General features: G+C 30.1%; 6 protein-coding genes and 5 long non-coding RNA genes across 24 annotated transcripts; 3 read left to right on the top strand and 8 right to left on the bottom strand.

The window, feature by feature from the left end:
- Window positions 1–10,065: 10,065 nt before the first annotated feature.
- LOC121117522 (uncharacterized) lies at window positions 10,066–11,087 on the bottom strand. The gene has a single exon (XM_040711984.2). The coding sequence runs from the start codon at window positions 11,041–11,043 to the stop codon at window positions 10,066–10,068; it is 978 nt and encodes a 325-aa protein (XP_040567918.1). The 5' UTR covers window positions 11,044–11,087.
- Window positions 11,088–16,195: 5,108 nt separating this feature from the next.
- LOC121117928 (uncharacterized) lies at window positions 16,196–17,642 on the bottom strand. Of its 2 annotated transcripts, XR_005864279.2 has the most exons (3): window positions 16,671–16,944; window positions 16,538–16,615; window positions 16,196–16,460 (listed from the first exon to the last, which is right to left on the bottom strand). It is a non-coding gene; the product is annotated as an uncharacterized lncRNA (long non-coding RNA). The 2 variants fall into 2 exon arrangements; XR_005864278.2 differs by having other exon boundaries at window positions 16,196–16,615; window positions 16,671–17,642.
- A 2,005-nt stretch (window positions 17,643–19,647) lies between these two features.
- LOC121118987 (uncharacterized) lies at window positions 19,648–57,961 on the bottom strand. The gene is made up of 2 exons (XM_040713596.2): window positions 57,731–57,961; window positions 19,648–20,944 (listed from the first exon to the last, which is right to left on the bottom strand). The coding sequence occupies exon 2, from the start codon at window positions 20,856–20,858 to the stop codon at window positions 20,160–20,162; it is 699 nt and encodes a 232-aa protein (XP_040569530.1). The 5' UTR covers window positions 20,859–20,944; window positions 57,731–57,961; the 3' UTR covers window positions 19,648–20,159.
- A 14,737-nt stretch (window positions 57,962–72,698) lies between these two features.
- LOC121118542 (uncharacterized) lies at window positions 72,699–78,713 on the bottom strand. 5 transcript variants are annotated; one of them, XR_011780234.1, is made up of 4 exons: window positions 78,569–78,713; window positions 77,730–77,930; window positions 77,489–77,665; window positions 72,699–73,297 (listed from the first exon to the last, which is right to left on the bottom strand). It is a non-coding gene; the product is annotated as an uncharacterized lncRNA (long non-coding RNA). The 5 variants fall into 5 exon arrangements; XR_011780232.1 differs by lacking the exon at window positions 78,569–78,713 and adding an exon at window positions 78,374–78,526 and having other exon boundaries at window positions 77,730–77,953; XR_011780233.1 differs by lacking the exon at window positions 78,569–78,713 and adding an exon at window positions 78,374–78,526.
- LOC139905467 (uncharacterized) lies at window positions 74,585–76,248 on the bottom strand. Of its 2 annotated transcripts, XR_011780236.1 has the most exons (3): window positions 75,554–76,248; window positions 75,361–75,500; window positions 74,585–75,298 (listed from the first exon to the last, which is right to left on the bottom strand). It is a non-coding gene; the product is annotated as an uncharacterized lncRNA (long non-coding RNA). The 2 variants fall into 2 exon arrangements; XR_011780235.1 differs by having other exon boundaries at window positions 75,361–76,248.
- A 488-nt stretch (window positions 78,714–79,201) lies between the features above and the next one.
- LOC121118390 (motile sperm domain-containing protein 2) lies at window positions 79,202–83,756 on the bottom strand. 7 transcript variants are annotated; one of them, XR_011780229.1, is made up of 11 exons: window positions 82,898–83,157; window positions 82,123–82,237; window positions 81,904–82,062; window positions 81,486–81,663; window positions 81,261–81,424; window positions 80,950–81,195; window positions 80,750–80,886; window positions 80,495–80,686; window positions 80,265–80,426; window positions 79,651–80,191; window positions 79,202–79,424 (listed from the first exon to the last, which is right to left on the bottom strand). XR_011780229.1 is itself a non-coding variant. In XM_040712967.2 (11 exons), the coding sequence occupies exons 1-10, from the start codon at window positions 83,034–83,036 to the stop codon at window positions 79,674–79,676; spliced, it is 1,491 nt and encodes a 496-aa protein (XP_040568901.1). In that variant the 5' UTR covers window positions 83,037–83,088; the 3' UTR covers window positions 79,202–79,424; window positions 79,651–79,673. The 7 variants fall into 7 exon arrangements, 5 of the variants coding, with proteins under 5 accessions (XP_040568901.1, XP_040568903.1, XP_071744771.1 ...); XR_005864427.2 differs by having other exon boundaries at window positions 82,123–82,227; window positions 82,898–83,088; XM_040712967.2 differs by having other exon boundaries at window positions 79,651–79,682; window positions 82,123–82,227; window positions 82,898–83,088.
- LOC121118394 (uncharacterized) lies at window positions 83,666–84,168 on the top strand. Its single transcript, XR_011780230.1, has 3 exons — window positions 83,666–83,799; window positions 83,870–83,981; window positions 84,034–84,168. It is a non-coding gene; the product is annotated as an uncharacterized lncRNA (long non-coding RNA).
- A 571-nt stretch (window positions 84,169–84,739) lies between these two features.
- Window positions 84,740–85,852, top strand: RpL13 (ribosomal protein L13). Of its 2 annotated transcripts, none has more exons than XM_040712972.2 (3): window positions 84,740–84,881; window positions 84,981–85,268; window positions 85,438–85,852. In XM_040712972.2, exons 2-3 carry the CDS (start codon window positions 85,002–85,004, stop codon window positions 85,804–85,806), a joined length of 636 nt encoding a protein of 211 aa, XP_040568906.1. In that variant the 5' UTR covers window positions 84,740–84,881; window positions 84,981–85,001; the 3' UTR covers window positions 85,807–85,852. The 2 variants fall into 2 exon arrangements, with proteins under 2 accessions (XP_040568906.1, XP_071744772.1); XM_071888671.1 differs by having other exon boundaries at window positions 84,877–84,915.
- Window positions 85,853–87,277: 1,425 nt separating this feature from the next.
- LOC121118392 (transmembrane protein 164) lies at window positions 87,278–89,929 on the bottom strand. The gene is made up of 2 exons (XM_040712971.2): window positions 89,550–89,929; window positions 87,278–88,528 (listed from the first exon to the last, which is right to left on the bottom strand). Exons 1-2 carry the CDS (start codon window positions 89,927–89,929, stop codon window positions 88,114–88,116), a joined length of 795 nt encoding a protein of 264 aa, XP_040568905.1. The 3' UTR covers window positions 87,278–88,113.
- Window positions 89,930–90,139: 210 nt separating this feature from the next.
- LOC121118391 (uncharacterized) lies at window positions 90,140–91,664 on the top strand. The gene is made up of 2 exons (XM_040712970.2): window positions 90,140–90,558; window positions 90,640–91,664. Exons 1-2 carry the CDS (start codon window positions 90,262–90,264, stop codon window positions 91,606–91,608), a joined length of 1,266 nt encoding a protein of 421 aa, XP_040568904.1. The 5' UTR covers window positions 90,140–90,261; the 3' UTR covers window positions 91,609–91,664.
- Window positions 91,665–107,821: 16,157 nt separating this feature from the next.
- Window positions 107,822–110,836, bottom strand: LOC121118589 (uncharacterized). Its single transcript, XR_011780456.1, has 3 exons — window positions 110,526–110,836; window positions 110,319–110,463; window positions 107,822–110,257 (listed from the first exon to the last, which is right to left on the bottom strand). It is a non-coding gene; the product is annotated as an uncharacterized lncRNA (long non-coding RNA).
- Between the last annotated feature and the right edge of the window lie 16,806 nt (window positions 110,837–127,642).

The following is a 127,642-nucleotide window of genomic DNA, read 5'->3' as shown; positions in this document are numbered from 1 at the left end:
TGTTAATTTTTGCCTTTGATCAGTATTGGTAGCTGTAAATATACTAAATGATCTTTGAACGCCCACATTAGTAGTTGGAGTAAATTTGGAATTGTGTGATCATCAGGACTCTTGTTAAATGAAGGCAGCTCATTATCACTACAACTGATTATATGTCCAAACTTTTGCCTCAATTGAAGATCAGGATTTCTTAATTTGGTGCAAGCATATTTATTCTTTAATGTAAGATTCAAAGGGGATTATTCAACTGTAAGTATTGCACTAACTTTCCCATTCCTCTGATTTACTATTGTCGGAAATTCCCTCACTCACATATCCGATCATCTCATAGCATCATATACATATTTTTACCCCAAAAAAGAGTGCCTAATATAAGAGGGTTTATGACGTTGAATTTTTCCTCGAAAAATATCATCAACAAATTATCAAAAGCTGTTGCGTAATCTAACTAGAACCCAAATTTTCTCTATTTATTTCATACTTGCGTAGAAAAATCTCAAAAAAGGTCAAAGTGAGCTTTAGTCTAATAATAAGAAAATAAGAAGGAGCCAGTACCAGCCAATCTAGTCATTAGGATAAATAAATATCAATTTTCTACTCCTCCCCTGTTATCAACGTTCTAAACATTGCTTATTTGCATTCGAATTAGCTCTTGTTCTGTTAAAAATCCCCAATAACTATTGAACAATTATTCTATAGTTGAGAAGAATTGGGTAACTCCTACCAAGTGATTTTGTGCCGTTTTTTTGTTTCTTTTTAGAGGAAGAAAGGTGACAAGATAAAATAAAGACTAGTGTTGATACTCCATCCAGCAACAATTTTTTTTTTTCGGTTCGGTCTTAAGTGATTTTTTCTATACCAATATTTCGGTCCAGACAGTGGACCGATTTTTTCAGTCTCACTTTATGGACCGAAAAAAAAATCGGTATATATTTAAAGACCAATTTTTTTTTTTTCTAGATCAACCGTAATTGATTTGTTCAAAAAAATCTCAAAAGCACAAGATATTTTCTTGAACAAATAATATAAATTTATTCATTTCGATTATACAAGCAGTTATGTAATAATAAATAATAAGAATTAAGAATCCATCCATCCCTCCCCCCCCCTGGGTTGTTTTATTATTTTATTAAGTGGACTTCTATGTTTTCCAAGAGTTAGGACCAAATACAGAAAAAGGAATCGACGAAAGATATTTCTAATTTGATCCTCCATCGCAAGAGATGCTCGAATTTAGAATTCTGTATTCCACGAGAAACGACGTGATTAAAATTCTTCCGAGCTATATCTGTTTAAACTTTGTATCACGTCATTGTACTTGGAAATACATATCATATCATGTTATAAACATCTATGAATCTATATTTATAAAAATCTATAAAATCGGTCTAGACCGATTTTTTTGGGGTCCAGACTAGACCAAATTTTACCTTTGGACCGATCTAGACCGAACTCTTCCTTTAGACCGATCTAGACCGAATTTTTCTCTGAGACCGGTTTAGACAGAGCTTTTTTTGTTAGATCGAATTAGTTTAGTCAAAAAAAAAAAAAATGTAACGGTCTCAAACTGGTATAGGATTTCCAATATATTGAATTAAGGACTACCAATAATTGGTTGTACTTAATCTGAGAAATATTATTATATGTCCCATACTAATGAATAAAACCTTGTTCACACTTTAACGTTTTTAAAAGGATTTTATATTTATTTTATTTGGATAACCTTATTATTTATTAGACAAGGGAAAATGAACGCATTCGGCGTGTAAAAGTGAACTCCTTTTCTTCACTTGAACAATTTGTTTATACAAGTTGGAACTTGTTTAAGTAGATTTGACAAGTTATTTTAGGTATAAACGGAGTTGTCAAATTCTATTACTTTTTAAGTGTATTTCCAAAAATATTGTTATGGGTAAAACAGAACACTGGCCTCATGTGGATATAAATATAAAACTGATAAATATTTTACAATTTCGTGGGGATGGATAAGTGTACCAAGTTTTTGCTTCTATCCAAATTTGACTGGGACAACAGAAGATACCTTACTTTGAAGCTTATTTTAGTCTGGGAATTTTGTTTCTAATCGTTGTCATTACTTGATACAATTTTTTTTACGACATACAAATAAGGGTAATAAAAGTGTTGTAATGTTAATGTTCTATTGATTATCAACAAATAGTACAAACCTCTAAGATATATACATAAATACACATGTATATCGCATATTCAAATTCTGCAGTAATAATTCGAATTTTTTAAATGAACACTTTTTTTTCTCCTCTTACTTAGACTAAAATAATTAGTGTGTTTATTTGTAGCTATTGTTCACTGTATTACTGGATTTGTTGGTAGGGCAAATTTGTAATTGTTTCATATAATCTTTCATACAAAAATAAACAAAGAATAAAATCACTTGATAGTTAGCTAATTCTGCGGCAATTCTTCCTAACTACGGAATTATTATTCAATAATTATTTAAAAGTGTTCAGAGCTTTATAAGGTATATATATCAAATTTATCCTAGACCTGATACATATTTTAAAATAAGTCATTAAATAAAGAACCAGTTATTTTTTTAAAGGCAGAGCTCTTCTTTAGAATATAGGACTAAAATTAGTATCTACATTGCGTTCCTAGATGGGCCTAGTAAAAGAATTGCACCCTTTTAGGGTTATTTCTTTTGTCTATGAATTATATATTAGGCTACAGAATGAATATAGTTTTAAAATGGGAGAAATTTGTTACTTATTCATTATTAGGGATGAATAATTTAAATACTTTACAACACCTATTAACCTTGATATTATTGTAAACAAACAGCCTGACTTGTCCATCAAATAAATTAGTTTATATATAGACAAAAACAAGGAATTGAAGTACATGATCCACTTTTACCCCCTTACTCATTAACCAGGGAGTGCTTTAGAGAAGGATTATGCACTCTTTTTGATATTTTATAAGTTGTCATACAAAAAACATTATTCCATTTAGTTCAATGTATTTCAATTATATGGGACTGAATAAAAGTAGATAATATTATGAATATATATTCATATAATTATACTTCGATAAATTATCAATTAAGGCACCTTAAATTTTAAAATGATAGGGGGGGGAATATTCAGGTTTCCCACAGTCCATATTTTCAAAAATTTCTAGAATAATTTGACCAAGCTTGTGAACGGAACCCAAAATTGAACGGCATTCCATGGAACGTGCGTTCAATGAACTGAAAAGATTTTTTTTTAACGCTGAACGCTAAAAAGGAGATTTTAGCGTTCCGTTCCTATAGGTGATAGTAATTTTGGAAGGAGTGTAGTTGTCCACGGGATAAGTATCCTAGAAATACGACAATACAAATTCAGAGGGAATTTTTGAAATTGGAGGCACCTAAAGCATCTATCCCTGCAGACAAAATATCTTGTTAGCGCAACAGTTCATCCAATGAAACATTTCAAACTGCAATTTACACAGTCAAAGGGTCGCCCTAGAAGTTATCTCCTACATATTAAACATGTTAAGTTTATTTTACTCAGAAAATTATGACCCCATTGAAAGGAGATTCGGGTGCTATCGTCAAATTGGTGGTGTTAATTAATTTTTGAGTTGCAGACATTTTTTAGAGAGTGAAAAAATAAATAGGATTAGGTATTTATTGAAAATGAACATATGGTCCTTAAGTTAATTAAAATAAATTTTCCCTTTCAACTCTTCTTTAGAAAACGTTGAAGATGATTCAAAAACATTTTTGTGAATGATTTCTCATATAGATATCACAGACTTAGATGAAATTATCAGAATATAAAATGTAATTTATTACGTCAGTGGATTTATAGCATTTAGTATAATGAAATGTTTACAATGAAAATGTTGTGTTGAATTGGTCTGTTCATCAGAAAAGGATCTTATTTATGTCTATGAAACTGGGACACATAATATCCTTAATTTATTTTTGGATGACATGGATAGAAGTGGGCTCAAAAGACCAGCAGATGTCATGTACTTGACTGCAATTCATCTTTATCAAATACTACAGATAATTTTTCAAGTAGATACTATAAGAAACACATTTTTTAGATTTCAGAATCCAAAACATGTATTTGCTGTTTCTGTAAATACTTTAATTAAAAAAGAAGAACATATGTCTTGGATAATGACAGCAAAATGTAAAATAATTTCACAAATTTAATAACTTTTTAGATGAAATATCTTGTATAATTTGTAAGATTTTTTTTTCCTTATGAAATGAACAGCCAAAATCATTCTGCTAGAAAAAGAAAAAAAAAATTCTCAGATTAACATAAGTCTGCTAAATAAATTAATAAGATTTGATCTTTAAATTCATAAATTTTGATTGAGTTCCTATTTATAAATAAATAAATATGCCAAATAAAGTTGTAAACAATCATAATTTTAATTTTTTTAAAGTTTTATATAAATCATACAATTTAATTAATTAAAGAACTATTATAAATATTCACATAAGATAACATATTATCGATTAATAGTTATGTTCTCCGATTCATTCAAGAAATGTTAAGCTGCTTTGTTGATTATATAAATATTCAGAAGTTGATGATTGAATCACAACCATATTTAATTAATCACTTGGGTTCTAAAATTGAAACAATTTTTATAAGATTAGTATATAATAATATAATGTAATACTAAAAGTAATACAATACCGCATTCATTGACATCGTCGTGGATAGATAATCATAATCTGGACGCAGCTCAAACATGATCCAATGACCGTTGAAAGTTAAATACTATGGCATTGACGTTATCCGTCTCTGTTAAATATTATATTTAATAAACAATTATGCATTATGATAATTATTGAAAAACGACCTTACGGAGGAGAAACTAAGTATTTGATGGCTTGCCGATTTTGTAAGTGTACCCACTGACAAAAAAAATTGATGGTAGGTTTATTTTAACAGTGAGGAACATTTGAATATATGAACAAAACAAAAGTGTTTGGAGGAAGAAAAATCCCCAACGTTAAGTATGGCGGTGGAAACATTTTGTTTTGGAAGTGTTTCTCTGCAAAAGGGAGATGACAACTTCACCACATCCAAGGGAGGATGGACCATCCTCGGGGAAATCTTGGGTAATTTTGCAAAAAATTAGAAAAACCCATTTATTTGGATTTAAAAGAGAAACACAACCTTAACAAGATCCTTTCGCAATTCCAAAAACAAAAAAGGTATGGAGAATAATGCCGTCAAAAAAATAACCCTTGGTAACTGATTCATTTTTGCAAATATTCCAAAAATTATATTATAAAATGTACTTGAATTTGGAAGTACTATTTTTAATGTTTCAATTTAAATTATATGTTCAAAATGTATCGTTTTGTGGCATTTCTTCTTTTAAATTGAAAACTGACGTTTGATAAAAAAAATTTAAAAAAATGTTAAGAAAATGACAGATATTTCTGTTAAACACCAATTTTTATATATGCAAACGAATCCCTAGACAAACTTCTACTTACTTTATTTTATCTACACATCTAATATCCGATTGTAAATCCATTTTTTGTACATGGAAAAAACGAAAGTGCAATTTTTACCGATTTTTCTTCTTTTTTTTTGCCCATAACTTTGTTTATTTTGAATTAATTTAGAAAACGTCCTTATAAGTATTGTTGTTTTTTGAGACGACAATCATTTTTTATTTAAAATCGAACTACTTATCTAGTTTCCTTGAGCTCCAAAAAGCAGTATTTGTATTTTGGGTATAGAATAACCCCCTTGGATTACCCTTCCCCAAATTGGCACCACGTCTTAGCCTGACGAGGATCAAAAGAGGTAGCCATCCAAATTTTCAGGTTCCTAGTTCCAACGATGTTGGTACTCATAAAGGACACACACACATAAACTTTATTATATATATTTACAGATTTACAAAAGTAAAACTCCTGAAATGAAATTTGTGCTTTGTAAGCTTACTAAGAGAAATTCTCTCACTCTACATACATATAGAGGATGAACAAAAAATTACATTTTGGGACAATATTTTTTTTTCCTACCTCCCCATCTCAAATTCATGAATATTTCATAATCACTTCATGAATAATCTCATTTTTTCTTTTTTAAAGACGCTTTACGTCTGCTGAAGTCATTCCAAATTTATCACTTAAGTATCTCAACAAATTAATGGGAGCATTCCATGTGATGTGTAAACACTTTTTTGAAATTTAAGACATCATCATCTGGGATGATTGTTGATGATCCAGAATATTTATTAAAAATAAAAAACTATGCCTAAAATTTGGGACCTCGAAGGTCCGTTTAAGAGTTCCTCAATATTTGACTTCAATCGAAAGATATACAAACTTCAGTAGGTCATAACCCAAGAATAAAAATTGGTATAACTATTCTGACACTTTTCAATACTTTTTCGACAAAAAAGTCGTTAAGGACAATTTGCATAAATTTTGTATTTGAATGACTCTTTTTTTTTTATAAGAGACTATTTTGATCTTGCTTTGTTGCAAAAGATTATTTTCTATCTTGGAAATTTGAGAGATTACGCCATCGATAGGCAAATTAATTTATGATATAATTGTATTACTGAATTAAAACCCCTGTAAATATCATATGTTTATTGTATACATTGTTTTACTGCTGTAAGGAGGAGAATCTTCTACATTTAAAATAGCATCAGTGTTGGGACAACATTCTAATTATTTTTAAAGACATACTCCTATATACTTATTTTATTATGCATTTTTAAAACAATTTACACCAAATATATGCAGAAATTCTTCTTTCATAGTGAGATGTTAAGAACAGACAAATTATTAAATAATGCCCAATAATGGAAAAAGGGCAGACACACTAAACGTTTTTCCTTTTGTAATCTGTAAACTGTGCTTTTTTTACTACAAAAATTAAATTTTTATGCTTAAAGATCCTGGTATTGAAATAGTAGCGGTATACCGAACCACAATACTATACTACGAACTAAAAAAAATCTTCTTTCTATTTAATATATCAACAACTTGGCAAACTATTAAATAATGACCAATAATAAAAAAAGAGCACACGCAACAAACTTTTTTCCATTTATAATCTATAAATTGTGTTTTTTACTACAAGAATCCAATTCTTATGCATTAGTATCCCGGTACTACAATAGTAGCGGTATACCGAACCACAATTCTATATTACGAACTGATTTTAAGGCTTTTTTTCATTCTTTTTTGAGAAGAAGAAATTCTAAGAGATAGAATGAAGAGTACTGAATGAATAAAAATAGTTTTCCATTTCAAATTTATCTTATCTGTTCAATCATATCACCCTCCATAATAAGATTTTGATGAATAATTAGGCATGGGTAAAAGCTTTCATCCAAAGATTTTTGTTGTTATTATGTATAAAAATACATTAATATGGTAGAAATGTCTAAAAAATCATCTATTCAAATGGAAATTAGTGGAAAATCTAATTTATAGTTTGATTGATTTCCATGCTTGTAAATAACAAAATATTGTACATATAAGATATTATTCATGATTTTTTAATAAGAAGGAATATTCTGACAAACAAACAGGGTCGGTTTTAGTGTGGACATTGTTAATATAGTAAAAATGGGATTTTAGATGAGAGCGATACTTTTTGTAGTTGCAAACTGAAAGGTTTTTTAAAACTTTCTTAAGCAGTTATCAATATTCTTTAATTCTGATGGAGGGATAATCTAAGTACAAAGTGCAACAGTTCCTGGATAATGGAGAGTAACACTCACGATTTGGGTTTTTCCCCTTCCTCTCATGGTTAATTGCAGATAATACAATAAAACGTCGTGATATCTAAGCTGCTTTCCTCCTAAATATTCTTGAAATTGCCAGAGTGGATCCCCCATACCCCCAAACGGACACTTTATTTTTCATTTTTTTTACATAGCGACAGGTCATATTTTTTACAACATCTATTAAGGCCTATCTAAATCTGGTCCTACATATATTCCTATAATACTATATTAATTTGAAATGATTTCATTTTTCGAATGTTTATGAAAATGTTTTATTGCACCATTTTCCACAAATGTTCTAATAAATATTTATAATACAATCACTATCATTGCGAGCATTTGTACTGGCCAAGAGCTTGAAAGTAAAAGATAGAGGCTCATATGTTACTATGTAATAAATGTAATTATCCAGTTTTAAATAGAATAAAAAGGTCATTTAAAAAATAACAACATAAATATCAATTTGACAATAAAAAAGGGGCATCGTATTTTATTTATAAAAAAAAACAAAAAAAAACGAGGATTTGAAAGTGTTTTCTTAGTAAAAAAGGTTCAAAATTTATTTTCTAAAAAAAATAATCAAAATTAAATTTACACTTCAAATATAGGATCCTCGGCCTTATTTTTGAAAGTAGAGGGCCATATTGTGTTTCCATTTTTATTGTATTTTTAATACTCATCAATTCAATTACATCTACATATAATATGATATATATAATTATATCTTAATCTGCTATAAAATATAAATTGAAACCTAATTAATAATTAGTAAAAAGGGATGAAACAACAGGGGTGCAACGTCACTATTTTTGTATTCTTCAATTGTGTTCATCGTTGGACGTCTTTAGTCATAAAAAGTGTTGTGCGGTCCTTATTTAGCACGGAAGACTGCAGTCCCGTCTTGTTCAGTCTCCGTACGGTTCAGTTTAGTCTTGCATATCGGTCCTAAAACTTATAAAATTCGGTCCTTGATGACATCCCTCAACTTTATTTCTTCTTTTTTAATCAGTTTTAATATTGACAGTCAGAAGGACCTGTTCCAAGTAATGATAGGACCGGTCCCAAGACTGAGATGGACTGAACCGAATAAAGAAGGACTGTCACAACACTAGCCATAAATCTTGATATAGTAAAAACTATTTTTATGGTTTTATCATCTTAAAGAGTTAAATTTGATTTGATTTGAATATCTATTTTCGAAAGTGCTTGTGATGCTCTGATAGGATTATTTAGTGTTTATTAGGATAATCCTTGTAAACACATTTGTGAAATTGATATTTACAACCATGAAAGACCTCCAAGACTGTTCTGAAGCCCCTTATAAAAATCAAAGCATTGAACTTCTAAATAATCCCTTATGTAAATATAATTTACCAAATATTACTTAGAACCAGAGATCCTGGGGTATCTGATATGCAGGCTTAAATCTTCAACACTTTATGTAAAAAATTTAGTGTAAACTCAGATAATATAGTAAGATACCACTTTTGATCTTAAAATAATAAATTTAAATGAGTACGCATTTAAATTAGGTTTGATCAAAATTATGTGTACGAAAAACATGTGTCTCAGTAATGTTCGGTACTTAAAAAAAAAAATCTTCGAGTCATATCGCCTTTATATAATTCAAGTTGATATTCCTCTTAAATTGTTTAATCAAGATATATGAGTAAAGTTAATTACTAAAAAAACTAATCTGTTTATTCCTTTTGTAAAAGTAAAAGAAAAAAGGCAAAATAAATTTTTTATTTGTTTTTAAATTTCTAATGCCCGCCCCCCCCCCCACTTCTGACAGCCCTGAAACTAGAGTACCTTGGAGAATTATCTATGGAAAGTGTATTGTACAAATCTCTATAAATTGACATTTGCTTATGGTCACGAGCACACCAACTTGCACCTTGGACAGATAGACCCTTTTTACCCCTCCCAACAAAATATTATAGAATTTTAATAAGATTTTTGTAAATATTTATTCATGATGATGATTATTTTTTTTTACATAAATTGTGTATCAATTTGGAATGGGGTTTTCAGATGAAGAGCGTCCCAATAAAACAAAAGAATCAGATTACAAATGAAACTATCAAATATATCGCTGAATTAAAATAAATGAAAAATGGTTTTTTATTAGAATAAATAAACATGTATGTTTAACTAATTTGTCGAAATACATGGACATATTTTGTTTCTGAAAATAAAAATGTTTGATGGTGTATTAAGCGTAAATTGGAGGTGATGTTCTAAGGACTTGAGCAGGGGCTGGAACTAGTGGACCATAACCGCCTGGAGAAGGGGTTGGGGGAGGAGCTAAAGCGGGTGCTGGAGCAGAGGCATAACCAGGGAGGGGAGCAGGGGAGGAGCTGGTGCAGGAGACGGAGCTGGAGCAGGTGCGCCATAAATCCCCGGAGCAGGAGTACCATAACCACCTGGAGTAGATGCAGAAGCTGGAGCATTGGCATAACCAGGGAGAAGGACAGGAGCTGGTGCACCATAGCCACCTGGAGCTGGCACAGGCCCTTGTGCAGGAGATGGAGTAGGTGAAGGGGCACCATTACCCCCCGGAGCAGGTGTGGGAGCAGTAGCTGGTATACTGTATTCACTTTGAGCAGGTGCAGGAGCTGTATCAGTAGCATAACCAGGGAGGGGATCAGAAACAGGAGCTGGTGCAGGAAGTGGAGCAGGTGCAGGTGTGCCATAATCCCCCGGAGCAGGAACTGGTGTACCGTATTCACTTTGAGCAGGAGCAGGCTTTGGTGCAGGAGCTGGTGCACCATAACTACCTGGAGCTGGTGCAGGAGACGGAGCAGGTGCGCCATACCCCTCTAGAGCAGGTGCGGGAGCACGAGCTGGTGTACCATATTCACTTTGAGCAGGTGCAGGAGCTGAATTAGTAGAATAACCAGGGAGGGGATCAGGAAAAGGAGCTGATGCACCACAACTACCTAGAGCTGGATCAGGAGCAAGCCCTGGTGCGGGAAATGGAGCAGGGGCTGGTGAAGGAAATGGAGTGGGTGCAGGGGCTGGAGCAGTAGCATAACCAGGGAGGGGATCAGGGGCTGGTGAACCATAACCACTTGGGGCAGTAGCAGGGCCTGGTGCTAGAACTGGAGAGGGTGCAGGAGAAGGAACGGGGCGTGGTGGTGAAGTTCTTTGAGTAAGAGCTTCTCTAATATATTCTTGAAGAGCCTCTCTTGTAATTGGAGCGGGAGTTCCCGCTAGATATAATGAATTGCAAAGGCATCTTCCAACCAATGTGAGTACTAATATTCCCGTTATGGACTTCATTTTTTGACTACTCTGATTCAAATGATGACCTCCCTTGTTTTTCTCACTCTTTTTATAGTTATAGTTATCCCTTGAACTTTTTTTAATTTACCACTCAATTTCATTTGTACCCCCTAGTAACCAACGTTAATGAATAAGGGGGTGAAAAGTGGATCATGTACTTTTACTCCTTGTTATATATAAAGAAACTAGTTTATTTGATGGAGTAGTCAGGGTTATTTCTTAACTTGTATTTTCGTCTTTAAATAATGACATTGTTCATTTTGATTCAAGTGTTGTATGCTATTTAAATTATTCAACCCTAATAATGAGTAAGTAACAAATTTATCCCCTTCTAAAACTATCCTCAGTCAGCCCTTATAACTCCTAAACAGAAGAAATAAAATTTAGGATGCAATTCTTCTACCAGGTTTATCTATGAACGTATTGTATGGACTTAAGTCCTATACTCCAATGAAGAGCTCTGGCTTCAAGAAAAAATTAACTGAGCATGTATATGTAGACATATGTTGTACCTATATTTAGTGACTTGCTTTAGAAATAATATCAAGTTTACGATCGCTTAACATTCCTTTCTTAATTAATAGTTTGTGTACATTATGATAGCTAGCACAAAACCGGCATTATTTTTACTGACAGTTTGAAAAAATTTCTTTGTCACTCTAGTTAAAGTAAAATGAGATAAGAAAGTATAAATCTTTTTTTTTTCTATAAAAACTTTGCATCTACATATTTATAGCTGAATTTATAGAACTTATTCAATAAACGATTCTAAAGCCACTATTGCATCTTGCTTTTGTAAAACAAAAAACAAAAAAAATTACAAAGAATAAGGGTCAAATCCCTGATTTTCTTAAAACAGTACATTGAAGAAGTTGCCCATCACGGAATGTAAAATCTAGAACAGTGTTTCTCAAAGTGTGCTGAAGTACACTAGGCTGCACCCTGGCAGTCTCGTGAGTAATGCAAAAAAAAAAGAAAGAAGTATTTTGTCATCTAATTTGAAAAATTAATAAATCTGACATTGTATAATTATGTAAAGATAAAGAGAAATAAAGGAAATTGGAGATAACATGGTTGAAATAAAAGTTCATTTTCATGATTGACGTAACCTCGATCAAAAAATATAGAATATAAATATCCTTTGTAGATAATTAGGATTGTGTACTTTTGTTTTAAAATAACTTTTATAATTTTGTAGAGCATAATTATGATTCAGATACTATGAGCTCTGGTTTTAATTAATAGTTTATGTTTCTGGATTATTCTAGAGAAAAATACATCAACCTGTCCAAAAAGTTGACTTGTATGAAATTAACATTAGATGAATATTTGTCAAAAGACATGATATAACAATGAACTCTGCAAGAGATGAAAAAGCGCATTTACAGAGTTTTAGAAGAATCAGAATTAGAGATAAAAAATAAACATTCGTTATAAATATTCATTACGCCTCTTTCCCTTATAGTTTCTTTCTGTAAATATATTTCAATACATAAATACATTATTTTTACATATGAAAGGATACAATTTTAAATTCATTTTAGATAAATAAATATATATGATTAAACCTAAAAAAACTGTCTCATCTACATATTATAAACAATGTGCCATGTCAATAGCCTACCAGATTCAGTGGGACTGCAGTGCGTAGCAAATTGTTTTATTATTGTTCATATGTGTAACATACCAAAAAAATGTTAATTAAATATAATATTCGGCAAAAATATGTTAATCTAAAACTATTTACAGATGTACAACGAACATGTTCGTAAGCGTGAGTAGGTATTATTATTATATTTCATTAACAGGCCTGCTTAAAAGGTAATCAATATAATTGATACCACGAGCGAATGAGTGAGTGTTATTTGATTAGTTCAGGAATCACATACATTTTATGGTAAATGAATTGATAAAAATAAGGCGCTATTTTCAGTTCACTAGAAACCAAAATGACATTTAACCCTTTGATGAAAATCATGACAGATTATATAAAATCTACCCAGTTGCTAAAACATTGTATTGCACCAAAACAAAGAAGACCTTTTGGTGATACTGAACTCATGTTAGATGTAAAGAAGCAAAGATATTCAAATTCTCATTTTCCTATGAAAGAAGTGAGGCTAGACGGGCTTGAGTACTTCATGAATTGAATGAAGAAGATAAAAAGATTCAAGATATGGGGATAACATGTACAATGCAGAAAATATGGCAGGGCTCTTTGTTTTAATAAAAATCATAATTGTTTTCTTACATTCCATACGAAATAATTAAAAATATATTCTGATATTACATGAACAATAAGATATTTTCTTTTCATGTATGCATTGTAAAATATATATATAATTTTTTGGCTTATGTTTTGATATTACGGTCTAAGACAATAAATATCTTTTTGTTTTATATTTTATATAAATATATATTTTGTAACAAATATGTAATTTCTTGAACATTTGCAACATTATTTATTTTTGTTCTATTATTATAATTTTTTTTTTTCCAAAAATCATTTTTTCTACTTTTATAATCCTATTATTTGTTTTTATACGATAATTTTTTTTTTTCAGAACAAAAAGAAAAAAAATAAAGCATATAAGAGATAAGCATGAACATATCAAACGGATTTGACATGGCCAACCCTTGGGCCAGGGTATATCATACCATGTTAGAAGGGTTTATTGGTACTAAGAAACGCGGCGGGAGTGAGTTTAAACTGTCTTGGGTCCAGCACTTCACCTGTACAACCTTCGGTACGGGGTGTATTTTGGGATATTAGAAGGTTATCTTAATGCTCAGGGAAGTGGCGGTGGATAAATTCAACTTGCCTTGGGGTCCAGCAGTTAACCTACACAACTTGTTGGCCAGGGTATATTATAGCATGTTAGAAGTGTTCCTTGGTGCTTAGAAACGCGGCGGAGGTGGAGAAAATTGCCTCTGGGCCCAGGAGTTCACCTACACAACCTGTGGGCCGGGGTGCGCTATAAATTTGAAGGGCTCCATCCTGGCATGTTTTTTCATCATTCAATACTTTTATCGTCCGAATATAATATAAATTGCAACGAAATTGTACACGATGATATTGTCTTGCAATGAAATTCTCACAATCATATTGCTTCACGGTGATATTACCCACAACGCTTTTGTATCAAAATGATTATGTACACAGCAATATTACTGCACAAGGATACCCCAACCTCGACCGTAACCTTTTTATCACAATCCTTTTACAGTGAACCATAAACAAGACACATGGAACATTGATTGCCAATAACATCACGGGACACAATTTATCTTACTGAAAGGATGAAGTTTTTCTAAAGTTGTGTTTTTATGGTGATTAATGGTAGAATAGTGCAGGTTGTACTGCAAGAACAATTTTCAAAAGTCTTGATCCCAATCGATAACCAGACTTCGATTAGGTCAACAAAAAAAAAAAAATCTTGTGTCAACATGCCTGACTTCCTCGAAGTCTTCGGTGTAGATACGGTACCCCTGAACTATTTCTAATGAAATATTAATGACAGTAAATTGGACTATAAGATGTATAGTTCGTCAACACACAAAAAAGCTATCAATTAAGACTGAAATAAATTTGTATTTTTTGACGAATAATGATTGTCAATTTATATCACGAATTCTTCTGCTTTAGCTCTTTGAGACACTGCAAATTAAACTAACATTAGCAAAGATTCATTGTCACAAAAAAAAAAAGGGCATATATATATATACACAAATTGATAGATTAAATTTGAAAGGGGACATATCAGAACCATATTATAAATATCTATTACATATAATGTTATAGTACGTGTTTGTCCGTCGATCAAAAGGTATTTTGCAAGGATATCCGGAGGGAAAAATATAAACTCCGAGGAAAAATAGATGGATGGAGATCCAATTAAATGTAATCCAGGCGGAAAGGGGAGCTTTTTTTAAGGCATTTGACTAAAAAAATTAATTATATTCAATATTGCACTTAGATAAGTGGCATATAGTCTTTCTTAGAGGGAAATGTTGTAGGTAGTAGAATTATTAATAAATAATGAAGATACAAACAAGGGAAAAGAAAAAGAAACACAATAACCGTTTTCCTTTTAAAATCTTAAATAAAGTAATCTATTTTATCAAACGCGCCCATGTAATATTATATATTTTATTTCGAATTATTTCATTAATACATAACAAGATAAACTCGCTAACCCTCTTCCTGTTTCCGTTTTTTTAATTCATATTCAATCGATAAGTTCTCCCTTTTTTCCGTTACTACAGTAATTCGGTTTTTGGATTTTTTATTTTTTTTGATGCACTTTTGAATCTACTAACCATACTAAAAAAACTTGGAGACACGTGGAATCGATCTTGTTTTATGAAAAAAAAAAATAAAAAAAAAATAGACTTATTGGCGAAAAAACAAAACTTAACCTCCAGAGCCCCATGAATTTCGTCTGTCCAGAATAAAACATAGTCTTAGGTACGTAACTCAGAATTTAAAAAAACTTTTATTTTATGTCTTTGGGCTATATTGGTCTCCGTTCGTGAAATAAATGGCCTGGTTATGCGTTTTTATTAGCGGACGGACGGACAGACATGTATTATATTATAGTGGATATATGATAAAAATAATATATATATTATTATATCATAAATCATTTGAAGGCTATAAACCATAGTTAAAATTGGGATTTTCTCCTTTTCATGATTTTTGTTTGATATTGTTTTCTTTTTCGTATGTTCACATTTATATTTATAAAAAAAATATCAAATGTAAAACAAAGAAAATTACAACTTTTTATATGAAAGCTTTTTAAACTCTGATTGGACCTAAACATAACAACATATAACAATGATTTTTTAATTAAAATTATACCTGCTTTATTTTGATCAAGTAGTTTTTTTCCTCTAGTTTGTGTCCTTTTTTTTTCTATTCTCACATTAATTATATAAACAAGTTTGGTGTTACAATGGCTTCTTTTTATTTTTATTGATATATTTTTAAATATAGCTATATTGAATTGATATTTTACTGTTGAGATAATGAAGGAATTATTTTATAGAAGAAAATAAAGAGGTGAATTGTAATACAACAATGCATTATGGCAGTTGTGGAAGATTGTTCAATAAAACATTTTTTATAAGCATTCAAATAATGATGTAATTTCATATTTTTGTATTATTTAAAATTAATATAGTATTGTAGGAATATGGGCAGGATCGGTTTTAGGTAGGTATATACATAGTATAATTGAGAAGAATATGACTTGGTGGTATGTTAGAAAAATAAACTGAAAATTAACGTGGTTGCACTCCCAAGTTGAATAATATTTTGGAAGAAGAACAGCTTAGAGACTCTGACCCTTATATTAGATTAGCTGCAATCAAACGCGAGAGAAATCAAAAACTCATATCCCACTTCGTATCTATCAAAGATAAAGGGAGGAATTACTCCAATGTCGATCATCCATTCTTCCCATTAGGTGGTCCAACAAGAACTTACCTATATAACTTCGCAACCAATCCAGCATTACTCTCCATTATCCATGAACTCATATACTTAATATTTAGATTATCCCTCCTAAAGAATTAAATAAGAATGGTTACAGCTTTTTTGAATAAAATACCCTGCTCACGTTACAAACACAAAATGTATCATGTCTAACATCATATTTTTTTTACAACTATAGGCATTTGCCCCAGATCCTGTTCTTGTATGGGACTTCGTGCTGAATTTATTTTTGTAAAATTTAAATAGATATAATAAGAAGAATACATTTTAAAAGAAGACCACACAAAATGAAAAATGATCGGTTATTTTAAAAATAGATCGAAATATCTCTTACTAATTTAAGAAAAAAGATGTAACAAGCAGTTAATTAGACATACAGTACTGAAACATATGATCAAGTCTAAGAAGAAAAATAAAATTATATATTCGACAATAGAAAACTACTTGATTTACGCGTAACTCATCCCAAAAAGCCTTGGACGCCCACAAAAAATCTTCACAGCTTCTGCTCTAGGTACTAAGACAAGGGTATCCAATATTTTTTCTGCCACAAACCGGTTTGATAATATAATTTTTTTATTGTGTTCTAATAATTAATGGTGCAATGAGGCATGAATGTTTTTACTTATATTATTCCAAAACAGAGCGACATGGAGTTGCGCTATAGAAAAATATTCAATATATAATGTATAAATAGATATATTTAAAAAATATGCATCTCCAAGGATTTCTGTTCCATTTTGTATTTTTTAAGAGATCCCATTTTGAAATATTAAAATTCTCTACTCATCGTGAATGGATCGCTTTATTGTTATCCTGGTATCTCAGTCCCAAGTAAGGAGTCCACTCTACTCCCTTATGAGATCTGGTAGTTTTCCTTGGATGAATTATCCTCCCGTCGTCCATCTGATTTCGAACAACTCTTGAGATGGATGATCAAATTAGAAGTATCTTCCTTTCAAATGCTTCAATCTTCATTTTACAAAGCATGACGTCATGGAATTGGAAATAAAGTGGAAAAATATGATGATAACGTTGACTATTTGCTAGTAAACCCCCCTAAAAATAGGATCACTACAAAATGGAACTAAAATCCTCGGAAATGCATATTTTTAAATTATATATTGAATGCTTTTCTGTAATATAATATATATATTACTCATCACTATTTATTATGAAAAAGTTATAAGGATATAAAGAAGAGTGTTGCTTTTCATCATTTCTCAGCCTAAAAATGTTCAAAACAAGATACTAAATCAAAAACGCTTTTTAATCATAAAAACACTTTTACATGAGTTTAATATTATATATATAATAATATAATACGATAATATTCCCAAGTTACTATACTCCTATATATTTTAAAATTCAGATGCCTGAGAGAAAAACTGGGATTAGTTTTGGATTCTGCTTTCATTTAATTATTGTCGTCAATTCGTTTGTACAAAATTCCCCCCTTATGTTATTCGCAAACAGGTTCCTAGAGTTTGAGGACCATTGTCATAGGGGACACCAGTATGAAGTTTGAAAAACGCTGTTTTAGAAGGAAATGTTTTCATCTCAACGATCTACAAGACATTAATATTAATTGAAAAACAACAATATTACCAACCGTTTTTCCTTTTCTAGTCGTAAAATTGTATTTAAAAAAAAATCCTTTAATTTGTCAGAAGGCGCTGGACTAATTAAGTATAAGCAAGCATTATAGTATTAAAATTATTCTATCTGACCTAGGAATGGTATTTGAAGTCAATATAGGTTGCATGGTAATTTTATTCCCAATTTTTTAATAATAAGAATTTTGTAGGGATTATGGATAACCTTAGGCGGAGTTTGATTAGGAGTGGGTCTAGCAGTTTTTAGTTTCTCTTTTCACATACTTAAGGAGTAGGTATTGAGTCGGTATAATTACTAGCGAGCGCGTTGTTCACTGAACTACGTCGATTCATGGTTGCATATATACATATTTTGATAAATTGTTTAGTTCTAGGACTGATCCATAGATAACTATAGATTGCTTAAGGGTGCTGTCCTCGCAGAGTTTCATATCAGCTATTGTCGGGGGCAGTAAATCAATCAAATTTATTATTATAAGGAAATAAAACATGAAGTGATCATACAATACTTTATACTTTCATAATAGTACTATGATTTTATGAATGACGTAGATATGAGTTATTACATATTATAATTTTGAATGAGAAGGTGGTGGCGGCAGTTATTATTTATGTTAACTATTATTATCTATTCACTTACTATTTAATTTTGTATTACCCAGATAATATAAAAGAAGTCCTTTATCCATCCGTGATTTAATTAAATAATTCAAATAAGTGTCCAAAATGGCTCATAGTTGTGCTGCTTTTGGTTTTTTTTTCCAAAACAAGAGTGATATTTTTCAATGTTAAAATAACTAATAAGTATACAATTCACTGTTTTAAAAAAAAAATATTTAAGCATACAATACTAAACCAAAAGATTTCATATTTCATTTGACGAAATTGTATAAAGCTAGCATTAACCATCTATGCGAAATTTAATCCTTTATTTCTATAGGTATAATAATAGCATCTTTTTTAATTCAAACAAATCATAAATTTATGCCTAGGACTGGGTAAAAATATTTTTATTTATTTTAAATTGTAATTTTATGAATGTGTTACAACTTCTATTAATTAATGTTGTAGTTTTTTTCTATTTATTTTCTGAAATACAAAAATAAATAATATTGAGTATACATTATTCAATTCTCGAATAACCGTATTCATTCTTGGAACTGTACTTTTAGCGCTTGTTTGAAACGTAAATTATTCAGCCAAAATGTTTCATACATCATTTGACGAAATTGCATAAGTATGGCATTAACCATCTATGCGATATTTGAACATTGATTTGTTACTGATAACTAATAAGCGGTAAGTATTAATAGCTAACAAGATTCAATTCATAACATAACTATGCCCCTGACAACACCTGCCTCATATTCCATTACTGTAGCTAAAACTTCATCTCTCTATATATTCTCTATGGACTGATCCAACTTTACTCTTGCTCTTACAAATGTTCATCTGCAAAACTTAAATATTTTGTTGTTGATAAGTAGTTGACATATCTCTAAATTATACTTACTGACTTCATCATTATTTAATTTAGTTTCTCATGTCCTAAAATTAACCCCAAAGTCTTTTAATTAATTTATATAAAAAATAATTTTTCTGAGGGATTTATAAATATTAAACATATACATATATATTTCAAAAATTAGATAAAAATAAATAGTAATAAATAGAACGAATGAAATTTTTTTTTTTAAATAAGACTTCTCTAATTTTTGAAAAAAGACCTATTTTAACTACAAACTAGAAAATAATTTTCAATTACACCCTCAGATATGATGTACCTCATAATGAACTTCAGTTGAAGGAGCTGGAACTTATGCTGGAACTGGAGATAAAATTATTCTGATGCTGAGACTGTCGGTAGCTGGAGGATCAATGTTCAAATAAGAATATACTACTAATTAATTAATAATTAATCAATTATTAATGTGAGCATATTAATATATTATAAGTATGTATGTACATTGTACTGTATACATTTATAAGTACATAAATCACAAGTCTGGAGCATTATCCAACGATATTGTACTTGGCTTGGCTGTGGAGTTTACAAAGGATGAGATCCTACTATAATTAGTAACATTGTTGTTGAAACTATAATTTGAAGGTAAATTAGGTTCAGAACTGTCTGTAATAGTGTAAGTCTGCTCTCTTCGTGTCTCAGCTCCGATCCAAGCTATGAGAACATCACCCATGATGAAAACAACAATACACAACATAATGGATCCCGTGACAATGAGGAACCATTTGAAAAGAACAATACAAATAGGTTCCTTACGTCCATCCGGGGATGTGAGTCTAAAGCAGCTCTCCTCAGCGAGAGATACACTGTCATCCATATCAGCAATGGTTGTGCTGTGCTGATGATTATGATGGTGGGAGTGAGGCTCCGAGGGGACTTTAGGGAAACAATCTTTTGAGGAAGAATTTACTTCATCGATGACTGCAGGATATTTTTGTCGAGATGATACTTTTATGCTATTTATATGTGGCGATTCTGAAGGAGGACGAATGCGATAGGCAGTGCCTCCACAGGTCATGGGAGATACGAGATCCGTATGAACTGTTGTAATGGTTTGATTACTCTCACTAGTATCCATCACGATAGATTTATTTACATATTTACAAGGATATATTTCTGATGATAATGTTCTATTGTTTGAGTGTTGATGGTCATTCAATGACATAGCCATAGGATGTTATAAGGATCGTTAATTCTCCTTCTTGATCTGGGACACTTTTTCTTCCTCTCTTCAATCATTTTATCTAACAAGTGTATCTGAAAAGGTAAAAAAATATATTAAAAACCTTATAAAAGACAGTTTTGAAAATAAATTTTCAACTAATTCTACTACTAACAAATACCTAAAGCTAGTTATGGGGTTCTGTCTAGTACCCTAGACCGTCTGAGACAATTATAAGTTTAAGTTTTGTCTGTACCAGTCCCATGGAAAAATTTGAACCAGATTGTCCTCACAAAAAATTATGTCTAATTTAAAATTCGATCTACATCAATTTCAAAGATGAGTTATTGATGACGTAATATATATTTTCAAAATTGTGAAAATCGATAAAATAACGTTATATAAAAGCTTAAAGCGTTTCATACGTGCTCAATTAGTATATCAAGAATTGGGAGAGAATTTGTCCAAAGAGTAGGACCAGAAAAAAATCAGTCTACAGATTGTGACGGAAAAATTGACCCACGATTTGAAAATTATTAAATTTCCGTCCATGGTCCGAGACTGCGGTATGGACCCAAATATGTGTCGAGAAAAATATTTCTTTACAGCGAACCAATAAAAAAAAATTGTAAACATCATTACAATGTTTTTAATGTATACAATTCGTATATTAGAGATGTGGAGAAAATCGGTTCATGGAGTGAAATCCTAAAAAAAATCATCGGTTCATGAAGTGAAATCCTAAAAAAAATCAGTTAATAGATTACGACCAAAAAAAAAAGAAAAATGTCTAGATAAATCGATTTCAGAGCAAGTCTCAACACTACTAGAAACCCATGCCATTAAATTGTCGTTATTAGATTAATATTATTATTATTTGTACATATTTTTGAATAATGGACTTTTAGAATTAATCCTATAACGCACATTATGACGAACAAACCCCTTAAATATTTCTCATAAAAAATGATTAAATGAATATAGGATATTACATACATATGACGTAGGACATGGTTCCATGTGCTAATGTTCTAAGTATATACAGTGTAATCAGACACATTATATAGATTAAAAAGAATTATCCCAAAATAATAATGATATTCTTTTTTATTTAAAGAGAGGACATTGAATCATATTTTTATTAAAGACACAATATGTTTTTGTTATTATAAATTAAAGAATATAGAATTAATATGTGTTGCTTTATCCGGTGAATTTGTTGCATACGACTTTTTATTGTAGAATGTTTTTATCTTTCATTCACGTGTATTATACATATATAGTCCATAGTTTTAATCATATTCTATAGTATAGAGGCTTTTATAAATTACTGTCTTGTTGATTTATAGTACAATTAATTTTTTAAATGGAAATTTTTGTGCTACGTTATGATTTAATCCATATTAATTATTCAACACTTTTTTTTAAATTGTAAGGATACTTTGCTATAATCTGTGGACTACAATGCTAAGATAGCAGAGGTTTTTTCTAAATATTTTATAATTAAAATGTTCTTTATGAGATTCCAAATTTAATTCAATAAAAAAGGAAGAATATATGTTTTTTTTTCTTAATTCAATTTAGTTTTCAAATATATATGAAAATGAAGTAGTAAAAAACAAATTGGATTTGAGGAATAAAGTGATACTGTTTAGTATCAGTTATACATATATCTTTAATAACATTAATAATTATTTTGATTGTATCATCTGAATGAAATTCCATAATTTATCTAGTACACTAAATAATATTCATGTACAACTTATAGTATCCAAAGCCCCTTCTAGTATTATAACTTATAAAAATCACTCTAGGTTAAGTTATGATATTATATTAAAATAAAAGTAAAAACTAATTCAAATATTTAAAGGTAAATGATAGAATTGATAGAATGTTTATCATCCTCGAGTTATTTTTGCCTTTAAAAAAGAATTAAAGATTGTTGCTAAAACAGAGACAACTTTTATCACAGTTTCGCTCTATGCTGTAAACTAACAAATAGGTGAACTGATCCCTTGAAATTTGACAAATAAATACTTAACTGCGTCCTTTTTAACCTAGTAAAATATAATTTGCCTAAATTTTTTTGCAATAAACCCTTAAAATATCAATATAGATATGTATATATTTTTAAGTGAAACATTTTATATATTTAATAAAGGATAAAGGAGTGGATAATTAAGAATCTAATAAACCCTCTTTGTAAATCAAAATAACTACATTAAGACTGTTAGACTTAAAAATATCTTATCATTAAGAAGCCATCATATTATTTTTCATAAAAAATAAAACAGTGAAGATTTCAATCCACTTTTGTTTCTGTCAATATTTGATTAAGGTCTTTAAATGTCTTCAAATCGTGTCATAAAGTGGAATTTATTAATCAAACTTATAAAAAATCGAACAAGTTTGGGTACTTTTACTTGTTAAATATAACATAAATATATATATTACGCTTTAATTGTATGCTCTTGTTATTAAAAAAATCAAAAATCAATGTGTTATTCTTCTCAGAATAATAAAAACTTAAACAATAGTTTTTACTTCACATTAATAAATGATATTGCTTTTTCTCTGTATTAAATCGTTTTATGTAAAATAAAAACATTATTTGAAAAGAACAATAAGTTTTGCTAGGAATATATTCATATTTATATCGATTTTCAATTTTTTATATTGTTCAAAAATTGGCTCTAACATATACATAAAAGGTGTAAATACACTCCAAAATAAATCAAATCTAAAACTCTTAAAAAAACTAATATGATACAAAGATAATAATTACAGATTCATGATAATCCAATCATAAAGTAAAAGGAGTAGTTGACACGCAAATAACTTGACACACTTCAATTTTCTAGCAAATTTCAACGACCTAATAGTTAGAGCTCTTTGAATGTAGTGATCACATCCAATTCTTAGCTTTCACTTTTTTTTTTAATTTACACCGATGGAGTATTTTTCCCTTTTCATTAACATTTTTTTGAAATTCAATAATGAACTTACATTCTAAAAATCTTTTGTGAGATGTACTGTAGGCCTGGTGTACCGTGGTCACGCAAATATAGAAAGACATACAAACATTATATTCTCTAACCGCAACTATATTTTTTTAAAGCACTAAAAACTTTGGCTATTTCATTGATTTGGTGACAAAAGTCACAAATATCAATTCACATTTACAGACACTCTCTCTGCTGTGGTCAGTGTACAACCATTGGATCTGTAGCTCGAACTCTGCTATCTCCAGACAGAAACGTTTTTTCAAGCAAAGCACAACAAGAGGGAAATTTCATTTTGGAGACTTCTTCCTGAGGCATGTTTTCCACGTCTCAGATATTTTCCCTTTTCAATGGCCAGCATATTTAGGAGCACTTACATTTGTGAGAGCAGTTTTTCCACCATGAATAGCCTAACACCCAAAGAGAGAAACATACCCACAAATGATACTCTGTTTCACTTGATGCGCAATGGGACCACAAAAGTTCAAATTGATATCCAATACATTGTGAGCCAGCAGGCCAAACCACAGGTTTTTCTTTAGGTTCAGTTAATATTGCCATTATTGAATGTGAGCCATTAGTTTTTTTAAGCAAACTTTTTTATATGAACGAGTTACAATTAATTTTTGCGCTTTTTTAAGCAAATGGTTTGTCTTTGTTGCTTATTAAAGACATGTAAAAATGCATTTATATGCAGAAAATAGTTGTATGTCGGTGCAATAAACATACATATAATATGGGTTCTTATTGAGACTCACTAGTAGCGTCTGTCATATACAGTTATTTGAAGTGCGTGGTCATGTGGCTCTCCAATACTAGTACTGAACAAAATTTGGCTCTCTTCATCTTGGAATTTACCCATCCCTGATCTAGAACATGTTTTACTATAGTTATATCTATTTGGTGCATTTCCACCTGACCAACAAGGGATGAAAAAGAGCACACCTGTTTGATCCCATATTCAACAATTAATTTTTTTTTCAATGACCATATTTTAAAGTAAAAAGGTCATACATAGAACAAAAGTAAATATGGTCTTACTTTCTGCTTACTTCGACATATTTACAAATACATATGAAATATATATATGTGGGGGAATTATGTATGTTTCAATGTCATTTTTATTTCACTATTCCTCATAAGCTTATCTATTATCCAAGTTTTTTTTTCCGGGGGATATAAAAATAAAACTTTTTTATTCTATCACAAATAAATGAGCATTCAAACTTTGTACATTTATAAAATAAAACCTAAAACTTATACAAAGGATAGACAATAAAAATATATTTTATATATCACGTCATTACCTTTATTGAATCACAAAAATTTTGTATACGAAAACACACAGGAAAATAAATGCTCAAAATCAGTTGGTAGTCAGCCAATTTTCCCCAACAGTGGAGTTATTAAGATGAAAGAAACCTCGATAGCTGACAAGAAAATAAAGTGAAATTTTTTGTCGTAATGAGTTAATATTGTGACAATTAGTTCCCAGATAGTAGTTTTATATCATCATGTTGTTAGATATCTAACATATATACAGGGTGTCCACGATAAATTGGAACTACTTTAAACTTCATCCAGATCCAAAAAGTGGATATTCGGGTTTAAATCATACTAATATAAAAGGCTGCATGAACAATACACTATAACTTCCACCACAATTGTTTTGACAACAAACAATAGCCATCATGGAACAGGCAAGGAGAGACACTATCCTCGAATTGGCTCACTTGGGACACAAGCCCTATGCTTTCTACAAGCTTCTTAACTACCCCAAGACCACGGTGTACCGGGTCTTCAATGCCTGGGAGGTTGAGGGAAGGTCTGCTGCAGGGCCAACAAAATAAGAAGTGACCGAATCCGTACTCCCCGCTTCCTTGAAGGCCTCCGGAAGTCCATCAAGGCTTCGCCGGGGGCTTCCTTGTCCAGGTTGGCCAACAACCGTGGAGTGAGCAAGCAGCTGGTCTCCAAGGCTGTGAATGAGGACTTCGGGTACAGGTCATACCGAATGGCCAAACAACACATCCTCACGGTATCCATGAAGGCCACCAGGCTCACCAACGGTAAGCGTCTCCTCAATGACCTGAAGAGCTATAGAGGAAGAATCATCTTCTACTCCGACGAGAAGAACTGGACTGTCGACAGAAGCTACAACGTCCAGAATGACAGGTGGCTTGCCAAGGAGAGAGAAGAGGTCCCTGCAGTCTTCACCACAAAGTTCCCGGCCTCTGTGATGACCCTGGGTGTCATCTGCAGCACTGGTGAAGTTATGCCTCCTTTCTTCTTCAATCCCAAGGAAAGGGTTAACGCGATAAGGTACTGCGAAGTCATGGAGGAGTTCGTCATCCCCTGGATGAAGGATACGGCCGCTGGGAGGGAGTTCATATTCCAACAAGACTCAGCTCCCGCAGACATCGCCATGAGGACAACTAACCTTTTCAACTCCCACGACATCACTTTCTGGGATCGCAACACCTGACCCTCCAACTCACCCAACATCAATCCGTATGATTACTACTGGTAGGGGAAGTTGGAGAGGGAGGTGTGCAAGTTCAGCCACAAGAGCATCGTGGCTCTGAAGGGTTCCATAACGAGGGATTGGAATGCTGTCGATTCCGCGGAAGTTATCAGGGCATGCAAATCCTTTAGGGGCAGGATGGAGAAGATGGTGGCTGCTGAGGGAGGACATGTTGAATAAATTTATTGTTTAATATCATGTCTAACTTTTTCATATTATCAAATACACTCCAAATTCCATTTTTATCAAGCAGGTTGAATTTTAAGATAGTTCCAATTAATCGTGGACACCCTGTATAGGTACCTAGGTACATTAGGGGGAATCTGCTTTTTCGAAATAATTATTTCTTTGTGAGTCAAATGTTTATTTTGATAGACATTCAAAAACAGATTGATAAAATAATGTTTGTTTCGAAAAATCTTTTGCAGAGACTTTTAAATATCGAATTATAATTTCTATGAATTTATGGCATCGGTTGCGTGATTTTAATATTACAATACTTAACTCAGACTAATGTCAAAATCAAAAATCTTTGGAATCTCATAGACATCCTTGTTTGTTTGTTGTTTTAAATTATTATTTGATTTGTTGGGTTTGAGAAATTTACATAAAAAGTCTTTTTTTAATGAAAATTTCTTTCTGGCAACAATATATTGGCACGTATCACTTGACAAACTTGAAAGTAACTTTATTTTTAATAATTATATAAAAATCTTTTTATTTCACTACATTTTAGAAACAATTAAGTAAATAAGCTTCAAAAAGTATAACTACAAGTTATTCTATTAAATGAAATTTGACATTATAACGGAAAAATAATTCTAATAAGATAAATTATGATTTATATATCTTCTCGTACATATAAAAAACAAATTATAGGTAATAGGCCTGAATATCTAATTCGGTAAGGAATTTAGAGATTTTGTTTACATATTTCCAATGATATTTGAACTAATTAAAAATATTTTTTTTAAAAGAAAAATATACTTAATGACACTCACAAATATTTAAAAGTTTTAACTTTCATAATAATCGTTGGAGTAATGTTCTGTTATGTTTTAATAACAAGTCGTCATTCAACAACTATTTAAAGCTTGATTTTTGATTGACATAAAACTACCTACAACATAAAACGGACCTATAGGAATAGATAGATAAAAAATATTTGCTTTTATAAAGTAATCATAGAACACTTACCTAAAATATTGAAAGTTATGGTCAAAAATTTCATTTACGTTGGTAAAACTATTTCATAACGATTGATTTCGCTTGTTATTGAAGTTGCTTCTGTGGCCTTGAACAATTATAATTGTTCGTGATAATGAATTATATTGTATAAAAAAGGAAATGCATAAATTCAAATATAAATGGAGTTTCTATCATTCATTATTTTATCAACCTCTTGTTGAATCTTTTCTCAATATAAACACATATTTAAAATTAACATATAATTCTACAAAAAGTATGCTAATTTTCACTTGGGTTATTGATTTTTTTTTATTAAAAAGTTGTTTCAAATCTATAAAAGGGTAAAAATACTCCAAAAAAAAATATCGAAAAATATCGAAAATCAGTTTCGATACAGAAAAAATAATTACAAATTCGTGACCAGCGTCTCAAGTACTCTTATAATTGAATATAGAGTTCAGGAGAGTTTTAAAGAAGTAAAATTTTGCTGACTTGTGCTCTCGACTCGACTCAAATGATGAATATATTTTCAAATTAGAAAAACCTCGAGTCGGCTTGATTTTTAAATTAATTTTATCAAATTATGTTTTGGGTTTCATGGTACTCTCCCTAAGGAATTTTTAGTTAATCAATTTAATCTTTAAGAAAACAGTCTTGTCATATACTACAGTTTTGTAAAAAATTGGAAGATCTCATATTTGCTATAAATATTAGGTCATTTGAGCTCAAAAAGCTAATAAAAATTCTGCGAAATAATACATGAGATGTAGGCAAATAATCTCTACTAGTTAAACATACGAGCTGTGTTCAAAAATTAATCCCCCTTAGACACAATACAGTTGTGAACACACTTTTTCCGATCCTTGAAACATTTTTTGGTATAGCCTCGAGCTCTTCCATCGATGCAGTCTTTATATCTTCAATCGCTCCGTACTTTCATAAATCTCTTCAGTTTTGGGAACAAGGAGAAGTCACATGGAGCCATATACGTTGAATAAAGTGGCCGAGGCATGATCTTTTAATAGTGATTAAAGTGTCATTTAATAGCTTTCATGAGTTACATAGATAGTAACTTACAGTCAAATGCTTGCATTTCCCAGCCTATCCTCCAAAAATATATAGAAAAGGGTCAAAACTTATATGGATTCTTCACAACTATTATACTATGACTATTCATTTTATGTAGGAGTTTGGGTTTTCATTTTCCGGGAAACTATCCTTCAGCAAGATCCCGGGATGAGATAGTGAATCATTAATACTGTAAATTTAAGTAATATATTTTATATTTGCAGAAGAAAATATAAATATTTTAGATATACTTTTCTATACATTCGTGAAAGATCAAAAATTAATTCATCTTTCATACATTAGTTGTTGATGTTTTAATTAGAGATGGGATTTTTGAAGGGGGGAAGGAGAAGGTGAGAGCGATACTTATGGTACTACTCAATTCTTTCACTTGTTAATACCAGCTGTATGCTATATGATTTTGGGATGAGAAAAATAAATTAATATTATATAGAGGATAACCTTCTTCATTTAAAATAGCATTAGTGCAGAGAGATTAGGTATTATATATATTAACTTTATTACGCATTTGCAAAATAACACCAATAGTTTTCCCTTTTTTTAATAACGAAATTGTAATTTTTCTTTACAAAAATCCAAATTATAAATACGTATTCATTGGTTGCTTTATTGAAGGTCTTCTTTTCACTATTCAAATAAAAATGAATATTTATCATAAAAATTCATCATTCTATATTTGTATTGAATTAGTATATATATTAATATTCGCAAAAAACTAAAGCTGTCCCTTCAAAAAATTATCCTTTCATTCGCCTATGATTTTCAATATCTATTAAACTTTTCAGTGACTGCATTATATGTATAAAAGGAATTTATATTATGACATAAGTCATTATATGAGATATTTCCTAGGAAATATTTTTTTCAAATATTATTACTGTTATTTGATTTTCCGTAGGGATCAAATCCTCAAAAATCCTGGGGAAATGAGATCTTAGGAGAAAAACCCTAGAAACAATAGTCACATTCAACAACAAATAACTCAAGCTCAACATATTCATATTTAAAACAGTAATACGTGGTAAGAGTAGTGGGCCAATCTACAGCTAATAACAAAATACATGGAAATTGTGTGTAGTTTCATACCTGAGTTTATGGATTTATATAGATTTTATGATATTATTAGATATTATGTAGATTAGAGTGAGGCTGGTGCATAGCAAATTCTTAAATTTTGAAAAATAAGATTTAACGTTTTTTTTGGTACAAAAATTTCATAATTAAAGGAAATGTCAAAATGGTATCTCCTTTATTATGACGTCAGTGAAAAGGCTCTATAGAAGTTGATATCGATCTTTATAAGTAAGAGCCGTTATCGGAAAATTTTCTCATCGCATATCAAGGGTATTTTAACTTTTCAAACTTCTAGCGAGGCGCAAGATTTCTCTCTTTTTTCCCCTCTTATTCTTTCTCTCTCTCACTTTCTTTTTTTCTCTTCTGGCTAGGGCATACGAATATATATGGACTTTTCTTATGAATTCAATTCAAAAATGAGTTTTATCTTTGAACTATAATATTGGATATATCTCAAATTGACAACGATATAAAGTGTTTTGGGGAGGCTCTTTTTTTATACATTAAGGTAGGTTCATACTTTCGTGGATCAATTTCTATTAAATTGAGACATGCTGTTCGTGTGTTTTAAAAAAAGTGTTGTTTTTTTTTTTAAATGGGTAATTATAGTTTTTGTTGATTTTATTAAAAATTATTTTTTTAGATTAAGAAACAAAAAACAAAAATCGCTTGATTGATAAATGTAATTGCTGTGTTGAATATTACATACGTATTCAACACTTGAAACAAAACATTATTATGAATGAAAAGAATTATAAAAATTGTGTACATATATTATTATCTTACATTACAAATGAACAACGTCAAGAAAATTACAAAAATAAAAATAGTTTTGAATCAAGAATTTTAAATTGCTATTTCCTAAATATTTTCACATGACATTTTAATGACTGATTTAAAAACAGATTATTATTTGGAGAGTTGTAAATCCTTAGCGATTTTTTGCATTCGAGTTTTGTTGTTTTTTGCAAGCTGATTAAATTTTCTAAAGCTGTGATGATCATTCTTTAATTCTTAAGGAGAGAAAAATGAAGTATATAGTAACCAACTGTGTGTGTGTGTGCTCATGAATGACGGAGAGTAACACTGGGGAATTGCTGGGAAGTTATAAGTGTAAGTTCCTTTTGAATTCAAAGTGGAATTAAGAATCTACAACGGAGTAATGACTGACAATGTCCTTGCTAGATACAGAGGGGAAGTATTGCTTATTTTTTTCCTCTCATAGCTGTTTATACATAATCCAATGAAATGTTATAACAGCTAAGCTACTCTGCTTTAGAACATTTATCAAATTATCAGGACTACCATTTTAATTTTTGGTATTTTGTATTATTTTTACATATCAAAAATGGTTATGATTTACATCTCTATATATGAATATTTTAATTCCTCCAAGAATACTCTATACATAAAATAGGCACTCTTTCTTCTCTTCCTTTTTTTTTTTTTTTGGCCAACAGATAGGCTATTTTTCATATTTTTTATTATTAAAATATTTTTGAAATGAAAGAGTAAATGTTTGACGGAATTAAAAAAAAAATCTATTTATTTCTTACTATTCTGCTAACATAAAATAAATAGATCATCCAAAAAATATTTTTTAATTTCATTAGTCTATCTTTCTACCATTGTTAATAATTCAATTCTTTTTCCATTTCATAACCCTTCTACTCTAGAAGGGTTAGTATTACATGTATTAATAACTCATACTTTTATGTAAATGGCTTCATCTTTGTTATTATGATTGAAATTGATTAGTAACTATAATTAATTATACAGGGTTCGGAAACAATACGTGGACTAAATGACTGATTTTACAAAAATGTCAATAATTTTATTTTTTTATAAATAATTTTGAAATTTTATTTAACAAAACTTTGAGAAACGACTTTTGTGAGTATGTTCACTCAATATGGCCGCCCTCAGCAGAAATCACAGTCTCCACACTTCTCTTCATAGCCCTCCTGATTATCCCCTCGTCCACGTCAAACTCGTTAGAGAGGCGATTCATGGATTCTGTGGGGTCCTCCTTGATCTTCTTCTTCAGATCCCCCAGAAACTCAGAATCCCCTTTCAAGTTGTGTCCCCCACTTCCTTCTTTCCTTAAGAGATATTTTCCATCCTTTTTCATCTTGGCCACTTTGAAAATGCAGCTAATGGAACACTTCACAAGGTCCATAATCTCTACTACCTCAATTTTGCCATCCCGAAGGTCTAAAATCCTCTACCTTTTTGCGTCTTGCTCACTCATGATAAAAGATTTGAGAAATGTTTATTATTGTTTACTTATGCAGAAAGAACAGGAGATTCGGAATATGCAGAGAAAATTACAAAACCTCTCTATTTTAATTACATAATTAGCATTTATTAACAGTCCACGTTTTGCTTCCGAACCCTGTATATGAATGTATTTACTTAAAAAAGTTTGTCGGTGAGGTTTACTGAATATTTTATGCACAATTATTTCCATGCTTAAAAATGCAGTAATTGGTTTTTCTCACGTCGTTACCTTTATTGCATGATGCAACCTTTCTATCAAAAAGAAATAGAAAAAATTCCCAAAATCTTCTTAAGTCTTATTTAACTACAATTAGTAAAATGAATTACATATATTTTTATATTTCACAATAATAAAATCCTAAATAGTATTTTATTCGATACTGTATTATAATATTCCTTAATAAAATAATAAGAAAAGCGTAGTTATACATTTGTAATTGTAAATGATAGTCAAAATTTCTTCATAGAAATAATAAAATGGTCAATATATATATATATATATATATATATTAGAGTGTACAGTAATGACAAAAATTAGGAATTTGATATCGCAGGATAATTTTTAACTTGCATTTTATTCCTCTACATAAGAAAATAATAGTCATTTTTCCTACTCAAATATTGTTTTTTGATACTTATTGTTCAATATACTTTTATCTAATATACTTTTATTTTTTATTTATGCCATATAAGACACCTAATTATGCCTATTTATAATTTTGGACTACGAAAACTGTCTTATGTAATTTTTAATACGACATTTAATGATCTACATAATTATTAATTATGTCATTTTTAAAATCCCTATTATTGATTTTTTTCATCACGTAAATAATAACCTTTGAATGATATTGCAATTAACTTTAAGACTTTTGTAATAGAAATAAAGATAAAGATCACTGGTAAAGATTTTAAAAAGTTATCATGCAAAATGTAATAAAAAATATAAAACATCAAAGAACATGTAACTTTTGAATCCAAACCACGAGATCATCTTGTTCCCGAAGGAAAAGATGGCAAATCCATGTCTAGTTCTATATATTCATTTTTATACGAACATGAAATTGATCAAACATTGCGCTAGAAAAGGGCTTTTAGGCACCAAACAATGTAAATACAAGAGGGAAGGGGGAGTACAACTTATCTTTAGTAGAATATTTATGCAATGAAAGAGAGAATTAAATTGAAACAATGTCTTAAGAAATTACTATTTTTTTTTTTTTTTGGTTCATCTATAAATTTTATCTTATCGGAATAATATTATATTAATTCTTTAAGACAATCAATACACGATTGTTGTAATACAATGATATCTTTCTTATTATAACTATTATACTGATTAAAAAACGTTATTTAGTCGTCGAAAACGAAGGGGAAAAAAGAATGCACGTTTCATGTATAGAAGTATTCCTTGGTTAAGATCAAAATACTTAGAGACAAGGTATATCAGTCTCATGTTTTTACCATGCCAGGCAGACTTGACATAAGCGAGATAAATTTAATGTATCTTCATCTCTGCCTTTTTTGTGTAGAATTGCAGATTTACTTTGATGGACCTCTTGAGCTCAGCCAGGAAGTGGTCAGTCCACTTTTGGCCTTATGTGAACCATATGATAAATGGAAAAGCTCATTATCCATCTTTAGTTGCTTGCAGACGTCATAGACAGTGATCATGGCATATTGTGTCACTTTTATGATTTCCTTAGCATCGTTGCCGGCCTTAAACAATTCTGCAATGGCTTTACTTTTGTCTTCTTTCTGCTTTATGATGAAACGGAACAGATTAAGTATTTAAAAAAGTAGTTGTGTTTGTACAGTACTTTCAAGTGAAGCTATAGCATAGCAAGATAAATGCACCAGATTAAAAAAAAACAATTATGAATATGTACAGATACTTCTACCCACCCCTGTACATTAATAAAGCAAAGTTTTTCTATTGACGTCTCATTGATGAGGGTGCACTGAATATCTTAGAACAGCATGACTATTTGAACTAAGAAATAACAATGTAGCCACGAGGGTGCGTCTACTATAGCTCAGTACGTCGTATCTAAAAGACAAGAAAAGGGGAGTATATTTTATATATTATTAAAGCAAAGTTTGTCTGTCTGTTTGTCTACTCCTCATAACTCCAAGTAATGTCGTGCGCTACAGCTAGTAACTTATAAGGTAAATCATTTAGAATGGAGATATTCCCAAAGTATATCTTACTTTCATACTTGTATATAGTCACACTCAACTTTTGACATGGAAGCTATGTATTGATCCCAACTTTTTCCATGAAATCATGTCAGTAACAACAAAGCACACAATTCCTAAGATAATGTAAATCTAACCAAAAACTAGTAAAGGGTTATCCGATGTTGCTCGGGCTAAGGAAGACGAGGGAAATCACATTGAAAATGGTCAAATTAATTGAGAAAATTAAAAAATTATTCAGAAAATTCTTCTATATACTAAAAATTATAATATTAATGTTTTGTAGTTGTAAAAAGACCCTGATAATTCTAATTATAATTCTCTTGGATTCTTTACACTAGATCAATCCATTTAAGTAAGGTAATCCATAAAGTCTCATCATAGCAACTCGCTCTCCCTCCCCCCACCTAAAAAAATCCCTCTTATTATTGCCTCTTGTAACCTTAGTAATATTATTATGAATATAAAAAAATATATTGTCTTATAAACTTCAAATAACATATCAACATACACGCATCTAAGGAATTGTATAGATAAGAAGACAATTTTTTATTTTTTTCAAAAAGTTCCAAAATCGAAATTAATTTGCGAAGATAATTGCAAAAACTTTTTATACTAATTTTGCATAAAAAGTTGAAAATAGTATATATGTATTGGAATTATAAAGAGAAACGCTAACCTATCAATATTTTTTTTGTACTTAAAAATAAAAGTTATGAAGAATAATGTTGTCGCAAAAATAACTGGTTCATTTTTGCAAATATTGCAAAAGTTATGAAATAAAATGTTCTAGAAATTGAAAATAATTCAACTAAAGATCTAAAAATTTTATTTTCATGATGTATCATTACGTGGCATTAAAAAAAATGAAAAAATACTTCTCATGTTCACAAAGCCGTGGAGTTTGCTTTATTAATTATTAAATCATTGATTGTTAAAAAGTTAACTATTGACTCTCCACTATATGTGGAAAAATTAAGAGCTATAATGATAAGCGCAGCTGCTCGATATTCAGCACTTTCTATCAAAATCCCTCTGTCATCATCTTTGTCATGGACTGGAAAAATCATCAAATTTGTTCCTTCGAGGTCCGTGCAATATTTTAATCTCATCAAGTCAATAATAAGAAGACATCGTCTTTTTTTATTAACCTTAGCTGATGTTCAGAATTTTTTATTATATCAGGTTATTTTTCTTCAGGACATTAAATATGAACTATAATGTTCAATTATGTTTTTTTAAAACGTAATTGTCCTGTTGCTTTTTATTTATATGATCTACTTTTATCTTTATGTGTATTCATTATTTACACTGTTTGTATTGTATAATATAAATAAATTATTTTAACAAAAAAAAAAAAAAAAGTTGACGTTTGATGAAAAATGGAAAAAAAGAAGAAAAAATTGAATAATTATTCAGAAAATGAGAGATATTCCAGTCAAACATCAATTTTTATTTTGGGATTTAATATTCAAACCAATCTCCAGACAAATTTCTACAAACTTTATTCAATTTACTAAACCAATATTCCATTGGAACTTCACTTTTTTGAACCTGAAATAAAGGAAATTGCAATTTTCACCGATTTCTTTTTTTGCCAATAACTTTTTTGATTTTGAATAAATTTAGAAAACGTAGTTATTCGTATAGTTTTTTTTTAAAGGGCCAATCTCTTTTTGATAAATAACTCAAACCCCTATCTAGTATCCTTGAGCTTCGAAAAACGGTTTTTGTGTTTTTCGTATAGCATAAGCCTCCCTTATATGACTTTTTGAAAAAAAAAAAAAAATTGTCATCCCTGTCACGACTGTCCAAGATCAACAGAGGGATCCATTCAAAATTTCATCCTCCTAGTTCAACAGTGTGGGAACGTATAAAGGACATCTACACATACACGCACACACTTTCTCTTTTATACCTATATAAACAAATTAAACTCTCCCGCATTTTAGTTAATATTTTTCTCCCCTTGCACAAATACTTTTACTTCAGAGAACCACTGTTAACTTCGTCAGCTATTTTCCGTTTTGTCTTGTCTTCGTCTTGTCTCGTCTCTTCTTCGTCATTCTTTACTCCTCGTCATAATTTCGTCTGCGTCATAATATAGTCTTCGTCAGATATCGTCATAGTTATATTTTATTTCATCTTCGTCAGAATTTTGTCTTCGTCTCGTCTTCGTTATGATTTTCGTCAGCCCTCCCCAAATTAAGGATTTTTTGTTTTTTATTGGAATGTTTTTTTTCTTTAATCTGGAAAATTATACAGCGGAGCAAAAAATATAATATTTTACATTTTTAGCCATTAAATTAATTCTCTATACCTAGCTATGGATTTTTAATTTTTTTTCAAAAAATGTAATATTTGAAATTTAATTTTTAAAATTTTCTTCCTAAAAATTAAATTTTATGTAAGTAGCTATGGGTTTTTGAATTTATTTTCAGAAAAAATAATAGTTGATTTTTTTTTCCAAAATAAATAATTTCTTTGTAAATATTTTTTTAAATTAAAAAATTTTTTTTTTTTTTGGATTCTTTTCAAAAAATTCCAACAACCAAGCCCTTCAAATATAATCTTGTGGGCTCTGGATTAGAAACGTTTAAGAGCCATATAGCATTTGTTGAAGTTAAAAAGTAAAATATTCAAAATCCGTTAAATTTTAGTCCAGGATGTAAATCATTCATGAATATCTGAGGCTTTTTTTTTACAGATATTCTCATTATTTGTTGCCAGGGTTTCTTTTTCTTTGTATTCGTAGTCGTAATAGGCGAATATTTACATATTTAACTTATTTGGTGTTCTATAATTTATGAATGATTTAAATTTAGTAGACTATCTTTTAAGAGGTAATGATTTTACAGAAAAGCGTACAGACAATAAAAATATCGGTGCCAGTGATTGGAAAAACTTTGTAAGAAATATTCATTTCCTTTTTTCACCTACTAATTATGAATTCACGTGCAGTTTATATAAAAACCATTACATACAAATTAATTAACTTTCCTAGTTCACGTTCTTCAAGTTCGAATCCATGAAGTGGCTAATTTGAAAAAAAATCACTATTGTTATATTCATGACTTTTTTTCAGAACCCTACCCCATTCCAAAAAAAAGGAAATAGTTGAAGAAGTTTTTAGTGCCTATTTATTTAAATAAAAGATACCTGATGCAGACTCATTACCAAATATTCTTTAGTGAATAGATCAAAATTTTATGTGGTCATAATAACAATATTGCAAAATACCTGGGCCTTCAATGAATGAATACAAATACGTTAATATTTGCCTATTACGACTAATAATACAAAGAAAAGGGAACACTGGCCATAAACAATGAGAATATATGTACAAAAAAAATATTTTTTCTCACAGATTCATGAATGATTCAAAAGGGAATTAAATTAAACGGATTTTTAATTTTTTAAATTCAACAAATGGTATTTTGCAATTAATAGTTATGGCTCTTGAACGTTTCTAAGCCTGACCCTCCATTCTTGATGCTGACCGCCTTTGCAAACATAGTAGGAAGTCAAATGGATCATATAAGTAAAAATTTTAGTTTAACTCTAGAGGTTATATAGGAAAACAGTGAATTAGGGTTGGTTTATAAGCCAACTATGTGCTCCATTGGAAAAGTAAATAGAGTCTCTTATAAGGGATTTATTCACCAATTACAATGGTTTGGGGGTGGGTAATGATCCACTTTTTGGACAAGTGGTTTCGTCTTCGTCAGTTTCGCCTTCGTCATGATTTTTGTTAGATTTTCGTCTTGTTCAAGAATTTTTTTTTGTTAACGAAATGATTTCGTCTCGTCAGCCCTGACAAAGTTAAAACTGCTGAGGACAAACAAAAAAACTGATTTTGGAAGCCTGTCAGGGTTTTTTTTATATTTCTTTAATATTCCTTTTACCAGTTAAAATTATTGCAGACCTTGTTTTTACTCATTTTTGGGTCTAAGATGTGCTCAATGATTTTTAGTTTCCCTGTTTTATCATAGATAATTATGTTCCTCATTATCTTGAACAAATATCACTCCAACTGGGGGTTAAATTTTGGTATGCTATGTTTGGTAAAACATGGAAACTGTAAATCATTGAGCACTTGAATCATTTAAATTATTAAACCAAAAATAATTTTAACATATAAACCAAATACTAAAAAAATACATAAAGTTGACTCTTACCATCATATTTGGTATGGTGGTATAAGAGGTCTAAAAATGGCGAATTTGGACCCAAATAAAACCGGATTTTACCCCACCAAAAATGCCCTAAGAGGCCTCAAATTTTACCAAGTCATTTTTTTATTACCCCCAGATAAGCTTTCTATGTAGGAGAATAAAAATATTAACCCAAAACAGAAGAGTCTAATATACATATTGTATATTTCTTCCATGCTCCGATAATTAAAGATTTTTTGTGTGTGTGTTTAAACAAAAACAAAAAAAAGAACATTTCAAAATAATATTATTTAATGTAGATTGTGAATGCCTAAAAATAAAATACTAAACAACAAATATGCATTTTTATTTATTAATGATACTAGGATGAAGAAGTTAATTCTGGTGCAATGAATAGTGCATGGTTTGTCTGTTTCTTCCCTTCACATTACACGAAAAATAATAGTGCAAGATTGAAAACATATGTCAGACTTCATATCAAAGTCTCAAAATCAGTTTAATTAAGTTATGATATCAAAACACTTTATTGATACATTAACATTCAGTATGGAGTTATTTTAAATTGAAAATTATCTATTTTAAGGTAAATATGTCATTAACTAGTGTTGAGTAAGTCCTTATTTAGGACTGAACATTGCATTTCCACCAGTTCAGTCTCGATCCGATTCAGTTCAGTCCTAAAACTTATAAAGTTTGGTCCTTTATAAAGTTTCTCATCTATATTTCTTCGTTTTAAGTCAGCTCTAGTACTGACAGTCCTAAAGACGATGGTCTTTAGGATCGGTTCAAAGACTGGACTGTACCAAATACATGAGGACTAACATATCACTAGTGTTGAAACTCAGCTTGAGATGGAATTTTTTTCCCGGTCTCGTTTTAAGGAATTTTTTCTAGAACTTTTTTATTGTGGGACTGATCACGACCGAATTTCACAACGAGGTCTCTCCAAATCGAACTTGCTACAAATTAGTTACATATTTCGATCAACTATAAAATTGAAGTATAATTTTAGATTAATTATACAGTATGTTGGTATAAAGCATGTAATGAGTCATACAAATACAGAAACATCATAAATGAAGCATTTCAATGAACCGATGTACTCTTTCAAATAAAATTATAGCCCATTCCACTTATAGTGGTTAAGGGGGAGAGGGGCGCCAATCATTCGTGCTAAGTCCTCGTCTGCATCAAAATCGAATAGCGAGGACTTGAGGTCCATGAGGGCCCATGCAAGAGATCTGTCCAGAGAGCTTCTAAAAAAGTGAGTGGAAAGACCTTTGTGAGGGTAGAAAGGCCACTTTTGACACCAGCAATGAAAAAAACTCATCCCTTCCGTTGCAAAACTCTTTCAAATGAGTCTTTTGAGTTATTTTGAACTCTTTTTTGATACTTTTTGCCCACCTTCACGACTGATGAACCCCCTGTTGACTACATCTTTAGGTTGCATATCGAGGAGAAGGCCTGCAGTGTCCGTCATCAAAACACTGAGACCATCAAACCCACTGTCAGCCAGCACTATGACACTTTGATAGAGGATTACATCTCCAGAAGGTACCAGTCCTTCCACCGCCTGACGACATCATTGTCCATAAGGACATCTCCATTAATTCTTAAGGGTGCTCAGGCACACATCTATTTATAGCTTTAATTATATTGAAATTCTAATATTAATTAATAAATTATATCTTGCTGAAATTTAAAATTCAGATTGTTCAGATTTTAATGCACCACTTAGTACGTAGGTAGGTACTTAATTTACATTTTAGCTTTTGGGAATCGGGGTACTTCTCACTGTCTATGTATTAGGATTCAATATTGTATATCATAATAAAATTAGATACGGAGACCTCTGAGATAATAATCCCTATATTTATTTATTCTTTATTGGATTTAATAATGCATTTTTTACATTTTGTAGGTTTAGACATTCAAACACATGAGTTCATGACAAATGTCGTACGATGCAGTCTTTTCAATTATACTTATTTTTTTTTTACTTGTTTATAATATTATATATGTATACAATATTCCTATGTACATTGCCAATAATACTTTTCAATTAAAGTGAACATTTTTATATCACCCTTAAGGCAATTGAATTTATTTTCTCTTCTAAAATGATTTTGTCACCTTTTCAAAGACATATGCATTAGCTACATTGAATTTGGAAATGTATTGATACTTTAAGCAAAATTAATCAATTTTCACACAACAATATAGAAATTTCTAGACTTCTAACTGTCCTTATATACTATTAAAAGTTATGATCAAAATTTATTCCTCCCGGGCTCCCAGTAAAAATCCCTACATTTCCTTACACTCAAAATCAGCTTACAATACGTCATGAAAATATTTATTTAACGATGGTGTATATATAAAATTAGCTAGCATATTTATATAAAACAATATTAATTTTTTCGAACAATGGCTGGAAATACATATATCCGAATGTTCTGTGAAAAAGATCAATCTAAATTAAACACCCAAACGACCAAGGCACTCAAATAAATGTCTACCCGGGCATTATTGTATTTTTAACCTGAGAAGTTTTGTGAAAATTCTCATTCCTAGTTGCTAAGATATTATTGGTTAAAACAATTTTCCTTTTAGAAAAAGAGTAGAAATAAAAAATCCCTATGCAGGGATAAGTTTAAGGAGTTATTTTTCTTCAATAATTATTATAATTTATTCTTACAATATATTAAATTATCTACGAGGGGCAGTATTGTACCTTTCCCAGTTTTTAAGAGGATATTTTCACCCTCTTCCTTGGCTATGAGACAAAGGGAATCTTACAAGATCAGAACCATTATGAATTAGTCATACGGAAACTCTGAAACAATGATCCCAGGCAAGATTGTCTTACCGATGGTTAAGAAAGGAAACAACAGATTGGAGAGGTGGATCCACGAAAAATGGAAATCCTTATCTTATCGAACCTGTTGTGACTATAAGGAATAAATATCATTGTAAAACATATTATATAACCTTGATTCATCTTTAAAAAAAAGAAACAATTTTATTTTGCCTTTATGAAGATCTTAGTCTTTCAAACTATGTACTGGATGGGTAACAATAATTATTTCTTCTCAAAACAAAATTGAGAGAATAATATTTGCAAATAAAGACATTCAAATGATAGAAATATCTAATTTTTTGAAGATTTATTTACTTATCAGTCTTGCTGATACACACTGAAGGTTTTGAGGGGCTATTGTCGCATATTTGCTAATATCACTTGCCTGTAGTTTAATGCTTTAATGCGGGGCACATATTTTGTATAGTTTAAACGTGGCTCCAGCTGACTTTTGTTTTTTTCAATGAAGTAAAATAGATATTGACTGGCCACTGTTTTATGTCTATGTAGGAGGCCAATAATGTCTGGGAGGAGACTTAAAGTATTAAAGCAAACGGTATATAATTAAAACTTTAGAATATGTGAAACTTGCATTAACAAGGTTCTTGAAAGAATTATATCAAAGGATATTTTTTGTTCTTCATGTCTGTATCAAAAATTAATATATACATAAGTGACCAATGTGACTGATTAATACGATTACTGATTAAACTTTGATATCCTTGCATGTTAATATTATGTATGTTGAATTGGATTTGACTTTACTAATATCTACAATTTTCTGAAAATTACTCAAACTCACAAGAAATATTATTGGAAAAATTCGAATGTAAATGATCAAACCACTCAAGTTGTTTTGCCATTTTTAGTCATAATTCTATATAAATTTTGTATTCATATTTTTGAGGGAATTTTTTCTTTAGTCTTATAGCCGGCTTATTTTCCTTTAGTCTTATAACCGGCTTATTTTCCTGATTTTTAAATTTCATAAAAAGATATCGGCCACATTTTTGGTTTTTATAATATTTTGTTACACATTAGGGATTTATAAACTACGCCCGTTGGCAAAAAATATAGCACAATGTTTTCAATCCACCTAAGAACCACCAACATTATTTTATTATTAATTAATTAACTACTTTATTGAATAAGTCAAACTGACATAATAGTTGAAGTTAGATTTCAATGAAAAAATACTTTTCTTTGCCTGATGTCTTTACTCGAACTTGACTGGACTCAATGTTCGATAGTTATAACGATAATTCAACACTAATAATATGAATGTATACTTTTACACTTCTTCACTAGATAAAATAATAATTTATAAGTAAACCATCGTACATATAATTGATGGTCTAATATTTATTTTCATTGTTGTATGTACTAGTATTAGAAAAGATTAGATCAAAGGAGAGCTGAGATAACACGAATGGGAGGGAAATAGGATTATGACGTAATGAATACCAAATCTATAAATTACAATGTATATAGACTTACTATCCTCATTGACTAAACGACAAAGGGAGGAGAAAAAGAAAAAGAAGTGCCGGGGAAATTCCCGACTAGTACTAATATAATATATTTTATTTTTACTACCATAATTGTGCTCCTAACTTTGACAAAAGAAAGCTCATAATTGGAAAGAAAGGTTCACGACAAACAAGACACCAAACCATTCGCCAAAAAAGTATTAAATACCCTTAAAATGATGCCAAAAATAGACAAATGACGTCAGTGTACATAACAATGAGATTTTTTTTGTATTATCTCACAATTCGATAAAGATATCACCTTAACTGGTCAAGAAAAGAAAAGAAAAAAGACTGGAAATTAACTGATTGTTGCTAGGCAATTACGTCACTCACCTCCAACTGCTAAACTATAGATATCCTTTAATGTTAGGTATAGTCTAGAGTCTTCATATGACTTATGTGAATTTATTTGGCTCCAATATGACCTTTCAAATAGGTAGAATATATTAGATTTTTTGACCTATTTAGACTTTCTCCGAGGGATTAATCCACATAATTTATTAATAGAAATATGCCATAATTAATGAGTTGAATAATTTAAATATAATTTATACTACTCTTTTTTCTTTTTTTTTATATTAGAATAAAATAATCCTCATTTCTTTTTTATTTAGAGGTACATTTATAATTCAATGAATAATATGATCTTAACAACACTTAGTTGAATAGGATCAAATCAACGTTTCTAACAATACTATTTATTTAGTTTTTCTCATTTTTTCAATCTCTTGTAAGACTTATTGAAAGTGCAGGGCCCACTTTGATCGCAGTAATTGCAGTGTCTTAAAGTTGGGCCTACTTTCAAAAACACTATTAAGGGATACATTGAAAGCTGAAAAAATACAATGTAAATTATGTATTGAGTACATCATTAGTTGTTCAACACTTTGTACTTCGTTGAGAAATTGAACCATTTGCAAGAAATACTCCTTGTTACAGCATTATTAATGGGAATATATTTTACTTTTTATTTTTGAAGGTTCCTCCCTTAGCGTCGATTCAAGCCTCCCCTTGATGACAGGATTGCAAGATTTATAAATCTTGGACTCCTTCATCATGGCCCATATCTTCTCATTTCAGACGAGCAGATTTAGGCTAGGATATAAGGGTGACCACATCTTCTTCTGCTAAAATCTGTTACAACCTAACATTTTGTTGATGCACGCTTAGGTGGCAGACGACGTGTGGTAGGGGGCGCCATTTTGAGTAGTATCTTCCCTCGCATATATTGTTTTGATGGGCTGGGAACATCTTTTGACCAAGGATTCATCGGTATTTGGCATCATCAAGATTTTGAGATATCTTAGACTTGACAAAACGTAACAAGGCCCTCGGATCAAACATATCTAAGTTTCCTAGATATTGTCTTTATTTTCACGTTACCAAACGCATTATACATCTCTTTCATGTTATAAAATATATCTCTAGATATGCAGAAGCGGCTGGTAATTTCAACAGGTAGGTTTTATGCTAAACCCTGCAATAGCTCTCTTTCCCACCACTTTAAAATTGTGGGTTTACTGTTTATTTTTTGGAATCATTTTATTTATAAATAAAATATGTCGAAATAGTTTATTAATGACACATAACCTCTCAATCTCCTATCAATCTATAACTTAAGATTAAGAAGTGTAATAATCCTATATCATGATATAATATGTACTTACATTAGTATGCCTCCAATCTTTGTAAAATTCAATATTCATGATTGCCAAACAGAAATGAAAACATATGAACTCTCCTCAAATGACATGGGATTTCTCCATTACAACAAAGATAAACAACTCTATTTGCGAATTGATGTACACATACAGCACAGATATAACAAATAATATATCCATAGTAATGAATTCTAATTTGCATATTTTTCATATTAAGCTTTTTCTGTAAATAATTATTATTATGATCGAAACAACATTAAATTAGCATCTATTAATACTATGATACCAATTCGAGTGACAAAGTCGCAATTCATTTATTACCAAGTGTGTTGTCAGATTGGACATATTTAAATAACAATTTTCCTTGAGAGCCTCTTCCCCCAAATGTTTTCTTTTTCTTTTCAATTCACGCAATAATCACTAGTTTCCCCTTGGATTGAGATGATGTTCTTTTGATTGCTTTTACCTTGATAAAGATGAAAAAGACATTTATAATCCAGATTTTTTGCATTTGTGGCCTCCACAGTGTAACTTATTATACACTATGAATAAATCAAGATAACTCAATAAATTTACAAAGATATTTCTTCAAGAAACAAATCTTAACTGGCTTTTAAAACATCAAGTTTTTTAGAATGCTCTTTTTTAAACATTATATCTACGTCTTCATTTTAACGAGATACTATCATTTTTTATCATTGTAATGAAAAATGATACATTTATTAGACTTTCAAAGAAAATGTCCGTTTGAGGTCATTTTTTGTATACTTACACAACAATTACTCCGATCCAGAAATAATTACAGTAATTTTTTAATCTAAAAACATGTATCTTCATATAAACTATACTTTTTGCTTTTTTTCTTTTATATCGATCATTCAACGCAAAAAATAACAACAAATAATGTAGAATTTGAAAAAATTATTTTTTTAAAAGCTCTCTATAACCCACAAAAGCAGAAATTTAGAGCTATCATTGTTTTTTTATAATAAATTTAGGGGGCAGAAAAATAATTGTCAAATCTCCCATTTTTGTAAATATATAAAGATTAAGGCAATAACATTTAAAATTTCGTTCCCTTGCAAAAAACCAAGATCAGTTTTTCTTTCCAAAAACAAAACATGATTTATATAAAATATTAATATTCGAACTAAATATTTAATATATTTCATATTTAACTAAAGTTGACTTTTACAATTATTAGCTAATTCATCCTTTTTAATTGTTACACCAATCACTACTACATCAACTCTTGTTTACATATTTGTATCAATCATGTATATCATTTGCATTGGCTATGAAAATCTATGTTAAAAAAACTTGGTTCTTTTTTGGAAAAAAGTAATAGGTATTATATAACAATGTTAAACTAGTAATTTTCTTTCATTTCTTAAATATTATCAATTTCAAAAAATCTACTCCTCGGAGCAGTTTTATGCTGTACAACATTTAGGGCTACACATAATTACTTTAACAAAAAGTACTATATTTTTTCAGATTAATATATGTATAAATAGAATATGAGCCAAATATCATTTGGGCATTTGCAAAGATAATTTCTTGATTAGATAAACTCTATGTCAATATTAAGAACGCCATAAATATTGAATTACTTTCCAATAAAACATCAAATAATGTTTCTTTCATATTCTCATAGAGAGACAAATAAATAATCAAAGTGCTAGTAAAATAGTGTGAGTTGTACAAAGTATGCCCTAAAACGTGTACGAGGTTTTGTAGTTGGAAATCAGAGCAGTGTTTTTATTTTCCAAAGCTGTTACTATTTTTTTTAATTTTTGAGAGAAATATAAAGCAATTACTTGAGCATGTGATTAGTAAAACGGAGATAAATTATTTGTTGGCGTGATATAAATATAAATCCTTGTTTGAATTTATTTTTTTGTTGGCAACCTGAACTGTGTTTTATTTTATTTCCTAAAGTTGTTATAATTATTATTTAATTCTTGAGGAGAGAACATTTAGGCATAAAGTAACCACGTGTATTCGCCCAAAAATGATGGAGAGTAAAATTTATAAATTGTTAGGCAGTTATGAGTATAAGTCCTTGTAGAACTTAGAGTAAAATTGAGTATTGACAAAAGAGTAATTACTGACTATATCCTAGTTATATTTTTGAGCAGGGTTTGTACAAATTTCCTTCCTCTCACAGCTCACTGGTCCTAATCTAATAAAACGTCATGACATCTAATCTGCTCTCCTACTAAAAATTCATCAAATTGCTTGAGTAACCAGGTTATTTCTCGTTGTTTTTTTTTTAGCATGCCGAGAGATTATATGATTTACAACTAATATAAACAATTGTTTAAATATGCGTGCAACAGTTTGTATATTTATTAAGACATATGAATGGATGAAAAAAGTGATAGTTATACCATCATTAAGATCATGAAGAGACCTCGTAAAAAATTCATAGCCCAAAAGCATTAAAACTAATGCATACAACAAAATATGAAAGTATGAATGGAAGTCAAATCTTCTATCTATGTAAAGGGCTTTCCCTACGTGAGGGTCGGGGGACATACCTCCACATGTATATGTCAGTCGACAAAAATAGGATGTGGAAGGGGGTGGGGAGGATTGAGTATTGCAATACTTTGTTGTAAAAGACAATGGTTGTTGTTAAAATCAAAAAGATTGAGCATTGTCTTTCCTAAAAAAAATAAGTCTTTTCTAAAAAGAATTTCAACAAAAATGGAAAAACGGTTAAAATACTAATAATAATCCTAGCGACAGCCCTGATCGTGGCTCTTCCCCCTCACCTGCTCACATTTAAAGTTTCTACCATGTAGGTAGAACACATTTAATATAACGTAGATATATGCATTAATTATTCACGTCTACTGAACTGGAGGAAGGATCTCATCTCAGGTATTATTGTGAGAGAGTCCTCTCTATGTGCAACACACACATGTTTATAAATATAAGGGTAAAGGTAACCTTTTCTCAGAAATGATGAATGTGTACTCTAAATCATATTCGTCAACTTTTAAATGTTAGAGTGTACCTACTTTCTATACCCTACCTACATAATATTTACTGTGTTTATTTATGAATGATGAACAAAGGAGTCAAAAGCAACCTTTTAAAAAAAAGAGTAAGTGTAACACGTGAACGACTTCTTCTCAAAAAACAAATTGATCAATAAGAGTAATAATAATTCCAATTGGATCATTAGAGTTGTAAAAAATATAATCTTAGATAAGGCGATTTTTTGTGGTAGCAACCTGAACACAATATTTTTATTTAAAGCTTTAAAATGATGCGACTCAAGACTAAAGTAAACACTTTAGTGGATTCATAATCGTTTTGATATCTTTTTTCCCATGTGAGATGTCACTTTTTATGATACTACCGACGACGTCACATCATCATTTTTTGTCATTTCCCCTTATGCCGTATGCAACTTTTTCTTACATTCGTAGAATCTGCCTTGTCAACTCAGTTGGAGGTGGTGAATTATTGTTATTTATGGAGTAACACTCAACTCTCTTAGCAAAGAAAAAAGATTCGCTGAAAAAACTACCTCCTCCAAATATTTATCACGTGGCTTTCATTTTGTAACTTGGTTTATAGCTACGGCTTTAGAAGGAACACAAAACAAATTATGTTTTCTCATGAATGACGGCGAGTAGGAGTAATGATTTATTGGGGAGTTATAAGGATAAGTTCCTATTGAACTCAGAGTATAATTGATGAAGGACATTGGAGTAATTCTTACCCATCTCCTTGCTAGATACAGAGTGGGATTTGTATTGATTTCTTTATTCTTATTCCTGTTTGCAGCTAATTTTATTTATATAACGTTATGACAACTAAGCTGTTTTCCTCCCACAAAATGTTCAAACTGTCAGGTTAATCACGTAAATTTTCGGTTTCTTTTTTTTTTAACATACCGACAAGTCATATTTTTTACAACTCCATAGATTATCTTAGTTACGTATAGACAATCACACAAGAATGCAATAGGGAAAATATCGTTTACCAATGTATAACAGCAAATATACAAAAAGACATTACTTTAACTATTACTACTTTTTGTTTTCAATTGAAATCATCATCATGTAATGATGATCTAAAAGGGGATCTTTAATGGTGAATGGATTCGTGGAGTATCAAGTCGTTTCAAATAACCATGAGCATAGATAGTTCTCAAATATAAATTCCTCTACTCTACATACAATGTAACTACATATGTCGATTAATTTTAATGAATTGTGATCATACCTACCAGTATTTGTGCAATTCTTCTATATTATAAAAAACACAAACGACCCATGCGTCATGCAATTTCTGTGTTCATGTATTACTAATTTAATTTAATGTAAATAAAAGCAATCAGAAGATTAATCAACTTCCATTATTACAACAAGGGGCTTCTTTAGAACGTAATACATATATGTAATACCATATCAATGGTGAATATCCTAACCACAAATAAAGGGTGCATTTAACAACAAAGACGATTTTTTTAAATGGATTTTCTCCTAAAACTAATCATATGATTTTAGTAAAAAAACATAAACGAAACTAACCCATTTTTTCATTATTATTATTTGATATAATTGCCTTTGGCGTCAATAACGATTTAGACTCGACCTTAGAAACGAGAGTAGGTCTTGAAGACAGTCTCTCCTGACAGATTCCTGAATCCCTACTGGAGCCTTATATCAGCTTTAATTTTTTGTTGGAGGAGGATCTTTTAGTATGTCGCTCAACCTCGCTTCATGCAAAAAGAAGTCCATTTGGTTGAGGGCCGTTAAGCATGGAGGCCAAACACTGGGATAACCAGGTCAACATTTTCTTTGCAGTGTGGTATGGAGAAGAGTTTTAATTTCCAGACTTTTCCAGTTCCTTCATAACTCTCCAGACAAAAGAACAGTCAAGCTTTATAAAGTTTGCAATCTCAGCATTGTCTCGTCTGGCGCAGATCACAAGAAGGACACTGCTTTCTCCACAATTGTGGAATAAATACTTTGTTGATCAATGCTATTTTTTTAATCTGACGGCAAAACAACAAAAAACATCTTACCTGTGCATGCGTAGCTGTTCCAGGAACTCAAAGTTCATTATTAAACAACGACTGCATTCTTTATGTTGCTAACAAAAAATTAACTTTCTATAACTTAGCGTACTTTAGCTAGCTACCTATGTGTTAGGATTTAGCATTTAAAACTTATCAGAGAATTAAACCTCTAACTGGATATAATATCGATAAATTTTAAGATTTGGATAAGTTATTAATTTATTGTTTATTTACATTAAACCTGTGCTTCTCAAACAGTGGGGCCCGTGGAACTTTTAGAGAAGGGCGAGGGCAATAATATTTGTTTCAATTAGTATCTTTACAAATAGAAATAGCAAAATCAAATTATCCAAAATTGTCTGAAGTATCATGAAAATTTACACTTTATTAATTTCTCAGCTCACGATTTTTTTATTAATCTTGCTAATTATTAGTCTTCTGAAGGTTGATCAAGATTGGGTTAAAAAATTAAATTAGATATTCAATTAACAGTTCAACAGTTACTAAGAATTTGTGTAACAGCTATATACTGATTTTGGATCTTTCTTACTTTTTTGGAAGTAGGGTTAAGAGATCCAATAAAGATTACAACGTGTACAAAAAATAAATTAAACAATTTTACTATAAAAAATTAAAAAATTGTCAATCTTTCCCCTTTTCAAAATTGGAATGCACTAATACATCATATGAGAGGAATAGAAGACAAATTTTTTTGAAGGCAATACATAAGACGATCAAAAGAGCCCTTAAAAATAATCCGTTATAGTTAAAGCTATGTATACGTTGTGTACAAGTTGCAATGTATGTGACTTGTTAAGCTGATCATACAGTGTACAAGTTACAATTTTGAATGTCTTATAAACCCATATTTATTTACATCAGATATTTTTATTACTTATTCGTTATGTATTTACAAATTATATGACTGGACATTTTAAATTTATACTGTCCCACAGAACACATATCAATTGATTAATTTTCATCAAAAAAAAAAAAAATCACATCATTCAATATATTAACAATAAAATAAATTTTCAGTTATTACATTATCCATATCCCAAGTATTGTTAGTTATTCATTTAAAAATATTAATATCGTTATTTTATTGTAATTTGCAAAATATGTGCATACAACCTACGACTTGTATAAAATTGCAACATTTATAGCTTTAAAAAGCTTATAGTGCCTTCTCCACAAGGTGTCCTTCATAAAGGCAAAAATATATCATGAAAACAAAAGAAAAGCAACTAATTTTCATGCAACTAATTAAAGTCTTGCAAAAAATACGCTGAACCCTCTTTTAATAAATAATAACAATCATGTTCTTGAAGTTTCTCTTATTTGAAAAAAAAAAGTTCTACTGTTGGTACCTAATTATCTTATATCCATACACTGTTTTACTTATAAATGCCAATAATTTTCTATCAGTATTTTTGACTTTTGAACAATTTCACATTCTTTATTTTGATTTAAATAAACATATTATACATTTTTTTTTATACTTTTTACAACAGTATTGGAAATATAGACGAGCAAGATTTCTTTCTACCTGGTAACAAAATTTTCACATTATTTATAGAGCCAAATTTAGAATAAAATTTTTATCGAAACACAATACAATATCAGTAATTAAAATGAAGAACACTTTTTCAGCAAAATGTATATTTTTTTATTGTACATAACTCACAATTTTGATTTAAAGTTTTCTGCTATAGTTTCTCCCTGCAAACAAAACCTGTTTCTGAGGATATAAAAAACACTGTACAATGATTGGAATGTGTATAACCTTCAAAATAAATATTCACTAGCTTATAAAAACTTTTTTTTCACACAAGTATTTTTCATTTTAATGACAAAACAGTAGTTTTAATGTATTACAAGAAATTCTACCATTCGGCAAAAGTTAATCTGGATTTAGCTATAAGTTTTTTGTTTATTTCAAAACCCTTTTAGTAATCAATCCACCATTTAAGCACCTGAATGCGAATAATATTAAATGTTAATTCCTGGAATTGACAATTTGGATAAATCTTGTACGTTCGTGGAACCAATTAATCGTACTGTTTGAAGCATTGCTGTATTTTATTCACATGTAATAAGTGAAAATACTCTGAACAAATATATGTATGTAAATTAATTGAGCAAATTTCAGTATAATTTTAGTAGTGTTGTACCGATACCAGTATTTTTGTAGAAGTTCAAGTACCAAACTTAGTATAGATATTTCGATAATTATTCGACTAAATATAAAGAAAAAATGTCGTTAGGCCACTTTACATGTAATTACAGCGTTCAAAAGAAAATGTTCCTGTCCGCAAAAAACCCTGTTGGTTCAAAATTGTATTAACTGATTTTGAAAAAAATATATTGTTAAACATTGTTGGCAAATCACAAAGTCTTCATATTATTCGATATGGACTCCATTAGAGGAAATGACAGTCGTAATACGGTGTCTCAAGCTGGTATAGGCTTTCATAATTTTGTCCTCAGAGTAGCTGTCCCAGATCTTGGACTTCAGGACATCCAAATTTCGGTGTGGGGTTGCATTTATGATACTCTCGATGGCACCTCATAAAAAACAAAATCAAGGATGTTCAAGTCGGGGAATGACAGAGGCACATGTTCTTGTGCCATAAATCAGCAAAGGCTTGGGCGTAGAAATCCACTTTCTGGAGCTCTGGATGTCCCTTTGCTAACGTTCTTGTTACGCTGGATATTGCAGAAGGTCCTCACATTGACCCCAACGATGGCAACAATGTCTTTATGAGCTATTTGTGGGTCAAGCAAGTCGGATAAATGACGCCATTTTGCTTCCTGTTCACAGATTTGGTGGCCGATTTAAAACAAAAAACTGCATCAAACAAAGCAAATACATAATATAATTACATGATAAAAAGCAGCTTACTCATAAAATTGCATCAAAATGCAATTAGATAGACCGGAAAATATGTGCTGTTGATTTTTTTAGAGCTTTTTTACATTCAGTAACTCGATCCGACTTGCTACAAAAACTTAAATATTCAATGATGAAAAGGCTAATTTTTGTTGTATAATTAATAAATACATAACCAGACCTCTGAGCTTAAAGTCTAATCGTGCATCACTAAATTATATGTATTTCTTTTTGATTTTCATTTAATATTTATTCAACATTTAATTAAGTTATATCCATTTAACTAAAGTAAGTTTAGATCGTGAAATGATTAAATGCTGGACTTCCCGTATGTATAATAATTCGGAAAATGGATCCTAGGAGTTGGCCCCTATTCAGTACCCGGTACTACTATAATAGTATACAGAAAATATCGTATACTTCTTTTATGAGATATATAATGATATTTGAATCTTGATCGAATATTATTTCGTTATGATGCCTCGAGACTCGAGTTGTATCTTTTATTGACCCCCCACACACACACACACACTCAGCTCGCTTAGACATAAAAAGTTGTAGATACATACATAATATAGCAAACAATATGCTTAATTAATACAAACGAGTAACTTTTCTTTAGAAATTACTTCTGCACAGCATACAATCTTATAATACACTTATGTATGTATATTCGTAGAGGTAGACACTACCGAGTGTAAATTTAATTCTGACACACTTAATAAAACTTTTTTGTACTTATGTTTCTTTTAAACATTTATTACTAAGCCTTTGATATTTTTATAAAGATTTTTGATTTGAATATATATTATTCTTGATACAGGAATAATTTAGCCTTATTATTGTTTGCTTGTTTTTTTTCAATCAAACCAAACTAACTTCCTTTTTGGTAGGATGAGACTCCATAATCTTCTATTGCTCCAAAAGGTAGAGTATTCACTCCTTCCACATTCGTTTTGGTTATGTACATAAAAAAGTTATTTTTTAAACATATGGCACAAATATGTAATATAAAACTCATATTTTATTCAATATGAGTCCCTCTGGTCTCACTAACACGCTTCAAGCAATATTGAATTGACTAAACGATAAACTAATATAGCGTGCCCCAAGTTTTGTCCAGTGAAAGCTTATTATTCGTTGCTTAAGATCACTTGAATTCGGTACATTTTACACAAAGACTCTAGTCTCAGTGACCATATACTGTAATCAAGGGGGTGGATGTTAGACAATGATGGCTCCCAAAAGCACTTGGAGAAATAAATAGCATTTTTATTCAAAAATTTATTGGTAGTTTTTACGGTACGGAGTGGTAACATAGTTTTTTTGGATGTACAGTTAACCAGGATACGTAATTAATTTTATATACACCCCGTATGGCGTGTATTTTATGACGAGGTGTAATTACTTGCAAGGAGTTGCTATTAAAATAATAAGAATAATATTACTGCAGGTATATTACAACATATATTTGCATGTAAATTTATTCATAGTAGGTATCTTTATTTTCTTGGAATATGAACGTCTACAACCATTTCTTTAAGGATTAGATATTACAATGTTTCTTTCTTTTCATTTGTTGTAACTCTTTATTATCAGATCTTTTAAATATATTTTGTAACTCAAATATAATCCTTTCGGTAAATAAATTTTATTTATAGATATTTTGGTAAATGAATGACTTTAAGGGAAAAGTGAGAGGGGAAAGTGAATTGCAGGGACGTGCAAAAAAAAAAAAAAAAACAAGAAAAGAAAGAGGACGTTTAATATAAAATTTGAATGGTGGCTTTCTAAAACGTCAATAAATATATATATTCAGCGATACGTACATATTTACTTACAACAATAAAACCACTTCTCTTGGGTACGCAATGAATATATAGATATAAAGTGCATACCTACTACAATGAAGGTGCTTGGTCTTGCTAATATGGAAGAGGAGAGGGAGGTAAACAGGGAATAAAAGGGTTCCTTCCTCTGTATATATACATTCAATATTTAAAAAAATATGACCTTAATAGACTACTACATTATTCATCTCTATCCCTTCCTTCAATTATAATTTAAGCTTTAATTTTACAGCGTGTAAGGGTTTTCAATTACATATTATATAATAAATAAATGATTTTTTATTAGTTATTTAAACTACTGATGATTATATCTATGACAAATATGTTAGAACTGCGTCACAACTTGATCTAAGAAATAAACATTCTAGCAACGAGCGCATGTAATTAAAGCTGAGCACGTTATATTAAAAAAAAGAGGAGTACAATGTTAGGGCTGTAAATTCTTAGCATTTTTACCATGCAAGTTGTTTTTTCGTTGTTGGCAACCTGAACGGTGTTTTTGTATTTTTCAAAGCTTCTTCGGCCAGTATCGAGAACAAATTTAAGAAGGGTTTATTCTTGTTTCGGTCTCTACCCTCAAAGTCTTTGTTAAGGTAGTATACAACATAAACCTACAAAGTCCTCCTCCGCTTGCCCTTTTAATATTCATCTTTAAAAAATAGCCAAACAGAAACAAATATCAATAATTTATCTTACTCTGACTTGTTACAATTAAATAGTTTCCTAATCATTTTCTCTTTTTTACTTGAAATATAGTAATTATGATTAATTAATAAGTATGTATAATAATCACAACCCTTTTGGTACAATCTCAAAAGAAAATATATTTTTCTTATATTTGTTTATTTGTGGGCAAAAACTTTTTTTTTTTTGTATTCAGGATAAAAATTAGGAGAAAGAAGAAAATATCGAGCCTATTCAATCACCCTTTATGATAATGAAGTTCCAATCTGGAAGGATTTGTCATAGTTATTTCTTTAGATTCATTTATGTTTGAGTGATGACCAGATTGGAACAAAAGACACTTATGGTAACAACGACAATAAAAGGCACCCTATGGATTGTACTCGTATACATTATTGTTTCTTGATATTCATATATCAATAACATCATTAAATTGGGTATATGGTAGTATTGAATCAATTTTCATACTGTTTTGGACTTAATACTTAAAATATCAGACAAATTACTGATAAATGATAACGTTACCCATATTTATTCATTGGGGTAAATCAGAAATATAGTTGATTAAATATTAACCTATTCATATCGAAAAAAACAAAGACATTGTGTTAAAATATAATATTATTTTTTCCTTGTTAGTAGTGAAGCAACTTTGACGTTAGCTTTTGAATTTTTTAAAGAGAACAGTCTGCATTGGCTCTCCTTTATTCTTTGTAAATATGCAAAATTTTATAACTCAGCTTCTTCCATAATAGGTTTTAAGTTTTGTAAATAAGTATATAAGCTTATACTCTGTCCATTGGACCAATTGGTATCATTTGCTATATTTTTTGATCTATATATATGCAAAATATAGTATTAGAATGAGGAAATAAAAAACTGAGGCTTCATTTAATACCTAAAGATACAAAGAAAAACATGTAATAATACGATTAGTTGAAGGAACCAATAGGAGCACTGGGACAAATAATCAGTCTCAGACCATACAAATATGTTCAAATATGTTATAGCAGTCCCATTTTTAATAATTAGGTACCTTTACACTTTAACCCTATAACTATGAACTTGAAATGAGCTCCAAAGAAATCTAAGGACTCGATAAAAATTATCATGGACTTGGATTGGTGGGCAAGAGCTTGAGATTCGACTTTGATTTTTTCCACCTCTGCTAATTGATCAGTATTATCTGGTAAATTATGAAGTTATATAACTAGTAAATAGAGAATTTTAATGCATCAAAATGAAATGGTAACATCAATTAATAGTTGGTAATTAAAATGACTTATTTTGAATTAAATAAGACGTTATAAGACCACCTACAAACTGTAACATGTATAATATACTTATACAAGTTGTAACTTGTACACAACATATATTCCATGACTTATTCATGTCTGAAACAGGTCAATAACCTGGAATGAAACACATCTTTTTTCAAAGAAGTCATAATATGATATTTGTTCATTTCAAAATCACAATTGATGTCATAAACAGTTCATTAAAATATTGATCCAGACAGGTTATATAAAATGAGACCGATCAAGAACGAATTTCTATATGTGACCAAACTTGTCCTCAAGACCGGTCAAGGGATCGAATGAAATTGGTCTAAAAAAAATTACTTGGACTGGTACAAAATTTCCGGACCATAGTACAAATAGTTGATATATTTATGTAAATTTGAACTACATATTATTTGAAAAATGTTTCTCCTATTCTAGATAATGGATCTGTTTCAGGTTATGAATCAGTAATGAAATATACAGGGTGGTCCAGAACTAGAATCACATCAAAAAAAAAAATGTCACAGTTTGTATTAGAATATGTAGTAATATTTTTTCACAGGTTTAATATTGTCCTATTAGAATGCACCAATATTATGCGGAGACGCCTCGTCACTGACTTGCAGCTAGTACACACTACATCTTCTGGAATATTTTGCACGCATGGTCTCTGCGTCTGTTCATGGGATTCTAATATTGGATATATGCATAGATTATACTTATGTATTTCTTAATTTCCATGTAATATTTTTTCACAACTTGTACTTTTTCCCAATATACTATTGGGAATATGGTTTTTATTAACTCATTAAATCTTTAGACAATGACTGTTTTTTTTATGAACCCATTTTGATCATTTTTCATACCGTTCTTTAAAATGTCCTTAAATGCAGTATAATAATATAGATGCTAGTTTTTCTCTTGGGATATCGGAATTTATAGGGATTTTTAGACCTACGAAATCCCACATTTAACTATTCCATGGTATAAGGTTGATTTAATTATATTAAATTGAACCAGGACCCTTATGTAACTGGGGATCCCTGCAGAATATTTAAATAAAGAAGAAAATAAATTAGATTTAAAAAAAAGTGAATTAATGAAATTTGGACATTATTGATTAAAAAGACAATGTGATGGCTTTGCCTTTTTTTTAAATGTCATTCAAAAAATGAAAGACCTCTTCTACCCCAAGCAATGAAAGAAATATTAGAGTGCAAGTATTTATATAGTAAACAGTACGTAGTCTTATTGAATAAATATACGTGCCATCGAATTTTTCTTTCATGTCCTGGGTTAGAAGATGTCTCCATCAAAAAATAAAATGTAATAATATTTTTTTTTAATGTTGAAAACATTTTTTAAAAGAGGAAATAAAGAAAATGCTCCCACACATTTAAGTTTCTCCTAGGCCCCACGCGCACTGAAGCCGGTCCTAATTACAAAATACAATGAATCGATATCCATTCAACACAATGTCCCTTGAAGCATCTTCCCTTCGTAGAGTCTTTACAAAAATAATAATTAATCATTTGATGAATCTTACCATAATCCTTTCCGAATATTAGCATTGACCTCTTCTTTCATGATGACGACAATTATATATTATTACTTTTATTTTGATTCTTAATCACTTGTTTTCACACCCACACTGGACTTAATAGCATTCCTGATACATTTGTACTACTATTTTTTTCCTTCTTTCTTTGAAACGAATGACGAAATGTTGCCTGTCAAAGGACGAACCAAGGAAATAAACGGAACCAAATATCTATCTATCTACATATATCCAACTGATATAATAATAATATGCTCTAAGTACCCTCTTCTTGCCTTTTTGAAAGCCGGTAAGCGTTTGCTCGTATTTCTCCCCCCTCCCCTTCTCCCGCTCTTTTGTTCAGTTGACTTGCAATGGCTTTCGAAACCCTTATTATTATTACTTCTGCTTTCAATCAAATTTAGTAAGCTGGAGCTGTATATCATACTTAGACATGGATGGTTATATCTCGTCCAAGAAGAAGAGAAGAGGAGAAGAAAGAGGAGTTTGATGCTTCGTCTTCATTAGGGACTCCTATTATGTACCTTACTCCCTTCTCCCCCATATGTTACTTACCTCGGTCCAGGGATTCCTTTCATTAAAGAAACAAAGGAAGGAAAATAGTTTTGTAGTAAGAAAGGAGAACACTTGTTGTTATACTATATTCCCATTCTTCAATTAGGTATAATACATATACTCAGTCCTGTAACTACGGGAGGCACGAATGCCTATGTTCCCATCAAAACGCTTGCTCAGGGAAATTAAATATAAACAAAATTCAAATCATACTCTACTACAACTGCATAATTGGGATTGCATCAATTTTTTGATCTTAATAAATGATTTATCTTTAAATGTCCCCCAGGCCTGTGACTACTGAAAGGAATGATAAATACATAAATGTCAAATAAATTCTATTTTCCAAAAACAAAATCCTAATTTTAATTTTTTTTCAATTCAAGAATGAACCTATATCAACCCATGCTAGTAAGCCTACAAAGAAAAATCCAAGTCATGGACCCAGCCCTTCTAAAATTTGGAGTGCCCCTCCATGGATATTGCTCTGGCTACGGGGACAATTCTTGAATCGAATTTTGCAAAAAATGGAAAAATATATGACGTATTCTATAAATTAAACAATTCACAATGCTATTCCAAAAAAACATCAACAAATCCTATGTGGTTTTACCCGCTGCTGATTTGTATACTCATACAACTTATTTGTGCTTTGAATGGGGATTTCTTTCTTCAACTCCAATTATTATATATAATTATGTAGTGCACATATCTCTACTACTAGTGTTAGTAGGGTCAGGCAGTCGGATATAATGGCGACATTGGCCAGCTAGTAGCTACCGGTTAATATAAGATCGTTTTCCTTACTATGAAAGGTTGAGAGATACAATGAATATTGCTGCATACATTAAAAGGATTAGGTCACAGAACAGTTCACCAGTCATTTCTATTCGAGTCTGAATAAGTCGTATGAGTTTAATGAGACTTAAACACTACTCGAGTTTGAGCCGTTTGAGTACGATACCATTCCCTCCCCCCCAGCAGTTAGTGAATCTTATGTCTTAATCTTTCAACACTCTGTTGCTTCCCTGATCTGTTTATCCACTCCAGAGACTAAAGAATACTTGTAGTATCTTGTGTGTATCATAGTTTTGCTCCACTTTCTATATAAATTAATAATTTATCATATACATCCTGTATAAAATTTTTTGGGATCGTACTTTATTAGTTTCTGAGTTATTAATAAATTATACAATTAATTATTGATGTTTCGAAGAATGTTTACTATGCGTTTTTATTATTGAAAATTGAAAAGATAAGATAGAAGGGGGTGGGAAATGTCCTATTCTGTATGGAGCCTGACTTGTTTGATAATAATTTATTGATTTAGAAACTCACAGCTGTAAAATATAATTGTAAAAAAGAATTTAATAAGTTCACAGATACTTTTAAAATCATATATAGAGTTGGAAAGTCTAGGCATTTTTGGCGTGCGAGATTTTTTGTAGTTGGCAATCTGAGAAATGTTATATTTTCTAAAGCTGCCAACAGTATGTATACTTTCATTTTTGAGGAGAGAAAATCTAAATTTAAAGTGTGTATCCTCATAAACGACGGAGAATAAATCTGATGATTTGTTAGGGATGTATAAGTGTAAGACCTTGTTAGACTCAGAGTAGAATTAAGGATTGACATCAAAGGAATTTCTGGCTATGGCCTTGTTAGATACGGAGTGTGATTTGTGTACATATCCTTCATCTCTCAGCGGATTGTAGCTAATCTAATGAAACGTCATTTTCGATAACCTACTCTCTTTCTAAACATTCCTAAAATTGTCAAGGCTACCATATTAATTTTTGGAAGATTTTTTTTAACATTGAAAGTTTAAAACTCTAATCATATGTCTCTCAGGCAGGGTTTTTATACTCATCTTAATTTAGCCAATATTCACATCCCTAATCATTTATAACTACTACTTATATTAAATAAAGTTATATATTGCTAAAAGAACCACTTTAATGTTGAGATCGATAAACATCCCAAGAAGGTACACGTGTTGGGATATGAAAAGGTGTAACGGGGGTTAACTACGAATTGCGGTTTAATTAGGGTTAAATGCAATTTGAATATAAGCCACAAGCTCGATTCAACAAAAATGAAATTGGATTTTTTTAAATATCATATAGTCTAAGCATACTTTTGATCAACTGCGATATGAGGTAATTTTGTGTTTTTTTCTATGAAGGCACTTTCTTTTATTTTTCTCTTCTGACTTTCAAATGAAAAATATCTGGCAAAAGAAGATGATTCATTGTACCTAAGTACATAAATAAATAGGAAATCAATAAGAAGGATATAAAAAAATCATAATACGTAGATCCTAGAAATGTCAAATCAATTTTCTTTATCTAATCTCTATATACATATAAAAGCTGTGTCAGCAGAACTTAACTGAGAATTGCATTTCAAATCATTGTACGTACATCTATGTATTAAAAAAACCATATTTGCTAATATAGCATAAAATTATATCTTCCCTAAAAAAACTGAATACAGATATAAACTTCGAATATTTATCACAATTTATTGTCTATTAATCGAGTTATGAGTTTTGTAAGACGTTAAAAAATCAGTAGTTAGAACTCAAATGAAATATATTTATATCATACCCATAATGTATGAGTAGGTTAAACTTCCAACTAAAAATTGCTAAAGTCAAACTTGAAGTATAGCTGGGGCGCCATTATTAATATTTTGCAATAATGATTACATGGTACTTTGGCATAAATATTTTTTTTTATATAATTTATATTAAAGCACTTACTCCTGTGAGTGTTTTAATGGAAACATTTTAGAAATTATTTAAGTTTGAGTGGAGTTATGCCCACCGAATTTCGAGTATCCCTCAAAAAAAAAAAAACTTTGAGGGACTCCAAAACAGGACCTTGTGCTCGCATAAGTCTAAAATTTCAGAAGTAGTGCTCTTTTGATATGATAAATACCCACACAAAGAATTATCAAAATCGGTGACGGTGTCGTGAGAGAGTGTACACTTGACATGGAATGACACTCATAACCTTGTTAATTAATTTTTTTGGTGGTGAAACTAACGCTTTTTTGCCTAGTTTACAAAAAAAAGAATGACAACAATACTCACTTCAATAATCTCTTAATTCCATTGGCATTTTATTGAAGGATAACATAAAAATGCTATGTTCAAAAAAATGTATTCCCCTTGAAAAATGTCCCAAGTGCGTTAACTTTAATCTAATCCCAGCCAGTCATTCAATTAATGCAAACAAAATTGTAAAAGTCTTGCTATTCCCAAATTTAACGAAGGATTCCATCGACAGAGGTCATATGTCTTAGGGCTTGGAGACTTTGATGTGATCAGCAGATTGATCATATATCATCAAAAGAATTTCCGAATCCTATTAAAAGTTCCTTGATGTTTATATCATACTAAGTGGAAACTATCATGAAATAACAACTTTTGTTTGACAATATCTTTTTCTCTGGACATTGAAAGTTGAATATAAATCAACTAGAACGAATAAATCATTCTGAATCATGTACTAAGTTTTATATTTTATAAAATTGTTAATATTAAACGATTTACTTCCAATGATAAATAGTACTTCTTTTAAAAGAAAAGTATTGGGTTAAATATGCCAGAATTTAATAAATTATACTATAGAAGGGGGGTTCTTTTCACTGATTATCTATGATACTATGGACTATGCCAAGAAGTTTGAGACCAAGTACCGACTCGCCAGATAAGATTTCATTGAGCGGACATCCAAACTATTCTTGGATCAAAAGAAGGAGAGATAGAATAGAATGAAGACTGTTCGGCCACGAATAACACCTGTAATTATCAAAAGAAAAAAAAACAACTAATTCTGGGCTTTTGTAAATGTTTACAATAAACATATTAAGCGTTGACGCCTTAACCGGGTTCTACTTTATATAATCAACTTAATGATTGACACAAGGTTCTGGAAGACAATTAATAAGCTAGGGGTTTTCATGATGTCACTTATTGATTATAACTTAATTGAAAAACTTGTTTGATAGAAAGATGAAAGAGAATAAACTCTATTGAAGTAAATGCCTAACAGGATTTAATTTACTAACTAAGAAGAGAAGTTGTAAGTTGATTGGATTGATGGATTTTCGAACTATTGGAGTCTGGGTTTTGCAGATTTGTTATAAGAGTTTGATCTTTGGTACAACCTCGATTTTTGTACTTGAAAGTGCAAGGAGAAGAGATAAAGTGATTTCCCCATGAACTTTGATCCATATGATTGCAGACTTTGATCATTTGGGATGATAGATTGCCAAATTAACGCAAGAAAAGCCTTTTGGGAAATACTTTGTTCTTGATAGTTATCCAAGTCAACATATTTAAAAAAAAAAAAAATTAAAAAGAACAGATATTAATACACTGGAAATGTATTTGCTATTCAAAAGAAAAATTGTTGGACTGGAACATGCGTTATGTATATGTAATATAGTACGTATAATCAAAATACATACATACTTAGATAAACAAAGAAATGTTGTTTTTTATTAAAGAGAAAGCTTGTAATAAATAAATATCTTAACTGGATAAAAGAGACATCTAGAAATGAAAACGTTATCAAATCTATGAGCAGTAAAAAGATCCATACATTTAATCCCAAACGTTCATAAATAAAAATCAGTATAGATTAACAAGGAAAAGAGAAAGGAGGGTAAAATGGACTCTCTTATTAAATTGTTTTAATTAAATTAACGCAAGTAAAACAACGACTAAGTTATTGCATGGTCTGATTTTATCTGATTTTTTTAAAATTAGGATCCTTCTCTAAGAACGAATATGTTTTTTTTTTGTTTTTCATTTGCATGGAAATTGGTCAAAATCGAAAAATTTGATTTTTTTTAAATCTTGATTTTTGAATTATTGTCAAAATTGAAAATTCTTTTAGATAACTCAAAGTAATGGATTGACTATTTTTAGATATTTTCATAAAAAAAGAATGACTTTTTCCATATAATACCCCTAAAATTATAATTTTATAACTTGTTTTCTTAAAAGAAACCGGATGGTTTTAGCACTTTTTCGATGAGCCAATACTTTTGCAACAATGGAAGGTCATGAATAAGAAATTTGCAGGAAGGAGTTGGAAACTTCTTTATTTTATTATTGCCCACGAATATGCTTATTAAAAGTAAAAAATGTCTAAGGAACGAGACTGGACCACCTAGATAGCGTTTTTGGTTTTAATGATCCAATATCCTTCTAACGACAAGATTAAGCAATTTGGTGGGGAAAAATATAGAAATCCCGAAGAGTATTTAATAATCAATCTGCATAACTATTTACTGAGAAAAAAGAATTTATAGTTCTTCTTCAGTATTTAGTATAGTGCAATTATTACAATTTCATTAGATGTTCCATACATAAAATTTACTAATAGTCTGAATATGCTGGTAATTTAAGTGGTCAGTGTTAATTAAATATGAAATCATAAGACTTATAAATTGTAACTTTCACCGACAGAATGTTCAGGTTATAATTTGTACCCAGCATACATGTCCTTTAAAAAAAACCTACTATACTTGTAGAATGGTATATTTTATTTTTTATAAAATAAATCAATAAATGTAATCTATTTATCTATATCATATCAATCAAAAATGAATGTCATACATTAGTGCTTCCTTTTGTAGTCTTGATAAATTTTTATGGAATGATTATATCTATTTATCAAAATGACAAACTGCAAACTTTTACACTCACAAATTATATGTGATATTAGTAAAATTTATGTAAAAGACAGCGGGTGTTGTAAAACAAATTGTGAAATTATATTGTCAACATTTTGAATATTTAATAAAAGAAAAAAAAATTAAATGTATTTATAATAGAAAGGTAGATAAATAAAAAAAAATTATATCATATAATCTCAAAACTTCTATCAAAAAGTAAAATTCTAGATACGCTCCTGTGTATTTCTTAATCCAAAATGCTGTTAGTTTTATCAGACCATCAATATCCTTGGCTTAAACAAGTGGCTTTTACAATTTGAAAGGATGTTTATACTTATTTTGAGGCTCAACAAAAACAACACAACATGTTAACAATCTTGCCAAGTACAATTATTATTTTATAAGCGGCTCCAAAAACTCTGCTTAAGGATTTATTATTGTATGGAATTCTAGAGATATTAAAATAAATTTTTTTAAATGTTACAGAAAGAATGTAAAATCAATTGATATTTACCATCAAACTAATCCAATAGGTTAAAAAAAATTGTTTTATATTCCTATAATATTCACCTTTCAATTACATTGAGGGATTTAAACAATTATTTATAATTTGCATGACTATGTGCACACATGTAATTGGTGAATGTTATCAATGATATGCTTGTACACATAATGATCATTCTATGTTGGATTACACGTACATTCTAGATCAAAATTTTAGGTAGTAAACTCCAATCCAAGAAAATAATTTAAGAAGTCGATATCTAAACCGAACCAAAATTTTGAGAGGTTGATAACATTTAAAAAATATATTATTATGTATACATATTATTGAGCATTTATTGATAATTTTACTGTCAATCAATTTGAATATCTACATATATTCTGATATGCTAGACTTTTCTAAATCCTCTAATGGTTATAAAAAGTTTTAAAGGTTCAAATAAGAAAATCAAATCTTTGATTTTGTATGAGGCTTCAGGGCAATTACTTAGATTAATGTATCTTTCATGGCAGTAGGAAAACAATTGTTTTCGATAATCTTTGATTTGAATTTTTTGAGTATTCGTACCTTTTTTTTAGGTTTGAACCCACATTTGATAAAAAAACTAATAATACACATTAAGGTAATTCTATTTTTATTTTTTTTTATTTTCTGATTTAAAATATGTGTTTATATTTTATATGCGATCATTCAATTCTGAGAAAATTCAATTTAAAGGTTAAAAACCACCATATTTTAAGGGTTTTGTATGAATAGGAATAACGCCTTAATTTATCATTTTTTTTTACACCAAATGAATTTATTTGGAGAATGAATCATTAAGGTTTCATTATCAAGAGATAATTTGTTTATAAAATATCTAGTTCAGCAGCAATATTGTTGTTGTTTTTTTTGAAGGGGTAAATTTCTTGAGGTTAAGTACATACATTTTTAAAACTCCGTGATAATAAATTATCCCTATACATACTAGTATGAGCCTGCACGTTCCACGGACGCGTGGAGGATGATAATGAAAGTGTGATGTGATGTCAATAAACTAATCTGCACCTGAAAAATTATTTAACAGATTGAATTCTCATAAGTGTTAATCCAAGACAAATTAACTGGCTAATACCCCTTCCCTTCTTATTTTTGATAGTAGATTGAAAAGAGAACAAAAGCTGTTGCTAGGCAGAAAAAAAAGGAGTAGATCAATAATTAAAAAACACAAGAACGCAAAAAAAATAAAATAAAAAATGGTGGCCTCCTGGGTTTGATAAAAAAAAGGTTATGTTTTTCAGAATTACTCCTAAACAGGTATTGTGTACGGCGATACTCACACAGTTCCTCATGTATTGAAGATAAACCAATAAATTGTAAAGATACCAAAAAATCAGTAACAATAAAAAAAATCAACAGATAGCTACGTAACAATCCTCTCAGTATGTAACTTAACCAAACTTATTAATAATATTTTTTTTGATTTTTTTGTTGAGGTTTTTTATTATCACAAATAAAAAGTTTATTATAATAACCTCTGTAAATTGAACCCTTTTCAACCCCATGTTAATTAACTAACCTATTCCTAATTTTCCTAAAGTAAAGACCACTTAATACATGCACCAACAATATAACAACTTTAAACTCATTTTAGTTCCAAATAATTTAGCATCCAGCCTAGTATCCAATGCTGTATTACCAAAGTAATATGTCAAACTAGTTATACAATGTCACTATTTAGCTTTATTAAACAGATTAAATTCTTATAAGTGTTCCTTTGAATTGCAGCAATCCAAAAAGAATTAACTCCTTAATACAATCTCCTCTTCATGGTACTACTTGAAAATTATTGAACAGATTTAATTTTCATAATTGTTCATCCAATACGAATTAACTGGCTAATTCAATCTCCCCTTCCCTTCTAATTTTTAATAGTAGAATGAAAAATAAATACTGTTGCTAGGTAGGAAAAAAAACGGAGGAGGAGGAAGATGTGTGTCCCTGTTTTGAGCTTGGACAGGCTAAGACGGGGGTAGCGATTTTTGGGGAGGTCATATGATGGGGGCTTATGCTATACTCAAAACCCCAAAACCTTTTTTTGCAGCTCAAAGAGACTAGATACGGGGTTTAGTTTTTAAGCAATAAGTCATTGGCGCTTCAAAAAACAACTTATGGAGAATATTATTCTCCATAACTTTTTTGGTTTGGCAAGTACGGGAAAAATATTTGTTGGTTTGTGTTTCTCTTCACAATACCAATAAATGTTATTAACTTCTTTTTTTTTTTTTGTAAAATTAGTGGAAAAAAGTTTCCGTAAATGTCGATTTGGTAATTTTTCTAACAAAAATAAAAATTGACTTCTCGTCTACATAATTTTTTTAATGCAGAAATGATGATGCTACGTTATTTGAACATAATATATTTTTCTAATTCATAATAATAATACTAAGGTTATAAGAGTTAATGCTAAGAGTATTTGGGGGAGGGGGTTGCTATGATGAGACTTTGGGGATTGCCTTACTTAACCGGATTGATATAGTGCGATTAGTATATTATGTAGTATAACGGTATAAAATATTGTCAATTTTCTGATCCATCGTTATTATCATATTAAGAGAATTAGAATTATCAGATATTCAAATTATAAGTATAATAGAATAATTCTGTATATAAAATTATTTTGAACAATTGTCATTGTGACGTTTAAAGTCGTTAAAGTTTAAAGAAGAGAAGGAGTGTAATGATTGTTACTTAATGGACAATGCAAATGAATCGATCACTATCCTGAGGTCATCTCTGACTCTATATATAATATGTGTTTGTTATTGGATTAGTTAAGTAGATAATTAAATTGTATTGTTGTGTGAATCGTCATCAAATTTGTTTATTTTTTTTTTTCGGCAATGCGTTTCTTCAGCAATCTGGTCATTTCAACAAGGTGCAAAGTGACATTTAGCAATAAGGGTTTTCGGTAAAGTATCCTATAACGCAAATATATGTATATAGGTAAAAAGTAGGTTTATCTATATGTACTGGTATTATTATTGATGATATGCTCAATGAAATTAAAATTGCTACAGACCTCTTAATACCAAATTATCTAATCTAATTATTATTTATGCTTCAAATAAATTCTTTTGGCATGTCAGGTGTTATTCATTTTTAAACAAAACCCTTAAAATATGATGTTTTTAATATTTTCTCAAGATTTGATGATTGCATATAAAATATCTGGCATATTTGACATTAAAAAACATTTTGGAAAAAATAAATTAGCTTTTATGTGGATTGTGGATCTTGTAATGCTCAAAATTTGGATCAAACTCATAAAAAGGGGGAAAATCCCCCCCAAAAAATTAATTAATTTTTTTAGAAAACCAGATTTGATTCGAAAAAACTAATTGTAGATTCATGATTAGCTCACCAAGTATTGCTACAAAATTGAATATGGTATTTAAACACTTTTTTTCGTTGACTTGTGCAATTCATTTATAGATGTGCTATTTACTCCTCATAAATAATTTTACGTTATGTTATTTATGATTTATAATCACCTTCACAAAATAATAGAATTCATTGACTATGTTTACTGTATTAATTTCATAATTAATAGTGATATGTACATTAATGTTAGAAATGATGCAAGATGATGAGTATTGGAAATCACAAAAATAAAAAGAATAAAATTACATAATATGTAGTCCATCAACACAAAAGTAAACTAGAATTATTTTGCTTTATAAAAAAGAGTCGGGATAGAATTTGTATTCTTCAACTATTATTAATTATCTTCCATTAAAATAAAGGAAGTATTCTGATTAGGCCCTGTCTGACACCATTAATTGCACTTAAATAACTCGCAAAAAATCCTTTTTATAACTAAATAAAAATAAAATAACGTAGTTTAATGGCCAACGCACTCGGGAGACATTATTCTCTTGAACTCAATATGCGTAATTTCGATACTCGGTTTCTTAGAGTAGGAAGTATCCTAACCATTGTGTCCGTTCATTTGAGAAACGTTAATTTCAGAGAGTGTCACCTATTAATTTTAGAAATTATTTATTTGAGCGCGCTTTTTTTCAGCGTCCTTCATTTCAGCAACATTTTCATATAGTAAATAATACAAGATGAAGTACATAATTATTGGACGTCATCACTCCCTAGAGCTGTGTGTAAAATCAAATAGAAGAAATGTTCGTAGTCACATATGACGATATGAGCCATTCTAAGGAAAAGAAAATTAGTTCTTCAGATTACCAATTACACAAAAACGGCCTACTTTTTGTTTGCTGTACAAAAATCTTACTGAATTAAACAACGCTGAAAAGAAGCTCGCCTAAATAAATACTTGGTCAAATGAATGCACTTCACGTAATTTATATCAACTTTAAAAATAATGCCTAGATCAGATCAAGGTTAATAGAAATACAAGGTTATGCCGTCATGGAATCAGGCTTGTCAGAATTTTGATTTTGAATTATGACTGCTTGGCAAAACAGACAGGATTATAAATTTGACAATGAGGTATACAACAGGGTAGGGAAGCAAAACGTGGACTCGAGAGATGGATTTAAAAATATATCAATCATTTTATATATTCAATAATAGGCAAAAAAATAATGTTAAGAAAACATGTAGACAAGATTTTTGAAAAACTTTTTTCACTCAATATGGCCCCTTTCATTTTCGATCACAGCCTTTACATGTCGCCTGAAGGCCATGCAGGAGTTGATGACAAACTCCTCTGACAAGTTATCCCATGCAACCACTATAGAGGACTTCAGTGAGTCCATATTTGGGTGTGAGATCCTCTTGGTTTCCCTCTCCAAAGTACCCATACATATGGAAAAGACGTAGATTCAAATTTGGTGAGGAAGGGAGCCATATCTCTTTGGACCAGAATCGAGCCATGTTATCTGCGAATAACTTTTGACACTTGGCATCACTAGTTCATTCTATTACAGTTTCATACGTTGATATTTTAAAATTTAAGTAATATTTAATTATTTGTCAACCATACGTTTTTTTTTTTTGTTTTTTTTTTTTGTATTGGAAGAATTTTGAATTTTGAGGTTGGATTGAATATATTTTTATAGTAAGCAATACCTGTACATTAGATCTATGTTTTTTTCTTCAATTTCATCATCAATATCAAAACTATGCAAATCTACTTACATAAAAAAAGTTCGCTGAATTTCAAAATCAATCACTTTCTACTTCCATCAATCTCAAAATTGAAATATGTTTGGTATACATGTCAACTAACCTTTTAGAATTGATTGATTTTTGTTTTACAACATTCAATTTAGATAAAAAATAACCTGCACAAAGATATAACTTATATCCATAGAATATCATTCATTTGTTTTGTATTGATGCTTTAAAAAAAATAATATTTTTATTTTGTTTTAAATAAAACATTCAAATCTTAGAGTGCTTTCAACCAAGGAGTTTAATTCCAAGTCCAAAACTTGATACGTTGTAGGTATTTAAGGTATATTTCAAGAGTCAAAGCCTATGGTGAAGTAATATTTAGTGAAGATCAATTCTTACTAACTAAACTTAATTATAGTGTGATTTTTTTAAAATCTAAAGCAATTGACGGCAATATAAAGAGTATCTTCACATTAAAGCAAACGTTATTGTTTTTTTAGGGGAGGGAGGAAAATGAATTACTGCTATAAAGTAGAGAACCTTCTACATTTAAAATTGTGTTAGTGCGGAAAAAATATCATAATTATATTTAAACTCATATATTTTTTATTATGTATTCTTTTTAAATTAATAACAAAGATAGGCGAGAATGCTTACTTCAGAGGAGAAGTCAGCCCCACGACGACTTATTAAATAATGGACAAAAAAAAGAAAAATCACATGCACCATTTGTTTTTTTCTTTTTTAATCTATAATCTTAGTTTTTCCTTGACTAATATGGCAACTCCATTTATAAGATTGGAAATTGTTTGTTTAATTTTGTGTGAACGAGGGTGGAAAAATATGCTCTCAAGTAGCTATTGATAGAAGTATTACATTAAAAAAAATAGTTCTTCAGTTTCTTTGATAACGCAGAAATAACTTATGTCAATCACAATTTCATTTATAAGGTGAAGTTTGGGATATATAATCTATATGGATAATTACCTTTGATTTTTTTATTACATGCTTCAAGCTACGCCCAGCTTATCTATCCATGATGATGCCAACAAATGATAAGTTCAATTTTATAAGTCCAGGGATTCATTGTATATCAGTGTGATTCAATAATCTACTCCTGAACATTTACATAACCAAGAAAGCAGTTATTATTTAACAGGGATTTATTACATTGCGTGGTATGTGGCCTAAAATCTCCTCCCCAAATTATCAACATTAGGAATCCATACCTCATATCTTAATGTTCCGTCTAGTGCATGGCTACAAACTATATCAAGAGGTATTAATTCAACCATCTACAGAATTTATAAGCTTTTGAAAGAAAATGGAAGACGAATTTAATCAATTCAACGGCAACTATGTAGATACTAAACCATTTTTTATGGATAGACTGATAAATATTCATGAGGTTCATTAGGGTAATTACTAAGTTACCAAAAAAAAATTACGTACTCGAACATTCATTCCACTAAATTATATTAATAAATTAAATAAGAGCCGTATAAAAAATAAATTAGCTAGGAAAATAAGAAAGACGACTCATTTTGTCTGTTAACTTTTAAAGCAATTGAATGTCAAATTTTTATCCTACTCTAATTTATTTTTATTGCAAGTTTTTTAAGTAATTTATGTATTTTTTAATGTTTTCCACATATAGATAATTTCCCTCGATAATATTTTATTTTTAAGGTATATTTAGTTTTAAAAGCTGAAATTGATTTATTCTTAAAAATTAAGATCCAGTCACTTCATAATTATGCGTGAATTCAATCAATGAATTTAATAGTATATCGACTATGACGTCACGCTCCATCGACATAGGGAAAAAAGGAAAACGCGGTGTGGAAGACACACATCACGTTGTTATCTTTATTGTATCGCGCAACCTTTCTTCCAAAAAGAAAAAGAGAGAAAAGTCCCGAAATCATTTGGTAGTTAGCCAAATACGTCATTATTACAAACGGATTTTTATTTATTGAGAATTCGCTGACCTAACTATCATTTACACTACATGTCTTCCCAATTTTTTAAATGAACTGTATATATATATATGATGCATTTAAAGTAAGAAATCCGTTAATGTGCATAATAAATAGGTAGTATGCATAATAACAGAACAATACCGATAATGTGCATAATAACTGAAAAAAATAGTTAATGTGGAAAATCATTGAAATCACATCAAGCTCTGTGATAGGGACTTTTGGCTTCGTTGATTGGCATTGCCTCTAGCTCAAGAATATATAAATTAATCCAGACATTCTACGAAATCATCGTATACTTCTACATATATGAACTTGAAGTTCCATAAAACGAAGGAATAATAGACTGAAACATCCCGTGAGGAACAGAGAGAGTTATCATGCACCATCCACTGCTCCTTTATTGAAGTTCTAGAGTCTTTTTTCTCCTTAAGTCAACTCTGCTTCAACTTCTACTCCAAGAAAAACTATTTCATTTATAAGTGTGTCCATGATGTATATAATGCAGAAATGTATAGTCTATACTCTATATGGATAATTAAATATATCTTGGACACTTTATCGCCATATGTCTATTGATTGTGTAACTTTACCTTCACTTAATCATCTTAATAAACTTTCTTCTTCGTCTATAATCAATGTGGAGTTATCATCTTTATCAAGAAAATACTTGTCTGCAACAACTAAGTCATTATCAGATGTCCAGAAGAGAGTTGTTTTCTTTTTACTGATCAAAGAGAGTTTTTATGGGGAAAATTAACCAGATAGGAAGGAGGTCAAATAATAAAAACTTTTTTTTTCTCATTGTGTTAACTGAAAAAACTATTTTCTAATCATTAAAATGCATATTTATAAATTTGTATTGTTTTATTCTACAGAGGCAACAAAACAAATAATAGTCATGTTAAATTACATAGAAGATGGATTGTTCTCATAAATAAATTACTATTAACTTTTGGAAATTATATTAATCCATCCTGCAACGTGGAAAAAAAGCGTGCGTCTTCCATGAGACTAGAATTCCGTGTAGTTTTTCATAATCAATTATTTAATTAATAATGAATACATACTAAAAAAATACTCATTTCTTGGTGCAGTAAATTTAGTGTCAGTGTATTTTAAGATAAAGTAGAAATTGAATCGATAAACGACAACTTTTTAAAAACAAATTCATTAAAATTAATTTATTAATGCATTGAATTTTTTGATGAGAAAAAATATAACATACTATTAAATTTTATTTCGATATTGATTTTAATACACTTACTTTTTTCTTCAATTACAACCCATTAATAGATTAAATATTTTCATTGACTGTATTAATAAACATACTTTGAAATTTATAGTTATCAAATTTTATATACAACAAAATTAAATCAACAGAATAAATGTAAATTAGTGGAGGTTTTGCATGGGTCCAAAGAAACCAAACAATATTTAAAATTAAAGAGTAATTTCCTATCAATTTTTTGGACAGTAATCTATAAAGAGCAATTATGTTGATAGCAAAACCATATTAATAACTTCTTCAAACTTTGTCTTAGTCGATACTATCAGAGCCATATAGATAACTTGTTTAAAAGTCAAACACCTACGGAAAACATACATATATTTTGGATTTCGAGTTAAATAGAAGTTGACCATTCAAAATTAGCATTCGTCCAAATAAGACCCTGATCGCTTCTGAAATGTATAATTTTAATTGTTTAAAGCAGAACTTTCTTAAAAATACTAAAAATTATGAGAAATATATTAGTTTTTCTAAATAACCTGAAACGTTAAAAAATGTATTAATAGAATAAATATTACTTAAACCAATGTACCTTGACATATTATTACAGCTCTTATTTATAAATACATGAACCAAAAAAAAAAAATATTTTTTAAGTAATTATTTTCCAATTATAATTTTAATCTTTGTCCCTTATTGCCTACTCTACAAAAATTAAAAAAATAATTTGCAAAGCGAGAATGAAGAGATTCTCCAGTTAGGTACTACAGCAAAAAAAAAACTCCATCAGCTAGTTTTCTAGTATTTTTGGAACATCAAAAATTAGTTCATGCATTTTGGGAGATACAGATTTTTCAGTAAAATGTATATGAAATAATATCCCAAGATCATGATACTAATTAGTTATTCTTGAAAATACTTCAGTAGTGTACATTCTTTTTTATGTTAGATGCTTGAAAAGATTAGAAAGATGTTCAAATATAATTTCAAATCCCACATTCATATCTGGAAAAAGACTTAATATTGATGAGAAATTATATAATATTTTTTTATATCCCTCTTATGAAAGGAACTCCCATGATACGACTGGAGTTCTACATTGATGGGTTTAAGAAATTCAAAAAAAGTTTTATTATTTTCTGAGAGCTATTTTCTTTTTGTAAAAAAAGTCGTATTTGCTCTTCTATTAGATTTTTATAGTTATTGATAAAAATTTCTTCAGATTTATTCAAGTAAATTTTAGAACATTGTGAAAAAATAAAGATTTTTTTCGGAAAAAGATGAAATTAATGTTAAATCACAACCATAATTATATGTTTGCATACAATTACTACAATACTTTTTAAAAATATCAATGGAAACATTTAAATATCTTGTACAACAAACTTCTGAATGACACAAACATTTACATAAGTTGAATGTTAGTTTACACGAATTACATATACTATCACTATAGTTGATAATATTGTAGAGAAAAACGCGTGCGAGGAGGAGGGGGAAAAAAAGACATATGGTATCATTGTTTAAAATACTGATGTGATTATCATCTGCCTGCTTTATTATGACTTTTGAGGGTATAACGAATGTATTTATAAGCAAAATGTTTAATGAAGATATACTACGTATAATTGACTTCGACGTTTTTATCCGTTACAGTAGATTTGAAAACGTCACACTCCATGAAATTGTAATTCATTATGAACCTTATTCTCAGAATAATAGCTAATGAAACGACAAAGTAGAGTATTTGAAATATATTTGAAGCTCAAAGTTTAAAAAAGAAGGCTTTAATGAAATATAATCTACATACTAAAAAATAAACCATTAAACATTTAAGTTAAATATACAAAATTAAACAATTAAAATCATATAACTATTAATAATAATAAATTATAAATAAAGAATATTGAAATAATAGATTGATCCAGATAATTTTTTCTTGTTCTAACATCGGAATTCAGTTAAATATGTCATAACTTTAGGTTGCAATACACAAGCGAGACGTGGAGTTTAATCAAAAATATAATCACCCCTCTTCTTCATGTGGAAGTTGCTATATACAATTGTGCACAGGATATATATATCTCTACCGATGAGATCTAACTAATTATTAATAATAAAGTAAATGTCAAAATCATAAAATTAGACAATAAATATATTAATAAAAAAATGTTAGAAATAAATTCATCTTAAAGATTTAGAGCAAAAGCTAATTATGTAGTAATGTCCGGCGATATTACTCCTTATTAAGAGCATCAAAAAATATTTTCCCCCGTTATTAAGGTATGCTTATATAACAACATACTATTATCATGAAGGATATACACAATTGTTAATTATAATGCAACACCCAATGTAACTACCCTCGTTGTTGTGACCATTTAAACAGTTATTTTTGCCTTTTATGAGTTTTCTGAACACCATTTCTTGGAGCCCATCAACCATAGCTAAGCCTTAAGGGATAAAAAAGTAATATTTAATGACTATGTAATATTGGAAAACCTAATTATCATACCCAAGTCTTAAAACGAAGTAAGTAGTCTCAGACAAACTTGTTCCAAACCATCCAAAGCTACTACCCCCGTTGTTGTGACCATTTAAGCAGTTGTTTTTGCCCTTTACTGAGTTGTGTATCATAATTCTTGATATGTTTAGCTAAAATAGAATCATATTTTATGGTTAGATTTAAAAAAAAATTGAATACTTACTGTGAGATAGTACAAAATTCAGAGTTCCATTTCGATATTCGTAAATACTTTTTACTGATAACTTGATCGTCATTTGGTGTGGATGACTCAAAACATTTTTATTTGTATTTCTATAAATGACATCAGTATACCAACATCCTCCATTAATTTAATGATGGTTCCTCGGGAAGGGATAGGTTTACCCGTGTATTTCTCCATAAATTTTTTGAACGTAGATGATTAGCAATGGATAAGGTTATATCACATACAATAAGCATCCTTGTGAAATCAGAGTTAAAGTCTGACTTGATGTATTCATCGTTAAATTGATTTTATAGATGAATATCCATACTCTAGTTATGAGATGAGGATAATGAGTGGCGTGTAATTCTAGACAGGGGACTAAAGGCACATTTATATCGACAAATCCGACAAACCATCTGTTTCTCATCCGGTAAGTATTTTCCAAATTCCTAGGCCTCCATTTTCAGAAATCCAGACAGAAGGCGACGTTATTTTAGGCATTTTATTCAGTTCTCTATCGACTATCCCCATCTAATATTATTATATTAATATTGAATAATAAAGGCGGGAATGATAACGTTCATGATTGACAGAAGAAGATGTATATTATTTAATCAATGATGCCATAAGTAATTCTTCTTTTCTCCTCGCACGCTTTTGTATTCTTACCAAAATTATCACCCTTAACTATCACTATTTTTAGAACTACTCTCATCAAACGTCATATTCCAATATTTTACTCCTTTCTTTATGATGGGCTGGGCATAACATTTGTCAAAATATGTAATTTTTTTGGTGCTAAATTAAGTAAAATCTCAGGTTGAGCTATTTTCTCATCAAAATCGATAAATATTTTTATTAATATTTGAGATTCACTTTTACTGTTAGTTGAAATCTCCTCACACAATAATGAAAATAATTTTTGAACAATACCCGCTTGAAGATGTAAAAGAGGTAATGTTATTTGGTTTATGGATTCAATTTGAGATAAAGTTAGCCTGGCGATTGAATAAAAAAAAATTCCGTTATATTTATATTACTAAACCCATTTTTGTCTAAATTTTCATTGAACAGAGATAAAGTATTTGAGCTCGTAGAGCTAAAAGGTAATTATTCGGACAAAGAGGGTCATTTGAATGATTCCTCAGATGGGACAGTTCTACTAAATCTATTGGAGAAGGATAAGAGCAAGATCATCTTGTTGTCCCAATTCAATGTATAACCTTGCAAAGTCAAATAGATAAACAAATTTAATTACATAATCAATATTTTTAAAGTTATAAATTTAATTATGTAAAAAGGAAATTTGTAAATGAAGAGAGCCCAAAACTTGAGAAATATTACTTGAATTATCTATATTTTCAAACATTCAAACACATACATGCATGTTGGAGATACAGGTGTATTCAATACAGAAAGCCTCCTTATCAGTCCCCTCATAAGAAGGCCCATTTGTACCTTTGCCATGGTCTACATAAATAGTAATATTACATTTCCCTCCCCCTGGGTTGGAAGGTCCATTAAACTACTTTCAAAATAATAATTTAATTAGCAAAATAGCAATTGCTTGAAGTCTTTAACTGCAATAAACCCAAGTTCTTTTACGTTTTCTTTATTGACAAAGAGTGAATCTGTTCCCAAACTCCAATTATCAGAATTCAAGCCCATATTTGATAGATGAATTTTTTATTAATTTATAATATGTTTATGACAAGAGATACCCAACCATTGGTTAAAATTTGGAATGAATTGTCTCAATTTTTGGAATTGACTGAAATTAAGATCCAAAAAATGTTGCAATTTCAGAGCTTCAATATTAGAAAATTTGATTCCTTCATAAAAATATTCTAAAATGAACCTTTTAACTACTAATTTAATTGAATCAATTGAGAGTCTTAGAATTAAAGTCATAAAATTAAAAAACCCCTTTACCTTAGCTTTGATCGTGCGAAAATTAAGAACGGAATCTCCAGTTTTTTTCGAAGGAAAATTCTTCTTATACTCCTCCAGTTTTCTCTTTAAATCACAAATTCAATTAACTTGGGTCCTGATTTTTTTCTTAAGAAATAGTATTTCTACGTTTCGGGGCCCAATACGTTTGTAATAATACTAATTTAATTGAATTAATTGTGAGTCTTAGAATTAAAGTCATAAAATTAAAAAAAATCTTTACCTTAGCTTTGATCGTGTGAAAATTAAGAACGGAATCTCCAGTTTTTTTCGAAGGAAAATTCTTGCTATATTCCTCCAGTTTTCTCTTTAAATCACAAATTCAATTAACTTGGGTCCTGATTTTTTTTCTTAAGAAATAGTATTTCTACGTTTCGGGGCCCAAAACGTTTGTGGTGCGTGTGATCACACATAATGATCATACCTGAAATCAGATATGACAATTTCCTACACAAAGAAAAATATAAAAATGCAGAATAATCAAGTAATGAATGAATAACTTGAGGTATATTCAATAAAATACACGATGTTGATAGCTATCAGTCCAAATATGCGTAATAGTCAATAAACATATCTTGTATTTCTAGTTGCTTTGAATACGGGTACATCCTAGTAATCTATTATATTGTTCTCACTTCTCAAGGCAAATGTATAGCTACGTTTTTGATATAATATGACATTAATACAGTAGACTGTGTAAATGTCTACTATTATTATTTACTCGTGGTTATACCCGACATTGCCTTCAATTATTGAGCGCTGTCGAACAGATACACTTTGCTTTATTAATATACATCTTCTCAGCAAATCCTATGTGTTAATCTCCATTTTCATGAGCATACTCAAAAGTAGCTACTCAATACTTACGAGTTTATCTCCACAAGAATAATAATAGTAGATAACAACAAAACTTGCACGCTAAAAAATACTCAGGATTTACAACCCTAAATATACCTAATTCCCAAGGTTAATAGAAATACATTATATTAATATTTCTATTAACCTTGGTAATTCCTTCTTTTTTTAATATGACGTGCTGAGCAATAAGAAATAGCTACAGACTTGTTGCTAAATTGTTATTTTAGGGATTCAGTAGTTCCACTCAAAATGGATGCATTTCCACACATCCAAAAAGATAGTCCTTATTTGATTAATATAGATGAATAAAAAGTACACTGAAGTTTGTTTTTGGTGGATCAATACGTGACGAAGTAGTAGCTTGTCTATGATTTCAATCGTTACAATTGAATAGTGAACATTAACTTAGTCATCTGAATTAATGTCATATTTTATTAAGAAAGTGGCTATATAATTATAAACTTTTAGCCTATTTTCTAGATTATGATGAGGTAGATAGAATTACAGATGTATATCTACATTATGACATAAAATAAATAATTAATTCATAGAAATATCTCCACACACGTCTTTAAAATTAGTCACAATACCTTTTCATGACTCGATCAATTTTTTTAGAGAAATGAGTCATAAACGACAAATAAAAAAATATTAACAGTCAATAGATGTTTCAAGAATACATGATAAAGAATAATTTAGCATAGATTTGATGTGAGTTATACTCAATTAAGCAAATTAGCATAATTCAATTTAATAAAGAATTATTTTATTAAATTATTCAAATATAACTCAATGTATATTAGGATAATAGTTATAATTAGACCATAAAAGTAGTAATTAAGTACTGGATACATCTATATTTCTTTAAGTAAATTAATATATATATTATAAAACAACTAAAATTGATAATTAGAAACAAATATTACGAAATTTAAATCACAGTTATTCCTTTTTTGATTATTTTATTGACAATATATAGGTAACTATTAATTAGATTGCATTTAAATGTTAATAAAAAAATTAAATTATTAATCTCTTCTTACTCTGTAAATTAAAAAATCTGGGGCAGCATAACAATATTATAAGAAATCTTAGTCATCGTAATTTACAAAGGGAGACTACAAACGTATAAGGAATAAATAATAATAATTAATTATCTTTTTAGCACCAGCTTCATCAAATAGAAGAAGGAAATTAAAAGAAAGTGGAAATGAGTATTCATTTTTCAAAGATATCAATGCTCAAAGCTCCCAACTGCAAATTACTATGACAATATCTTAACGTACTAGAGAAGGAATCCAACAATAACCTATAATCTCTATAAAAAGATTTGGACATAATTATTATGTATAATTATTAATCAACGAGAAGCATCACATTACAATTGAGAAATGCATTAAGTATCAAAACCCTTTTTAGAGCAGTATCAGATTGATTTGCATATATTATGTCAAATAAAAAAAAAAAAAAAACAATGTTCGCACAAAAAATTCATTCTGAAGGGGTATTAAATTATTATCAAATATGTGCACCGATACTATAATATGTATGTATTTCCCCGTCACTATGGCTTGGAAATTAAGTTAAAGCTTATTATTGAATTTGATAAAATTAGTTAAAGACTAAGTAGGGGTAATAACATTAAGGTCGATTTTAAAACAATTAAATAAAAGGGCATTATATGTAAATAAGTAAATAAACTCAAAGGTAACCAAGTTTTAACAAACAAACTATTAAAAAGGAAATAACGACGGTGTAAATAAGTAATTTCTTAATAAATAATACTTCGTCCATGAGTTCTCGCTGATTATTTACCAATTGATTAACCTACGGTAGAGAGTTAAACAAACGTTATTATCCAGAAAATAAAAATATTATAATTAATTTAGTAATAAATTACTTTTTTTGATAATAAATCATCACTTTTCTTTAACGAATCATTGCTAGTTTTTGAGGTAGAGTGAGCACTTGTAGGTAAAATAGACTGAATTTTTGGAGGTGAAGGTGCTATAGATACATCTAAACGACATTTTAATCTAAAATCTTCATCTGGAGATGAGGTCTAAATCAAAGAGGGGAAAACGATTATAATTAATCACTTAACATATTGTGAAGCTTTTTCAAAATTACTTTAGCTATTTCAGCAATATCCTCATTAGTCAAACCAGTTTTGTCTGTCTTATACAAAGTTATAAGAAATCTGTCTTTATTGCACTCGATTGAGTTACGGGAAACATAGATCTCCACAAAACAGGATTCATTGGTATCTAAGTTAGCCATACTCGGACGGACTTTATATTTTCCTGGAGATGTTGTTTTGATCTATAAATAGAGTTTTATGAATGAATAATGTGTATTAATGATATACTTTAATATTTTTCTTACCTTAAAGAATGTTGGACCTTCAGATATATTCGTCACTTGGAATTTCCCTAAAAGATTGTCGGCACTATTTTGATGGAATATAATTTCACTAGCTGGATGAATGAGTAAAAGTTTAACTTTTGGAACTGGAATGCTAACTAAAAAAAGGAAGATTATAAGTTATAAGCAAAAATAATAATAATATTTTGGCAATAAAATACTTGGAGAGTGGATTTCAAGGGAAGAATGATCCTTTACTTCGGAAGAAAAAGAAACAGATCTTTTCTTTTCTTCTTCTTGTTGTTGTTCTTTTTCTGGAACAAATTCGTAAATCCAATCATCAAATCCTCCCCAAATACTCAAAACTTGATCTTCTTCGATATATCCTGTTATCGTAGTCTTAGTAATAAATTTGATCTTTTTGACTGCGGGTGGAGGTAGCATTCCTTTAATTATTTTAAAAGCAGCTAAAAATACAAAAAAAAACCTATTAAATTATATTATTGTAAAATATTTATTAACTACAAAATACCATTTAATACCCATGGCATTTCAAAAATGAGAATGTTGTTCAGGTACCAAGGATAGTAGTCCTTGAAGACATTGATCATATACTGAATAAACTCAATATCCATGTTCTTCATCCCTGCAGATGTACAGTCGAAAATCAGAGTAATTTGATTTCCGCCATCCTCTCTTAAATAACAGTACTTTAGACATCTGCTAATATTAAAGATATGTTAGAAAATCAAAATACCTATCAATTCTCTCAAGGAAATATATGAAGAATTTCTTCATTTCGTTCATATTCTCGGTACCCTTATAGTGATTCCTAACAGAAAAAACGAGCAGTCTCTTTCCTTCTTGATCCCTATTTCGCATATAGAGTGCTCCTTTAGTCTTCAAAACCTCTGATATTGTTTTATGGTTCAGATCTAAAAAGACATCCAAATATTAAAGATTGTACTGCAGTGCTTTTGAAATTTTTTGAAGTTAATCTATAAATAAATACAAGGGATATTTACCTATAGATATCAAGACATCAGTTTGTAATATTATCAGTTATCAAAAATAATTAAAATTCATTTCTAAATTTGATAAGGGAACCCTTGAATTTTTTAAATACAATCATAATATTAAATATGATTGAACAATAAGTAAAAATTATGTTTGACCTCGTGTTCCAAAATTCTTCCTCCATTGAAACGTTGAAATAATCATTTGAATAGTGGGTTCCACATAACTTTCCTTTGCTTCACTAACATGCTTACAAAATCGAATGACATATTGATCTTCACCATCAAGACGCTGAACATCTTCTGGATAGAATAAATCTACAAAAACATAAATAGGTATTGAATGATTAATCATGGTATTTTTTCAAACCCTCATACCTTCGCCATTTTGATCAATATGTTTGTGAACTTCGGATCTAATGAAGGCTATTTCTTGAAGAGTGGGCTCACAATTCTCTCCCATTTCTGTCTGAGCACAAACAACTATTTAACACTAACACAAAATAAAAAAATTCAATGAGATTACTCAATGGAAAAAAATATAAAATCATCTTATCAAGGCAAACAAAAATGGAATGGGAAAATACAGATAATTGAAGTATTTTTCTTCATTTGATTTGTGTATATATTTAGAACTTCATCATATCGTTCTTTTAATTCATATACAGCATTATAATAGTTGATTAACTTACAATAAGGGGCATTGCAAATATTATAATGTCTCTGCTAGTGAGCCCCAAATAATTTAAAACATGTTTTGCAATTTACATCAAATGAGTATCATTCATTAAAAAGAGTCTACAACCATTCAGTCATCATTGTGATAAAATAGAGGTCAAAAAGTTCAATATAATAATTCATAATTATTATCGTCTAGTTACCCAATATGAAAAATCAAATGGATTTCTTTACAATATTCAAATGCTTAAACAAATGCAATAAATTACGTCTTCCCTAATTTCATTTCCCTTAATTATAAATTTTGTTTTATAAAGCTAATGCTTCATTTTCATCTAAGTCGTATGTCAAGTTTTATAAAAAAAAAAATTGTGAGAAAACGTAATTAAATGACATGAACATGATATTAAAATTATAATTTTTTTATATTTATAAATGCCTTGTAGTTATTTGTAACTACTAACTTGCATCTTACCTAAAACGAAGAAGCCTAAGCGTTTTGCAATTAATAATAAAAGAATAAAGTACTTTATTATAATATGATGTTGAAGAATATGCAGCTTCTCAAGTCTCATCCAGTGTTTACGTTCGCCACATAATAATTGACACTTCATATATTTTTTTTTATTTATGTTGCTGTATTAAAAAATATCATCGATCTTTCGCAATACTAAAGCGCCCTCTCTATCAATATTTCACAATTACATAATATAAAAGTATCATAGATCATTTCAAACTTGTTCATCTAGCTAGCTTTTAATTCCGTTCTCATAATTATATTTATATTTCATTTATTAATACGAATAATATGTAGAGGTGGAACATACCATCAAAAAATAGTACATTCACTATATTTATGTATTTAATGGAACTATTAAGGCACATATTAAGTAATATTAGTTACTCGAGTGTTCATGCCATAACTATTACTTAAGTCATATTGGTATACCATTTTTTTATAATGATTTGCTTTGCATGGAATATTGAATCGAATAAAAGCTTATACTTTTTGGGTGAATTGATAGTATTCACGTCGATATTTTGAAATAAACAAAGATGTAGTAGTAGTGTATTTTCATTTCAGCTGTTTTCATTAATTCTCAATAGAAAACCTATGTATTTCTATGTAACCTATTTAATAACTGGATACTCGATAGGCAAAGAAAATGAGTGTCAACCGTCAGTTGTTATTTTATGTTATATCAATGTAATAAAAACACAGGAGTTGTAGTATTTATGTAGTATTCAAGTATCAACAGCTGAAAGACGAATTGCTCTTTTTCTTCTTTTTATATTTTAACGAGGACCCACTCGATCAATAATAATTAATAACTGAATAATGTATTGGTGAACAGAAACTTTTTTTCTTCGCTAGAGGTACTGTTTAGTAATTATTTGGAGATATAATTATAAGTTAGGATGTTAACTAATATATTTCCTTTTTTAGAAGATGTTCATTAGAAGTCTGGAAGACGGAATAAACTTAAATACATAAAATTTTTATAATATGGAATTTTGTTAACCCAATAATTTGTTTCTTCTAGTTCAAAGATTATGACGTTTGTACTTTTTTCATATATAATTAATGTAAAAGTATATATTTTATATTAGAATATGGAGTCGAAGTCAAGTCTCGAGTCCAAGTTCCACCCCTGAAAATAATTGGGCATTGTATTTTAAATGATACATTTATTATTATAATAACAATAAATTAATCATAAATATAAAAATGTTTTCGATTAAAAAGCTTGTATAGAATATATTTTTCAGCATGGAATTGCTACAGATATTACCTTTAACATTTTTCTACAAGACAATTAGAAAAAATTACCAAAAGTAATGTTAAGATCTAACATTTCATACGTTAAAGTTAGGAGTAATCTTTTTGGCTAAGTATGTACAATATATATAACGTAAATCCTTAGTAGAGTGGATCGAAGGGTTGAATGATGATTAATAATATTAATATTAGACGGTATTGTGTGCGTACGATAGTCATTTTTTCATTAAGTATTATGAATTTATGTCACATTTTGCAACTTGGTTTAAAGCTTTAGTGCATCCAATTATTAAATAGGTCGGTGAAGTAAAATTCTGATTAAAAGCAGCTGACTGTATTATAAACTTATTAAGGATATTGATGTTTATATTAATTTATGTAATAATAATGTATATAATAACCAAAATCCATTGGTAAAGAAATCTTTATTTCTCTTTATAAATTATATATAGTCACCTTGGTGTCTAGAGTCCTTTAAGTATATGTTTTTCATTTTTTCAGTCGAGGTTGGGAGTAGATAAAAAGCTCGACGTTTTTATTTATTTAATAGTGGAATAGTGTCTGTCTCGAAGTTTTGCAAAGGTAAAGAAGAAGTGATCCGTTGTATCACTTTTTTCCTTTTTTTTCTCTCTCTTTTTTTCTCGATTTCCTTTTTCCGGTCTTTTCGTTACTGCGGCCCGTAAGTTTTGTCACGTTTTTTATCTTTAATTTGGGTACTAGTCCCTAATCTCAAGTGTTTTTCCGTATTCATCCTTATATCCTACTATTTCTATTGTAGTAAAGTGAACACTCATTCAAAATGCCGTCAAAGCGTAACCAAATGGTGCCAAATGAGCACTTCCACAAGGATTGGCAACGTTATGTTAAAACCTGGTTCAACCAGCCCGCTCGTAAGGAACGTCGCCGAAAGGCTCGTATGGCCAAGGCCTCTAAGATCTCTCCAAGACCTATGGAAAGTTTGAGACCCGTTGTTCGATGTCCTACTAATAGATACAACGTCAAGTCTCGTATCGGAAGAGGATTCACTCTCGAGGAACTCAAGGCTGCTGGACTCGCCAAGAAATACGTAATTCAATTCTTAAATTTCATGACAATGGCAATGGAGTGGGATTCACCCTTGAATCCTTGAATCACTGCTCCTTTGTTTTCAAGTACCCTTTAAACCTTTTTGTTTATTGAGGTGGAATTTTCTTATGTATTTCATTTCTAATTCCTTCCCATTTTTTTATTTCTAGGCCCAAACTATTGGAATTAGCGTAGATCACCGTAGACGCAACAAATCTGTTGAGTCCCTCCAATACAATGTTCAACGTTTGAAGGAGTACCAATCGAAATTAATTCTCTTCCCCATTAAGGCCAATAAGCCACGCAAGGGCGATTCTACTCCTGAAGAGATTAAGAAGGCTACGCAATTCGTTGGTACCGTTTCTCCCGTTGCTAAGAGTGGAAAGAGAGTCAAGGCTATGGAAGTTACTGATGACCTTAAGAAATTCAAGGCCTTCCACTCCATCAGACAAGCTCGTGCTGTCGCACGTTTGTGGGGTATCCGTGCTAAGAAAGCCAGAGAGGCAGAGGCCGATGATATGTCTAAGCCCAAGAAATAAACTATTCTTTCAACACTCGAATAAAAACTAATATGTTCTATATAAATGATAGACTTTTTTTTCTATTGGTGATCAAAATAACTTCGTTAGGCAATATCTGGTTTTCGATTTGTTTTCCTTTTTCATTATATTCTTTATGTATCTGATGTACTGTTGATTACAGTATTTGTATTGAAGGGATTCACGCTAGCGAGTAACCCTTTTCAAAATTGTCTGTTATGAGTTTCTTAATTTGGTGAAGGGAGCCTCTTCAAATCTTCTTGTCAAGTGATGGAGTTGAATTAAACTTTTTCCCAATTCTGTATAGTAAAAAAATTGAAAGTAGTAAGTAAATCCACTTAAGTCTGTTGTTGGCGACCTGTGGCTCTTCAATGCCTCCTAGTGCATCACTATAGTTTTAAAGATGTATCGAGGGAACTTAGTTAATTTATCTTCTATTCGTTATATAATTTAGTTAGGCGAATTTTTTCCACTCAGAAGCAGTTAATTTGTTACTAGAACAAACGTTAATATGGGGTAAAATCTGTCTAGTAAATTTTGTGATGCCCTCGTTAAACAATTTGTGGCTTTAATTTAAGTCTGCGCAGTCATTGCAGCTCATTTAGCAAAAATAAAAAATGTTTTTTTAAAAAGATAAATGGGATTAGTTCTTATAATACACGTGTTTCGTATGATTTTTCAGTAACGTGGTGACCATTTCATTTCTCTCGAGAAATTCAAAATTGAACTAGGATTCATATTTGTAAATAGTTAGTACTCTAATATTGAGGTTAGAGACTCTTTTTCAATCAGTTATGAAGTCAATAAGTGTAGTTAACGTAATGGTGGAGTTGATAGCGTGGAACTGGAGTCTTATAATGTTAATTAAGAAGCCCATAACTATATTTGATGAATACTGTGAAAACTAGTATTTCTCTTTTTTATCACATTAACGTAACAAAAATTTAATTACGTTATGAATATCTTCATTCTTTAAAGCGCCAATAGCTCATAACCATAAGTCAGTCCACGATATAAAAAGTTCTTAATTTTTAATGTCTCCATATTGATTAGATCAAGGAAATTTATAGTTTTACCTTGTACGTATGTGAATATCTATTGAGTTGTCGAGATATTTATCCACCCTATTGGTTCAAATGGATTAATATAAAGGTGAATGTGTATTATATTATCTACTACCTTGGCATAAGTATTCAATGAATCCATCTGACCTAGGAAATTAAAATCAACTACTTAATATATATAATTTCCTTTTTGAAGAGCGATTGGGTATCGAAATTAACCACGTTGATTTCAAGGGATTCATTTTTCCTTTGAACGCATCCAGTGAGCTACATTGCTCATATGATCATTAAAAACTTGTGTTCTCTTATAACTCGAGATATATCCATCCTCCAAGTAGAGTATATTGTAGATCATTCTTCTTCTTACAAATAAAAAGTTGATTAAAACAATAATTAGACTCGTATGATTGATAATAATAGGCTATATTTCTTTTCAATTTATTTATTGACCTTTGTGCTACAATAAAATCTAAAGTATTTAAATAATATGAAGTTTTATAATTTTATCTTTCCCCAACATAATTAAATAAGCTTAGTTTCGTCTTAAAAACAATTATTGAATAAATAAAAGTAATGATTACTAACAACGTAGTGCTGACTCGGGCTTTCGACTAAATACGAAATATCAAAAAAATAAGTTAAGGGTTAATGATTATCATTACTACTTTGAGGGCATAAGTACATACTTGCCGATTATACGTATAAAGAGACCGTATGATAAAATAACTTTCTTAAATTCAGAACCTTGAAAACATTAATAAAAATCAGGATTGTATTTTCCATTCCTTATAATAAGCTAAGTAATTGAATAGTTCACAAAAATCTAATATAAATCGATTGTCAATAAATGAAAATTCAAAATAATAATTTTTTTGGGTTGGTAAGTAGAGAATCGTCCCCTCTCTTTTTAATGTTACAAAAATATAGTCTCAAATTTACCAAAATTTAAATTTAGATATCTGTAAGTACTCAGTATATGACTTGAGGGTATTGTTATTGATAATAAAATGCATAAAATTGCTTGCTGAAGAGTTAAAATGTCTATGGAAATAAATATGGGCCTATCCAATAATATTATTTACAGAACAAAAACTATAATAGCTTGAAGATTTTGTGTGTGGACTGTTCAGTATAATGAACAACTTCTAATAATAATAAATGACGAAACCGTATTGGCTACTATCTCTTGGCTCACGTATATGCATCCAGTGGAAAATTTCATGTATTTAAGATTTACACTTTTTTATACAACTTTTCGACATGATTTTTTATCCATTAAAAAGCATAATAGGCCCGATGTTAAAGTCAATAGAAATTGATGCCAAATAGCATGGGTACGGTAGTTGGGACCGTGAAAAGGATCTGAGATTGCCGGACATAAAATAGAGTTTACGTTGGCTAAAGTCCAGATGCCAATGGGTTGAAGGAGAGCATAATGAAACCAGCCCCATGTACCATAAGAAATACTTATCCACGAAAGGCGTTGTTTCAACGAGCTGGGTGTAGTGTAAGAACCGGAGAGAATGAAATATACTGGATTAATTAAAAGGAAAATATGTTCAAGCCAGAAAACGGAAACTTCTCCAGATAAAAAGCGGGTATTCGTCACAGGAAAGAGTATAGCCATAACGGGTCCATGTAGAAGACATAAATGGATTCTATAATTAAATAAAAGTGATACTTTAATCAATATTATTGATGAATTTGATGTCAATAAAAATAAGGCATAACAATGTATATATATATATATAGAAAAGATGTATATGAGAATCTGTCAGGGATGTAACAAGTCATTAATTTGCAGGTGTGAGTCAAGTCTAGAGTGGCTAAAGGTGGTCTTTTAACCAGCCAATATAAACAAGTCACGAATCACATTCAATGTGCCTTATTCCAAATGTCCCTTGTTACTAAATCAATTCCATTATGTATTTAAAATACTGTTATCAAAGTAATCTAAATGAAACTTTATTAATTATCATTGACGATTGCTCGGATAGCTCAATGAACAATGTAGAATTATACAGAGTACGACAGTAGTTTAAGACCCAAGAAATGAGATAATACCTACTGACTTGATAAGTAGATAACTAATTATCAAAAATCTAGTGGCAATGTAATTATTTTCCTTTAATATTGGAAACGAGATATGTGCTACTATTTTAACATAAAATTGACACAGTGAATATATAGAAAAAGTGATTTTTAATAACAAATGAAATAAAATTACTAAAAACAAGGGAGTCGTGACTTTGGAGCAAAAATTTCTCGAAATGAATGCACAAATCGTTGTGAAATTTGATTTCCATGAAATATGCATTCCGTTGCTATGAAAGGGTTTTAAAACTTTTGACCCTATTTTTCAATTTATACATAATTTTTTATCTGTATCCGTAATGTTTTTTTCTTTTCTTTTATTTGAGACTTGAATCACTTTTCTAGTCACTGATAAGGAAACTCCAAGTCGGATCACAACTCACGAAATTCAAGACTCGATTCCCATATCTTTTCAATCTATACATAATTTGTTACTTCTTGTGTGTATATGTTATACAAATTTGCGTCTAAATATCTATTTGAAGAAATAGTTGTTGCTAAGGTAAAGTAAAGTAAAAAGTGAGTCATGAGATTTCCTTCAATCCACTAACTTAGACTAAGTATGTAAATAGGAGAAGGAATAACCTGTAAAGACCCGTCGTGATTTTGGAAGGAGGTAATGCCAACAAAATGATTTGAAGTAGAAGGAGGAGATGACAAGGATTAAAGCAGAAAACCACTTGGTTGGAAGCCAACTTATAGGTCACTTCCATCCCAAACACGAAGCTGGATGCAGCTAGGAGAAGGGGTCTTAGGAGGGAATCCTCATATTTTTTCTTTTTGGATGTTATGGGTGTATTCTCCAGAGAAGAAAACCCCCAAATGAGAGCTAGAGTGGAGAGTCCAGCACCAATGCCGGACTCAGTCCAACGGCGTTCCTTAGAACTGAATTGTAGGCAGTCAGGTCCCCCATTACCTGAGAGACGAAAGTCAACTCCAGCTACGAATAGGTCATTAAGTGACATGATTCCCTCTTCCACTTGGAACTTCCTCTATTCGCATCCTCCTTCTACCAATCGATGGATGCACCCGAGTTCTCCTCCACTTGCTAAGAGTCCGTTTCTATGTACTGGCAGTGGCACTGCTAGGCGCTAGTTTACTCAGTAGTCAGTAGTCAGTAGATAGTGGTCGCTCCTTTAATTCACTGTTCAGCTCAATCCAACACGTCATTCTTATTCAGAGGTTGCGTGAACAATGTGTCAACAATTTTCTTTGAGTGCTCCTCTCCTATACAGATATTCAGAAATCAGACGATTCTTCAGAAAAAATCTTTCGTCAATGCTTTAAACTATTAAATATGCTTCCTGTAATTATTCTCAGAAACACAGTTCCTAAATCCAGATGGGGGGTTTGTACTTACTTGACTGAGGCCCACAAAGCTCAGAAACTTTGGGATGAGCGACTAAATTCCAAAATATTTGAAAAAATCAAAATGGAAGACTTCTACTTTGAGATGGATCGGAAATTCAATCGAGAGAAAAGAGGATCTCACATCGATATGGATATTTTTGCAAATGCTGTGACTTCTGTGACTCAATGTGATCCCTTAGAGGATTTACTTCATCGTTTCCGGAGGACACCTCAGTCATTTAAGGTGTGATATAAAGCCGGCATTTGATTTTAATATTTAATTGTTAATAATGAAATTGAATTTTGTTTTCCTAACACTGAGCAGACTCTTCCATCCACGCATCATGCTGTTGTCCGAGCCTATCTTTCCTTAGGAAAGACGGAGGAGCTACTTAGGATGTTAGATGACCGTTTAAATTTTGGACTCTTTTTGGATCCCTATTCAACGATTCTACTTCTTGACTCCTTTCTTGTGGACAAAAATTATCGAAGTGCTGCAAAAGTGGCTAGTCATATTATGCTTCAAGAAGAGATCGATCAAGAATTTGCACTTGCTCGCTCTATGGCTATATACGGAGCCTTAAAATATGCACTTACGGACATCAACGATCAAAAAACAATCCCATGGGATCCTATACAGTATTCAGAGAAAAAGGAGCCTGAAGAAGAAATTAAAATTCGTGTTGAATATTTGGATCCAGTCTACAATGATGATCATTTTGACTTGATTAAAGGGGATGATATAGTTGGGAAAACGCTTATGTTCTTGGGTAAAAACTCCAATGATGATATTTTGAAGAATTCTTTAATTGTACTAGCTTGTGCTTTGAGAGGTCAAAACATTCCAGAAAGTGGGCCTGTGTCTAGTTGTATTTCCAAACGACTACAGGAGCTATTGGAAGATGAAATTTTTTCCAATTTAAAATTTGAAGAGTTTGATATCTTTCAGTATTTAGATCAATGTATTGTACAGGATCTTGAATCTCTTCATTTCGATTTGAAATTGAAAGAACTGTATATAAAGTGGGATAGTGTTCGTGAGAATGAGTTAAGGAAGCAGTACGATTCTTATATGCGAGAACATCGATTAGACGAGATTGAAAGAAAAAAGAAGTTACTACAGGAAAAAGAAGAAACACTTTTCTTCTTTGATAATGTTAAAAAGATGGACTTACTAAAAGAAGAAAAACTTTTGGAGTGGAGGAAGAAATTACCTCGAAAATCTGATAAACCAATCAAACTTAAGCCTAAACAAGCTGTAGCCCAGGATTATAAACCTCCTAAAATTATTTAATTCTTGTTAGTTAAAATATGAATAAATACATTCTGTCTCTAGATATTTAAAACAAACTTTTAAAATGATTTTTATATCTAAAATTACGGAAAAAATATAATGAATGTGGTGCGTCAACATTAAAACTATCTTGCACCAAAGTCGAGAAAAGGAGAAAATCCCAAGTATTTTTTTTACTTCATACATAGAGACATACCAATATTTCCTAAACATATTCGAGTCAATTATAGGCTTTTGTATTCAAATTTCTAGGATGAGTTGAGATACTGTAGAATGTTAACTATAGTTTTCATTTCGCTTAAGCGATCCTATATTGATCCTGATATGGCCTTTCAAATAAAATTGTCAATTCAATTTGTGGCACCATCAAGGGATTTATCAGAATAATTTGTTGATAAAAATTAAAGATTAATTTGTCAAAGAAAACGAATCATTCTAGCCTGCTTACGTATGACGGGCAACATATGACATTGTAAGAGAACAAATAATTCACAATTTTATATTATGAATTAAATGACTCCAATTTTGATTGGTCCTCTGGACAGACAGTTCTGTGGGAGACCTTACCTTATTGACTTGATTGATATTAAGATTGCAAATGCAAACTAATAAATGCAAATTATTGGTGTATACAATTCGAGGATTACCATGTCTTGCGTCGCATTTGGTTGCAAAACCAAGTATGCTGTTGGCAATTCAATTTCATATCTTCATTTTCCGACCAAGGATCCAGAGAAGTGCAGACAAGGGGTAAGGAATCTCAAGCGAGATGACTTTACTCCCAAAAAGTTTTCGAGAATTTGTTCGGAACATTTTACTCTGGAATCCTTCAATCGGACTCTGGACGTTGTAAGGGTGAGAAAAAAATGCGCTTCCTACTCTATTCGAAGCACTCCCGCCTGGCCTTCAAGAAGAAGCTGTAAGAACTCTCCGAAAACGCAAGTCTCCTACATGGAGGTCCTCCTCACCTCCTAAAAAAAGGTCAAACCATCTCCTGGACTCGAGATAGATCCTTCCCCCTTTCAAGCTACGGAAAATATGCAATTGAATCATCCTTATTCTCTCCCATCAGCTCAAGTCATTAAGGAGAAGCTTGAATGGCAAATGAATATGATTTCCGAGCTTGCAGACCGTTCTAAAAAATACAGATGTCAACGGAATACAATCTCCAAGAAGTTAGAAAACTTGGTTGACGTTCTGAAAAACCTGAGGTCCAAGAGAATCAGAAGAGGCTTTACTCATTCTTGATACAATATCTGACGTACGTAAAAACCTTTTAAAAAGGATGCAAATCGGAAGTGGTATAAAGGAAAGTCGCAGTAGCTACTCACCTGAGCTCCGAGCATTTGCTTTGACATTGCCATTCTACTCGACAAAAGCATGTAGTTATGTAAGAAAGACCTTTTAACTTATGCCTACATAGTCTTAGTACCATTCGAATGGGGATAGTGATCCGGGTATTACTCAGTCTTCCTTTCATATTCTTAAATCGAAGGCCAATAAAGCTCTCGAATTTAAAGAATAAATTCTAGTCAATTTGACATTAGACAAAATTTTTCAGTTTTCAAAAAAATTCAATGGAATTTCGAAACAGATTCTTTTTAAGAATCAATGATTCTAAGGTCTTAAATATCATGTGTATATTATATTTGTACTTTCTAAAAATAAATAGTAGCAAAGATTGTTGTAATAAAATGAGTCTAGTTTATTGTTGGTTCGGATGCAACATGACTTCTCAAAGAACACTGACTTTATTGTATAAAATTTGTTATAAATGAGAAGGATAAGGTCACGGAGCATGATGTAAGTGAGTTTAGATGCTGAACGTTGAAAGTGTAAGAGTGCTTTAACTAAAAAAAGGATTCCGATTATAGGCATTAACAGACGACATAGTACATAAACGAATTTGGATTAAAAGGTCAAGGAGAAGAACTTGAATCTTATCCTTATCTTAAGCCTTGTACAGCTTCGAAAATATCGTTGTGCCTCCAATGTTCGAAGCGAGAGAGAAGTCTCCTATATATCTTCAAATACAAATTATACGTACCTAAGATGGCTGACGACAGCTGACGGTTGACTCTCCTTTTCTTTGCAAGTATCCAGTTATTTTATAGATCGGTGGCGCTAACCCTCACAAGATGCATGTAAACATTTGACCGCTATCGGATCATTAGTTTCTGAATTTTAGCATTTTGAGTGAAGATTGAGTTGACGATTCAGAGCAATGTTTGAAGATGATCAATCGTAATAAACCCAAGTTTTTGCGTCGATATATGACAATGGATGAAACATGGCTCCATCATTTTACTCCGAAGTCCAATCAACAGTCATCCGAGTGGACTGCACACGATGAATCCGCTCCAAAGCGTTGGAAAATGCAACAGTCGGCTGGCAAGGTTATGGCGTCTGTATTTTGGGATGCCCATGGAATAATTTTCATTGACTACCTTGAAAAAGGATGGTTCATCAACAACGACTATTACATAGTGTTATTGGATCGTATGGAAGGCGATATTGCCGAAAAACGGCCACTTTTGAAGAAATAGAAAGTGCTGCTTCACCAAGATGCACCTTGTCACAAGTCAGTGAAAACGATAGCAAAAATCCATGAATTGGGCTTCGAATGGCTTCCTCATCCACCGTATTCTCCAGATCTGGCCCCCAGAAACTATTTCCTGTTCTCAAAAGAATGCTCGCTGGGAAGAAATTTTCGTCGAATGAAGAGGTAATTCAATTGACCTGTTATATTGCTGTCTTTTTTTTTAATTTCACTATAAAAATTGTCATATGTTATTAGGGGTTTTCCAAGATAAACTACCTTTCAATACTCTAACTATTTTTTTTAAAACGTCTTCTACCGATCCAATATAATTTATTTTTTGTAGACCAACCTTTACTGCAAGACCAGTACAGAGACAGAATTAGTTGAAATAATAACGATATCAGACCGTTCTAGGATTTTCCGACCCAACAATAGTATTTATTCATTCTATCCTTAGGACTATTCCAGATTCCCATTTTAGTAGATTATTAGGTACTGACCTTCAATATATCTAAACTTAATTATATTGATCCAACTTATTGAAAAATCTATTTTAGCATTGTTTTTTAAAGAAAAAAAAGCTCAATGTTTGAAGAAGAGATTTGATAGATGTTCACTAAGTTTAGATTTGGAATCCTAAGGATTATTTCCCTGTTGAATTAATTAAATGACTGGTCTAAAATATATATGAAACTTAAATACATTGATCCTATCTAAGGGGAAATCTATTTTAGCACTATTTTTTAAAATTGATAAGTATTGGTATTTTTTTTTTTTTGGTATTAAGTATTAAAACTTCAAATCCATTTTAAATACGTGATTAGAACGGTACAAGGAAAACTCTCATAGGGAAAATTACCCGTATTTTGTTCTAACTTCATTATGAATAATAACACATTATAAATTAGCTTAATATTATTTATGACAAATATTTAAACATATTTATTTGTTCCAACCCCAAAAGGAGTTCATATAAATGTGTGAGTAATATTATCCCAATACAATTTCCTTGTGATTTTTTAGATTTAATCAAATCCTCTAAGAAATGGATAGAGAGAATTGGTTAAGAGGGGGGATAAATAGCTTAGGGTTGATTAAAATATGGTTGAATACACTCCGCCCTCGGACTGGTCCGGGGGTAGTTAAAGGGTTCATTGGATTATGTGATGCTTTTGTGGTGGTTTTTAAGGATCCAGGGGTACCCTCGAGGTAACCTATAGTACGTCCTCGCAAAAACTATTGCTTGGAATTATTTTTTGAAATTAGAGGGGTTTCCTTGGATGTATGTGATGCTTTTTAACTATCAAACACTATCCCTGAGACAACAGCTAACTGGAGGGTATTGAATTAGTTTGTGGTGTTAGAGGGGTTCCTTGGATGTATTGGACACTGCCCCGGTACACTGGCCAATCCTGTTATGTATTTAATATTCCAAGGGGCAAGAGTATTCAACCATATTTTAAGAGGCCCTAAGCTATTTATTATCCCTCCTTCCTCTTCCTATGTAATATTGAAATAATATTACGCACACTTGAAGGTACTCCCAGGGGGGATGGAACAAACAAATATGTTTAGATATTTGTCATAAATAATATTAACCAAATTTAAAATGTGTTATTATTCATCATCAAGGTTGATCAAAAAACGTGCAATTTTCTCCAGGGCAGTTTTTCGCACATGGATTAGAACTTCCTTATTCTACTTATGAATGCTTTCAATTACGTGGTACAGAAAGGCGAAATTTAATTAAATTTTGTGCCTATGTTATAAGATGAATATATTTTATAACTTATTATTACGTCATATTTTTACATTAATTCTTCCAACTCCTTTAATCAATGGTAGGGCAGTATTGCTTATCATTTATGTGACGTGAAAAATATCTTACCTTAATATAGGTACAAAAATCTTATTACTCTATATGTTGTCCTTATTTTTTTCCAAAACTTATGCTGAAATAACCTTTTTTTTGAGTTTTTTGTTTGACATTGAGATTTTTTTTTTCAATTAACTGACATTTTGCTAATATTTATTATACAAAATGAATAATTTTCTTATATATCTGAAACGTTTAACCAAAAAATGATTTTTAATTTATCAGAAAAACATGTGTTTTTACTTTTTCGAAACGTTTGCAACACTGAAAGCTCACAATAAATTCACATTTTTTCCCTTGATTGATCCATTGCATTTCATTAGTCATATATATATTAATTTACAATTGCATCTATAAGTTTTTTTAGTTAAAAAATTGTTTAACTACTCTAATCTCTAAGGTATTTACGCTTCTTGACCCTATGGATCGCCTCCCCCCTTCTTCTTTTAATAATTATGTTTATTTAATACGTGTACTTTTATTTATATGTAACATAGTACATTTATATTTCTTTTTATAATTACCTTGATAGGATTTTTAATATCTGAGTAGTATGATATTCGTTTGTATATCTTATGACTCCACGACTTCTTTTTCATTTCCTCCATCTTTCTCAGTATTGGTGTCAGTCCTTATTTAGGACTGAAGACTGCAGTTCCGATCAGTTCAGTCTCGATCCAGTCCTGAAAACATATAAAGTTCGGTCCTCTACCTTATTTCTTCTTCTTTGCGCCCGATCTTGCTATAAATAAAGATGCTCTTAAGGAAAGAGGCAACAAGACGGTTGAATAATAATTAAACGGGAAATCGCTTATGGAAATTATCTTCACGCATTCAAACACCCCCAATCAAAAAATGACTAGGGATGAGCATTTTTTAGAGTGCGATGATAATAAAATTGTCGTTTTTTTCAACTAATCAAATTCCTAAGAATGACCCGAGACAAGACATGAAAATAGCGTAGTAAATTATTTTAAACCTACTACTAGAATTTATTGTGCTATTTATTCCCATTGAAGGATTGTTGCCTATTTCATGAGAGTTTCTTGGACAAAGCATTACCTCATACAGAGCCCGATAAGAAGAGTTACGTCACGAGATTTTAGCGCCCCTTGTGGCAGATATCAAATGGCCCAAAAAGAACTTAATACAATAATTAATACTAAAAAATAATTTTATTGACCTTAATTATTGTGAAAAAATAGAATAATTACTTTAAAAATAATTTCTTTAACTTATTTAATTCCGCATACACCTTTTTCGTCTTCCGAAAGTAGATAAAGCTATTCTATTTTCTTTGATAATCGCAGTTTGCATTCGTAAATGTATGTGCATACTTATACTAACATACTTAGACACATTAGAAAATAAAATTTTATGACATTTGGCGACATTTATAGACGACTTAATTAATGGAACTGCTACTTCAGTTATTGAGTTTACAATTTTTTTCATTTTTGTTGAATTGATTTACATAAGATTTGAATATAGCCTCTATTTTTGCAAATTAATAAAAATAGTTCTTGGCACAATAGATTAATTGGACAACATATAATTCCTCAACGAATCTTTACTGAAGTAAATTCTCACTGGTTTTATTAGAACAAAGGTGGATTTTGGAATGTGAAGACTTGCAACTTGAAAATTTTATATGATTTGAATTAAATAACGAAGAGAGGCGCATTTTTAAAGACTTAAACATTGATTCTGCGTCCCAAATTTTGATATTTTTCTCCTTCAACTTCTTTAATTCCTTTAATTCTGCTTCATAGACGCCAAGTTGGATTTGTATGTTGGTATTTATTTCCTTTAAATGTTTTACTTCAGGAGAAAATATCTTTAATACAACATCCAATTATTATTTTCTAACGATAAAGTAACCAATACAAAAAAAAGAAGAAAAAAAAAACATTATAAGAAGTTTCATCTTCTATTGTTGATGAAATTAGATTCATGTCCACTAAGTCTATTTTTCTATTTTCGGAAGTAAGAGGTTCCAAATAAGGAGTAAAGTATATATGATCCTGAAATTGTGGAGATCTTTTTTTTAGCTGCAATTCGAAATAAAAAAGTTGCTTGAGATTTCCTTAATTATCTAATTTTCTTAGCATAGTATTGTTTTCCTGAATGAAAATGGGTTTGTTTTAGTTTTTGGTAAACCTTGGAACTTTAGGTTTTAGATGTTTAAACAATGTTGGAATGGCTTGAGAGTTGGAATTTCTTATTTCTTCAAAATGTTCAGAGCACAATCGATAATTATATTGTGGTTTCTAAAGATTTCACTTCATTTTTAGGACCCATTGCCTTCCAAGAAATGTATACCTTGGAAATGAAAAAAGTGTCATCCCCTCAGCTCAAGAACGATTCATGTAATCCACGGCACACGACAAGAGGGCATACTTGGTGTATTTTAACAAAATATATTGCCTTTGTAGAGTTCGTCACCTAAAATATAGTATTAAATTTTGAATGTTTTGGGCCGTAACTCAAACACTTGAGGAAGTCAGCTATCGTCAATGCGGATAGTCCGGTGATAAATCTACTTATAGGGATCTGACCTCACTAAAACAAATATATACAATGTATTTTGTTTTCAGCTGTCCATATTTCTGCTTCTTTTCTTCTAATCAGTATTCTGAACATTGATTGGTTGAATTATATTTTTTAAAAGCTGTATACAATTTCCTACAATTATTGAATAATAATTCCATATTTAGGAAGCAATGACTAATAACCAACTGATTTTGGGTCTTTTTTGAGATGTTTCTTATCGGGTGAAAGGTTGCATGATAGTATAAAGGTAACGACGCGCTCCCTAACAAAAAAATTTAAACCGTATTTGGTTTGCAGCTATCAATATTTCACTTCTTTTCCTCCTATATATGTTCTGAACGTTGATTGGGGGAATTCGAATTCGTTCTTGTTAAGCTGTGAACAATCCCTAACAATTATTATTTATTAATTGTCCCATAATTAACTACGAACTGATTTTTTTTTTTTTTTTTTTTTTGGGGGTTCTTTTCGGAAGAGAGGTTGCGAGATACAGTAAAGGTAAGCCCGTATTAAATCAAGTCTTTAACTACATAATATAGAGTAAGCATTCCGTTAAATGAGAGAAGGATAGTTTTTTTTTCATTTTCAGTATATTTTGTTTTTGTTTATTTGTATTTATCATTTTGAAAAGTATACAAGTTTATTTATAAAAATAAATTACAATGACTATATCAAAGATTAAATGTTCAAACAAATAAACTTACAAATAATAGTACTACTACATTCTTCTTCCAAAGAAGGAAGGAAGAAGTTAGAAAAAAAAAAAAAATACTGAAGGAGTATATATAACAAAGATAAAAACTTTAATATATAATCCGATCAAAAAAGATTGTATACAGAAGTCTTTTTATTTTTTTGTTAGTTTACGGGTTAGACAGGGAGAGAGAGAGGAAACTTACTTTTTTCTTCATTCTGACAGAAAAAAAATATAAATATATTTTTTCACTATCTTCTTCTTTCATGAAGTCAATTTATTTTTATTCTTTTTCTGTGTTCTTTATGGGGAAAAGTTTTCACATAATTTAGAGGAGTATCCCCAAACACTCACCCCTCCCTCCCTCCTTGTTTCCTTACAAATTATTATTATTAATTCATGATAACTAATACCTTTACATATAATATATACATAAGTCATAGATATGCTGAGGATGTAAGGCCCAAATGAATTTTTTTAATACAGTATAGCCATGCTAATAAATAGTAAATTAGATACACACTGGAGTGTCCCATCGTTATCTTTTCTGTGGTGTAGCATCTTTTTACGTCCTGTCCGGAGTAGCCAAATATTTCTTTAAATCCATTATAATTTCCGGGTTTTTTGTGAGTTAAGCTGATTTTTTTTATATGTAATAAAACCCAATTTAAAAATAAGGAATAATTACCTTTTTAATATTTTGGATAATCGTAAACTTAATTTATCTCCAAATACATAATCGAGTAGCCAGCTAGTTATGTCAATTTCCCACCTTTTGAACTATTCTCTATTTAGTAGTAGAAATATTTGTGTTCTAAAAATTGTAAGAACAAATGGCCTAAAACATATTCGGTAAATAGTTTTATAATACAAAGTGTTACATCATTTTTAATTTATCATATTTTTTACTACTATGGCTTTTACTAGTGTTCTGAAAGTTGATTTTGCTATGGCAATAGCAAACTAAAAAAATATATTATCTGCATAGTGGTGTTACAGTCTGTAGCTTATTGTTTAAACGAGTTATTTTTTAAATGGTGCATGCAGAGAAGAATTTTCATAGCGCCCTCTACATATACTTCTATTGAATAAAATCATTATTCAGGGAGTTGTATTTTTACCGCGAGATGGCGTTACCAGCTGTCACTTTGTTTGTAAATTAATATTAGTAAATAACACTGATACCATTGTTGAACAATCCTCTATTATTTTCGATGAAGACCTCATAATTGGGAAGAATCAAGTAACTACCACCGGATTTTCAACCCATTTTTTAAAATGTACATAAGTTGAATATGGTTATTTTTTTGTTTCCTGATCAATAATTTAAAGAAAGGTGTGAGGGATTTGGTATTATATAATTGGTTCTAGGAGACTATGACGAAAACCTTATTGCTCAAAGCCACTTTACTAAAGGTCATTTTGCTTAACGGTGACTTTGACGAAAATACATATTGTGGAAATAAATATAACCATATCTTTGATGTTGCAATAGTATGTAATTATCTATTAGACGCCTCAAATGACAAACACATCTTGAACATTATAAGGTCAGAGACAACCTTAGGATAGAGGAGTGTCAATCAGGATTTGACCAGATACATAGGAGTCTAACATATTCGATATAAAGGATTGATTCATTCGTATTGTCCATTGAATCTCAATCATTGATTGATTTATTGACTTCTTCTCTTCTTTAAATATTCTTTCTCATTCCAATTTATTTGTTTAATTAATTATAAGACAGTTGTTATGATTTTTTTTCTAATAGTGGTTTGAGCCAACTGTTGAAGCATCGTTATAAAAGAAATAAATCAACTATTAATTAATCAACACTTAATCATTAAAATTCGTGGCAAATAATTAAATTATTTATCTTTTAAAATGAGTTTAACATGAATGGGAATCATAATAACATAGTGTTGCAGCATGAATCATCGTCAAATATTTTCCTCAAAGTGTCCGTTCGGCAAGGAGTTTGATTAAGCAAAATAGCATTCGGCAAAATGGCTTTCAGTAATAAGGTTTTTGGCAAAGTATCCACTCTCGGAAGAGATTGATTAATATTTATTTTTCGAACCTTGTTTTTATTTAGTAAAAGTTTAAATTTTGAAAAATTTAACTCCCTATTTTTAATTTTATTTCCATTTTATGATTTTTACCATGTCCTATTTATCCCACACAAAACTTGACAGTTAAAAATATCAAACTGATCCTAATCTTATTTGTAGAGAAAGGCAAATCGTACATAAAAATAGCATTTTAGGATTACTAGAGGAAGAATCGGTTGTTGTTATTACAATTAATAATTGAAAAAAGTTTGTCTACGTGATAAATTTGACAAGACAATTTTAGTCAAGGGAAGGGGGGAATCATCCCCCTTCCCCTGTAATCAAAGGCCTGTACCCAGATATTTCCTTTTTATACCACATACCACATTTTTATCTTCATTCTAACAACAATAATGCATATTTTATGATAACGGATCAATAGTTATTTTTTATGCATAAAGACTAAAGTTTACTACGCGACCGGTTCACACCGAAGTTGGTCCGAATGAGTTGTTACAATTATAACAGTCTCAGACCGAAACCCAACATTGATTATAATTTAGATGGAATAAAAGCGTGTGCTTCCTCCCTTAGAACATCCCTCATATTTTTGAGGATTTCTGAATTCCACCACATCGTTGAACATACCTCATATATGTAGATATAGATATGAGTAGGATGTAAATTGAACAATGTTTGTAAATCCATAAATAAGAAAATATTATGTACACGCATAAAATATTGACACCATTTTTAAAAATTATCTAATTTACATAGTTATTCTCTCATCTTTTTCATTAATTTTATTTCCCTATCTTGATGGAAAATCTTCAATCACAAAGTTTAAAAATACGTCTTGTCAAAAAAAAAAAAAAAAAAAAAAAAAAAAGTGAAGAAAGAAAAAGAAGGAATGAAAAGGCGGAAAAGAAAAAGATCAATCACAATTTTATTTCATTTGATTTTTTCCCCTCATAAAAAGGTTGAATTCATCCCATTTTGGTACATCATAAATTGGATTTGTGATATTATACATATATATATTAGGCCGGTTTGTTTTTTAACTTTTTGCGAATTTCGATACCGGCTTGTATAGAAATATTGTAGTCATGAGGTTAGAAAGTTATCTAAAAAATGAACAGATTCATGGTCAATGTTAAATTTTTCTCCCAACGTAAGATAATAATAGAACAATAATCTCGCTCCCGCCTTCTCCTTCTCTTTTTTTTCCTTACGAAAATGTTAACTCTAGTTATATATAAGGTTGATAATTTTGGTAAGAATACAAAAGTGTGCGAGGAAAAGGGAATAAATACTTATGACATCATTGATTAAATAACACACATCTTCTTCTATCAAGAAGGTTATCATTCCCGCCTTTATTAGTCAATATTAATATGATATTAGATACTGATAGTCGATAGAGAACTGAGTAAAATATCGAAAATAACGCCGCCTTCTGTCTGGATTTCTGAAAATAGAGGCCCAGAAATATGGAAAATACTTACCAGATGAGAAACAAATGGCTTGTCCGATTTGTCGATATAAATGTGCCTTTAGTAGCCTGTCTAGAATTACAAGCCACTCATTATCCTCAATTCATATCAAGAGTATGGATATTCATCTATAAAATCAGGTTAACGATGAATACATCATTCAGAATTTAACTTCGATCTCACAAAGATGCTTATTGCATGTAATATAACCTTATCCCTTGCTATTCATCCTACGCTCAAAAAATTTATGGAGAAATACACGGGTAAATCCGTCCCTTCCACAGGAACCATCATTAATTAATGGAGGATGTTGGTAATGATGTCATTTATAGAAATACCCCCATTGTAAATTGTGAAGTTGAGATAATTTTCATCATATTTAGAGTCATTCACACCAAATTACGAAATGGAACTCTGAATTTTGTACCATCTAACAGTAAGTATTCATTTTTTTAAAAATCTAATCATAAAATATGATTCTATTATAGGTAAAATTATCAAGAATTATGATACACAACTCATTAAATGGCAAAAACAAGTGCTTAAATGGTCACAACAACGGGGGTAGTAGCTTTGGATGGTTCCCAACTAGTTTGTCTGACATTAGTTTATTCTCTTAAAGACTTTGGTATAGTCATTAGGTTTTACAATATTACATAGTCAATGTATATTACTTTTTTATCACTTAAGGATTAGCTATGGTTGATAAGCCCCAAGAAATGGTGTTAAAAAAACTCATAAAAGGCAAAAACAACTGGTTAAATGGTCACAACAACGGGGGTAGTTACATTGGGTGTAGCATTATAATTAGCGATTTTGCGTATCCTTCATGATAATAGTATGCTGTTATACAAGCATAAATAACGAGAGGATATCTTCTTTGATGTCCTAAATAAGGAGTAATATCGCGGGAGATTACTACATAATTAGCTTTTGCACTAAATCTTTATGATGGATTTAATTCTAACATTTTTTTAATTAGTATATTTATTGTCTAATTTTATGATTTTGACATTTACTTTATTATTAATAATTATTTAGATCTCATCCGTTGAGATGTATCTATCATGTGCACAATGGTATATGTATAGCAACTTCCACATTAGGAAAAAAGGGTGATGATCTTTTTTATTAAACTCCACGTCTGGCTTTTGTTTAGCAACTTTAAGTTATGACATATTTAACTGAATTCATGTCAGAACAAGAAAATATTATTTGGATCAATCTATTATTTCAATATTCTGTATTTATAAGTTATTGTTATTAGTTATATGATTATAATTGTTTAATTTTGTATATTTAACATAAATGTATGATGGTTTATTTTTTAGTATGTAGATTATATTTAATTTAAGCCTTCTTTTTAAACTTGGAACTTCAAATATATTTCGGAATACTCTACTTTGTCGTTTCATTAGTTATTATTCATAATAAATTACGTTTTCAAATCTACTGTAACGGATAAAAAACGTCAAAGTCAATTATTCGTAGTATATCTTGAGTAAACATTTGCTAATAAATAGTTATACCCTCAAAAATCATAATAAAGCAGGCATATGATAATCACATTGGTATTTTAAATGTTTTAATTTTCATGTCAGCTATTGCCGGGGGTAGTAAGACAATCAAATTTATTATTATAAGGAAATAAAACATGAAGTGATCATACAATACTTTATACTTTCATAATAGAACTATGATTTTATGAATGACGGACATATGAGTTATGACGTATTATAACTTTGAATGGTGAGGTCGTGGAGGCAATTATCATTAATGTTTAATATTATTATCTATTCAAAATGGCTCATAGTTGTGCTACTTTTGGCTTTTTTCCAAAATAAGGGTGATATTTTTTAAGGTTGAAATACCTAATAAATATATAATTCACTTTTTTTCTAACATTTTATTTTTAAACATAATTTACTGAACCAAAATATTTTATCTATCATTTGATGAAATTTTATAAAGCTAGCATGAACCATCTATGTGATATTTAATCCTTTATTTTCTATGGAGATAATAATTGCATCTTTTTTATTTATGTATGTGCTACAACTTCTATTAATATTTTTTTTTTCGTATTTTTTAAAATACAAAAATAAATAACATTAAGTATATATTAATCAATTCATAACTTTACCCCTGCAACAACTGACTCATAATCCACTACTGCAGTGCCATCAACTTAAACTTTGTCACTCAAATTATTCTTTATGGGTAGCACATACATCTCAGCCCAATCTTGAAAAATAGCAAACGTTATGTATTTAGTTACTAAAAATTGAAATAAAGTATGAATCTTTATTGATGCATATAATTATTTTAATTGATATTGTTCTAGATGATATAAATATTTTTTTTAAAGCCACTCTATGGAGCAAAAGGAAGCAAAAAAAACACCAAAAAACAACAACAAAAAAACACTCTAAAATCACTAGATAGCTAACCAATTCTTCCCAATTATGGGACTATTATCCAATATTTATTGGGAATTGTTCTCAGTCAATTAACAAGAGCTAATTGGAATTCAACCAATCAATGTTCAAAACATTGATAACCAAGACAAAGCAGAATAATCGAGGGGCTTAAAACAAAACATGATGTTAGTTCATTAACATAAATACTTACACTATGTCCCTTTCTGAAAAAAATATATAATGTACCTCATAAAAAAAAGTTGCACGCTATACGCAGATCATCAAAATGTCCTTACGTTAAAAAAACCATCCTAATATATATAATGTACATGCATGTTTTCAAAACATGTAATGTGTGTTGAAATATTATGTATATATCCAAGTCCAAAACAAACATTACCATCATCATCATCTCATTTTTATAGTCTTCTTATTATTTATAATAATAAATATTACAGAGGGAAGGAAGGAAGGCTTTCAGCCATTTTAGATCCTACGTTAAAAAATTTGCCAACTCATAAAATGAATAATTTTTTGTTGAAAGAATGAATAATGGGACCCATCTACATAATCAGCCAAACAAATTTGAACATTTTTTTATATTAAGTTTATCATAATAATATATTAGTTCCTAATCTAAGAATACATCATAATATATTTTTTTTAAACACAGAGTTATTTTTTAACAAAATATAATGTTCCTTGATGGAGCAATATGTTGCTCGTCATTTATGATTTTTTTGAGAGAGGAGGGGAAGAAGCATTAGCTCAAAAGCTATAAAGGAAGTGACGTAACGAAGACCACGTCGCCAATTTTAATTCATATAAAACCTTCATCAATTCACCCTTTTAATAAAAATAACAAGGGGAATTTTATGAAGGGACAAAAAAGTTGCATCTATATAGTTAATAGTTTTAGAAAATATTAGTTGGCTTAAACGCTTGCAAGATTTAATTCATTTTTACATAGCGTTTTTATACAGTTATATACAACACCTCGTTTTTTTAATATGAGGCGCACACTGAATTGCATTGTTATTTCTTACATCAAGTATCTAAGCCACATATTGTACTGAAATATATACATATGTATACTAAATCAAATTTAATTATGTTCTATTTAATTTGAATTTATTTATTCGTTAATTTACTATTTCTTAAATCAACACAAGATTAGTTTTGTGTCATCTGTAGATTTTCTACTTTGCAGAATCCAACTTATTATTAGTGTTCTGGATCCTGATTAGATGAACACGAAATAGCTGTTGTTAAACTACAAACAATTATCTACTCTTACAAATGCTTAATACTTCAATAGTCAGGGCTGGTTTTACCATGATGGAGGGCCCTTGTCATTATTTTTTAAATTTTAATTCAACTTCGAAGTTTTGTTTTTATAGAAAAGAAATTTCGAATCCTTTCTTTTCTAGAAAATAATTTTTAATTTTCGTTTTATTTTTTGGGAAATTAAAAGATGGGCCATTTTTCATGTTTTTTTTTTCAAATGACTTTATTAAAGAAAAAATTACTTAATTTATGCAATATATACTCTTTTCGGGTCACATTTTTTTATAATGAAGTGGAGAACGGGGCAATATAACCAAATTCCCTATAAAATTGGCCCCGTCCATAGTTGGGATAAATCCGCTAATTTTAAATAACTTCTTACTTTTTTTTTCTTTTTTTGGAGAAAAGGTTGATATATACAATAAAGATTGTGTCGAGTAAAATTAAATTCTATTTTTAAGGAAAACAATTACGGTTTAGTAATTAGAAAAGGAAAAAGTTTGGTGCATGTCTTTCATTCATTTTTCAATAGATAGTCGAGGTGTTATCATCTCCCTCTGAAAGAAGAATTATCGCCTGTCTTTGGTGCAAGTTGTTTTAAAAAAAATGCATAATAAAATAGACATATATATGAGTTCAAAAATAATATTGTAAAGCATTTTTCAATGTTCGAGGTTTTCCTCTTTATATCTTTATATTTTAAGGAAGTCTCGCTACACGCTCTCTCCCAAAATCTTATCCCTAAGTATAACACAAAATTATTTTAGATCCTTTAAAGTAATTAGAACACTAATGCCAAAATCCTATTATATAGTGCAGACTGTAAAAATTAACAACGTAGGCGTATTTTTATATACTTGCATACATATACTAGTATTTTAACTTTAAAAAAAAAACTTTTTCGTGAATAGGATTTTTTATTTTGCAGATTTAATTTCTTTTTATGCAACTAAGTTTATCTAATCTACATAAAAATCAAATTTCCTGTTTAAAAGAATGAAGTTATTTGAAATTTTAATTTACAATATTTATGAACTTATTTTTAAACTATGTATGTATATTGTATAGAATGATATATATTTAAACATATTTTGTAATTGAATGAAAATTTATCAGATCCTCACAATGAAAAAAAAAAATGTTTCATCAAACTCAACTTTACATTACAATTCTTTAAAATAAAACAGATCTACGAATCTCCTCTCCTGGAAAATAGGAAATAAGTTTGTGAGTGTAAGCATGAATGAATTCTGCTAATTTAGCAGATTAATTTAGGTTAAGTAAAAAGTTATAAGCATTTTTCTCATAATATCTTCAGGAAGGTATATTTCACGATTAATACATTGCATAAACAAGAAGCTTAAAGGTTAAGCGTACCTTAAAAAAATTTCATTTACAGTTTTGTGTTTGGTGAAGTCAGTAAAAAAAAAAAAAAGAAAATTTGATACATTCTTCAGTATCACTATGAACAAGGTGAAAAGGCGAAGCTGGTGGCCATAAAATTTATTGCTGCTTATGGACCGAACGTTGTATCGAATGCAAGAGAAAAACTGTTGTTCTAACGATTCCGTTTTGGTAATATAGACGTCGAAGAGGATGCACGATCTGGTAGGCCAATCATCGAAAATGTCGATAAAATAATAAAAATTGTCAAGTTGGACCTTTAGGTGAGCTCTTATTCGAATGCCCAGGTACCGTTTGGAACCATTTACATAAGGCTGGTCTTAAGAAAAAGCTCGATGTATTGGTGCCACACGAATTGACGCAAAATAACTTTTGTATCGAAAAGATGTTTGCGACTCTTTGCTGAAACATAAAGAAATGGATCAATTTTTGAAACGTATTGTGAGTGACGATGAAAAATGGGTCACATACGAGAACCTGCTCGTGTTTGGTGTGATGGAAAAGGAATCATCTGCTATAAGCTGCTCCATCGAGCAAATTCTCAATTTGTACTTATACTATCAACAACTGTCCAGATTGAAGAAAGGCGATCAACCAGAATTGGCAAATAGAAAAAGTGTTGTATTCCATCAAGACAATGTTTGACCACAAACATCTTTAACGACGCGCCAGAAGCTCCGAGTGCTTGTATGGGAGGTTTTATCTCACCCGGCGTATAGTCCACACTTGGCATCGAGCAATTATCATATTTCAAAGCATTTGCAAAATTTTCTTGATGGTACAAAACTGGCCTCAAGAAAGGCTTGTGAAAATGAGCTTGTATAATATTTTAACAATAGAGACGAAGGTTTTTTCAATCGAGGAATTATGAAATTGCCTTCAAAATGGACAAAAGTTATCCAACAAAAAATGAAATATTTGATCTAAATCGAATAATCCTAACTGTTAATTTTTATTGCCAAAATAAAGCAAAAAACACTCAGAACTTTTTACTTCACTTATTATATGTGCTTCAATTTTTGTATGTGCGGGTACTGATACATTTATAACGTTACTCTACAAAATAGCTATACATATTGCTTTTGTTACTTGCTGAATCATTACATCGTAAAAATATTGACCCACTAATGACATAACTTGACTTTTTACGACAAACTTATGCAAACTGATATTATTCTTATTCTCCGAAGTCTAAATTAACTAAATATACTATTTATTTTAATTTCATGCCAAATTCAGGATATCATGTTCTTGTTTTCATTATGACTTTCCTGAGCATTGAAAGTAGTAGCAAATGAAAGGTAATCTATTTTTTTAAATATGGTAGTAATCCTTGGTAAAATTTTAACTAATTTGCAAGATTTTAAAAAAACGTCAACAATAAAGCTACTGGCACTTGAGGGATGCATAATGTAAGTTCAAACCAAAGAAACTAGTATATTTATTTAGTTTAGAATTTATACCTTGCAAAATGGTAATAATATCTGTTTAAAAATGATTGATGAAAAATATATGTAGATTTTAAAGATGTCTAATATATTATTCTAGCGGGAGTATCTGACATTCCGAAGTTATTAGGCGTCAATGGAAAGATATATTTGTAGAAGTTTGACTTGTTTAGATGATATTAAATATTCATCATTGTACCTTGTATTTTTTTTCCTTTTAATTTTCGTATAAAGGAATGATCATTTCTACTGAGTTAAAATAAAGATATTTAAATATTAACATTGGTGACCCCAACGTGATATCATGCCTCCCAAAAATCTCATTCTGATGGTCAAGACCATGCGGACAATGTTCCTCAGATCAAAAAATAGTACGTAGCGGAAGAGGTCAGCAACTTAACTCTTGTCGTAGCAGAACTACGTCTTCCAAAATTCTCGTCAATGGATCCGGAAAATTGGTTTCGAAGAATTGAGCTGGATTTTTTGATGAGGAAGATCAATGAAGATCAGACCAAATAATGTTTTAATGACTTCAAAATTACCTGGTGAAGTTTTTAGATCTATTCCTATTAAAAAAAAGGACCTTCAGATAGAATTTAAAAAAATTCTGATATGCTGTGCGATTTATCTTATGGATTTTCCCCTAGGGAAGTTATAGATGAAGTTGAGTGTCTACTTAATGAGGAATACATCCATGATTTGCGTCATCATTTACTACGGGAGGACCTCATCAGAAATGTGTCTATAAACCAACAAGGGTACTTCAGAGCACAGTCCCATTCTGTTGAAGAGTTTAAGCAAATATGTGTGTCAGCCAAAGAACTTAGCAATTCACATATTTCCGCTGTTGAAGACTCGTCCGCTTACTAAATTTACTAAACCTAAAGAGAAAAAAGATATCTGCTATTATCATTGGAATTAATTACATTGCAGGAACCCTACTTGCAGGTTTTGGCAATACTGACGCATTCCGTGTGGCTGTGTCATCTCCAGAATTGCGTCAAAGAATCGTGCATTCTGTACACAAAGGTCAATCATCCGGGATTCAAAGAAACGTTAAGGAGGGTGTCACTTTTTTATGTTTGACCTAATTTGCGAGCAACGTCAGAAACTTCACTAGAGAGTGTTTAGCGTGTCAGAAAACCAAACCTTTCAGGGCATCAAAACTAACGTCGTCTTTCGATCCTCCATCTGAAAGACTTTCCTTTATTCACGTAGACATAATCCAAGACAATAATCAATAATTTTTTGAGTGGTTGGCTTTCGAGGTTTGGAGTTCCAGAAACCATTGTGTCTGACCGAGAAACGTAGTTCTCAAGTTCATTATGGATGGGTGTTTTGCAGGACACTTAGAATTGCAAGCAAGAACACACATCTAGAGTCCAACGGACTCATTGAACGTTTCCACAGATAATTTAAGACCGGGCTAGAAGGACGAATGCTGCAAGAAAAAGAAGACTGGATCAATGTACTACCTGTAGTTTTATGGGGATTGAGGAACTCAGTACCAATAGACTCGGTTATAAGTGAGTAGTGTAGGAGTTCGACTTGTTTAGATGATATTAAATAGTCATCATAGTCCCTTGTATTCTTTTTTCCTTTTTATTTTCGTATAAAGGAATGATCATTTTTACTGGGTTAAGATAAAGATATTTAAATATATATTTAGCCAAGGAGTGCTTTTGTATTTAGAGCACAACCTGACTGAGGTTTTTGCTACACACGCTCGTTGCTAACCCTCATCTAAAGCCATATTTTATATAATGGTTTCTTTTCCTTTTTTAATATTAGACGCTCGTTGTTAAAAATGAGTTCTCAATTCATATTTTATACAGTACATAGAGTTGCGTTAAATTTGAGTTTACTTAAACAAAATCAGAATCAGAAAAATGAATCAAAAGGTTTACGTTCATAACATTAACAACGAAAATAATCAGAGAATGTCTATCCCTTTTTTAAAGATCCTACTCTACGAAGACCCATCGATCAAAGTGTTCGAACGCCATCACTCAATGAATTTGGTAAATTCTACCCTCCACAGAAACTTACGTAGTTTAGACAAAATCCGACAAGAGTCTCAGTTGCTCCTGCTAGACTGCTCCATTTGATTTTAAAGACTATTTTTGTGAGTAATGACGTAATTTATCTTGTAATGTTTCTTATATGAAAATTTTACTGAAATTAACCTGGCTGAAAAGAAATTAGCTCAAATAAATCCTCGCTCAAATGAATGCTACTAAGACGACATTCGCTGAAAATAACCCTGCTCAAAGGAATGCACGCCGATTTTTTGTATTATAAAGTTAGGTTATATCTAAGAATTTAATAATGATAATTGCCTGAGCTATAATCGGGATACAGCTATATCCTTATCATTATAACAGGCTACACAGTATTTAATAAGCATTATGCTAATATGTTCGAAACATGTAATAAATTCATAAGGCTTATGAAATGATTTGTACATGTAGCCATATAAACAAGCCAATTCATTATGATGTAATCAAAAAACTACTTTGTCATTCTGTTTACCCATTTGTTATTGATCCCATATTGGATATAAATTAGTATTCATTGAAAAAGATTGCTGTGTTGACTTGCCCATATTTAAATTATTCCGTAACAATTAATTATGTCATGTTTTCCCCCATGTAGTCAATGTGTTATCCTACTAGATTATATTAATTAATAAACTCAAATTTAATTTTATTATCAGTATTATTTGCCGACTTGGTTAATCAAATCTAAGAAGTTATTGGTGACTTTACTGATCTACAGTTCAGATTCTATAACACGGTACTAATACTTCACTTACGTAGTACATACATCAAATTTACATTATATTTTATTGCCATCTATCGTTGTTCCTGCTTCTTTTTGACCTCCCATCAGTTTTCTGAACGTTGATTGGACAAATTCGAATCGTTCTTATTAAACTGTGAACGATTTTCAATAATTATTAAATAATAACTGATTTTGGGGCTTTTTTATGTTTCTTTTTGAAGGTAAGGTTGTTTGGTATAATAAATGTAACAATGTGACTCTCAATTGATTCTGATCCTTGTTTTCCATTTCTTTCAAGAGGAAAGGTTGCGAGATATAATAAAGATAAGGACTTGATAATGGATTTTTATCATTTTTAAATTAAGTATTAATTAGAATACAAATATAATTAAAGAATATTATATGAGGTCAACTTTCGTAGTGGTCAAAGCATGAGAAGGGGAGGTGGGTTTATCAAAGATTATTATATACTATGTAGTAATCCATTCTTGTACCTCTATGGTTTATTGTACAACCATCTATTAGATGAAAGCAGTGGCTAATAATACGTACATACATATGGGTGGTAAAACAAAGAGAAGCCATACTATAAAAAAGTAAAAACCTCTATCAACTTCATATACAATATTTATTATCCTTCATTTATTTTCATTTCTTCTCTCATCTAAAATGATGATGAAATATATAAAATAGTTGGAATAATGAAAAAAAAAAAAGGTTATAGGATTATAGTATGTATTAGAGCCACGAACCATTTCCTTCTTCAACTTCATATCATTTATGTGTACATACATATAATATAATATATCTGCATATGTATGTACACGCTTCGAAAAGGATTTAACCGTTCTACCAAGTAGGCAAAATGGACATGAACAACCGCATTCTAGATATATACATATGTGGTGAGTTAACACAAAAACAATCCTGAACAAAAATCAAAAAATTATAGATTTTCAAATAATGTTCTAAAAATCAATCTTAAAAAAAACAACAACAGTAAGCATGCAAATTAACAACCATGATAAATATTTGTTAAATTTTTTTAATATCCTTTTTAAAATACTTCCATGATTCTGTGAAGTCAATGGGAGGTACATGATTTTGATTTTTTAGGCTTAATTTGGCTCCCATACGGGTTTTCAAATTAAAATCGATGAATTTCTTATTTTTGTTCATAATGACGATGATTCTTTCTACTTTAAGCTCAATTTGCAACACTTCCACTGGATTAATCAGAACTTTTTTAAAATTAATAGATGAAAATTTGTCAAAGAATACAAATCTAATCCCGACTCAATTTTGAAAACAATAAAATTCTTGTTTTTTTTTCGGGTTGAAAGATTTAAGTAAAATAATAGAATAGAGCACAACATATAGATTGTAGGTACATTTTTTCAGATTAAAATTGGGAATTCAAGTATGTCATTGATTCCTTTATATATGGAAACGTGTAGTTTATATCCAATCCCTTTTATTCAATAGAGCACTGTGCCACTACCCAGGGACTTAAATTTAAACGTTTATTTTTTTTGAGGAGAAATATTTAATATATAACACAGCTTTGTACCAAATTGCATTATATGACAGTTACTATTTTTTTAGCTCATTAGTGCCTAGAATGCAAAAAAAAAAAAAAGAAGAGAAAAGAAAAGAAGAAGAAAAAAAGAAGATCAAATAGTACATGAAAAATAGTTCTACAAGTAAAGATTAAAGTAACACTATATTCCAGGGCATTAAAAGTCTTCCTTCGAATCTAAGTACCCACTGAAAATATTTCATAAAATGAAAATTAATAAATGGGCAGTGGGCAAGCTATTTAATTTGTTTCTTCTTCTAATTTATCAACTCGACTCGCTCCTTAACCAATCAGTTCAGTTTAACTCAAGTCAACACAAAACATTTTTAAGACAGGTTTGTTAGATCATGTAGGGGTTTCATTATTTTTAAATCAACGCACAGAGTCCATGTCACATTTACTCACAAAACCTCTCAAAAAATAATATATAATTATATATAATCTCAGCGTTTCTCAAAAAGCTGTACACATTTTATATTATATATATTTGTCCATAAAAGTATTGCTTTTGACATTCTAAAGCACTTGAAATCCTTCTTTTTTAGCAAGTAAATCCCTATTTGTATAAAAAAAAAAAAACTCTCTTGTCATTTATTAGTTAGAAGAAGAAATTTGGCTGACAACAACAAAAACTGCTTTCACCAATGAATATTTATACGGAACATACATATTAGTGTTGAGACTCGGTCCAAGACACGCTTTAGTTATTTTAATACCGTAGAATAAATTTTAATTTTTTTTCCATTCCTAGACAAATTTTTCGGTTTCAATTTATTGATCATTTTTTTTCCGGTCTCAATCTATGGATCGATTTTCTCCACCTATCATGTTTGCCGGGCATTTAACTTCATATTACGTTATTAAAAGTCGATGTTAACAATTTAATAACCCAAATGACACCATCAACAATTCAAATATAGAATAGACCGAACTTTAAATGAGACCGATCCAGACTGAATATTACTTTAGGACCAATCTCACAACCTTAAGTTTATTTATAGAATAATTACACATGTACCTTATCTTTTTTTCTTTATTTTCCCTCTTGAAGGAATGGAGTAAAAAATGACGTCGACTCTTTGTTCTCTAACCTTTTTATATTCCCTCATGTGGGAATAAAAATTACATTTGATTATTCCAGGTCTCTATAATTCAAAGGCATTATTGTGTTACCATCTTAAATAATAATAGTAACCCCAAAAAAAAAAAAAAAAAAAGAAGCCCAAAATCAGTTGATGGTCAGCCAATTCTCCGCAAATATGGAATTATTACTCAATAATTGTTGTTAATTGTTAAGAGCTTAACAATATATATTTTTATTAAACCAATCAATGTTCAGAGGACTGATTGTGAGAAAAAAAGTAGAAAAAACTACAGTAACCAACAAAAGGCAGTGTATATTTTTGTCTTAGTGAGGTAACTCTGTGGTTTAGTACGAACATTTCTTTCACCAACCAAATCAAACTTCTTTTAAAGACCAAATTAGTTCGATTTACTAAAACTCTTAGACAGAAAAACTGAAACTAGAAAGTTTCAGACCAAAAGCCAACACTAATAGTTATATATTTTAAAAATCCACAACCATTCTCAAAAATTAATTTTTTGGGAAAACATTTAAAAAACAAAATGGTTATTCTCAAAAAATTAAATTTTTTGGAAAAAAATTTCAAAAATCTACAGTTGTTTACAAAAAAGTTTCTGACCAAAACCCAAAAGTTATGTTCTTCAAAATCCATAACCATTATCAAAAAAATAGATTATTTAGGAGAAACATTTCAAAAATACATGGTTATTCACAGAAAATTACATTTTCAGAAATAAATTTGAAAAATTTAATAATATTTCAAACTTTGAATTTTCTAGTAACAAGCAAAAATTCCTTTTTTTTTTTTTCATCACTTAATAAATAGTTAAATACCAGTAATGAATATTATTCGGATTGCAAATTAAACATTATTTTCTCGATTACGATATCCTAAAAAACATCCAATTCTCCGATTCCGATTTATTGTTCGTCCCATCACTACTTTTTAGTACATGGAATATTTCCTTATTCTGCATTTTGAAGAACCGTTCCATCATTTTCCTGCTTGTGTGTGTGTATGAACGCAGATAATAAAAATAAAAAAAAGCAAATTTGCTTTGAGCATAAAAATTATATATTCAACGACAAGTACTTACATGATTATACAAAATTAAAGGAAGTAAAATATTTTCTTTTAAGTATACATATTACATATGTATGGTATATAAAAGTTTATTCATCATATATTGTATATACATACATATATAGATACTTGACGCATACATTTTATAAAAACAAAATTTTTAAGTCTTGTGTAATTTATTTTCATAATAGTCACTATGCAAAAAACAAACTCCTTTTCCTTTTTTGTCTTGTGGATTAAAAAACATAGAAACAAAATTCACTAAAAGGAAGAAAAATCTTTTTGCGGATAAAAAAAATATGTTTTTTCCAGTATCTTAAAGAAAAAAAAAACACAGTCGACAAGTATTTTATAAAAAAATGATATTCTCTTTTTTTAAATGTTGTAAATAAAACTTTCATCTTTTTCCCTTAACCCAAATTCACACAAAAAAAATAAAAAACAAAACATGGCTATTTATGCCATTTCTCCATATATATGCATACAAAATTCTTCCTCTATAAGATTTTTAATTACATTAAATTGTAATCCCTTTTTTAGAATGAAAAAAAAAAAAAAAGAAAACACTTTTAGAATTTGGATAGGGTACATATTTACCAATATATATAAATCTAGTTTAAGTTTATACTTTAAATTAGAAAAAATAATTATAAGGGCGTATGCAACTATTTTAACTTAGAGGTGGGGTGATGACTATGTCTTTTTTATATTTTAAAGGCTTTTTTTTTTGGGGGGGGGGGCTAATGGTAATTTGAGAACATTTGGGAGGAGAGCAGTTTAGCTTTCATTACGTTTTATAGATAAACTACAAGCAGCTATGAGGGGAAGAAAATAATCAAAAATATCACTCCATATTTAGCAAAGAGATTACTCCAATATTAATTCTCTATTTTACTCTGAGTCCAACAAGGACTTACACCCATAACTTCCCAACAGATCCTCTTTGTTACTCTCTGTTTTTCATGAGTATACGGATAATATACTTAGATGTATAATCTAAAACACTTCTCAAATTAGCAACTTCAATTTTTTTTACACGTGAGTAATGCTTAGAATTTACAACTGTAGATATATTTTCGGTAGAACGCGTGCCAACTTCAAATTATCATGATCAATTCGTATAACTTTGAAAGTTTAAATGTATTTATCGATAATTGGTGTATAGTTTGCAAGATTACCTTTCCTATAAGTTTGAGATTTTTAATTTCCTGCTTCTCCAGTGACATTTCTAATGATATCTCCCCCCCCCCACCCCCGGTTATAAATTGTACTTGTGAGAGATGCATCATTTAACGAATTGCCATTTATAAGTTAATTGGTAATTTGAATTATGTATTTGCCAAATTAATGAGTTTATTAATAAATTGTTTTGGATTTTTGTTCTTCTTTAAATATTAAGTGATTCTTAATTCAAGAATTCTAAGCGAAGGTCTTTTAAAAAAAAATAAAAATCCCTGCTTGAGTTTATAATATGTAGAGTCAGCTACTTTAAACCATTCAAGACTCGGCTTATGAAAAAACCTGTAAAGACAATGTATCGTATCTTTGTTTATTTGAAAAAACTAGTCGTGCTCACGACGTTACCTCACTAACATTAAAATTTGTTGTTTCAAGTCGATATTTCAGCCTATTTTCCCCTCATCATTGATTTTCTAAGCTTTAATTGTTTGAATTCGAATAAGCTTTTTGTTAAGCTGTGAATAATTTTAAACAATTATTGACTCATAATTTGACATTTGGGTAAAGATAGAACGGATCTACATTTTCTTTGGTCTAACCATTTTGTATGCTAAGACGTAAATATTCGAGTAAATTTCGGGTACCTGCTATTTCGGGTCCAAATCTGAAACCAAAATGAGACGGATACTTTTGTCGAGTCTAAGGAATATTTTACCCGACTTGACAAGATACCCATAATCAGTTGATAGTTAGTCAATTCTTCCAGCTATGGAATTATTATTCAATATTAGTTGATAATTGTACACAGCGCAATGAGAACTAATTCGTATCTAACTAACCAATGTTAAGGGCACTGATCATACGAAAAGAAAAATCAACAGTTTATTTTGTTGTTAGCTGTAGATAATTTTGATCTTTTCTCCTAATCGTTGTTCTAAACGTCGATTTATTGAATTATAATTCACTCTTTATAAACTGTCAACAATTCTCAACAATAGTTTTATAATTCTGAATAATTGGCTACATTCAATAAAGATAATATCTTCCTTTTTATATCTAAGATGAAATAAAAAGCTATTATACATGTTTTTTAAGATCTAGAACACTCCTCAAATTATTTTAAAATCCGTAAAGTTCAAGCATCCGAAGATAATTTGGTTCTGGGTTCTTTCTGAATATTAAAAATTTACTTATACTGTACCTGGGTACTTCAGATCCAGGTCCAAGTCCCATTTTATCTCTACATTTGTGTAAAATTGGCTAACTACAAACTGGTTTTTGGCATTTTTTTTTCTTTTTCTTAGAAAGATTGCTAGACACAATACCCCCCCAAAAGGTAACAACGTGGGCTACATATAGTTTCCACGACCATTGATCGCGCGCAAGTTTCCAATTTTCAGTGTCAATTTGCATAACATTGGAAGTTTCACGGCATACATCGATAAGTATTGCCGATACTATAAGTTTGCAATCTTTCACTTATCTTCTTTTCCTGTGACATTTTTATGATATCCCCCCTCTCCCTCCATTATAAATTATCTTTGCAAGATACTTCATATTACAAATTATCATCCGTAAATTAATTGATAATTTGAATGATGTAATTGCCAAATTAATGACTCTATTAATAAATTATAATACATTTTTGTTTTTCTCATAGAAATAAGTCGTTCTTTTCAACTTAATGTAAACAAATCATGTCATTTTAATATTTTCTCCCTCCCTCCTTCATAACTCTTTCAATTTATAAAAAAGAATGTATGAGTACATTGTACATATACAATAAATTGATTCAGTAGAGAAAAATCAATATAATCTCCTTATTTTTTCCAACTTCTACCGGGAGGTCCATTGAAATCTGAACACTTACTAATTCAATAATTAATGAAGATTGAGTGATTGAAATTAGTTCATATTTCATATTAAAGCATAAACAATTAGTTACAAAAAAAAACTATAAACAAAAAAAAAAACCTGAGCTCTATAGCTTACGTATAAGTAGAGAAAATGACACTTGAATTTAACCTACGAATTTCAATTCGTGCACTCCAAGCATTTGGAGTCTCCAGGACCAGTCTCTACGCCAACAACAAATACGAAACGAAAAAAGGCCAAAATGGACCCGGATGAGTTATAGAAATCAGCCCAGGCTAATCCCCCGAAGTCCATGAGGGCCCATTCAAGAGATATCGAGGTTTCACACTATACTTTCCAGAGAGCTAAAAAAAGGGGGATGGAAAGAGTTTTGTGAGGGGGGAGAGGCCACTTTTATCACCAGCAATGAAACGACCCCATTTCCTCAGTTCTTTCGAATAAGTTTTTAATTAGTCTTTTGAACTCTTTTTTGACATTTTTGCCCACCCCCTTAAGCCCTTTTGAGTGCAAGTAGAGGGGAAGACCTGTTAGTGTCCGCCATCCAAACACCGAGGCCTTTAAAGTTATTGTCAGACAGTATTGGGAAGTCATGACAGAGGACTACATCTTCAGCAAAAGCCAGAACTTCCGCCCCCTGGAAGCCATCAATGCCGCTAAGGGCGGGTACATTAATGATTAAAAGAGCTCAGCACACATATATTTATAGTATTAATTTGTGGTCAAATTCTATTTTTAATTAATAAATTGTATCATGTTGAAGTGTAAAGTTCAAACTGTTCAGATTTTAATACACCACTCGGTCTAGAGTATCGGTATAAGAGTTCCTTAGAAACGAAATGAATAATACTACCATGTTCTTTTCCTTTTTTTACACATCAAAGGTGGAAACCTTGTTTTCTTTTTCCCCCCAAAGTATATACTTCCATACTAACATAACTTCATGAAAGCTCTAAGGATGCATTGGAATTGTAATAACCCATATATTTTATGAAAAGTATTCGTTTTTTTTTTTGTAAAAGTACCTACACATACTAGCTAAAAAATGAAGATCTTGAAACGATCTCAAAAATGAACAATAAAAAACAACTCTATTTTATGGTAAATTCTGGATACTGTGAATTGCTATACATATGTAAATATCCTCTAAAAATATTAGTCATAGCTTCACTCAAATATTTTTGCAATGCAATTCTACTTATTGAATAAATTATGACATACTTTAATAACTATGAGTCAGATGAATAACCAAGGTCAAGGAATACTCTAAACATGGAATATGTACTGTTTTTTTCACTCCTACTTGACCAAAGTAGAGTTGTTATGAAATAGAAATAAAACAATTTATAATAAATCTCTTAGGGAGTTAATATAGGATTTTTTAGTTGCTCTATTTATTTTATGACATCAGAATAAAAACTAATAAAGAAAGTTATTTAAATTTTATACGACATTCATGACACAATTGTCTTAAGTCAATTCTCTCTTTCATTTTATAACTATTCTACTAATAGAATGAAAGGAAAAAAATATCCTGTAATTGATCAAAAACTACAGGGAAAAAAGGTGCATATTCCATATATGAATATTCCTTGCCCAAGTCAATGAAAAAAATCCTTTAATTAACAATGGTAAATTGATAAGTCACGTAAAATTTAATAAAGCAATAATTAATACTAGTGCATATAACTTTACTTGTTTTGCATTGTATAGATGATATTATAATTAGTGCTGATTTGACAGTCGTTTAAATGAAATAAATTGTTCATTTATAAAATAATGGAAAATTGTAAATTTTGAGTCATAAAAAACATTACTTTTTACGCAAGATATCCAAAATAGAAACAAAAAAAAAAAAAAAAATCGCTAGAGTAGTATTTAGTCCGATCTTCTCCATCACTTTAAATTACTGAGTTTCGATATTGTAGAAAGAGTACTGAAGACGCTTTTTCTTCCATTTGAGTAACTACCTGAAAATGATCACAAAAGTCCACGATATACATATATTGACATTGAATGAGTTTCGTACATCTTTTATAAGTACTTACATAAGAAAAAAATTAGCAATAATTTTTTTGTTATTGGGCTGGGAAAAAGTATATCTTGTTTATACAATAAGGTGTTGCAAACGTGTGAGTGTATACTATAAACGCTTTTTGGACAGAATTGCGCCTCTCCGTTTAGCCATGAATTAGTGTGCGTCTAGTATAGAGGTCTCAAATGAAGAAATTCACTATATTTTACATTTTTACTCCCTGAAAGGGAAAAACCCGTAATTTCTGAAGTAGATAGTGATTGGGGATGAAAAAATGAATCACTTTTGCCAATGACAAGCGACAGAGATCGTGGTCAAAAGCCAACAAAACATCCCAGACTGTGAATAAGCCGGGATTGACTGCTGGGAATGTGTTGCTCTGTGTTTGGTGGGATTGTAAAGGGGAATAATCTACTGTAATGTTCTCCTTTATGGGCAAAACGGTAAATTATGTCCTCTACTGTAAACAATTCGACCATTTGAAGCTGGTATCAAACGGAAGCGACTAGCATTGGTGAATATGATATCGGAATTGGAGTGAAGGGATGTACTGAAGCAATTGAACTGGTACTATACTAAATTGGTATTAGAACTGGTAAATTCAGTACCATTATTTTATAAGATATTGTGCCGCCAATGACTTAAACATAATTGTCCGAACTGGAACAAAACAAAAACACAAAAAAATGTCATCTCTCAAAATTAGTAAGAATGAAAAATCATGTTGTAAGTACATATAAATTACCGTTTACGAAATTTTTACTTATATTTTTATTCAAAAAAGTATCTAAACGTATTGAAACACATTGTAACAGCATTTTGGCCCAAAGGCTGTAAACTACATTTCTTATTGTTATTTGAACCACAGAACACGAATACGACCATTAAAACTTTTATCCCATAAAGGATTACCCTTAAAACTTTTTTGAAAAAATCAAGTTTTTAAATTATAACTACGATTCAGTCCGATATTTCGACATGAAAGAACTATATAGGTGAAAATTAAAGTAAATATCAAATAAATGCAAACATTTCAGCATTTGAAAAATGAATTATTGATTACTTTATCTTAGTTACAATTAATAAAAATGACTACCAAAAAGTTGAGTAGAATGAAACACCTTACTTATAAGCTAATATCTTTGTTATTTTCTCTTCCAGTTCTTTATATCCTAGCTGAAGTGTTAGAATAGACCTTATATTTTAATTTGAAAAAATACATTTAAAAAAAGTCGATATTGATCGATTTTTGACTATTTAGTTTTTAATATTTATTAAGAAATTTAAATATAATAAAATGGTTAGGTTGCGTGAATATAGATTACAATAACATTCAAAATAATTGGTTAATTGATAGTCATAAACTCAGAAATAAATAACTTTTTTAGTCTGGAATATTATTGTAATCTATATTCACGCAGCCTAATATTAAAAACTAAATTGGCCTTTAATTTTGTTGCGTTAGGTTCTAAACTATTGGCATCGAGGTAATAATAGAGCTGACGGAAGGTATTTGATAGTCTTAGATCGTAATGCAACGTGATTGCAAGTAATCTTATGATCTTTCAATCTGCAAATTCATTTATATCCGATTCTCTCCTCTTATACAATAATAATTAATGCAAAAAAAAAGTTGCTTTAATTGGTCATTTGTATTATTATTATTATTTTTTTTTTTTTTGCAATTTCTTAGAAGGATTCCTAATTGCTTTGTTTTTTTACGAGCTCTATAAAATATTATATGTACAATGTGTATGTTTGTCTCCAAAGAGTTGCTTCTATGCTTCTTAAAAAGAGAACCGGGGGGAGGGATGCCATAGAAACAAAAATGAAGCCACATCTAATTAATGTATAAATTAGATCCCATTCACTTTCTTGATTGCTGAACCCAATTATTTAACGATTCAATTTTTTTCTTATTTTTTTTTTTGATTATATAGTAATTTTTGATAGAAACACAAAAACATAAGAAAGCCTTGTATAATAAACTAGTCATTAAGGACACTTTGCACAAAAAATGACATTCAGTAAATGTAGATATAGGTAAAATAAGTGTAGTAAAAATAAATCCATTATTGTCCCAATAGATGACTTAAGCAATTTGTGACTTGCGTTCTTTAAGTGGGATAAGCTTACACTAGATGGCGTTAGAAAGATAAGATTTTGTATTAAAAAACTTTTAGCTAGTTTTGTGATTGTTTGACTCAGTATTGTTTGAGTGCATGTCAAAGATGGACACCTGCAAGCAGAAAATACACAATAGTTTACAGTTTTTCTTCAAACAAGGCGAACACGAAAGCCAGGAAGTTGAAAATAAGAATAGTGTTTATGGCCGTAATATTGTAACAGCCAATCATGCGCTATTTTGGTTTCGTAGATTCAGTTATCATAATTTTGATGTTAAAGATCCACCACGCTCTGGAAGGTCAAACATCGAAAATGTGGATACAATAATAATAATGGAAATTGTCGAGTGTTAACCTCACGTACGCACTGTTTTGATTGCCAAAAAGATAAGCATTAATGGAAAAAAAAATCATTTTAAAAGAAAAGAAAATCTATTATGGATGAATTTAACATAGAGTTTTTTATTTTGCTTCTATTAATCAAGGAACATTTTTAGCATGAGCATAACCTGTGATAAACATAAATGTACGGATCACTTTACTTTCTTTTCTTCTTCAAAATTGGAATTTTATTTAACAAAATAAATTTAGATCCTTCTTTTGTCTATAAATAATTTAAATTAATTTTATAAAGAATATATTATAAGGCCCATTCTTTTGACCATTGTATTTATTTATAGAAGAAAACTAAATTATTTCTTAAATGGCCTTTATTTAATCAATTGTGGTATATTTCATCGAATAAAGGTTTTATTGAAAAATTATAATTTATTTTATTACTAATATGAACTTTTTCAGAATAGGTCAATCCTTTTTATGCCTTTCTTTTAAATAATATATTGTAAAATTTATAGAAAATTATATATCCAACATAGGGCCCGTAATTGGAGTGGCCCTGAGGCAATTACCCCCTATGTTCCCCATAAAACCGGCCTTGCTACTAATTGCCATGAACTATAATGGTTTTTTAACAATACTACAGTAGATTTGAATTAGCCGATTGACACAGTTTACACATACGTTTTGAAGATTTAAGTACAGAAAACTAAATATCAAAAGTTATGTTATATGAATTTGGCCATGATGACCTTCACCGAATAATTTGTTACGGCTTTGATTGTGGCTGGAAAAATTTGAGATTTTGTCCCAAGGTGGCTTAATATGGGCAATTTTGAACAACAATGGTACATTCTAAAAATTTATTGACTTTTTTCTCAACTATTCTATTTTGGAGGCAGATATGGTTAAGAAGGTGGCTGATTTTGTTTCAAAAGAAATTTATATTCCTTTTGACAAAGGGATTGTACTTTCAAGCCAATATGTACAGGTGTTTTATTCTATTAGAAGCAATAATTTTGGTTTTTCAAGTCTTAACAGGCTTATTACAGTTCACTTGCCCTCAAAAACTCCAAGTAGACATCTTGGTTGTTTTTCACTCCGTAACGAATTAAATCATTGTGGAGCATCATTACTCCATTTGTTAATCTTTCAGATTCCATATCGCGTCTCTAGTCTATTTGAGGATAAAAAATTAAACAAACTTTATTTATATTAAAATTACAAATCTTTGTTAAAATATCATTTGAAGGGTCGATCTTTATAATAGTGATGGAATGTAATATTAAAAAGCAAGGGACCATTTAAAAAATCCTACATTAATACAGCCCAACATTTGATATTGAATGAATTTTTGGGATAAGTTGATATATTTAAGAATATTAACTATAGTTTGGAGCCTTCATTTAATATATGAGACTTGATTTATCCCCGATATACAACGTTTAAATAAAATCTATATTTCTGCTGATTATATTGTGACAATGAATTTTTGTTCTTTTTAAGTAGGATTTTTGGTGCTAGTTGTCAATATTATTTCTCGAAAAAAAAAATAACTTAAACTCAATTTTTAGCAGAATCATTCAAGCTTGTTTTTCTGTTGAATGGCTTACCATATGATTGAACTTGCACAATTATCTTTCTAGTGATAAGTTACGTTGCTATAAATATAAAAAGTGAATCATATATAAATTTAAATATTCCCACACCACGTTGAGTGAGGAATAAAAAAATTATGTAATTTTTCATTGCACTTTTATAAGATTAATGATGACAGCAGGAAGTAAGGAATAGGAAATGAATTAGTCTTATTTCGATATGAAAACAAAAAAACAGCACAATGTCTTTGTACAAGTTACAATTTATTGTATGTATATACCATAACAACTAAATTTATTAAAAACAGAGCCATTCTAATTATATTGGCAAGAATTAATTGATGATATCATTTCATTTTATAAATTTGAATTATTTATTTATAAGATATATTCAGAAGTGTATGTGCCATGTACACTTAAATTACCTTATATGCCGTTGAAACCTTTTCAATAAGTAATTTTTATTAAAAAAAGTTAATAAAAATTACACTATTTAATATTTTAATAGAAATTCAAAAATCATTATATGCATATTGTTGGATCGGTTTAAAAAAACTGAAAAGACTTCAATCTTATCAGTCCGGTCTCAATAAAATTTTATCGGTCTTTTATGGTAATTTATACAGCTGAAGTTAATAAGTCCTTTAGGTTCTTTAATATAACCTCTTTCTAAGAGACAAGATATCTGAAGTTTAAAGAAACAAATGTGTGGCTAGAACTTCTTATTTTATTTTATTGATCAAAGTTTTGGTTCCAGTGACCTTTTTCTCTCGGTTTGACGGGTTACAAGCTATCCCTTGCGACTTGCATAGCTGTGGTAACTTAGGTCTTCATTAATGACAGGATGCACAGTTGAATGAGATGCTGCATCGATGCTGTTAGCGATAGCATTCATCGATTGGCCGGGATTCTTCGATTTTTTTTGTTTGTTTTCCTCAACAAAGCAGGAATTCGGACAATTTTGGACGCTTCCAGATCACAAGGCTTCTGGGAAAGTATAGTCAGGAGTCCTCACCATCCTGTTCGACACTTTTTTCTGAATATTTGGAAGAATCGAGTAGTGCACCCGACCACTTTAGCAAAAACGTATTGTCTATTTTACCATTTAAATTGCAGAAAATACACAAAAGTACAAATTTTTTGGTTCCATATCTGTACCATTTTTCAAATTATAGTTCCATACCTAGTATATCTGTACCTCCTTACTGTACCTAATTATTTATTACGAATATAAAATTAAACAAATTAAATGCTTCATTTATACCTCCTCTTTCTCCTCTTTTTTCAAAAACAAGTCCAAGTTTCCCCTTTTATAAACTAGATTTTCGTGGTAGGTAAGGGAAATCCTCTTCGGTTGCAAAATGTCTGAATCCCACTAAAAAGCCTCTCCACGCAAAACACTCGGCAAAAGCACACAGTTTTTTTGTTTCTCATTAAAAGAAGACGATTTAATGTTGTCGTAAGGAAACATAATGATGTGGGAGAGTGACATTCGTGCCGGACTTATTCTCTGTTAGTATGGGTTTGTATTAAAACTGGTTTTTAGGGGGATGGGATGGGATGATGCCAGAGAAAATTGCTATGGTTTAAAAGAACTACCCTTAATTTAGGGCCAAGAGAATGTTGCAAAAATGTGGAATCGAGATTATTGATTACTTTTCTACGATATTAGATTGGAAAAGTTCCGATTCTAGAATCCAGTCACGATTCCAGGGTTTATTACCTTTATATACCTTTTAGTCAAACTTCCATTCTAAAGTTCGTATGTGAATAGTGATGATTTTGATTTAAAAAAAATATATATATATATAACATATATATTACGTTTATTAAGTAAAGTTAGGTATTTCGCGTATTGCATAGTTGATATTGTTGTATAAAAAGATTTTCATATAGTAGATTCCTCAAACAATTTGAATTCGATTTTTATATCCAACAAATAAATATATTCACTTTTTTAGGGCGTCCTTTTTGTATGAAAAAATATTATTTTGTTTTATTTTCCCAAATGATCTTTTTTATGGCTTCTTTAAACCTTCTTATGGCTCATGAAATTTTAAAACTTTTTTCAATAAGAGTTAATTTTTATTAACGTATTTTTATTATTATTGGTCTTTTATTAAAATTATCAATATATATATTATAAAATACCAATTAAAAAATAGGAAAATACATCAAGACGCATTGCAATAAAATTAATCATAAATAAATGCTATAGTTTACAATTAACCCTTTTCATCAAAACCCAACCCTTTAATATAAAAAATATTTTACTAACAATATAAGCATATATAAAAAACTCCCACTACAAAATATGGGAAAATAAAATAATAGAAAAAAACAAACGAAAATATAAGAAATAACAATTATATTTATAATACTCTTATCCTCATCATCAGGTAGTAACTTACTAAACCTTCTAGAGTTGACTGGAACTTCTATCCGTCTAATAAATTTTCCTCAGAGAATGAAAGTTTATTAGACGCACAAAAATGAAATAATCCTAACTCAGCAATAGCAGAAAAATCTTAGTCTCTGGTTTAGACTTTTCCTTCTCTTTAGGCATTCCAAAAAAGAATGGAAGCAAAC

Source organism: Lepeophtheirus salmonis, chromosome 5, assembly GCF_016086655.4.
Source record: "Lepeophtheirus salmonis chromosome 5, UVic_Lsal_1.4, whole genome shotgun sequence".
NCBI classification, from domain to species: Eukaryota; Metazoa; Arthropoda; class Copepoda; order Siphonostomatoida; family Caligidae; genus Lepeophtheirus; species Lepeophtheirus salmonis.
The sequence above is the reverse complement of the archived record's forward strand: the minus strand, read 5'-3'. Positions and strand labels throughout refer to the sequence as shown.

Bases quoted from the DNA above. Each gene is read 5' to 3' on its own strand.
- LOC121118987 (XM_040713596.2), bottom strand. From the start codon at position 20,858: ATGGCTATGTCATTGAATGACCATCAACACTCAAACAATAGAACATTA.
- LOC121118390 (XM_040712962.2), bottom strand. From the start codon at position 83,036: ATGAAGTGTCAATTATTATGTGGCGAACGTAAACACTGGATGAGACTT. The intron at 82,063-82,122 runs GTATGAGGGTTT...ATGTTTTTGTAG, and splicing joins TATTGATCAAAATGGCGAAG to ATTTATTCTATCCAGAAGAT. The intron at 81,196-81,260 runs GTATTTTGTAGT...TTGTATTTTTAG, and splicing joins AATGCCATGGGTATTAAATG to CTGCTTTTAAAATAATTAAA.
- RpL13 (XM_040712972.2), top strand. From the start codon at position 85,002: ATGCCGTCAAAGCGTAACCAAATGGTGCCAAATGAGCACTTCCACAAG. The intron at 85,269-85,437 runs GTAATTCAATTC...TTTTATTTCTAG, and splicing joins CTGGACTCGCCAAGAAATAC to GCCCAAACTATTGGAATTAG.
- LOC121118392 (XM_040712971.2), bottom strand. From the start codon at position 89,929: ATGTCACTTAATGACCTATTCGTAGCTGGAGTTGACTTTCGTCTCTCA. The intron at 88,529-89,549 runs GTTATTCCTTCT...ATTTAATTATAG, and splicing joins ATCACGACGGGTCTTTACAG to AATCCATTTATGTCTTCTAC.
- LOC121117522 (XM_040711984.2), bottom strand. From the start codon at position 11,043: ATGAAGTCCATAACGGGAATATTAGTACTCACATTGGTTGGAAGATGC.
- LOC121118391 (XM_040712970.2), top strand. From the start codon at position 90,262: ATGCTTCCTGTAATTATTCTCAGAAACACAGTTCCTAAATCCAGATGG. The intron at 90,559-90,639 runs GTGTGATATAAA...AACACTGAGCAG, and splicing joins GGACACCTCAGTCATTTAAG to ACTCTTCCATCCACGCATCA.